Genomic DNA, 126,844 nt, shown 5'->3' with positions numbered 1-126,844 from the left:
TAGTTAATTCATTTTACACATTAGATTCCACACATATGTGAAATTATATGGTATTCGTCTGTCTCTGACTGGCTGATTTCCCTTACCAAAATGCTGTCCAGGTCCATCCATGCTGTCACAAATAGCTTAGAGTCCCTTCTTTTACACAGCCAAGTAGTATTAAATTGTGTCAATGTACCAAAGCGTTTTTATCCACTCATTTTCTGATGGGCACATGGGCTGCTTCCAAATCTTAGTATTTTAAATAACACTGTAATGACCGTATTGTGCATATATTCTTTCCAATCAGTGTCTCTGATCTTGGGATACATTCACAGAAGTGAAATCACTTTGCTACATGGAAGCACGGAAGTTCCATTTATAAGTTTTTGAGGTAACTCCTTACCGCTTTCCGCAGTGGCTGCACAAAATGCATTCTCCCGATAGGTGTGCTTCTCTGCACCTGCACACAAGGTTGAGCCCCACTCAGCATCACAGGCTTCTCTTAAGAGGCCCGTGGGGTGGACAGGAGGGCTCCCAGGCTTGCCCAGGGTTTCTCAACGGACCTCACACCCCAGGCTCTTCTCATCACTGTGTATCCAGTGGAGTCTTGGGAGCAGGAATTCAGGTACCCAGAGCTCGCGCCACCATGGTTATGTTTAAGACCTGGCCTTCTTTTTCTTTTCTTCTTTGCGTAGTTTTATCACAGTGAAACTTACCATTTCCACTCGGTTCCGCTGAACAGTGCAGTGGTGTTCAGGACATTCTACTCTTCTGCCGGCCACACCACCATCAGATCCATCACTTTTCCCGTCTTCTCCAACTGGAACTCTGCCCCAGGAAACAACACTGCATCCCTCACCCCAACCCCACCACCACTGGTACCTCCATCTTGCCGTCCGTCTCTGCCTCCGATGGCCCTGGGCACCTAATATGAGTGGAATCACACAGTAGTTGTCTTCTTTTGACTGGCTTTTGCACTGAACATAACGTCTTCAAGGTCCATCCACCTAGTAGATTGTGTCACAATGTTCTTCCCGTTTTGTTAATTGAATCTGTTGGGTTGTTAAGGGTTAATAAGGTCATGCAGGCATCAACTGTACAAGTCTATAACCCGTCATCTGTATACAGTACTGTGTATTCACCACCTCAAATCAAGTCTCCTTGTATCACTATTTTACCCTGAATCCTCTTCCACCTCCGCCAACCCTTTTCTTCCTGTAGTCACTATAGTGATGTCCGTATCTATGAGTTGCTGTTTTTCTTTGCTTAATCCCTTCACCCTCTCACCCAGCCCCACAACCCTTTCCCCTCTGACCACTCTCAGTCTGTTCTCTTCCTATGAGTCTCTTTCTATTTTCTTAGTTAATTCATTTTACACATTAGATTCCACACATATGTGAAATTATATGGTATTCGTCTGTCTCTGACTGGCTGATTTCCCTTACCAAAATGCTGTCCAGGTCCATCCATGCTGTCACAAATAGCTTAGAGTCCCTTCTTTTACACAGCCAAGTAGTATTAAATTGTGTCAATGTACCAAACGTTTTTATCCACTCATTTTCTGATGGGCACATGGGCTGCTTCCAAATCTTAGTATTTTAAATAACACTGTAATGACCGTATTGTGCATATATTCTTTCCAATCAGTGTCTCTGATCTTGGGATACATTCACAGAAGTGAAATCACTTTGCTACATGGAAGCACGGAAGTTCCATTTATAAGTTTTTGAGGTAACTCCTTACCGCTTTCCGCAGTGGCTGCACAAAATGCATTCTCCTGATAGGTGTGCTTCTCTGCACCTGCACACAAGGGTGAGCCCCACTCAGCATCACAGGCTTCTCTTAAGAGGCCCGTGAGGTGGACAGGAGGGATCCCAGGCTTGCCCAGGGTTTCTCAACGGACCTCACACCCCAGGTTCTTCTCATCAATGTGTATCCAGTGGATTCTTGGGAGCAGGAATTCAGGTACCCAGAGCTCGCGCCACCATGGTTATGTTTAAGACCTGGCCTTCTTTTTCTTTTCTTCTTTGCGTAGTTTTATCACAGTGAAACTTACCATTTCCACTCGGTTCCGCTGAACAGTGCAGTGGTGTTCAGGACATTCTACTCTTTTGCCAGCCACACCACCATCAGATCCATCACTTTTCCCGTCTTCTCCAACTGGAACTCGGCCCCAGGAAACAACACTGCATCCCTCACCCCAACCCCACCACCACTGTTACCTCCATCTTGCCGTCCGTCTCTGCCTCCGATGGCCCTGGGGACCTAATATGAGTGGAATCACACAGTAGTTGTCTTCTTTTGACTGGCTTTTGCACTGAACATAACGTCTTCAAGGTCCATCCACCTAGTAGATTGTGTCACAATGTTCTTCCCGTTTTGTTAATTGAATCTGTTGGGTTGTCACAGGTTAATAAGGTCATGCAGGCATCAACTGTACAAGTCTATAACCCGTCATCTGTATACAGTACTGTGTATTCACCACCTCAAATCAAGTCTCCTTGTATTGCGATTTTACCCTGAATCCTCTTCCACCTCCGCCAACCCTTTTCTTCCTGTAGTCACTATAGTGATGTCCGTATCTATGAGTTGCTGTTTTTCTTTGCTTAATCCCTTCACCCTCTCACCCAGCCCCACAACCCTTTCCCCTCTGACCACTCTCAGTCTGTTCTCTTCCTATGAGTCTCTTTCTATTTTCTTAGTTAATTCATTTTACACATTAGATTCCACACATATGTGAAATTATACGGTATTCGTCTGTCTCTTACTGGCTGATTTCACTTACCAAAATGCTGTCCAGGTCCATCCATGCTGTCACAAATAGCTAAGAGTCCCTTCTTTTACACAGCCAAGTAGTATTAAATTGTGTCAATGTACCAAAGCGTTTTTATCCACTCATTTTCTGATGGGCACATGGGCTGCTTCCAAATCTTAGTATTTTAAATAACACTGTAATGACCGTATTGTGCATATATTCTTTCCAATCAGTGTCTCTGATCTTGGGATACATTCACAGAAGTGGAATCACTTTGCTACATGGAAGCACGGAAGTTCCATTTTTAAGTTTTTGAGGTAACTCCTTACCGCTTTCCGCAGTGGCTGCACAAAATGCATTCTCCTGATAGGTGTGCTTCTCTGCACCTGCACACAAGGGTGAGCCCCACTCAGCATCACAGGCTTCTCTTAAGAGGCCCGTGAGGTGGACAGGAGGGATCCCAGGCTTGCCCAGGGTTTCTCAACGGACCTCACACCCCAGGTTCTTCTCATCAATGTGTATCCAGTGGATTCTTGGGAGCAGGAATTCAGGTACCCAGAGCTCGCGCCACCATGGTTATGTTTAAGACCTGGCCTTCTTTTTCTTTTCTTCTTTGCGTAGTTTTATCACAGTGAAACTTACCATTTCCACTCGGTTCCGCTGAACAGTGCAGTGGTGTTCAGGACATTCTACTCTTTTGCCAGCCACACCACCATCAGATCCATCACTTTTCCCGTCTTCTCCAACTGGAACTTTGCCCCAGGAAACAACACTGCATCCCTCACCCCAACCCCACCACCACTGGTACCTCCATCTTGCCGTCCGTCTCTGCCTCCGATGGCCCTGGGGACCTAATATGAGTGGAATCACACAGTAGTTGTCTTCTTTTGACTGGCTTTTGCACTGAACATAACGTCTTCAAGGTCCATCCACCTAGTAGATTGTGTCACAATGTTCTTCCCGTTTTGTTAATTGAATCTGTTGGGTTGTCACAGGTTAATAAGGTCATGCAGGCATCAACTGTACAAGTCTATAACCCGTCATCTGTATACAGTACTGTGTATTCACCACCTCAAATCAAGTCTCCTTGTATTGCGATTTTACCCTGAATCCTCTTCCACCTCCGCCAAAACTTTTCTTCCTGTAGTCACTATAGTGATGTCCGTATCTATGAGTTGCTGTTTTTCTTTGCTTAATCCCTTCACCCTCTCACCCAGCCCCACAACCCTTTCCCCTCTGACCACTCTCAGTCTGTTCTCTTCCTATGAGTCTCTTTCTATTTTCTTAGTTAATTCATTTTACACATTAGATTCCACACATATGTGAAATTATACGGTATTCGTCTGTCTCTTACTGGCTGATTTCACTTACCAAAATGCTGTCCAGGTCCATCCATGCTGTCACAAATAGCTAAGAGTCCCTTCTTTTACACAGCCAAGTAGTATTAAATTGTGTCAATGTACCAAAGCGTTTTTATCCACTCATTTTCTGATGGGCACATGGGCTGCTTCCAAATCTTAGTATTTTAAATAACACTGTAATGACCGTATTGTGCATATATTCTTTCCAATCAGTGTCTCTGATCTTGGGATACATTCACAGAAGTGGAATCACTTTGCTACATGGAAGCACGGAAATTCCATTTTTAAGTTTTTGAGGTAACTCTTTACCGCTTTCCGCAGTGGCTGCACAAAATGCATTCTCCCGATAGGTGTGCTTCTCTGCACCTGCACACAAGGTTGAGCCCCACTCAGCATCACAGGCTTCTCTTAAGAGGCCCGTGGGGTGGACAGGAGGGCTCCCAGGCTTGCCCAGGGTTTCTCAACGGACCTCACACACCAGGCTCTTCTCATCACTGTGTATCCAGTGGAGTCTTGGGAGCAGGAATTCAGGTACCCAGAGCTCGCGCCACCATGGTTATGTTTAAGACCTGGCCTTCTTTTTCTTTTCTTCTTTGCGTAGTTTTATCACAGTGAAACTTACCATTTCCACTCGGTTCCGCTGAACAGTGCAGTGGTGTTCAGGACATTCTACTCTTCTGCCGGCCACACCACCATCAGATCCATCACTTTTCCCGTCTTCTCCAACTGGAACTCTGCCCCAGGAAACAACACTGCATCCCTCACCCCAACCCCACCACCACTGGTACCTCCATCTTGCCGTCCGTCTCTGCCTCCGAAGGCCCTGGGGACCTAATATGAGTGGAATCACACAGTAGTTGTCTTCTTTTGACTGGCTTTTGCACTGAACATAACGTCTTCAAGGTCCATCCACCTAGTAGATTGTGTCACAATGTTCTTCCGTTTTGTTAATTGAATCTGTTGGGTTGTTAAGGGTTAATAAGGTCATGCAGGCATCAACTGTACAAGTCTATAACCCGTCATCTGTATACAGTACTGTGTATTCACCACCTCAAATCAAGTCTCCTTGTATCACTATTTTACCCTGAATCCTCTTCCACCTCCGCCAACCCTTTTCTTCCTGTAGTCACTATAGTGATGTCCGTATCTATGAGTTGCTGTTTTTCTTTGCTTAATCCCTTCACCCTCTCACCCAGCCCCACAACCCTTTCCCCTCTGACCACTCTCAGTCTGTTCTCTTCCTATGAGTCTCTTTCTATTTTCTTAGTTAATTCATTTTACACATTAGATTCCACACATATGTGAAATTATATGGTATTCGTCTGTCTCTGACTGGCTGATTTCCCTTACCAAAATGCTGTCCAGGTCCATCCATGCTGTCACAAATAGCTAAGAGTCCCTTCTTTTACACAGCCAAGTAGTATTAAATTGTGTCAATGTACCAAAGCGTTTTTATCCACTCATTTTCTGATGGGCACATGGGCTGCTTCCAAATCTTAGTATTTTAAATAACACTGTAATGACCGTATTGTGCATATATTCTTTCCAATCAGTGTCTCTGATCTTGGGATACATTCACAGAAGTGAAATCACTTTGCTACATGGAAGCACGGAAGTTCCATTTATAAGTTTTTGAGGTAACTCCTTACCGCTTTCCGCAGTGGCTGCACAAAATGCATTCTCCCGATAGGTGTGCTTCTCTGCACCTGCACACAAGGTTGAGCCCCACTCAGCATCACAGGCTTCTCTTAAGAGGCCCGTGGGGTGGACAGGAGGGCTCCCAGGCTTGCCCAGGGTTTCTCAACGGACCTCACACCCCAGGCTCTTCTCATCACTGTGTATCCAGTGGAGTCTTGGGAGCAGGAATTCAGGTACCCAGAGCTCGCGCCACCATGGTTATGTTTAAGACCTGGCATTCTTTTTCTTTTCTTCTTTGCGTAGTTTTATCACAGTGAAACTTACCATTTCCACTCGGTTCCGCTGAACAGTGCAGTGGTGTTCAGGACATTCTACTCTTCTGCCGGCCACACCACCATCAGATCCATCACTTTTCCCGTCTTCTCCAACTGGAACTCTGCCCCAGGAAACAACACTGCATCCCTCACCCCAACCCCACCACCACTGGTACCTCCATCTTGCCGTCCGTCTCTGCCTCCGATGGCCCTGGGCACCTAATATGAGTGGAATCACACAGTAGTTGTCTTCTTTTGACTGGCTTTTGCACTGAACATAACGTCTTCAAGGTCCATCCACCTAGTAGATTGTGTCACAATGTTCTTCCCGTTTTGTTAATTGAATCTGTTGGGTTGTTAAGGGTTAATAAGGTCATGCAGGCATCAACTGTACAAGTCTATAACCCGTCATCTGTATACAGTACTGTGTATTCACCACCTCAAATCAAGTCTCCTTGTATCACTATTTTACCCTGAATCCTCTTCCACCTCCGCCAACCCTTTTCTTCCTGTAGTCACTATAGTGATGTCCGTATCTATGAGTTGCTGTTTTTCTTTGCTTAATCCCTTCACCCTCTCACCCAGCCCCACAACCCTTTCCCCTCTGACCACTCTCAGTCTGTTCTCTTCCTATGAGTCTCTTTCTATTTTCTTAGTTAATTCATTTTACACATTAGATTCCACACATATGTGAAATTATATGGTATTCGTCTGTCTCTGACTGGCTGATTTCCCTTACCAAAATGCTGTCCAGGTCCATCCATGCTGTCACAAATAGCTTAGAGTCCCTTCTTTTACACAGCCAAGTAGTATTAAATTGTGTCAATGTACCAAACGTTTTTATCCACTCATTTTCTGATGGGCACATGGGCTGCTTCCAAATCTTAGTATTTTAAATAACACTGTAATGACCGTATTGTGCATATATTCTTTCCAATCAGTGTCTCTGATCTTGGGATACATTCACAGAAGTGAAATCACTTTGCTACATGGAAGCACGGAAGTTCCATTTATAAGTTTTTGAGGTAACTCCTTACCGCTTTCCGCAGTGGCTGCACAAAATGCATTCTCCTGATAGGTGTGCTTCTCTGCACCTGCACACAAGGGTGAGCCCCACTCAGCATCACAGGCTTCTCTTAAGAGGCCCGTGAGGTGGACAGGAGGGATCCCAGGCTTGCCCAGGGTTTCTCAACGGACCTCACACCCCAGGTTCTTCTCATCAATGTGTATCCAGTGGATTCTTGGGAGCAGGAATTCAGGTACCCAGAGCTCGCGCCACCATGGTTATGTTTAAGACCTGGCCTTCTTTTTCTTTTCTTCTTTGCGTAGTTTTATCACAGTGAAACTTACCATTTCCACTCGGTTCCGCTGAACAGTGCAGTGGTGTTCAGGACATTCTACTCTTTTGCCAGCCACACCACCATCAGATCCATCACTTTTCCCGTCTTCTCCAACTGGAACTCGGCCCCAGGAAACAACACTGCATCCCTCACCCCAACCCCACCACCACTGGTACCTCCATCTTGCCGTCCGTCTCTGCCTCCGATGGCCCTGGGGACCTAATATGAGTGGAATCACACAGTAGTTGTCTTCTTTTGACTGGCTTTTGCACTGAACATAACGTCTTCAAGGTCCATCCACCTAGTAGATTGTGTCACAATGTTCTTCCCGTTTTGTTAATTGAATCTGTTGGGTTGTCACAGGTTAATAAGGTCATGCAGGCATCAACTGTACAAGTCTATAACCCGTCATCTGTATACAGTACTGTGTATTCACCACCTCAAATCAAGTCTCCTTGTATTGCGATTTTACCCTGAATCCTCTTCCACCTCCGCCAACCCTTTTCTTCCTGTAGTCACTATAGTGATGTCCGTATCTATGAGTTGCTGTTTTTCTTTGCTTAATCCCTTCACCCTCTCACCCAGCCCCACAACCCTTTCCCCTCTGACCACTCTCAGTCTGTTCTCTTCCTATGAGTCTCTTTCTATTTTCTTAGTTAATTCATTTTACACATTAGATTCCACACATATGTGAAATTATACGGTATTCGTCTGTCTCTTACTGGCTGATTTCACTTACCAAAATGCTGTCCAGGTCCATCCATGCTGTCACAAATAGCTAAGAGTCCCTTCTTTTACACAGCCAAGTAGTATTAAATTGTGTCAATGTACCAAAGCGTTTTTATCCACTCATTTTCTGATGGGCACATGGGCTGCTTCCAAATCTTAGTATTTTAAATAACACTGTAATGACCGTATTGTGCATATATTCTTTCCAATCAGTGTCTCTGATCTTGGGATACATTCACAGAAGTGGAATCACTTTGCTACATGGAAGCACGGAAATTCCATTTTTAAGTTTTTGAGGTAACTCTTTACCGCTTTCCGCAGTGGCTGCACAAAATGCATTCTCCCGATAGGTGTGCTTCTCTGCACCTGCACACAAGGTTGAGCCCCACTCAGCATCACAGGCTTCTCTAAAGAGGCCCGTGGGGTGGACAGGAGGGCTCCCAGGCTTGCCCAGGGTTTCTCAACGGACCTCACACCCCAGACTCTTCTCATCACTGTGTATCCAGTGGAGTCTTGGGAGCAGGAATTCAGGTACCCAGAGCTCGCGCCACCATGGTTATGTTTAAGACCTGGCCTTCTTTTTCTTTTCTTCTTTGCGTAGTTTTATCACAGTGAAACTTACCATTTCCACTCGGTTCCGCTGAACAGTGCAGTGGTGTTCAGGACATTCTACTCTTGTGCCGGCCACACCACCATCAGATCCATCACTTTTCCCGTCTTCTCCAACTGGAACTCTGCCCCAGGAAACAACACTGCATCCCTCACCCCAACCCTACCACCACTGGTACCTCCATCTTGCCGTCCGTCTCTGCCTCCGATGGCCTTGGGCACCTAATATGAGTGGAATCACACAGTAGTTGTCTTCTTTTGACTGTCTTTTGCACTGAACATAACGTCTTCAAGATCCATCCACCTAGTAGATTGTGTCACAATGTTCTTCCCGTTTTGTTAATTGAATCTGTTGGGTTGTTACGGGTTAATAAGGTCATGCAGGCATCAACTGTACAAGTCTATAACCCGTCATCTGTATACAGTACTGTGTATTCACCACCTCAAATCAAGTCTCCTTGTATCACTATTTTACCCTGAATCCTCTTCCACCTCCGCCAACCCTTTTCTTCCTGTAGTCACTATAGTGATGTCCGTATCTATGAGTTGCTGTTTTTCTTTGCTTAATCCCTTCACCCTCTCACCCAGCCCCACAACCCTTTCCCCTCTGACCACTCTCAGTCTGTTCTCTTCCTATGAGTCTCTTTCTATTTTCTTAGTTAATTCATTTTACACATTAGATTCCACACATATGTGAAATTATATGGTATTCGTCTGTCTCTGACTGGCTGATTTCACTTACCAAAATGCTGTCCAGGTCCATCCATGCTGTCACAAATAGCTAAGAGTCCCTTCTTTTACACAGCCAAGTAGTATTAAATTGTGTCAATGTACCAAAGCGTTTTTATCCACTCATTTTCTGATGGGCACATGGGCTGCTTCCAAATCTTAGTATTTTAAATAACACTGTAATGACCGTATTGTACATATATTCTTTCCAATCAGTGTCTCTGATCTTGGGATACATTCACAGAAGTGAAATCACTTTGCTACATGGAAGCACGGAAGTTCCATTTTTAAGTTTTTGAGGTAACTCCTTACCGCTTTCCGCAGTGGCTGCACAAAATGCATTCTCCTGATAGGTGTGCTTCTCTGCACCTGCACACAAGGGTGAGCCCCACTCAGCATCACAGGCTTCTCTTAAGAGGCCCGTGAGGTGGACAGGAGGGATCCCAGGCTTGCCCAGGGTTTCTCAACGGACCTCACACCCCAGGCTCTTCTCATCACTGTGTATCCAGTGGAGTCTTGGGAGCAGGAATTCAGGTACCCAGAGCTCGCGCCACCATGGTTATGTTTAAGACCTGGCCTTCTTTTTCTTTTCTTCTTTGCGTAGTTTTATCACAGTGAAACTTACCATTTCCACTCGGTTCCGCTGAACAGTGCAGTGGTGTTCAGGACATTCTACTCTTCTGCCGGCCACACCACCATCAGATCCATCACTTTTCCCGTCTTCTCCAACTGGAACTCTGCCCCAGGAAACAACACTGCATCCCTCACCCCAACCCCACCACCACTGGTACCTCCATCTTGCCGTCCGTCTCTGCCTCCGATGGCCCTGGGCACCTAATATGAGTGGAATCACACAGTAGTTGTCTTCTTTTGACTGGCTTTTGCACTGAACATAACGTCTTCAAGGTCCATCCACCTAGTAGATTGTGTCACAATGTTCTTCCCGTTTTGTTAATTGAATCTGTTGGGTTGTCACAGGTTAATAAGGTCATGCAGGCATCAACTGTACAAGTCTATAACCCGTCATCTGTATACAGTACTGTGTATTCACCACCTCAGATCAAGTCTCCTTGTATCGCGATTTTACCCTGAATCCTCTTCCACCTCCGCCAACCCTTTTCTTCCTGTAGTCACTATAGTGATGTCCATATCTATGAGTTGCTGTTTTTCTTTGCTTAATCCCTTCACCCTCTCACCCAGCCCCACAACCCTTTCCCCTCTGACCACTCTCAGTCTGTTCTCTTCCTATGAGTCTCTTTCTATTTTCTTAGTTAATTCATTTTACACATTAAATTCCACACATATGTGAAATTATATGGTATTCGTCTGTCTCTGACTGGCTGATTTCACTTACCAAAATGCTGTCCAGGTCCATCCATGCTGTCACAAATAGCTAAGAGTCCCTTCATTTACACAGCCAAGTAGTATTAAATTGTGTCAATGTACCAAAGCGTTTTTATCCACTCATTTTCTGATGGGCACATGGGCTGCTTCCAAATCTTAGTATTTTAAATAACACTGTAATGACCGTATTGTGCATTTATTCTTTCCAATCAGTGTCTCTGATCTTGGGATACATTCACAGAAGTGGAATCACTTTGCTACATGGAAGCACGGAAGTTCCATTTTTAAGTTTTTGAGGTAACTCCTTACCGCTTTCCGCAGTGGCTGCACAAAATGCATTCTCCTGATAGGTGTGCTTCTCTGCACCTGCACACAAGGGTGAGCCCCACTCAGCATCACAGGCTTCTCTAAAGAGGCCCGTGAGGTGGACAGGAGGGATCCCAGGCTTGCCCAGGGTTTCTCAAAGGACCTCAGACCCCAGGCTCTTCTCATCACTGTGTATCCAGTGGATTCTTGGGAGCAGGAATTCAGGTACCCAGAGCTCGCGCCACCATGGTTATGTTTAAGACCTGGCCTTCTTTTTCTTTTCTTCTTTGCGTAGTTTTATCACAGTGAAACTTACCATTTCCACTCGGTTCCGCTGAACAGTGTAGTGGTGTTCAGGACATTATACTCTTGTGCCGGCCACACCACCATCAGATCCATCACTTTTCCCGTCTTCTCCAACTGGAACTCTGCCCCAGGAAACAACACTGCATCCCTCACCACAACCCCACCACCACAGGTACCTCCATCTCGCCGTCCGTCTCTGCCTCCGATGGCCCTGGGGACCTAATATGAGTGGAATCACACAGTAGTTGTCTTCTTTTGACTGGCTTTTGCACTGAACATAACGTCTTCAAGGTCCATCCACCTAGTAGATTGTGTCACAATGTTCTTCCCGTTTTGTTAATTGAATCTGTTGGGTTGTCACAGGTTAATAAGGTCGTGCAGGCATCAACTGTACAAGTCTATAACCCGTCATCTGTATACAGTACTGTGTATTCACCACCTCAAATCAAGTCTCCTTGTATCGCGATTTTACCCTGAATCCTCTTACACCTCCGCCAAACCTTTTCTTCCTGTAGTCACTATAGTGATGTCCGTATCTATGAGTTGCCTTTTTTCTTTGCTTAATCCAAATCACCCTCTCACCCAGCCCCACAACCCTTTCCCCTCTGACCACTCTCAGTCTGTTCTCTTCCTATGAGTCTCTTTCTATTTTCTTAGTTAATTCATTTTACACATTAGATTCCACACATATGTGAAATTATATGGTATTCGTCTGTCTCTGACTGGCTGATTTCCCTTACCAAAATGCTGTCCAGGTCCATCCATGCTGTCACAAATAGCTTAGAGTCCCTTCTTTTACACAGCCAAGTAGTATTAAATTGTGTCAATGTACCAAACGTTTTTATCCACTCATTTTCTGATGGGCACATGGGCTGCTTCCAAATCTTAGTATTTTAAATAACACTGTAATGACCGTATTGTGCATATATTCTTTCCAATCAGTGTCTCTGATCTTGGGATACATTCACAGAAGTGAAATCACTTTGCTACATGGAAGCACGGAAGTTCCATTTATAAGTTTTTGAGGTAACTCCTTACCGCTTTCCGCAGTGGCTGCACAAAATGCATTCTCCTGATAGGTGTGCTTCTCTGCACCTGCACACAAGGGTGAGCCCCACTCAGCATCACAGGCTTCTCTTAAGAGGCCCGTGAGGTGGACAGGAGGGATCCCAGGCTTGCCCAGGGTTTCTCAACGGACCTCACACCCCAGGTTCTTCTCATCAATGTGTATCCAGTGGATTCTTGGGAGCAGGAATTCAGGTACCCAGAGCTCGCGCCACCATGGTTATGTTTAAGACCTGGCCTTCTTTTTCTTTTCTTCTTTGCGTAGTTTTATCACAGTGAAACTTACCATTTCCACTCGGTTCCGCTGAACAGTGCAGTGGTGTTCAGGACATTCTACTCTTTTGCCAGCCACACCACCATCAGATCCATCACTTTTCCCGTCTTCTCCAACTGGAACTCGGCCCCAGGAAACAACACTGCATCCCTCACCCCAACCCCACCACCACTGGTACCTCCATCTTGCCGTCCGTCTCTGCCTCCGATGGCCCTGGGCACCTAATATGAGTGGAATCACACAGTAGTTGTCTTCTTTTGACTGGCTTTTGCACTGAACATAACGTCTTCAAGGTCCATCCACCTAGTAGATTGTGTCACAATGTTCTTCCCGTTTTGTTAATTGAATCTGTTGGGTTGTCACAGGTTAATAAGGTCATGCAGGCATCAACTGTACAAGTCTATAACCCGTCATCTGTATACAGTACTGTGTATTCACCACCTCAAATCAAGTCTCCTTGTATTGCGATTTTACCCTGAATCCTCTTCCACCTCCGCCAACCCTTTTCTTCCTGTAGTCACTATAGTGATGTCCGTATCTATGAGTTGCTGTTTTTCTTTGCTTAATCCCTTCACCCTCTCACCCAGCCCCACAACCCTTTCCCCTCTGACCACTCTCAGTCTGTTCTCTTCCTATGAGTCTCTTTCTATTTTCTTAGTTAATTCATTTTACACATTAAATTCCACACATATGTGAAATTATATGGTATTCGTCTGTCTCTGACTGGCTGATTTCACTTACCAAAATGCTGTCCAGGTCCATCCATGCTGTCACAAATAGCTAAGAGTCCCTTCATTTACACAGCCAAGTAGTATTAAATTGTGTCAATGTACCAAAGCGTTTTTACCACTCATTTTCTGATGGGCACATGGGCTGCTTCCAAATCTTAGTATTTTAAATAACACTGTAATGACCGTATTGTGCATTTATTCTTTCCAATCAGTGTCTCTGATCTTGGGATACATTCACAGAAGTGGAATCACTTTGCTACATGGAAGCACGGAAGTTCCATTTTTAAGTTTTTGAGGTAACTCCTTACCGCTTTCCGCAGTGGCTGCACAAAATGCATTCTCCTGATAGGTGTGCTTCTCTGCACCTGCACACAAGGGTGAGCCCCACTCAGCATCACAGGCTTCTCTAAAGAGGCCCGTGAGGTGGACAGGAGGGATCCCAGGCTTGCCCAGGGTTTCTCAAAGGACCTCAGACCCCAGGCTCTTCTCATCACTGTGTATCCAGTGGATTCTTGGGAGCAGGAATTCAGGTACCCAGAGCTCGCGCCACCATGGTTATGTTTAAGACCTGGCCTTCTTTTTCTTTTCTTCTTTGCGTAGTTTTATCACAGTGAAACTTACCATTTCCACTCGGTTCCGCTGAACAGTGTAGTGGTGTTCAGGACATTATACTCTTGTGCCGGCCACACCACCATCAGATCCATCACTTTTCCCGTCTTCTCCAACTGGAACTCTGCCCCAGGAAACAACACTGCATCCCTCACCACAACCCCACCACCACAGGTACCTCCATCTCGCCGAATGTCTCTGCCTCCGATGGCCCTGGGGACCTAATATGAGTGGAATCACACAGTAGTTGTCTTCTTTTGACTGGCTTTTGCACTGAACATAACGTCTTCAAGGTCCATCCACCTAGTAGATTGTGTCACAATGTTCTTCCCGTTTTGTTAATTGAATCTGTTGGGTTGTCACAGGTTAATAAGGTCGTGCAGGCATCAACTGTACAAGTCTATAACCCGTCATCTGTATACAGTACTGTGTATTCACCACCTCAAATCAAGTCTCCTTGTATCGCGATTTTACCCTGAATCCTCTTACACCTCCGCCAAACCTTTTCTTCCTGTAGTCACTATAGTGATGTCCGTATCTATGAGTTGCCTTTTTTCTTTGCTTAATCCAAATCACCCTCTCACCCAGCCCCACAACCCTTTCCCCTCTGACCACTCTCAGTCTGTTCTCTTCCTATGAGTCTCTTTCTATTTTCTTAGTTAATTCATTTTACACATTAGATTCCACACATATGTGAAATTATATGGTATTCGTCTGTCTCTGACTGGCTGATTTCCCTTACCAAAATGCTGTCCAGGTCCATCCATGCTGTCACAAATAGCTTAGAGTCCCTTCTTTTACACAGCCAAGTAGTATTAAATTGTGTCAATGTACCAAACGTTTTTATCCACTCATTTTCTGATGGGCACATGGGCTGCTTCCAAATCTTAGTATTTTAAATAACACTGTAATGACCGTATTGTGCATATATTCTTTCCAATCAGTGTCTCTGATCTTGGGATACATTCACAGAAGTGAAATCACTTTGCTACATGGAAGCACGGAAGTTCCATTTATAAGTTTTTGAGGTAACTCCTTACCGCTTTCCGCAGTGGCTGCACAAAATGCATTCTCCTGATAGGTGTGCTTCTCTGCACCTGCACACAAGGGTGAGCCCCACTCAGCATCACAGGCTTCTCTTAAGAGGCCCGTGAGGTGGACAGGAGGGATCCCAGGCTTGCCCAGGGTTTCTCAACGGACCTCACACCCCAGGTTCTTCTCATCAATGTGTATCCAGTGGATTCTTGGGAGCAGGAATTCAGGTACCCAGAGCTCGCGCCACCATGGTTATGTTTAAGACCTGGCCTTCTTTTTCTTTTCTTCTTTGCGTAGTTTTATCACAGTGAAACTTACCATTTCCACTCGGTTCCGCTGAACAGTGCAGTGGTGTTCAGGACATTCTACTCTTTTGCCAGCCACACCACCATCAGATCCATCACTTTTCCCGTCTTCTCCAACTGGAACTCGGCCCCAGGAAACAACACTGCATCCCTCACCCCAACCCCACCACCACTGGTACCTCCATCTTGCCGTCCGTCTCTGCCTCCGATGGCCCTGGGCACCTAATATGAGTGGAATCACACAGTAGTTGTCTTCTTTTGACTGGCTTTTGCACTGAACATAACGTCTTCAAGGTCCATCCACCTAGTAGATTGTGTCACAATGTTCTTCCCGTTTTGTTAATTGAATCTGTTGGGTTGTCACAGGTTAATAAGGTCATGCAGGCATCAACTGTACAAGTCTATAACCCGTCATCTGTATACAGTACTGTGTATTCACCACCTCAGATCAAGTCTCCTTGTATCGCGATTTTACCCTGAATCCTCTTCCACCTCCGCCAACCCTTTTCTTCCTGTAGTCACTATAGTGATGTCCATATCTATGAGTTGCTGTTTTTCTTTGCTTAATCCCTTCACCCTCTCACCCAGCCCCACAACCCTTTCCCCTCTGACCACTCTCAGTCTGTTCTCTTCCTATGAGTCTCTTTCTATTTTCTTAGTTAATTCATTTTACACATTAAATTCCACACATATGTGAAATTATATGGTATTCGTCTGTCTCTGACTGGCTGATTTCACTTACCAAAATGCTGTCCAGGTCCATCCATGCTGTCACAAATAGCTAAGAGTCCCTTCATTTACACAGCCAAGTAGTATTAAATTGTGTCAATGTACCAAAGCGTTTTTATCCACTCATTTTCTGATGGGCACATGGGCTGCTTCCAAATCTTAGTATTTTAAATAACACTGTAATGACCGTATTGTGCATTTATTCTTTCCAATCAGTGTCTCTGATCTTGGGATACATTCACAGAAGTGGAATCACTTTGCTACATGGAAGCACGGAAGTTCCATTTTTAAGTTTTTGAGGTAACTCCTTACCGCTTTCCGCAGTGGCTGCACAAAATGCATTCTCCTGATAGGTGTGCTTCTCTGCACCTGCACACAAGGGTGAGCCCCACTCAGCATCACAGGCTTCTCTAAAGAGGCCCGTGAGGTGGACAGGAGGGATCCCAGGCTTGCCCAGGGTTTCTCAAAGGACCTCAGACCCCAGGCTCTTCTCATCACTGTGTATCCAGTGGATTCTTGGGAGCAGGAATTCAGGTACCCAGAGCTCGCGCCACCATGGTTATGTTTAAGACCTGGCCTTCTTTTTCTTTTCTTCTTTGCGTAGTTTTATCACAGTGAAACTTACCATTTCCACTCGGTTCCGCTGAACAGTGTAGTGGTGTTCAGGACATTATACTCTTGTGCCGGCCACACCACCATCAGATCCATCACTTTTCCCGTCTTCTCCAACTGGAACTCTGCCCCAGGAAACAACACTGCATCCCTCACCACAACCCCACCACCACAGGTACCTCCATCTCGCCGTCCGTCTCTGCCTCCGATGGCCCTGGGGACCTAATATGAGTGGAATCACACAGTAGTTGTCTTCTTTTGACTGGCTTTTGCACTGAACATAACGTCTTCAAGGTCCATCCACCTAGTAGATTGTGTCACAATGTTCTTCCCGTTTTGTTAATTGAATCTGTTGGGTTGTCACAGGTTAATAAGGTCGTGCAGGCATCAACTGTACAAGTCTATAACCCGTCATCTGTATACAGTACTGTGTATTCACCACCTCAAATCAAGTCTCCTTGTATCGCGATTTTACCCTGAATCCTCTTACACCTCCGCCAAACCTTTTCTTCCTGTAGTCACTATAGTGATGTCCGTATCTATGAGTTGCCTTTTTTCTTTGCTTAATCCAAATCACCCTCTCACCCAGCCCCACAACCCTTTCCCCTCTGACCACTCTCAGTCTGTTCTCTTCCTATGAGTCTCTTTCTATTTTCTTAGTTAATTCATTTTACACATTAAATTCCACACATATGTGAAATTATACGGTATTCGTCTGTCTCTGACTGGCTGATTTCACTTACCAAAATGCTGTCCAGGTCCATCCATGCTGTCACAAATAGCTAAGATTCCCTTCTTTTACACAGCCAAGTAGTATTACACTGTGTCAATGTACAAAAGCGTTTTTATCCACTCATTTTCTGATGGGCACATGGGCTGCTTCCAAATCTTAGTATTTTAAATAACACTGTAATGACCGTATTGTGCATATACTCTTTCCAATCAGTGTCTCTGATCTTGGGATACATTCACAGAAGTGGAATCACTTTGCTACATGGAAGCATGGAAGTTCCATTTTTAATTTTTTGAGGTAACAGCTTACCGCTTTCCGCAGTGGCTGCAAAAAATGCATTCTCCCTATAGGTGCGCTTCTCTACACCTGCACACAAGGGTGAGCCCCACTCAGCGTCACAGGCTTCTCTGAAGAGGCCCGTGGGGTGGACAGGAGGGATCCCAGGCTTGCCCAGGGTTTCTCAACAGACCTCAGACCCCAGGCTCTTCTCATCACTGTGTATCCAGGGGAGTCTTGGGAGCAGGAATTCAGGTACCAGACCTCGCCCCACCATGGTTATGTTTAAGACCGGGCCTTCTTTTTCTTTTCTTCTCTGCATAGTTTTATCACAGTGAAACTTACCATTTCTACGCGGTTCCGGTGCACAGTGCAGTGGTGTTCAGGACATTCTACTCTTGTGCCGGCCACAACACCATCATATCCATCACTTTTCCCATCTTCTCCAACTGGAACTCTGCCACAGGAAACAACACTGCATCCCTCACCCCAACCCCACCACCACTGGTACCTCCAACTTGCCGTCCGTCTCTGCCTCCGATGGCCGTGGGGACCTAGTATGAGTGGAATCACACAGTAGTTGTCTTCTTTTGACTGGAATTTGCACTGAACATAATGTCTTCAAGGTCCATCCACGTAGTAGCTTGTGTCACAATGTTCTTCCCGTTTTGTTAATTGAATCTGTTGGGTTGTAACAGGTTAATCAGGTCATGCAGGCTTAAACTGTACAAGTCTATAACCCTTCATCTGTATATAGTACTGTGTATTCACCACCTCAAATCAAGTCTCCTTCTATCGCTATTTGACCCTTAATCCTCTTCTACTTCTACCAACACTTTTATTCCTGTAGTCAATACAGTGATGTCCATATCTCTCAGTTGTTGTTTTACTTTGCTTAATCCATTCACCCTCTAACCCAGCCCCACAACCCTTTCCCCTCTGACCACTCTCAGTCTGTTCTCTTCCTATGAGTCTCTTTCTATTTTCTTAGTTAAATTATTTTGCTCATTAGATTCCACACATATGTGAAATTATACAGTATTCGTCTTTCCCTGACTGGCTGATTTCACTTACCAAAATACTGTCCATGTCCATCCATGCTGTCACAAACAGCTAAGAGTCCCTTCTTTTACACAGCCAAGTAGTATTAAACTGTGTCAATGTACCAAAGCGTTTTTATCCACTCATTTTCTGATGGGCACATGGGCTGCTTCCAAATCTTAGTATTTTAAATAACACTGTAATGCCCGCATTGTGCATATATTCTTTCCAATCAGTGTCTCTGATCTTGGGATACATTCACAGAAGTGGAATCACTTTTCTACATGGAAGCACGGAAGTTCCATTTCTAAGTTTTTGAGGTAACTCCTTACCGCTTTCCGCAGTGGCTGCACAAAATGCATTCTCCCGATAGGTGTGCTTCTCTGCACCTGCACACAAGGGTGATCCCCACTCAGCGTCACAGGCTTCTCTTAAGAGGCCCGAGGGGTAAAGAGGAGGGATCCCAGTCTTGCCCAGAGTTTCTCAACAGACCTCACACCCCTGGCTCTTCTCATCACCGTGTATCCAAGGGAGTCTTGGGAGCAGGAATTCAGGTACCCAGAGGTCGCCCCACCATGGTTATGTTTAAGACCTGGCCTTCTTTTTCTGTTCTTCTTTGCATAGTTTCATCACAGTGAAACTTACCATTTCTACGCGGTTCCGGTGCACAGTGGAGTGGTGTTCAGGACATTCTACTCTTGTGCCGGCCACACCACCATCAGATCCATCATTTTTCCCATCTTCTCCAACTGGAACTCTGCCCCAGGAAACAACACTGCATCCCTCACCCCAACCCCAACCCCACTGCTACCTCCATCTTGCCGTCCGTCTCTGCCTCAGATGGCCCAGGGGACAAAATATGAGTGGAATCACACAGTAGTTGTCTTCTTTTAACTGGCTTTGCACTGAACATAACGTCTTCAAGGTCCACCCCCCAAGTAGCTCGTGTCACAATGTTCTTCCCGTTTTGTTAATTGAATCTGTTGGGTTGTCACAGGTTTATAAGGTCATGCAGGCATCAACTGTACAAGTCTATAACCCGTCATCAGTGTATAGTACTGTGTATCCACCACCTCAAATCAAGTCTCCTTCTATCGCTATTTGATCCTTAATCCTCTTCCACCTCCGCCAACCCTTTTCTTCCTGTAGTCACTATAGGGATGTCCGTATCTATGACTTGCTGTTTTTCTTTGCTTAATCCCTTCACCCTCTCACCCAGCCCCACAACCCTTTCCCCTCTGACCACTCTCAGTCTCTTCTCTTCCTATGAGTCTCTTTCTATTTTTTTAGTTAATTCATTTTACTCATTATATTCCACACATATGTGAAATTATACGGTATTCGTCTGTCCCTGACTGGCTGATTTCTCTTACCAAAATGCTGTCCAGGTCCTTCCATGCTGTCACAAATAGCTAATAGTCCCTTCTTTTACACTGCCAAGTAGTTTAAATTGTGTCAATGTCCCAAAGCGTTTTTATCCACTCATTTTCTGATGGGCACATGGGCTGCTTCCAAATCTTAGTATTTTAAATAACACTGTAATGACCGTATTGTGCATATATTCTTTCCAATCAGTGTCTCTGATCTTGGGATACATTCACAGAAGTGGAATCACTTTGCTACATGGAAGCATGGAGGTTCCATTTTTACGTTTTTGAGGTAACTCCTTACCGCTTTCCGCAGTGGCTCCACAAAATGCATTCTGCCGATAGGTGTGCTTCTCTACACCTGCACACAAGGGTGAGCCCCACTCAGGATCACAGTCTTCACTTAAGAGGCCCGTGGGGTGGACAGGCGGGATCACAGGCTTGCCCAGGGTTTCTCAACAGACCTCACACCCCAGGCTCTTCTCATCACTGTGTATCCAGGGGAGTCTTGGGAGCAGGAATTCAGGTACCCAGAGCTCGCCCCACCATGGTTATGTTTAAGACCTGGCCTTCTTTTTCTGTTCTTCTTTGCATAGTTTTATCACAGTGAAACTTACCATTTCTACGCGGTTCCGGTGCACAGTGCAGTGGTGATCAGGACATACTACTCTTGTGCCGGCCACACCACCATCATATCCATCACTTTTCCCATCTTCTCCAACTGGAACCCTGCCCCAGGAAACAACACTGCATCGCTCACCCCAACCCCACCACCACTGGTACCTCCATCTTGCCGTCCGTCTCTGCCTCCGATGGCCCTGGGCACCTAATATGAGTGGAATCACACAGTAGTTGTCTTCTTTTGACTGGCATTTGCACTGAACATAATGTCTTCAAGGTCCATCCACGTAGTAGCTTGTGTCACAATGTTCTTCCCGTTTTGTAAATTGAATCTGTTGGGTTGTAACAGGTTAATCACGTCATGCAGGCTTAAACAGTACAAGTCTATAACCCTTCATCTGAATATAGTAGTGTGTATTCACCACCTCAAATCAAGTCTCCTTCTATCGCTATTTGACCCTTAATCCTCTTCTACTTCTGCCAACACTTTTCTTCCTGTAGTCCCTATAGTGATTTCCGTATCTATGAGTTGCTGTTTTTCTTTTCTTAATCCCTTCACCCTCTCACCCAGCCCCACAACCCTTTCCCCTCTGACCACTCTCAGTCTGTTCTCTTCCTATGAGTCTCTTTCTATTTTCTTAGTTAATTTATTTTGCTCATTAGATTCCACACATATGTGAAATTATACGGTGTTCGTCTGTCCCTGACTGGCTGATTTCACTTACCAAAATGCTGTCCAGGTCCTTCCATGCTGTCACAAATAGCTAATAGTCCCTTCTTTTACACTGCCAAGTAGTATTAAATTGCGTCAATGTACCAAAGCGTTTTTATCCACTCATTTTCTGATGGGCACATGGGCTGCTTCCATATGTAAGTATTGTAAATAACACTGTAATGACCGTATTGTGCATATATTCTTTCCAATCAGTGTCTCTGATCTTGGGATACATTCACAGAAATGAAATCACTTTGCTACATGGAAGCACGGAAGTTCCATTTATAAGTTTTTGAGGTAACTCCTTACCGCTTTCCGCAGTGGCTGCACAAAATGCATTCTCCCGATAGGTGTGCTTCTCTGCACCTGCACACAAGGTTGAGCCCCACTCAGCATCACAGGCTTCTCTTAAGAGGCCCGTGGGGTGGACAGGAGGGCTCCCAGGCTTGCCCAGGGTTTCTCAACGGACCTCACACCCCAGGCTCTTCTCATCACTGTGTATCCAGTGGAGTCTTGGGAGCAGGAATTCAGGTACCCAGAGCTCGCGCCACCATGGTTATGTTTAAGACCTGGCCTTCTTTTTCTTTTCTTCTTTGCGTAGTTTTATCACAGTGAAACTTACCATTTCCACTCGGTTCCGCTGAACAGTGCAGTGGTGTTCAAGACATTCTACTCTTCTGCCGGCCACACCACCATCAGATCCATCACTTTTCCCGTCTTCTCCAACTGGAACTCTGCCCCAGGAAACAACACTGCATCCCTCACCCCAACCCCACCACCACTGGTACCTCCATCTTGCCGTCCGTCTCTGCCTCCGATGGCCCTGGGCACCTAATATGAGTGGAATCACACAGTAGTTGTCTTCTTTTGACTGGCTTTTGCACTGAACATAACGTCTTCAAGGTCCATCCACCTAGTAGATTGTGTCACAATGTTCTTCCCGTTTTGTTAATTGAATCTGTTGGGTTGTTAAGGGTTAATAAGGTCATGCAGGCATCAACTGTACAAGTCTATAACCCGTCATCTGTATACAGTACTGTGTATTCACCACCTCAAATCAAGTCTCCTTGTATCACTATTTTACCCTGAATCCTCTTCCACCTCCGCCAACCCTTTTCTTCCTGTAGTCACTATAGTGATGTCCGTATCTATGAGTTGCTGTTTTTCTTTGCTTAATCCCTTCACCCTCTCACCCAGCCCCACAACCCTTTCCCCTCTGACCACTCTCAGTCTGTTCTCTTCCTATGAGTCTCTTTCTATTTTCTTAGTTAATTCATTTTACACATTAGATTCCACACATATGTGAAATTATATGGTATTCGTCTGTCTCTGACTGGCTGATTTCCCATACCAAAATGCTGTCCAGGTCCATCCATGCTGTCACAAATAGCTTAGAGTCCCTTCTTTTACACAGCCAAGTAGTATTAAATTGTGTCAATGTACCAAACGTTTTTATCCACTCATTTTCTGATGGGCACATGGGCTGCTTCCAAATCTTAGTATTTTAAATAACACTGTAATGACCGTATTGTGCATATATTCTTTCCAATCAGTGTCTCTGATCTTGGGATACATTCACAGAAGTGAAATCACTTTGCTACATGGAAGCACGGAAGTTCCATTTATAAGTTTTTGAGGTAACTCCTTACCGCTTTCCGCAGTGGCTGCACAAAATGCATTCTCCTGATAGGTGTGCTTCTCTGCACCTGCACACAAGGGTGAGCCCCACTCAGCATCACAGGCTTCTCTTAAGAGGCCCGTGAGGTGGACACGAGGGATCCCAGGCTTGCCCAGGGTTTCTCAACGGACCTCACACCCCAGGTTCTTCTCATCAATGTGTATCCAGTGGATTCTTGGGAGCAGGAATTCAGGTACCCAGAGCTCGCGCCACCATGGTTATGTTTAAGACCTGGCCTTCTTTTTCTTTTCTTCTTTGCGTAGTTTTATCACAGTGAAACTTACCATTTCCACTCGGTTCCGCTGAACAGTGCAGTGGTGTTCAGGACATTCTACTCTTTTGCCAGCCACACCACCATCAGATCCATCACTTTTCCCGTCTTCTCCAACTGGAACTCTGCCCCAGGAAACAACACTGCATCCCTCACCCCAACCCCACCACCACTGGTACCTCCATCTTGCCGTCCGTCTCTGCCTCCCATGGCCCTGGGGACCTAATATGAGTGGAATCACACAGTAGTTGTCTTCTTTTGACTGGCTTTTGCACTGAACATAACGTCTTCAAGGTCCATCCACCTAGTAGATTGTGTCACAATGTTCTTCCCGTTTTGTTAATTGAATCTGTTGGGTTGTCACAGGTTAATAAGGTCATGCAGGCATCAACTGTACAAGTCTATAACCCGTCATCTGTATACAGTACTGTGTATTCACCACCTCAAATCAAGTCTCCTTGTATTGCGATTTTACCCTGAATCCTCTTCCACCTCCGCCAACCCTTTTCTTCCTGTAGTCACTATAGTGATGTCCGTATCTATGAGTTGCTGTTTTTCTTTGCTTAATCCCTTCACCCTCTCACCCAGCCCCACAACCCTTTCCCCTCTGACCACTCTCAGTCTGTTCTCTTCCTATGAGTCTCTTTCTATTTTCTTAGTTAATTCATTTTACACATTAGATTCCACACATATGTGAAATTATACGGTATTCGTCTGTCTCTTACTGGCTGATTTCACTTACCAAAATGCTGTCCAGGTCCATCCATGCTGTCACAAATAGCTAAGAGTCCCTTCTTTTACACAGCCAAGTAGTATTAAATTGTGTCAATGTACCAAAGCGTTTTTATCCACTCATTTTCTGATGGGCACATGGGCTGCTTCCAAATCTTAGTATTTTAAATAACACTGTAATGACCGTATTGTGCATATATTCTTTCCAATCAGTGTCTCTGATCTTGGGATACATTCACAGAAGTGGAATCACTTTGCTACATGGAAGCACGGAAATTCCATTTTTAAGTTTTTGAGGTAACTCTTTACCGCTTTCCGCAGTGGCTGCACAAAATGCATTCTCCCGATAGGTGTGCTTCTCTGCACCTGCACACAAGGTTGAGCCCCACTCAGCATCACAGGCTTCTCTTAAGAGGCCCGTGGGGTGGACAGGAGGGCTCCCAGGCTTGCCCAGGGTTTCTCAACGGACCTCACACCCCAGACCCTTCTCATCACTGTGTATCCAGTGGAGTCTTGGGAGCAGGAATTCAGGTACCCAGAGCTCGCGCCACCATGGTTATGTTTAAGACCTGGCCTTCTTTTTCTTTTCTTCTTTGCGTAGTTTTATCACAGTGAAACTTACCATTTCCACTCGGTTCCGCTGAACAATGCAGTGGTGTTCAGGACATTCTACTCTTGTGCCGGCCACACCACCATCAGATCCATCACTTTTCCCGTCTTCTCCAACTGGAACTCTGCCCCAGGAAACAACACTGCATCCCTCACCCCAACCCTACCACCACTGGTACCTCCATCTTGCCGTCCGTCTCTGCCTCCGATGGCCTTGGGCACCTAATATGAGTGGAATCACACAGTAGTTGTCTTCTTTTGACTGTCTTTTGCACTGAACATAACGTCTTCAAGATCCATCCACCTAGTAGATTGTGTCACAATGTTCTTCCCGTTTTGTTAATTGAATCTGTTGGGTTGTTACGGGTTAATAAGGTCATGCAGGCATCAACTGTACAAGTCTATAACCCGTCATCTGTATACAGTACTGTGTATTCACCACCTCAAATCAAGTCTCCTTGTATCACTATTTTACCCTGAATCCTCTTCCACCTCCGCCAACCCTTTTCTTCCTGTAGTCACTATAGTGATGTCCGTATCTATGAGTTGCTGTTTTTCTTTGCTTAATCCCTTCACCCTCTCACCCAGCCCCACAACCCTTTCCCCTCTGACCACTCTCAGTCTGTTCTCTTCCTATGAGTCTCTTTCTATTTTCTTAGTTAATTCATTTTACACATTAGATTCCACACATATGTGAAATTATATGGTATTCGTCTGTCTCTGACTGGCTGATTTCACTTACCAAAATGCTGTCCAGGTCCATCCATGCTGTCACAAATAGCTAAGAGTCCCTTCTTTTACACAGCCAAGTAGTATTAAATTGTGTCAATGTACCAAAGCGTTTTTATCCACTCATTTTCTGATGGGCACATGGGCTGCTTCCAAATCTTAGTATTTTAAATAACACTGTAATGACCGTATTGTACATATATTCTTTCCAATCAGTGTCTCTGATCTTGGGATACATTCACAGAAGTGGAATCACTTTGCTACATGGAAGCACGGAAGTTCCATTTTTAAGTTTTTGAGGTAACTCCTTACCGCTTTCCGCAGTGGCTGCACAAAATGCATTCTCCTGATAGGTGTGCTTCTCTGCACCTGCACACAAGGGTGAGCCCCACTCAGCATCACAGGCTTCTCTTAAGAGGCCCGTGAGGTGGACAGGAGGGATCCCAGGCTTGCCCAGGGTTTCTCAACGGACCTCACACCCCAGGCTCTTCTCATCACTGTGTATCCAGTGGAGTCTTGGGAGCAGGAATTCAGGTACCCAGAGCTCGCGCCACCATGGTTATGTTTAAGACCTGGCCTTCTTTTTCTTTTCTTCTTTGCGTAGTTTTATCACAGTGAAACTTACCATTTCCACTCGGTTCCGCTGAACAGTGCAGTGGTGTTCAGGACATTCTACTCTTCTGCCGGCCACACCACCATCAGATCCATCACTTTTCCCGTCTTCTCCAACTGGAACTCTGCCCCAGGAAACAACACTGCATCCCTCACCCCAACCCCACCACCACTGGTACCTCCATCTTGCCGTCCGTCTCTGCCTCCGATGGCCCTGGGCACCTAATATGAGTGGAATCACACAGTAGTTGTCTTCTTTTGACTGGCTTTTGCACTGAACATAACGTCTTCAAGGTCCATCCACCTAGTAGATTGTGTCACAATGTTCTTCCCGTTTTGTTAATTGAATCTGTTGGGTTGTCACAGGTTAATAAGGTCATGCAGGCATCAACTGTACAAGTCTATAACCCATCATCTGTATACAGTACTGTGTATTCACCACCTCAGATCAAGTCTCCTTGTATCGCGATTTTACCCTGAATCCTCTTCCACCTCCGCCAACCCTTTTCTTCCTGTAGTCACTATAGTGATGTCCATATCTATGAGTTGCTGTTTTTCTTTGCTTAATCCCTTCACCCTCTCACCCAGCCCCACAACCCTTTCCCCTCTGACCACTCTCAGTCTGTTCTCTTCCTATGAGTCTCTTTCTATTTTCTTAGTTAATTCATTTTACACATTAAATTCCACACATATGTGAAATTATATGGTATTCGTCTGTCTCTGACTGGCTGATTTCACTTACCAAAATGCTGTCCAGGTCCATCCATGCTGTCACAAATAGCTAAGAGTCCCTTCATTTACACAGCCAAGTAGTATTAAATTGTGTCAATGTACCAAAGCGTTTTTATCCACTCATTTTCTGATGGGCACATGGGCTGCTTCCAAATCTTAGTATTTTAAATAACACTGTAATGACCGTATTGTGCATTTATTCTTTCCAATCAGTGTCTCTGATCTTGGGATACATTCACAGAAGTGGAATCACTTTGCTACATGGAAGCACGGAAGTTCCATTTTTAAGTTTTTGAGGTAACTCTTTACCGCTTTCCGCAGTGGCTGCACAAAATGCATTCTCCCGATAGGTGTGCTTCTCTGCACCTGCACACAAGGTTGAGCCCCACTCAGCATCACAGGCTTCTCTTAAGAGGCCCGTGGGGTGGACAGGAGGGCTCCCAGGCTTGCCCAGGGTTTCTCAACGGACCTCACACCCCAGACTCTTCTCATCACTGTGTATCCAGTGGAGTCTTGGGAGCAGGAATTCAGGTACCCAGAGCGCGCGCCACCATGGTTATGTTTAAGACCTGGCCTTCTTTTTCTTTTCTTCTTTGCGTAGTTTTATCACAGTGAAACTTACCATTTCCACTCGGTTCCGCTGAACAGTGCAGTGGTGTTCAGGACATTCTACTCTTGTGCCGGCCACACCACCATCAGATCCATCACTTTTCCCGTCTTCTCCAACTGGAACTCTGCCCCAGGAAACAACACTGCATCCCTCACCCCAACCCTACCACCACTGGTACCTCCATCTTGCCGTCCGTCTCTGCCTCCGATGGCCTTGGGCACCTAATATGAGTGGAATCACACAGTAGTTGTCTTCTTTTGACTGTCTTTTGCACTGAACATAACGTCTTCAAGATCCATCCACCTAGTAGATTGTGTCACAATGTTCTTCCCGTTTTGTTAATTGAATCTGTTGGGTTGTTACGGGTTAATAAGGTCATGCAGGCATCAACTGTACAAGTCTATAACCCGTCATCTGTATACAGTACTGTGTATTCACCACCTCAAATCAAGTCTCCTTGTATCACTATTTTACCCTGAATCCTCTTCCACCTCCGCCAACCCTTTTCTTCCTGTAGTCACTATAGTGATGTCCGTATCTATGAGTTGCTGTTTTTCTTTGCTTAATCCCTTCACCCTCTCACCCAGCCCCACAACCCTTTCCCCTCTGACCACTCTCAGTCTGTTCTCTTCCTATGAGTCTCTTTCTATTTTCTTAGTTAATTCATTTTACACATTAGATTCCACACATATGTGAAATTATATGGTATTCGTCTGTCTCTGACTGGCTGATTTCACTTACCAAAATGCTGTCCAGGTCCATCCATGCTGTCACAAATAGCTAAGAGTCCCTTCTTTTACACAGCCAAGTAGTATTAAATTGTGTCAATGTACCAAAGCGTTTTTATCCACTCATTTTCTGATGGGCACATGGGCTGCTTCCAAATCTTAGTATTTTAAATAACACTGTAATGACCGTATTGTACATATATTCTTTCCAATCAGTGTCTCTGATCTTGGGATACATTCACAGAAGTGGAATCACTTTGCTACATGGAAGCACGGAAGTTCCATTTTTAAGTTTTTGAGGTAACTCCTTACCGCTTTCCGCAGTGGCTGCACAAAATGCATTCTCCTGATAGGTGTGCTTCTCTGCACCTGCACACAAGGGTGAGCCCCACTCAGCATCACAGGCTTCTCTTAAGAGGCCCGTGAGGTGGACAGGAGGGATCCCAGGCTTGCCCAGGGTTTCTCAACGGACCTCACACCCCAGGCTCTTCTCATCACTGTGTATCCAGTGGAGTCTTGGGAGCAGGAATTCAGGTACCCAGAGCTCGCGCCACCATGGTTATGTTTAAGACCTGGCCTTCTTTTTCTTTTCTTCTTTGCGTAGTTTTATCACAGTGAAACTTACCATTTCCACTCGGTTCCGCTGAACAGTGCAGTGGTGTTCAGGACATTCTACTCTTCTGCCGGCCACACCACCATCAGATCCATCACTTTTCCCGTCTTCTCCAACTGGAACTCTGCCCCAGGAAACAACACTGCATCCCTCACCCCAACCCCACCACCACTGGTACCTCCATCTTGCCGTCCGTCTCTGCCTCCGATGGCCCTGGGCACCTAATATGAGTGGAATCACACAGTAGTTGTCTTCTTTTGACTGGCTTTTGCACTGAACATAACGTCTTCAAGGTCCATCCACCTAGTAGATTGTGTCACAATGTTCTTCCCGTTTTGTTAATTGAATCTGTTGGGTTGTCACAGGTTAATAAGGTCATGCAGGCATCAACTGTACAAGTCTATAACCCGTCATCTGTATACAGTACTGTGTATTCACCACCTCAGATCAAGTCTCCTTGTATCGCGATTTTACCCTGAATCCTCTTCCACCTCCGCCAACCCTTTTCTTCCTGTAGTCACTATAGTGATGTCCATATCTATGAGTTGCTGTTTTTCTTTGCTTAATCCCTTCACCCTCTCACCCAGCCCCACAACCCTTTCCCCTCTGACCACTCTCAGTCTGTTCTCTTCCTATGAGTCTCTTTCTATTTTCTTAGTTAATTCATTTTACACATTAAATTCCACACATATGTGAAATTATATGGTATTCGTCTGTCTCTGACTGGCTGATTTCACTTACCAAAATGCTGTCCAGGTCCATCCATGCTGTCACAAATAGCTAAGAGTCCCTTCATTTACACAGCCAAGTAGTATTAAATTGTGTCAATGTACCAAAGCGTTTTTATCCACTCATTTTCTGATGGGCACATGGGCTGCTTCCAAATCTTAGTATTTTAAATAACACTGTAATGACCGTATTGTGCATTTATTCTTTCCAATCAGTGTCTCTGATCTTGGGATACATTCACAGAAGTGGAATCACTTTGCTACATGGAAGCACGGAAGTTCCATTTTTAAGTTTTTGAGGTAACTCCTTACCGCTTTCCGCAGTGGCTGCACAAAATGCATTCTCCTGATAGGTGTGCTTCTCTGCACCTGCACACAAGGGTGAGCCCCACTCAGCATCACAGGCTTCTCTAAAGAGGCCCGTGAGGTGGACAGGAGGGATCCCAGGCTTGCCCAGGGTTTCTCAAAGGACCTCAGACCCCAGGCTCTTCTCATCACTGTGTATCCAGTGGATTCTTGGGAGCAGGAATTCAGGTACCCAGAGCTCGCGCCACCATGGTTATGTTTAAGACCTGGCCTTCTTTTTCTTTTCTTCTTTGCGTAGTTTTATCACAGTGAAACTTACCATTTCCACTCGGTTCCGCTGAACAGTGTAGTGGTGTTCAGGACATTATACTCTTGTGCCGGCCACACCACCATCAGATCCATCACTTTTCCCATCTTCTCCAACTGGAACTCTGCCACAGGAAACAACACTGCATCCCTCACCCCAACCCCACCACCACTGGTACCTCCAACTTGCCGTCCGTCTCTGCCTCCGATGGCCGTGGGGACCTAGTATGAGTGGAATCACACAGTAGTTGTCTTCTTTTGACTGGAATTTGCACTGAACATAATGTCTTCAAGGTCCATCCACGTAGTAGCTTGTGTCACAATGTTCTTCCCGTTTTGTTAATTGAATCTGTTGGGTTGTAACAGGTTAATCAGGTCATGCAGGCTTAAACTGTACAAGTCTATAACCCTTCATCTGTATATAGTACTGTGTATTCACCACCTCAAATCAAGTCTCCTTCTATCGCTATTTGACCCTTAATCCTCTTCTACTTCTACCAACACTTTTATTCCTGTAGTCAATACAGTGATGTCCATATCTCTCAGTTGTTGTTTTACTTTGCTTAATCCATTCACCCTCTAACCCAGCCCCACAACCCTTTCCCCTCTGACCACTCTCAGTCTGTTCTCTTCCTATGAGTCTCTTTCTATTTTCTTAGTTAAATTATTTTGCTCATTAGATTCCACACATATGTGAAATTATACAGTATTCGTCTTTCCCTGACTGGCTGATTTCACTTACCAAAATACTGTCCATGTCCATCCATGCTGTCACAAACAGCTAAGAGTCCCTTCTTTTACACAGCCAAGTAGTATTAAACTGTGTCAATGTACCAAAGCGTTTTTATCCACTCATTTTCTGATGGGCACATGGGCTGCTTCCAAATCTTAGTATTTTAAATAACACTGTAATGCCCGCATTGTGCATATATTCTTTCCAATCAGTGTCTCTGATCTTGGGATACATTCACAGAAGTGGAATCACTTTGCTACATGGAAGCACGGAAGTTCCATTTCTAAGTTTTTGAGGTAACTCCTTACCGCTTTCCGCAGTGGCTGCACAAAATGCATTCTCCCGATAGGTGTGCTTCTCTGCACCTGCACACAAGGGTGATCCCCACTCAGCGTCACAGGCTTCTCTTAAGAGGCCCGAGGGGTAAAGAGGAGGGATCCCAGTCTTGCCCAGAGTTTCTCAACAGACCTCACACCCCTGGCTCTTCTCATCACCGTGTATCCAAGGGAGTCTTGGGAGCAGGAATTCAGGTACCCAGAGGTCGCCCCACCATGGTTATGTTTAAGACCTGGCCTTCTTTTTCTGTTCTTCTTTGCATAGTTTCATCACAGTGAAACTTACCATTTCTACGCGGTTCCGGTGCACAGTGGAGTGGTGTTCAGGACATTCTACTCTTGTGCCGGCCACACCACCATCAGATCCATCATTTTTCCCATCTTCTCCAACTGGAACTCTGCCCCAGGAAACAACACTGCATCCCTCACCCCAACCCCAACCCCACTGCTACCTCCATCTTGCCGTCCGTCTCTGCCTCAGATGGCCCAGGGGACAAAATATGAGTGGAATCACACAGTAGTTGTCTTCTTTTAACTGGCTTTGCACTGAACATAACGTCTTCAAGGTCCACCCACCAAGTAGCTCGTGTCACAATGTTCTTCCCGTTTTGTTAATTGAATCTGTTGGGTTGTCACAGGTTTATAAGGTCATGCAGGCATCAACTGTACAAGTCTATAACCCGTCATCAGTGTATAGTACTGTGTATCCACCACCTCAAATCAAGTCTCCTTCTATCGCTATTTGACCCTTAATCCTCTTCTACTTCTGCCAACACTTTTCTTCCTGTAGTCACTATAGTGATTTCCGTATCTATGAGTTGCTGTTTTTCTTTTCTTAATCCCTTCACCCTCTCACCCAGCCCCACAACCCTTTCCCCTCTGACCACTCTCAGTCTGTTCTCTTCCTATGAGTCTCTTTCTATTTTCTTAGTTAATTTATTTTGCTCATTAGATTCCACACATATGTGAAATTATATGGTGTTCGTCTGTCCCTGACTGGCTGATTTCACTTACCAAAATGCTGTCCAGGTCCTTCCATGCTGTCACAAATAGCTAATAGTCCCTTCTTTTACACTGCCAAGTAGTATTAAATTGCGTCAATGTACCAAAGCGTTTTTATCCACTCATTTTCTGATGGGCACATGGGCTGCTTCCATATGTAAGTATTGTAAATAACACTGTAATGACCGTATTGTGCATGTATTCTTTCCAATCAGTGTCTCTGATCTTGGGATACATTCACAGAAGTGGAATCACTTTTCTACATGGAAGCACGGACGTTCCATTTATAATTTTTTGAGGTAAATCCTTACCGCATTCCGCAGTGGCTGCACAAAATGCATTCTCCAGATAGGTGTGTTTCTCTGCACCTGCACACAAGGGTGAGCCCCACTCAACATCACACGCTTCTCTTAAGAGGCCCGTGGGGTGGACAGTAGGGATCCCCGGCTTGCCCAGGGTTTCTCATCGGACCTCACAACCCAGGCTCTTCTCATCACTGAGTATCCAGGGGAGTCTTGGGAGCAGGAAATCAGGTACCCAGAGCTCGCCCACCATGGTTATGTTTAAGACCTGGCCTTCATTTTCTGTTCTTCTTTGCATAGTTTTATCACAGTGAAACTTACCATTTCTACGCGGTTCCGGTGCACAGTGCAGTGGTGTTCAGGACATTCTACTCTTGTGCCGGCCACACCACCATCATATCCATCACTTTTCCATATTCTCCAACTGGAACTCTGCCCCAGGAAACAACACTGCATCCCTCACCCCAACCCCACCACCACTGGTACCTCCATCTTGCCCTCCGTCTCTGCCTCCGATGGCCCTGGGGACCTAATATGAGTGGAATCACACAGTAGTTGTCTTCTTTTGACTGGCATTTGCACTGAACATAATGTCTTCAAGGTCCATCCACGTAGTAGCTTGTGTCACAATGTTCTTCCCGTTTTGTAAATTGAATCTGTTGGGTTGTAACAGGTTAATCACGTCATGCAGGCTTAAACAGTACAAGTCTATAACCCTTCATCTTAATATAGTACTGTGTATTCACCACCTCAAATCAAGTCTCCTTCTATCGCTATTTGACCCTTAATCCTCTTCTACTTCTGCCAACACTTTTCTTCCTGTAGTCACTATAGTGATGTCCGTATCTATGAGTTGCTGTTTTTCTTTTCTTAATCCCTTCACCCTCTCACCCAGCCCCACAACCCTTTCCCCTCTGACCACTCTCAGTCTGTTCTCTTCCTATGAGTCTCTTTCTATTTTCGTAGTTAATTTATTTTGCTCATTAGATTCCACACATATGTGAAAATATACGGTATTCGTCTGTCCCTGACTGGCTGATTTCACTTACCAAAATGCTGTCCAGGTCCTTCCATGCTGTCACAAATAGCTAATAGTCCCTTCTTTTACATTGCCAAGTAGTATTAAATTGCGTCAATTTACCAAAGCGTTTTTATCCACTCATTTTCTGATGGGCACATGGGATGCTTCCATATGTAAGTATTGTAAATAACACTGTAATGACCGTATTGTCCATGTATTCTTTTGAATCAGTGTCTCTGATCTTGGGATACATTCACAGAAGTGGAATCACTTTTCTACATGGAAGCACGGACTTTCCATTTATAATTTTTTGAGGTAAATCCTTACCGCATTCTGCAGGGGCTGCACAAAATGCATTCTACAGATAGGTGTGTTTCTCTGCACCTGCACACAAGGGTGAGCCCCACTCAGCATCACACGCTTCTCTTAAGAGGCCCGTGGGGTGGACAGGAGGGATCCCAGGCTTGCCCAGGGTTTCTCAACGGACCTCACACCCCAGGCTCTTCTCATCACTGTGTATCCAGTGGAGTCTTGGGAGCAGGAATTCAGGTACCCAGAGCTCGCGCCACCATGGTTATGTTTAAGACCTGGCCTTCTTTTTCTTTTCTTCTTTGCGTAGTTTTATCACAGTGAAACTTACCATTTCCACTCGGTTCCGCTGAACAGTGCAGTGGTGTTCAGGACATTCTACTCTTCTGCCGGCCACACCACCATCAGATCCATCACTTTTCCCGTCTTCTCCAACTGGAACTCTGCCCCAGGAAACAACACTGCATCCCTCACCCCAACCCCACCACCACTGGTACCTCCATCTTGCCGTCCGTCTCTGCCTCCGATGGCCCTGGGCACCTAATATGAGTGGAATCACACAGTAGTTGTCTTCTTTTGACTGGCTTTTGCACTGAACATAACGTCTTCAAGGTCCATCCACCTAGTAGATTGTGTCACAATGTTCTTCCCGTTTTGTTAATTGAATCTGTTGGGTTGTCACAGGTTAATAAGGTCATGCAGGCATCAACTGTACAAGTCTATAACCCGTCATCTGTATACAGTACTGTGTATTCACCACCTCAGATCAAGTCTCCTTGTATCGCGATTTTACCCTGAATCCTCTTCCACCTCCGCCAACCCTTTTCTTCCTGTAGTCACTATAGTGATGTCCATATCTATGAGTTGCTGTTTTTCTTTGCTTAATCCCTTCACCCTCTCACCCAGCCCCACAACCCTTTCCCCTCTGACCACTCTCAGTCTGTTCTCTTCCTATGAGTCTCTTTCTATTTTCTTAGTTAATTCATTTTACACATTAAATTCCACACATATGTGAAATTATATGGTATTCGTCTGTCTCTGACTGGCTGATTTCACTTACCAAAATGCTGTCCAGGTCCATCCATGCTGTCACAAATAGCTAAGAGTCCCTTCATTTACACAGCCAAGTAGTATTAAATTGTGTCAATGTACCAAAGCGTTTTTATCCACTCATTTTCTGATGGGCACATGGGCTGCTTCCAAATCTTAGTATTTTAAATAACACTGTAATGACCGTATTGTGCATTTATTCTTTCCAATCAGTGTCTCTGATCTTGGGATACATTCACAGAAGTGGAATCACTTTGCTACATGGAAGCACGGAAGTTCCATTTTTAAGTTTTTGAGGTAACTCCTTACCGCTTTCCGCAGTGGCTGCACAAAATGCATTCTCCTGATAGGTGTGCTTCTCTGCACCTGCACACAAGGGTGAGCCCCACTCAGCATCACAGGCTTCTCTAAAGAGGCCCGTGAGGTGGACAGGAGGGATCCCAGGCTTGCCCAGGGTTTCTCAAAGGACCTCAGACCCCAGGCTCTTCTCATCACTGTGTATCCAGTGGATTCTTGGGAGCAGGAATTCAGGTACCCAGAGCTCGCGCCACCATGGTTATGTTTAAGACCTGGCCTTCTTTTTCTTTTCTTCTTTGCGTAGTTTTATCACAGTGAAACTTACCATTTCCACTCGGTTCCGCTGAACAGTGTAGTGGTGTTCAGGACATTATACTCTTGTGCCGGCCACACCACCATCAGATCCATCACTTTTCCCGTCTTCTCCAACTGGAACTCTGCCCCAGGAAACAACACTGCATCCCTCACCACAACCCCACCACCACAGGTACCTCCATCTCGCCGTCCGTCTCTGCCTCCGATGGCCCTGGGGACCTAATATGAGTGGAATCACACAGTAGTTGTCTTCTTTTGACTGGCTTTTGCACTGAACATAACGTCTTCAAGGTCCATCCACCTAGTAGATTGTGTCACAATGTTCTTCCCGTTTTGTTAATTGAATCTGTTGGGTTGTCACAGGTTAATAAGGTCGTGCAGGCATCAACTGTACAAGTCTATAACCCGTCATCTGTATACAGTACTGTGTATTCACCACCTCAAATCAAGTCTCCTTGTATCGCGATTTTACCCTGAATCCTCTTACACCTCCGCCAAACCTTTTCTTCCTGTAGTCACTATAGTGATGTCCGTATCTATGAGTTGCCTTTTTTCTTTGCTTAATCCAAATCACCCTCTCACCCAGCCCCACAACCCTTTCCCCTCTGACCACTCTCAGTCTGTTCTCTTCCTATGAGTCTCTTTCTATTTTCTTAGTTAATTCATTTTACACATTAAATTCCACACATATGTGAAATTATACGGTATTCGTCTGTCTCTGACTGGCTGATTTCACTTACCAAAATGCTGTCCAGGACATCCATGCTGTCACAAATAGCTAAGATTCCCTTCTTTTACACAGCCAAGTAGTATTACACTGTGTCAATGTACAAAAGCGTTTTTATCCACTCATTTTCTGATGGGCACATGGGCTGCTTCCAAATCTTAGTATTTTAAATAACACTGTAATGACCGTATTGTGCATATACTCTTTCCAATCAGTGTCTCTGATCTTGGGATACATTCACAGAAGTGGAATCACTTTGCTACATGGAAGCATGGAAGTTCCATTTTTAATTTTTTGAGGTAACAGCTTACCGCTTTCCGCAGTGGCTGCAAAAAATGCATTCTCCCTATAGGTGCGCTTCTCTACACCTGCACACAAGGGTGAGCCCCACTCAGCGTCACAGGCTTCTCTGAAGAGGCCCGTGGGGTGGACAGGAGGGATCCCAGGCTTGCCCAGGGTTTCTCAACAGACCTCACACCCAAGGCTCTTCTCATCACTGTGTATCCAGGGGAGTCTTGGGAGCAGGAATTCAGGTACCAGACCTCGCCCCACCATGGTTATGTTTAAGACCGGGCCTTCTTTTTCTTTTCTTCTCTGCATAGTTTTATCACAGTGAAACTTACCATTTCTACGCGGTTCCGGTGCACAGTGCAGTGGTGTTCAGGACATTCTACTCTTGTGCCGGCCACAACACCATCATATCCATCACTTTTCCCATCTTCTCCAACTGGAACTCTGCCACAGGAAACAACACTGCATCCCTCACCCCAACCCCACCACCACTGGTACCTCCAACTTGCCGTCCGTCTCTGCCTCCGATGGCCGTGGGGACCTAGTATGAGTGGAATCACACAGTAGTTGTCTTCTTTTGACTGGAATTTGCACTGAACATAATGTCTTCAAGGTCCATCCACGTAGTAGCTTGTGTCACAATGTTCTTCCCGTTTTGTTAATTGAATCTGTTGGGTTGTAACAGGTTAATCAGGTCATGCAGGCTTAAACTGTACAAGTCTATAACCCTTCATCTGTATATAGTACTGTGTATTCACCACCTCAAATCAAGTCTCCTTCTATCGCTATTTGACCCTTAATCCTCTTCTACTTCTACCAACACTTTTATTCCTGTAGTCAATACAGTGATGTCCATATCTCTCAGTTGTTGTTTTACTTTGCTTAATCCATTCACCCTCTAACCCAGCCCCACAACCCTTTCCCCTCTGACCACTCTCAGTCTGTTCTCTTCCTATGAGTCTCTTTCTATTTTCTTAGTTAAATTATTTTGCTCATTAGATTCCACACATATGTGAAATTATACAGTATTCGTCTTTCCCTGACTGGCTGATTTCACTTACCAAAATACTGTCCATGTCCATCCATGCTGTCACAAACAGCTAAGAGTCCCTTCTTTTACACAGCCAAGTAGTATTAAACTGTGTCAATGTACCAAAGCGTTTTTATCCACTCATTTTCTGATGGGCACATGGGCTGCTTCCAAATCTTAGTATTTTAAATAACACTGTAATGCCCGCATTGTGCATATATTCTTTCCAATCAGTGTCTCTGATCTTGGGATACATTCACAGAAGTGGAATCACTTTTCTACATGGAAGCACGGAAGTTCCATTTCTAAGTTTTTGAGGTAACTCCTTACCGCTTTCCGCAGTGGCTGCACAAAATGCATTCTCCCGATAGGTGTGCTTCTCTGCACCTGCACACAAGGGTGATCCCCACTCAGCGTCACAGGCTTCTCTTAAGAGGCCCGAGGGGTAAAGAGGAGGGATCCCAGTCTTGCCCAGAGTTTCTCAACAGACCTCACACCCCTGGCTCTTCTCATCACCGTGTATCCAAGGGAGTCTTGGGAGCAGGAATTCAGGTACCCAGAGGTCGCCCCACCATGGTTATGTTTAAGACCTGGCCTTCTTTTTCTGTTCTTCTTTGCATAGTTTCATCACAGTGAAACTTACCATTTCTACGCGGTTCCGGTGCACAGTGGAGTGGTGTTCAGGACATTCTACTCTTGTGCCGGCCACACCACCATCAGATCCATCATTTTTCCCATCTTCTCCAACTGGAACTCTGCCCCAGGAAACAACACTGCATCCCTCACCCCAACCCCAACCACACTGCTACCTCCATCTTGCCGTCCGTCTCTGCCTCAGATGGCCCAGGGGACAAAATATGAGTGGAATCACACAGTAGTTGTCTTCTTTTAACTGGCTTTGCACTGAACATAACGTCTTCAAGGTCCACCCACCAAGTAGCTCGTGTCACAATGTTCTTCCCGTTTTGTTAATTGAATCTGTTGGGTTGTCACAGGTTTATAAGGTCATGCAGGCATCAACTGTACAAGTCTATAACCCGTCATCAGTGTATAGTACTGTGTATCCACCACCTCAAATCAAGTCTCCTTCTATCGCTATTTGACCCTTAATCCTCTTCTACTTCTGCCAACACTTTTCTTCCTGTAGTCACTATAGTGATTTCCGTATCTATGAGTTGCTGTTTTTCTTTTCTTAATCCCTTCACCCTCTCACCCAGCCCCACAACCCTTTCCCCTCTGACCACTCTCAGTCTGTTCTCTTCCTATGAGTCTCTTTCTATTTTCTTAGTTAATTTATTTTGCTCATTAGATTCCACACATATGTGAAATTATATGGTGTTCGTCTGTCCCTGACTGGCTGATTTCACTTACCAAAATGCTGTCCAGGTCCTTCCATGCTGTCACAAATAGCTAATAGTCCCTTCTTTTACACTGCCAAGTAGTATTAAATTGCGTCAATGTACCAAAGCGTTTTTATCCACTCATTTTCTGATGGGCACATGGGCTGCTTCCATATGTAAGTATTGTAAATAACACTGTAATGACCGTATTGTGCATGTATTCTTTCCAATCAGTGTCTCTGATCTTGGGATACATTCACAGAAGTGGAATCACTTTTCTACATGGAAGCACGGACGTTCCATTTATAATTTTTTGAGGTAAATCCTTACCGCATTCCGCAGTGGCTGCACAAAATGCATTCTCCAGATAGGTGTGTTTCTCTGCACCTGCACACAAGGGTGAGCCCCACTCAACATCACACGCTTCTCTTAAGAGGCCCGTGGGGTGGACAGTAGGGATCCCCGGCTTGCCCAGGGTTTCTCATCGGACCTCACAACCCAGGCTCTTCTCATCACTGAGTATCCAGGGGAGTCTTGGGAGCAGGAAATCAGGTACCCAGAGCTCGCCCACCATGGTTATGTTTAAGACCTGGCCTTCATTTTCTGTTCTTCTTTGCATAGTTTTATCACAGTGAAACTTACCATTTCTACGCGGTTCCGGTGCACAGTGCAGTGGTGTTCAGGACATTCTACTCTTGTGCCGGCCACACCACCATCATATCCATCACTTTTCCATATTCTCCAACTGGAACTCTGCCCCAGGAAACAACACTGCATCCCTCACCCCAACCCCACCACCACTGGTACCTCCATCTTGCCCTCCGTCTCTGCCTCCGATGGCCCTGGGGACCTAATATGAGTGGAATCACACAGTAGTTGTCTTCTTTTGACTGGCATTTGCACTGAACATAATGTCTTCAAGGTCCATCCACGTAGTAGCTTGTGTCACAATGTTCTTCCCGTTTTGTAAATTGAATCTGTTGGGTTGTAACAGGTTAATCACGTCATGCAGGCTTAAACAGTACAAGTCTATAACCCTTCATCTTAATATAGTACTGTGTATTCACCACCTCAAATCAAGTCTCCTTCTATCGCTATTTGACCCTTAATCCTCTTCTACTTCTGCCAACACTTTTCTTCCTGTAGTCACTATAGTGATGTCCGTATCTATGAGTTGCTGTTTTTCTTTTCTTAATCCCTTCACCCTCTCACCCAGCCCCACAACCCTTTCCCCTCTGACCACTCTCAGTCTGTTCTCTTCCTATGAGTCTCTTTCTATTTTCGTAGTTAATTTATTTTGCTCATTAGATTCCACACATATGTGAAAATATACGGTATTCGTCTGTCCCTGACTGGCTGATTTCACTTACCAAAATGCTGTCCAGGTCCTTCCATGCTGTCACAAATAGCTAATAGTCCCTTCTTTTACATTGCCAAGTAGTATTAAATTGCGTCAATTTACCAAAGCGTTTTTATCCACTCATTTTCTGATGGGCACATGGGATGCTTCCATATGTAAGTATTGTAAATAACACTGTAATGACCGTATTGTCCATGTATTCTTTTGAATCAGTGTCTCTGATCTTGGGATACATTCACAGAAGTGGAATCACTTTTCTACATGGAAGCACGGACTTTCCATTTATAATTTTTTGAGGTAAATCCTTACCGCATTCTGCAGGGGCTGCACAAAATGCATTCTACAGATAGGTGTGTTTCTCTGCACCTGCACACAAGGGTGAGCCCCACTCAGCATCACACGCTTCTCTTAAGAGGCCCGTGGGGTGGACAGGAGGGATCCCAGGCTTGCCCAGGGTTTCTCATCGGACCTCACAACCCAGGCTCTTCTCATCACTGAGTATCCAGGGGAGTCTTGGGAGCAGGAAATCAGGTACCCAGAGCTCGCCCCACCATGGTTATGTTTAAGACCTGGCCTTCATTTTCTGTTCTTCTTTGCATAGTTTTATCACAGTGAAACTTACCATTTCTACGCGGTTCCGGTGCACAGTGCAGTGGTGTTCAGGACATTCTACTCTTGTGCCGGCCACACCACCATCAGATCCATCACTTTTCCATCTTCTCCAACTGGAACTCTGCCCCAGGAAACAACACTGCATCCCTCACCCCAACCCCACCACCACTGGTACCTCCATCTTGCCGTCCGTCTCTGCCTCCGATGGCCCTGGGGACCTAATATGAGTGGAATCAAACAGTAGTTGTCTTCTTTTGACTGGCTTTTGCACTGAACATAACGTCTTCAAGGTCCACCCACGAAGTAGCTTGTCTCACAATGTTCTTCCCGTTTTGTTAATTGAATCTGTTGGGTTGACACAGGTTAATCAGGTTATGCAGGCTTCAACTGTACAAGTCTATAACCCTTCATCTGTGTACAGTACTGTGTATTCACCACCTCATCAAGTCTCCTTCTATCGCTATTTGACCGTTAATCCTCTTCTACCTCTGCCAACACTTTTATTCCTGTAGTCAATACAGTGATGTCCATATCTCTCAGTTGTTGTTTTTCTTTGCTTAATCCATTCACCCTCTCACCCAGCCCCACAACCCTTTCCCCTCTGACCACTCTCAGTCTGTTCTCTTCCTATGAGTCTCTTTCTATTTTCTTAGTTAAATTATTTTGCTCATTAGATTCCACACATATGTGAAATTATACAGTATTCGTCTGTCCCTGACTGGCTGATTTCACTTACCAAAATACTGTCCATGTCCATCCATGCTGTCACAAACAGCTAAGAGTCCCTTCTTTTACACAGCCAAGTAGTATTAAACTGTGTCAATGTACCAAAGCGTTTTTATCCACTCATTTTCTGATGGGCACATGGGCTGCTTCCAAATCTTAGTATTTTAAATAACACTGTAATGCCCGCATTGTGCATATATTCTTTCCAATCAGTGTCTCTGATCTTGGGATACATTCACAGAAGTGGAATCACTTTGCTACATGGAAGCACGGAAGTTCCATTTCTAAGTTTTTGAGGTAACTCCTTACCGCTTTCCGCAGTGGCTGCACAAAATGCATTCTCCCGATAGGTGTGCTTCTCTGCACCTGCACACAAGGGTGAGGCCCACTCAGCGTCACAGGCTTCTCTTAAGAGGCCCGAGGGGTAAACAGGAGGGATCCCAGTCTTGCCCAGAGTTTCTCAACAGACCTCACACCCCTGGCTCTTCTCATCACTGTGTATCCAAGGGAGTCTTGGGAGCAGGAATTCAGGTACCCAGAGCTCGCCCCACCATGGTTATGTTTAAGACCTGGCCTTCTTTTTCTGTTCTTCTTTGCATAGTTTCATCACAGTGAAACTTACCATTTCTACGCGGTTCCGGTGCACAGTGGAGTGGTGTTCAGGACATTCTACTCTTGTGCCGGCCACACCACCATCAGATCCATCATTTTTCCCATCTTCTCCAACTGGAACTCTGCCCCAGGAAACAACACTGCATCCCTCACCCCAACCCCACCCCCACTGCTACCTCCATCTTGCCGTCCGTCTCTGCCTCCGATGGCCCAGGGGACAAAATATGAGTGGAATCACACAGTAGTTGTCTTCTTTTAACTGGCTTTGCACTGAACATAACGTCTTCAAGGTCCATCCACCTAGTAGCTTGTGTCACAATGTTCTTCCCGTTTTGTTAATTGAATCTGTTGGGTTGTCACAGGTTTATAAGGTCATGCAGGCATCAACTGTACAAGTCTATAACCCGTCATCAGTGTATAGTACTGTGTATCCACCACCTCAAATCAAGTCTCCTTCTATCGCTATTTGATCCTTAATCCTCTTCCACCTCCGCCAACCCCTTTCTTCCTGTAGTCACTATAGTGAGGTCCATATCTATGAGTTGCTGTTTTTCTTTGCTTAATCCCTTCACCCTCTCACCCAGCCCCACAACCCTTTCCCCTCTGACCACTCTCAGTCTCTTCTCTTCCTATGAGTCTCTTTCTATTTTTTTAGTTAATTCATTTTACTCATTATATTCCACACATATGTGAAATTATACGGTATTCATCTGTCCCTGACTGGCTGATTTCACTTACCAAAATGCTGTCCAGGTCCTTCCATGCTGTCACAAATAGCTAATAGTCCCTTCTTTTACACTGCCAAGTAGTTTAAATTGTGTCAATGTACCAAAGCGTTTTTATCCACTCATTTTCTGATTGGCACATGGGCTGCTTCCAAATCTTAGTATTTTAAATAACACTGTAATGACCGTATTGTGCATATATTCTTTCCAATCAGTGTCTCTGATCTTGGGATACATTCACAGAAGTGGAATCACTATGCTACATGGAAGCATGGAAGTTCCATTTTTACGTTTTTGAGGTAACTCCTTACCGCTTTCCGCAGTGGCTCCACAAAATGCATTCTACCGATAGGTGTGCTTCTCTACACCTGCACACAAGGGTGAGCCCCACTCAGGATCACAGTCTTCACTTAAGAGGCCCGTGGGGTGGACAGGCGGGATCCCAGGCTTGCCCAGGGTTTCTCAACAGACCTCACACCCCAGGCTCTTCTCATCACTGTGTATCCAGGGGAGTCTTGGGAGCAGGAATTCAGGTACCCAGAGCTCGCCTCACCATGGTTATGTTTAAGACCTGGCCTTCATTTTCTGTTCTTCTTTGCATAGTTTTATCACAGTGAAACTTACCATTTCTACGCGGTTCCGGTGCACAGTGCAGTGGTGTTCAGGACATTCTACTCTTGTGCCGGCCACACCACCATCATATCCATCACTTTTCCATCTTCTCCAACTGGAACTCTGCCCCAGGAAACAACACTGCATCCCTCTCCCCAACCCCACCACCACTGGTACCTCCATCTTGCCGTCCGTCTCTGCCTCCGATGGCCCTGGGGACCTAATATGAGCGGAATCACACAGTAGTTGTCTTCTTTTGACTGGCTTTTGCACTGAACATAACGTCTTCAAGGTCCACCCACGAAGTAGCTTGTCTCACAATGTTCTTCCCGTTTTGTTAATTGAATCTGTTGGGTTGACACAGGGTAATCAGGTTATGCAGGCTTCAACTGTACAAGTCTATAACCCTTCATCTGTATATAGTACTGTGTATTCACCACCTCATCAAGTCTCCTTCTATCGCTATTTGACCGTTAATCCTCTTCTACCTCTGCCAACACTTTTATTCCTGTAGTCAATATAGTGGTGTCCATATCTCTCAGTTGTTGTTTTTCTTTGCTTAATCCATTCACCCTCTCACCCAGCCCCACAACCCTTTCCCCTCTGACCATTCTCAGTCTGTTCTCTTCCTATGAGTCTCTTTCTATTTTCTTAGTTAATTTATTTTGCTCATTAGATTCCACACATATGTGAAATTATACAGTATTCGTCTTTCCCTGACTGGATGCTTTCACTTACCAAAATGCTGTCCAGGTCCATCCATGCTGTCACAAATAGCTAAGAGTCCCTTCTTTTACACAGCCAAGTAGTATTTAACTGTGTCAATGTACCAAAGCGTTTTTATCCACTCATTTTCTGATGGGCACATGGGCTGCTTCCAAATCTTAGTATTGTAAATAACACTGTAATGACCGCATTGTGCATATATGCTTTCCAATCAGTGTCTCTGATCTTGGGATACATTCACAGAAGTGGAATCACTTTGCTACATGGAAGCACGGAACTTCAATTTTTAAGTTTTTGAGGTAACTCCTTACCGTTTTCTGCAGTGGCTGCACAAAATGCATTCTCCCGATAGGTGTGCTTCTCTGCACCTGCACACAATGGTGAGCCCCACTCAGCATCACAGGCTTCTCTTAAGAGGTCCGTGGGGTGGACAGGAGGGATCCCAGGCTTGCCCAGGTTTTCTCAACGGGCCTCACACCCCAGGCGCTTCTCATCACTGTGTATCCAGGGGAGTCTTGGGAGCTGGAATTCAGGTACCTAGAGCTCGCCCCACCATGGTTATGTTTAAGACCTGGCCTTCTTTTTCTTTCTCTTCTTTGCATAGTTTTATCACAGTGAAACTTACCATTTCCACTCGTTTCCGGTGCACAGTTCAGTGGTGTTAAGGACATTCATACTGTTCTGCGGCCCACACCACCATCATCTCCATCAACTTTCCCATCTTCTCCCACTAAAACTTTCATCCCTTTCATATCCTATCCTATGTTCCCCCACTCCATCCCATGAAGATCACTTTGTGATTTGACATTTGAAATAATTATTTGAGATGTCCCTGAGAGCACCAGGACAATTTAAGTAGATGAAGAGGGTTAGATATACTTCAGATACATAGAGTCGGTTCGTGGCCTTGAGGCAGGAGAGATGAACACTGGAGCCCTGAGCACACAGCATTCTGAGGCCGGTGAGTGAGGGGCAGGGCAAGGAAACAGAAGACCTTCCATTGAGTGGGCAGGGCAGAGGAGAAAACGAACCAACCACAGAGTGGTCAGAACAAGGTAGATAGTGGGCCCTGCATGAGAAGGCAGTGAGAAAAGGGACTGAGGGAAGGGACAGAGCTGGAAGTACTGGGAACCCTTCATGGGGGAACACGGGACCTTCCGTGGAGGGGCCAGTGTCCTCTGTCATCTCTCCCTCCTCTTCTGTCCACCCTGCTCTTCCCCCACCATGGAGGGTTGCCAGTCTTCCCTACCCGGCCACCTCCATGAAGGGCCCCCGCTTCCTCTACCCTATACCATCCATTAACCGTCCCCTGTCCCCCTGCCCTGTACCCTAAATTGAGGGTCTCCTATCCCACCTGCCCTGTACCTTAAATGGAGGGTCCCCTCTCCCCCCTGCCCTGTACCCTCCATGGAGGGTCCCCTGTACCCCTGCCCTATGCCCTCCATGGAGGGTCCCCCATCCCCCCGTGCCCTTTATCCTCAGGGAGGGTCCCCTGTCCTCCCTGCCCTGGCCCCTCCATGAAAGATGCCATGTCTGCCCTGCCAGATCCCGTCCGTGGAGGGTCCACAGTTCCCCCACCTTCCCCACTGCATGGAGGGGGCAGGACAGGGGGCACTGGAGACCCCCATTTCCTCTGCCCTGCCCCATCCCTCAGATTCCCATGTCCCCACTCTCCTGCCCCATCCATGGAGGGTTCCCTGACCCAGTGCCATGCCCTGTTTCTTCCATGGAGGTGGTCCTGTATCCCCTGCTCTCCTTCCTCCATGAGGGTCCCCTGTTTTTCTGTCCTGTCACATCCATGAAGGATCCACAGTCCCCCCTCCATGGAGAGTCCCCTACCTCCCCTGCCCTGTACCCTCCATGGAGGGTCCCCTGTCCCCCCTGAACTGCCCCCTCCATGGAGGGTCCCCTACCCCTTGCCCTGTACCCTAAATTAAGGGTCCCTGTCCCCCCTGCCCTGTACCCTCCATGGAGGGTCCCCTACCCCCTGCCCTGTACCCTAAATTAAGGGTCCCTATCCCCCCTGCCCTGCCCCCTCCATAGAGGGTCCCCTACCCCCTGCCCTGTATCCTCCATCCCCCCTGCCCTGCCCCCTCAGTGGAGGGTCTTCTGTTTCCCTGCCCTGTCCCTCACTCACCGGCCTCTGAGAGGTGTGTGCTCAGGTCTGCAGTGTTCATCTCTCCTGCCTCCAGTTCGCGTGCCCATCTCTGTACCTGAAGCACATCTCACCCACTTCATCTGTACCCCTCAAAGATCATTTCAAATGCCAAATCACAGAGTGACCTTTTAAAAATATAAATCTGATCATGTCATTCTCCTGCCTAACCCACCAACGGGCCCTTTATCCGCTGCCTCTCCTGCACCCAGCCAGCCTGGTTCTCCCTGCCCCGGGGGCACTGCTGTACCTTCAGTGGTGGCTTCCCCTTCTCCATGTGGCCAGCTCTGTCTCAACAGCCGAGTCGGGGTTTCAATTTGACAAGACCTTGGGGAGCTCTTCCTGAGCCTGCTGGGGAATCACCCAGCAGTGGCCCAGCCCAGCCTGTGGGTATCATGTGGCAACAGGTCACAGAACTAAGACGGGTCACAGAGGTAACCTGGCAACTGTCCTGGGTTAGGCAGGTGGGCGAAGTTAACCAGGTGTTTTTCTGTTTGTAAATCAGTGAGTGGACATTTATTGAGCACCAAACTCCAGACCCTATGCTGAACACGCAGAGGGTGTGGCCCCACCCTGAAGTCCTGGCCCTCAGTAACCAGGTGTTCTTGAAAGAGGGAGTGGGGAGTGGGCAGGAGGGTGGGTCAGGGATGCCATGGGAGAAAGTCAACACGCTCTGCTAGCTTTAAGGCTGGAGAAAGGGATCACAGACCAAGGTTTTCCGGAGGCCCCAGCAGCTGACAGTGGCTTAGGCAGAGACATGGAACGGAATGGTCCCCTAGGAGCAGATTCTGCCGCACCCAGGAGCAGGGGCGGCGGGTCTCCTGGAGCCTGCGGAGAGGAGCGCAGCCCCATCAATCTGCCCTGGGTTTCTGACCCACAGCACCTGCAGTCACACCTCCATTTGAGGGCATTTGTTAGGGCAGTGATAGGAAAGCAACACAGACCCTGTTGCTTCCTAGTCTCAGCACCTAAGAGTTTTCTTCATGGCTCTGAGTATCTTCTGAAATAAAGTGCTGTGTTTGGATTGCCATCTAAATCTAAACTATTTTTTCCCAGATATATTAGAAAACTTGTAGGCAATAACCTCCACAAAAATCTTTTAAGGGAAACAAAGGGCTTTTCCTACATTATCAGGGCTTTTTCTCTCAGCCTCTGGACCTGGGAAAAGTATCTGAGTTTCCTTCCTGTCCTTGGGTGAGGAGAACAGCCTTCAATAAGATCACTGGGGAAATATGGAGCTGTCTGAGACAGAATCATTTCAAAACCACCCACATCTATGGTGAAGAGAAAGAGGGGAAGAGCTGTCATTACTCATTAGGATTATGTAGAGGGGAGTCATTTTAACCTTTCTAGGGAAGACTAGATTTCACAGGTTATTGTCTTTATGTAACACTTAACCTCCTGTTAATAACTCCATATAGAAAGCTCTCTGGTGTCTGAGAGGCTAGGAATTGGCCTAGTTGTGGGGGTAGAGACTGCAGTTAGGAAGATTAAAGGTCTGTGGGGAAAGGATGCATCATGTTGAGGCCTGCCGGAAGCCGGTCCATCCTTGCTGCTTGACACAGTCGCTGCAGGAAAGAAACATCTGCACAGCATATGTTTCAAGGGACCTGGCATATATAGCATACTGTTCTTAATATGTTTGCTCCCCTTAGCGCTGTGTGTTTTAACCAAGGTCACCTCTCCGAGAAAGGTTGTTTCCCCATGTAGGAATTTTTCCCTGAAGTCAGGGAGGGGATGAAACTCCTTAACTAAGTGCCAGGCGGGTAGTTAATCACTACAAACAATCATGCTTAAGCTACATAATCTTTACTCCCTGGAATGGAGATAAGAAACGCCCTAACCTTTGTAATAGAAATTGACAGGATTAAAATCAACTGGGATAAATACGGATGTAACAAGACAATAAACAGCAGAACCTCTCTGGAGATCGAGACCAGAACTTGGCTGGAGATCCTGGCTAGGCTGCTGATGAACTGAACGCTGTCTCTGTGTCAATCCTTCTTCGCCGACTCCGTCTACGCCTTTGGGAACCCCTGGATCTGCTGGGGTTGGACCCCGGCAGAGGCCTGGGTCTGACTTCATTCTGGGCTTGCCTGTTTGTGCAAGTTCAGTTTGCCTCTGGGTTCACTCGTCTTCCAGCCCCTCAGCACTTGAAAGGTAACCGGTGAAGGCCTGCCCCCAAAGCCCAGGTCCAGGGAGGGCCACAGGAGGAGCACATGTGTTCAATGAGTTTGGGGCTGAAGGGCTCTTTTCTGATTTCATAGAATGTTATTTTGTAATAAACTTGAATCATTATCATATAAACACATAAGACTTCTTAAGCCTCTTTAGAATATCCCAAACTAGAGGTTCGGTGCACAAAAACTTGTGTACTCGGGGGGGGGAGTGGTCCCTCAGCCCGGCCTGTGCCCTCTCCCAGTCTGGGACCCCTCAGGGGATGACCACCTGCTGGCTTAGGCCCACTCCCCAGGGGATTGGGCTTAAGATGGCAATCAGACATCCCTCTGGCAGCCCGGCAGCCCTCGGGGGATGTCCACTTGCCAGCGGGGAGCAGACCTAAGCTGCAGTTGGACGTCCTTAGTGCTGCTGAGGAGGCAGGAGAGGCTCCAACCACCACCAGTGTACTGGCAGCCATCAGCCTGGCATGTGGCTGAGCAGAGCTCCCCCTGTGGGAGCGCACTGAACACCAGGGGGCAGCTCGTGCATTGAGCGTCTGGCCCCTGGTGGTCAGTGTGTGTCATAGTGACCAGTCATTCCCAGTTGTTCTGCTGTTAGTTTGCATATTACCCTTTTACTATATAGGCTAGAGGCCTGGTGCATTGGTGGGGGTCCCGCTGGGTTGCCTGGTCAGCCTGGGTGAGGGGCTTATGGCTTTTTGCAGGCTGGTCAAGCTCCCCCCCACCCCCCGTGGGAACCCTCACCCCATGGAGGTTTGGCCAGCCTGGGTGAGGGGCTGATGGGTATTTGCAGGTTGGTCACACCCCCTTTAGGGTGCGGGGACCCCACTGGGGTGCCTGGCCAGTCTGGGTGAGGGGCCGAGGGCCATTTTCTGGCTGGCCAAGCACCCCCGGCGACGGAAGCTCCCAGCCTCACCTTTTTTTCTTTTTATTCTGGGATTTATTTACCTTCTATAATTGAAACTTTGTTGCTTTGAGTGGAGCTCAGAGCCAGCTGCGGCAGTGAAGCTTGGCCTCCTGCTCGCTCCAGCTCCGTGGCCATGGCCGGCTGAAAGCAGGTATCTGGGGTTTATTTACCTTCTATAATTGAAACTTTGTTGCTTTGAGTGGAGCTCAGAGCCGGCCATGGGAAGCTTGGCTTCCTCCATCATTGTGGCAACCAAGCCTCCAGCTTACTCGAGCTCCGTGGCTGCCGGCTGCCATCTTGGTTGGGTTAATTCGCATATAGTCGCTCTGATTTGCTGGTGGACATGGCTTACAGCATAGCGAATGTATGGTCAATTTGCATGTTTGTCTTTTATTAGTGTAGATAAAAAATTCACAAATTAAATTTTTTATTTTTTTTATTTTTGTTTTATTGCTTAAAGTATTACAAAGAATATATGTCTCCTTTTTTTTTGTCCCCTTGACCCTCCCTAGCCTCCCATGCCCCCCAGTGTCTTGTGTCCATTGGTTAAGCTCGTATGCAGGGTGGATTAAAGTGTGAACCCTGGAGCAAGATTGCCTGGATTGACATTCTAGCTCAGGGGTGGGCAAACTTTTTTTTTTTTTTAAATATATTTTATTGATTTTTTACAGAGAGGAGGGGAGAGAGATAGTTAGAAACATCGACGAGAGAGAAACATCGATCAGCTGCCTCCTGCACATCTCCCACTGGGGATATGCCCGCAACCCAGGTACATGCCCCTGACCGGAATCGAACACGGGACCCCCCAGTCCGCAGGCCGATGCTCCATCCACTGAGCCAAACCGGTCTCGGCGGTGGGCAAACTTTTTGACTCGAGGGCCACAACAGGTTCTTAAACTGGACCGGAGAGCCGGAACAAAAGCATGGATGGAGTGTTTGTGTAAACTAATATAAACTCAAAGCAAACATCATTACATAAAAGGGTACGGTCTCTTTTTTTTTTAGTTTTATTCATTTCAAACGGGCCGGATCCATCCCGCGGGCCGTAGTTTGCCCACGGCTGTTCTAGCTCTACCACTTTCCTTGAGAAGTAGAGCAAGTTACCTAACTCATGAGCCTTAGGCTCTTCATTTCTAAAATAGTGAGAATATTTACACCCAAGTGTTTTATGAAAAATAACTAAGTTTAATAGAAAGAGCTCATCAAAACCACAAAGAGGTGTGCCACTTTACACCCATTAGGGTGGCTATTATCAAAAAACAAAATAACACCAGAAATAACAAGTGTTGCAAAGGATATAGAGAAACTGGATCCCTGGTATACTGCTGATGAAAATGTGAAAATATACAAACACAGTGAAAAACAGTAAGGTGGTTTCTCAAAAAATTAAAGTTATGACCCAGCAGTTACAGTTCTAGGTATGCACTCACAAGAATTGAAAACAGAGATTCAAACTAATATTTTAGACCCATGTTCACAGTAGTGAGGAAGGAACAAAAAGTGTAAGGAACGCATTTTCGTGCACAGATGAGTACACAAAATATGACATATACATACAATGAAATATCTAATTTGAAAAAGAAATTTTGACACACACATGGATGCACATTGCAAACACTATGCCAAGGGAAATAAGCCAGGCACAAATGCATAGACAGAAAGCAGAATGGTGGTTCCCAGTGGCTTTCAAGGCAGAGAATAGAGCGTTGTTGTTTAATGGGCAGAGTTTCAGTTGGGGGAAGATGAAAGCGTTCTGGAAAAAGATGGTGGTGATGGTTGCACAATGGAAGGTGCATAATGCCACTTAAAAAATGGTAACTTTACTGTATATCGTATTTTTTGTGCCAAGCCAGCTCAGCCAGGTTCAGTGAGCCAGAGAGGGGGAGGTGAAGGATTGAGAAAAGACAAGAGGAAATTGCTGGGTCTGGGTAGGACGCTGTCCTCTCTGATGGAGAGCTAGCAACAGCGCCACAGCCTGTAAGTAGCGTCTTTATTTTATAGCCAGATTCCATGAGGCAAAGTAAGGGCATGGTTTCAACATTCTCTTGGGTTTCGAATCTACTCAGTTACATGCACCTGAACTCTATCAAGCCCACATCACTCAGCCATGTGAGACCACAGGCTCAGACCATAGGTTTAAGCTTACAACTACAGCTTTTGGCTATAATTGTGCTGGGAGGGCTTTGCCCTCCAAACTAGGACTTGCAAGTGGCTTTGCCACGAGAGGACTGTGCTCTCTCATTAGTCTGAGGCTTGAACAGTCCAAACACTGTGGCTGCTCTCCACATTTTAAAAAATATTTTTATTAATTTCAGAGAGAGGAAAAGAGAGGGAGTAAGAGAGAGAAACAGAAACATCAATGATAAAAATCATTGATTGGCTGCCTCCTGCATGCCCCCCACTGGGGATGTAGCCCACAACCGGGCACTTGCCCTGACCAAGAATTGAACCCTGACCTCCTGCTTCATGGGTCAATGCTCAATCCCTGAGCCACATTGACCAGGCTAACATGTATTTTACAATTTTAAAAGCTCAGAACAGAGTCTGCCACATAGTAAGTGCTCAATAAACATTAACTATCCTTAGGGCTTTTGAAAGCGTTCGAGAGAGAAAATTTACTCAGTAGATCAGCAACGTAGGTGAGAAGATGTCACCTTCCGGGACTTAGTGGATGAGTAAGATGGATAGCAGTTACAGTAATTATTAACATCAGCCCTTTATGAATAAAAAGTCAGATGTTAGGTGAAAGGGGTCTTCAAATGCTCGTCAAAATTTAAAGTAAATTAATAAGAATTATATGCTAGGCATGGAGATTATATTCATCGAGTCTGAAACACAAATAGGTAAGCATGGAAAATTAATATGTTCAAGGATCAAATACCTCTTACATTAATTCCACATTTTATAGGCCAGTTTGCAGTAGTTACTTAAAACTTTTTGACTTTAAAGAACTCTGGTTACATCTTAGATCATCCGATTTTTCCACAACCCCACCATTCCACTCCCTTTCCACTTATTTTTCTACTAAAATCCCAAGTATGCCTTTTAATAACTCAATGAAATGTACACTTAAAATGGATGCATTTTATTTTATGTAAACAGTACCTCAATAAATTTCATTTACAAACAAAATGACAGTATATTTTTAAGAGTTCATTTAGAAAAAAGAAAATGATAATTTTTAATTAAAATATGAATACCTTATTTTTTCCACTTTTAAAAAATATGCTTTTATTGATTTTAGAGAGAGAAAGGGAGGAGAGATAAAAACATTGATTGGCTGCCTCTTACATACCCCGTATTGGTGCATGTGTCCTGACCAGCAATTAAACCATGACCTCCTGGTCCATGGGATAATGCTCAACCATGAGCCACACTGGCCGGGTTGAATACCTTATTTTTAAGAAATTAATGTGTTATGGATAAAGCTAAAGTTTCCTTTGACCACCCTCCCAATCTTCACTGCCACCCCTTATCTCTCCCATTTATACTGTCTCCCCCAAATAATCACTGCTGTCAGTTTGGTATGGGATCTTCTGAACCTTTAAAAATATATTTACATACATATATAGCCACTGAAAATGTATAGTACTGTATATATCTTTCTCCAATTTGCTGTTGTTACTTAACTTGTTTCTGAAATGTATCCACGTTCACATAGGTAAAGTTTATTTTTAAAATCTGATATAAATTATCTATTATATGACTATAGTGCATTTTATTTAGCCAGACCTTACCCCTCCTGACAGATATTTAGGTTGCTTTTCTCTATTACAACTCACCAGTGTAGTGGTAAATAGCAGTTACCACTGGGTGGCCATAGGAATAGGAGATGGCGTTCTATAAGGTTCAACCTTTTACAATAAGAATGCATTCATGTATTGTTTATATAATTTAAGTACTGAATTAAAGAATTTTCTGATACATAAATTATCAAAAAAGAAAAAAAAAATTAGTAACAGGAAGCAGTCCTCTATTAAAATATATGGAAAACAACGTTATAGGGCATAACAGTGTACTCCTGGTTTGAGACATAAGCAGTTACTGAAAAATAGTGATATGAGCACTAAACAGGTCATATAAACATTTTCCCCTATGCAAAGCAATTACAATGAAAATATCAGCATATTGGTTATCTTGGCATCAGCATAATTAACACATGCATGAATACTTCATTTATACTTTTTGCTTTCTTCTTTTATGACTATGATGTCTTTCCCCATCCCTGAAATGAAAGGGGTAAAAATAAAAACTATCATAGCATGATTTCTGATAACTAATCAAGAGTTAATTTGTATAAACTTACTATAAAATATCATTCATTATTTGAATCAAAAGGGATTACTAAGCAAATATTTCATTTTTATAAGAGAATGATTAAATCACAGCTAGCTTTAAATGTTTGATCTAAATGATAGTAAGATAAGTAAAATTATTAAACCAATAAGCCTTACAATTTCCTGATCACCAGCGGCCCTGGAGAGACAAGGCATCATTTGCGAGCCCATTATCAGACAAGCACTGTGCACATAAATCCTACATAAGACATGGGCCTGCCCTCACAGAGCTCACAGCCTAGTAAGGAGAGTAATGATTAAGCATGTGCCAGGTAGACAGGGAACAAAATGGAAAAGATCAGCTTCGTGGGAATGACTAAGCTGGGTCTTAAAAGATGAAGAGTTTACCAAGCAGGCCTTAGGCAGCAGAACATGACATGGCAAGGTAGAAATGTAGCACAGTGTGGATGAGAAACTGTAGCAATTCGGGACGGCTAAAGCACTAGCTACTTATTTCATGGGTAGTGACAAAATACAAGGATAGGTAGGCAGATGCCCTGATCCTGGAGGTCTTGAGAGCCATTCTAAGGAATATGAATTTTGTCACTTAAGAGCTGTAACAGGTGAAAGTTGACTCTGGCAGCAGGGTAGAGATGAATCCATAAGGGACAAGCTTCTAGACAGGTAGAGCAATTAGGAAAACAGCCATCCTTTTCCAGATGGACAGCAATAATGACAGAGGAAGAGGGGTCAATGAGGTCTTCAGGTAGAACTGACAACAAGACTGGATAGTAAGGAATAAGAAAGGAGTATCTAACATGACTCCTTGATTTCTGGCTCAGGTGAACAAATGATGGTCATTCATTAACCAGGATAGGAAATGCTGGGAAAGAGAAACAGGCTGAGAAAAAGATGGCTTCAGGTAAAGCCCCACTGAACATGGGATCTAGGAGGATGCCCAGTAAGCAGCTGAAATATAGGATGGACCTCAACGGCTTTTACTTTATTACTTTAGCATTAGTTCATATCTCTCAGCTATCAAAATTTTATCAGGGATATTAACAGGGCAAAATTGACTGCTATTAAAGTTTGGATCTTCTCACCGACACTATACATACACCCTACACCTTAGGAATTAGCAAACACCTTTTTAACACGATTAACTGTCTACCTACACATTACTTAAGAAACTCTACCTTAAGGTAAACAATTCACTATTGGACGATACAATGTTAGACTTACCTCTCTTTCCTCCTTCTTGAGTCCCAATTTTTATCTTTATCTTTATTTCTTTTTCGTTTATGTGGGCTCCTACTCCGATCCCTTCTATGCCGTGAACACTCAGCATCCAAAAAGCTTCCACCAGACTGCCGTGAATCTACTGAAGCTGATCGCCTTCCTTCTCTCCTGAAACAGACAGGACCATCCATCAGTTCGCTTTTCTCACTGGTCTTCAGTGTGCACCAGCCTAAAGTTAATGTTCTGCATCAGACCAATGATACAGGATCTAAATAAATATGTGAAATCTTACAAGTCATATAAGAAGGCGAAGAGACACCGTTTTTATAACAAGTTTTACAACTCTGGTGTAATAATCCTGAACAAAGACAAGAAACAATAAGTGCTCTGATGAATTCTAGTGTGCTACTAATGCCTTTGCAAATACTAAAACTTAAATGATTATAAGAGTTTAAAAAGAAAATATTTTCACCAATAAACACAATGACATACTTTTCAGCATCATCCTCTGCTTTTTCCTGCTCTTCTTGCCAATTATTACTGAGTTCTTCCATGTGCACATTTATCACATCCCGAATAACCTCAAAGAGTTAAGCACAGAATTTCAGATAAGAAAGCTGTTCACAAAATTAAGTTTAGAGCTAGAAATAATCACTGCTGACAATAACATATTTATTAAAAGCTACGATAAAGTAGACTGTGGGATGTATGCAGTTTAGAAAACATTAAAAAGACAGGTCCAATTGGAATATGAATGGCAGATTAAAGTATATCCATGTTAAATTTTCTAAAGTTAATAACTATACTATGATTATGCAAGAAAATATCCCTATTCTTAGGAAATAGTATTAGGGATAAAGGATCATAATGAACAGTTCAGAAAAAAAATTAATGTACAGATAGAGACAGCAAAAAATGTAACAATAAAGAGTACAAATGACAAGCAAATGGAGCAAAATGTTAACAACGGTGATCTGTATAAAAGACACACAGGAGTTCTTTGTACTATTTTCAGTTTTGCAATTTATTTGTCTGTTTGAGATTTACAAGTAAAGCTCTTTCTAAAGAATCTTATAATTAAGTCAAGATGACAGACAAAACATGAAACACACAGTCACTTCACAGATACTTTCCCAGTGAGCCTGTAGGTCACTCACCTAAGAACCATTTAAAAGTTTTTTCCTTCCTATTTATCCTATAGCATGTCAAGCACAGGGGCTGGCCCTTATTTGGGTGATACTGAAACAGAAGGTTACAGTTGGTTCCTGCGTGCCTAATTAGGAAAGCTTTAAGGAGAAAGGTATGGGAAACAAGGGGCAATCTCAGAGACACACACTATGGATCAGGTCTGACTGATTTTCTCCCCACCTCAAAAAACTTTTCAACAGCTCCTGAAGTAAAATGGAACAATGTCTAAACTCCTCAAAACAGCCTTTGAATCCTTCCACAATTTTACTATTCCACATAGAAGTCAGCTTTATCTCCTACTGGATGATCCTTCAAAATCCCTAAGTTCTAGCCACCCTGGATTACTAATGAATCCCTGGAAAACTCCCATACTTTTATTTTTAGGAACACTAGTTCTTCCACCTGGAAAATCCTTACCCACCATTTCCACTCCTCCACTATATTTTCTTATGGAAAATCTAAGATAGGAGAAGGCCTACCTCAGGGAGTGGCACAAGTCACACATACCTGAATTCTAATTCAGCTCTAGCACTTCCCTGTATCTCTGCCCAGTAGCTCTATGTGAGCTGTGTGAAACCAAATATTATTAGACATGGTTTCCACAGAGCCGCCACATAGAAAGAGCCTATAAACAGACATTTACTTACCCCCTTCTGCTTCTCCCTTCTCTCAAATACTATCTTCTCTATGAAACCTATACCAGTCTTCCTATTTAAAAAATTGATCCCTCACCCACACACATTGATCTCACTTCATTTCAACACTTACCACAATCTGTGTTTTGAAAAATCTTTTTTACCTCTTAAACTATAATAGCTCCTTAAGGGTGGGGTCTGTGTACATTTACCTTTACATATCCCACAGCAGTATGTTATGCATAGTAACTACACTAAAAATAAATTTTCTACTGAAACTAGTCAAAGTTCAGGTTCTAAGTCAGAGCAAACAAAAATTATCTATATATATAAAACCCTAAGCGGCCGTTCGACCTGTCAACTTTTCGACCATTTGACCAGTAGCTATGATGCACACTGACTACCAGGGGGCATATGCTCAATGCAGGAGCTGCCCCTGGTGGTCAGTGCACTCCCACAGCGGGAGTGCCACTCAGCTGGCTGATGGGCGCCAGACGCCAGGCTTACGACTGGTGAGCACAGCTGTGGCAGCCCGAACCTCTCTGGTTGCCGCAACAGTGCTACTGAGTAGCAGCGGCAGCAGGTGCAGTGGAACCTGGATGAGAGCGAGTGGCGTGGCCCTGGCCCGCCCATGCTGGGGCTCCTCCCCATCCACCTGCTGCTTCGCACACTACTACATCCCTGGGGAGGTCCCAGATTGCAAGAGGCCTCTAGTATAAGATATCAATGAAACTAGGAATGAATATAATGTTGAAAAAGCCCTGGCCAGAGATAAATTGCTAAGAAAAACTGTAAACACTGAAGTATTTGCTGATGAAGATATTTGGAATCTGTTTCCAAAATTACCAAGCACCTGGTAGGAGAAGACAGGTGGTAAATGGGGAATGAATAAAACAAGATCATATGTTGAGGCTGGGTCACGGTACATAAGAGTTCATTAGACAAGTCCATCCACTTTAGGGTATGTTTGAATATTTCTGTAATAAAACGTCAGCCATCGCTCTGGCTGGTTTGGCTCAGTGGATAGAGTGTCGCCTGTGGACTAAAGGGTCCCAGGTTCGATTCTGGTCAAGGGCACATGCCCAGGTTGCGACTTATTCCCAGTAGGGGGCCATCCAGGGGGCAGCCGATCAATGATTCTCATCATTTATTTTTCTATCTCTCTCTCCCTTTCCCTCTCTGAAATCAATAAATACATATGTTAAAAAAAAAAGTCAGCCATCAAATTGTAAAAAAAAAAACACTAGCAGCAACACAAACTTGATCACAAAGTTATGAGAGTAGAGAAGAAACAAATGATATACAACAAAGTATTTAATGGACTATTAGAATCACTAAGGTAGTATAACATGGTCCCAGACCTCTACTGGGAGAGATAAGTCTACAACACATACATACTTTAATTGCAAAAAGAGCAGCATAAAATTTAAGTGCTAAGCTGTGTGGTGCAGAACATCTATCCTATATAATGAAAGGCTAATAAGCAAATTGTCCCCATAGGCGGGAGTTCAACCAACTGGGAGTCAGATGTGCACTGACCACCAGGGGGCAGTGGTGGCAGTTAAGGGAAGGGAGGCCCTGGCCGGCAGCCAGCAACAGTCAGGGACCCTACCGGTGCAGGAATTTCGTGTACTGGGCATCCAAGCCTATATAATAAAGAAGTAATATGCAAATTGACTGTTACACCCTCACATAAGATGGCTGCCCCATGTGGTCACAACATGGCCACCACAAGATGGCCAGCAAGGGAGGGCAGGAGGGGGCGACCAGGCCTGCAGGGAAAGGAGGGCAGTTGGAGGCGACCAGGCCTGCAGGGAAGGGAGGGAAGTTGAGGGGGACTAGGCCTGCAGGGGAGGGCAGTTGGGAGCAACCAGGCCTGCAGGGGAGGGCAGTTGGGGGCGACTGGGCCGGCAGGGGAGGAAAGTTGGAGGCAACTGGGTCGGCAGGGGAGCAGTTAGGCATCGATCAGATTGGCAGGGGAGTGGTTAGGTGTCAAACAGGCCAGCAGGGGAGTGGTTAGGGTGTGATCAGGCTGGCAGGCAGAAATGGTCAGGGGCAATCAGGCAGGCAAGGGGTTGGGAGCCAGCAGTCCTGGATTGTGAGAGGGATGTCCGACTACCGGTTTAGGCCCAATTCCTTGAGCACCTGGCTCTGGTAGCAAGAGGAGATTGTGCCTCTGGGTCCCACAGATCATCTCCTACACAAGGTCACTTCTTCAGGGCTATTTTGCCTAATACATATAGACAAACACAGGGAGTCAGGCAAAATGAGGAAACAAATATGGGTCAAACCAAAGAATAAAACTAACCCAGAAAAAATACTTTAATTTAACAGATAAGCAACCTACCTGACAAAGACTTCAAAGCAATAATCATAAAATTGCTCACTGAACTGCAGATGAACATGAAACTTTAAGAGACAGAAAATATAAAAAAGGACCAAACAGAAATTATAACTGAACTGGAAAATACACTAGAGGGGTTCAATGGCAAACTGGATGAAGTAGAAGTAAAAATAAGTGAGTAGGAAGACAAAGCAATGAAACACCCAGACAGAGCAGCAAAATAAAAATAAAAAAGAATTTTAAAAAGAGAAGCTACCTCAAGAGACCTCTGTGACAACATCAAGTGGAATAACATTCACATTATAAGGGTCCCAAAAGGAGAAGAGAGAAAGGGCCAGAATAGTTATTTAAAGGAAAAATGGCAAAAATTTCCCTAATCTTGGAAAGGAAACAGACACCCACGTAAAGGAAGCCCAGAGTTCCAAACAAGATGAAACCAAAAAGAACCACACCAAAACACATAATTAAAATGTTAAAGTTGCCCTAGCTGGTTTGACTCAGTGGATAAGAGCATCGGCTTGTGGACTGAAGGGTCCCTGGTACAATTCCAGTCAAGGACACATGCCTGGGTTGTGGGCTCAATCCCCAGTAGGGGGCATGCAAGAGGCAGCTGATTAATGATTCTCTCTTATCATTGATATTTCTCTCTCTCCCTCTCCCTCTCTCTCTGAAATCAATTTAAAAAAATTTTTTTAAATGTTAAAGTTAAGGATAAAGAGAATCTTAAGAGCATCAACAGATAAACAAGTTATTACATACTAGAGGCCTGGTGCACGAAATTTTTGCACTGGGGGGGAGGGGGATCCCTCAGCCTGGCCTGCATCCTCTTGCAGTCCGGAACCACTCGCTTCTTACCACTCGCTGCAGCAGAGGCAGGAGAGGCTCCCACCACTCAGCTGTGCTCACCAACTGTGAGCCCGGCTTCTGGCTGAGCAGCGCTCCCCGTGGGAATGCACTGACCACCAGGAGGCAGCTTCTACATTGAGCATCTGCCCCTGGTGGTCAGTGTGCATCATAGTGACCGGTCATTCTGCTGGTCTTTCCACCATTCGGTCGCTTTGCATATTAGGGTTTTATTATATAGGAAGGATAAGGCAAACCCCATAAGGCTATCAGCAGATTTTTTTTTCAGCAAATCTTTATAGGCCAGAAGGGAGTGCCATAACATATTCAAAGTGCTGTTAGAAAAAAATTTCCAACCAAGAATTCTCTACCTGCAAGGTTAACACTAACATCTGAAAGAGAGATCAAGAGTATTCTAGATAAGTAAAAGCTTAAAGAGTTCATCACCATTAAACCAATCTTACAAGAATGTTAAATGAACTTCTCTAAGCTAAAAAGAAAAGGCACTAATTAATAAAAAACAAACACTCTTGAAAAGTTAAAATACATACACACTTGAAAAGGTAAATATACAGTAAATGTATCAGATCAATCATATATAAAGCAAATATCCAGGTTAAAAGACAAAACAAGTGAAAGTAAATAAAATTACAACTAAGGAAAAGATAAACATAGAAAATGTGTTGTCAAGAATATAACATGAGCAGAGGAGTAAAAATGTAAATCTTGGGAATGTGTTCAAAATTAAGTTGCTATCAACTTAAAAAAAGAATATTGAATACATAGGATGCTGTTCAGACTGCAGAACAAGGTTGGACCCATTACACACGGGTTATGGGTGGACCACCAGCTTCTCTGTGGAGACACCTCAACTTGGACAGCCATACCAGGACATATCCCCTTGAAATTAACACTAAAGAAACTGTAAACTATCTACTTTAGGGATCTGGCAAATTGCAGGGGCTTACAATGTGGGCTGGGGAAATGTGTACAATCAGAATCATGCTTACCCAGTTAAGCTGATTATAGATAACTTGAATGACTTGGATATTTCAGCCTATAGGCCAAAAGATTGGCTAAGACAGGATTTAGGAGATGTCACAGGACAAGATCCCCTAGGCCACTGTCACCACCATGCAAGTAGAAGTAGGATATAAGGGAATGATTGCCTGGGTGGAATGGATTAAATACTCTGTACACGCCCTAAATAAAAGCGACTGTTACACTTGTGTGGCAGTAAGGTGAGAAGCCCAAGTGGCCCCATTTCCATTCGGATGGACCGGATGGACCTCAGACCGTAACGGGATAGAATATATGCTTGCCCTGTATCAGAAGGAAACCGCCTGGGGAAGCGCTTCCTATAAGACTCTCTCCCTGTTGTTCCCATTCAACAGAGGTAAAGAGCAAGGACCCCCCCAAAATGATCCAGCCCCGTCCTCTGACATAAACTATACCTCCTACCTCTCAAGGAGGGGCAGGCGGGGGGGGGGGGGGGGGCGTGCGCGGGGAACAGTACTCAGAGTTTATGGGGAATTTATCCGGATGCGTAAATGGCCGAGTATCCTCAGAAGCCCATCATGTTGCACTGCCGAAACCCCGTGCTAATGTCTGGTGGTGTTATGGGGGACCCTGACTTGTGGCCTTGCCCAGCAAATGGAGTGGAACTGCGCTCTGATACAATTGGCTATCCCTTTCACATTGGCATATCATAAACCTTTTTCAAGGAACAGACAGACTAGGAAGAGGAGAGTCCAGGGGGCTCCTCTGATCCCCATATTTACACAAATCCCATTGGGGTTCCAGGAGAAGTGTCAAAGGAGTTTAAGACTAGAAATCAGATTGCTTCAGGAATTGAACCTGTCCTGTTCTGGTGGCCCACTGTAAACAAGAATATAGGTTAGATTAATTATATGTACAATAACCAGCAAAGGCTTGTTAACTGTACTTGAGATACACTTAAAGGTATAGCTGAATAGCTACATGCCACCAGCAGAATGACGTGGGAGAATAGGTTGGCCTTGGATACGATTCTGGCAGAAAAAGAAGGAGTTTGTATAATGATGGGGGGCCAGTGTTGTACATTCACCCCCAACAACGAACCGCCACTAAGGCACTACAGGGATTAACAACTCTAGCTAATGAGTGAACTGAGAATCCTGGAATTGCAAATCCTTTCTCCGATTGACTAGAGCAGTGATGGAGAACCTATGACACGCGTGTCAGAGGTGACACACAAACTCATTTTTTTGGTTGATTTTTCTTTGTTAAATGGCATTTAAATATATAAAATAAATATCAAAAATATAAATCTGCCGACACCGGTTTGGCTCAGTGGATAGAGCGTCGGCCTGCGGACTGAAAGGTCCCAGGTTCGATTCCGGTCAAGGGCATGTACCTGGGTTGCGGGCATATCCCCAGTAGGAGATGTGCAGGAGGCAGCTGATCGATGTTTCTCTCTCATCGATGTTTCTAACTCTCTATCTCTCTCCCTTCCTCTCTGTAAAAAATCAATAAAATATATTTTTTTAAAAAAATATATATAAATCTTTGTTTTACTATGGTTGCAAATATCAAAAAATTTCTATATGTGACACGGCATTAGAGTTAAGTTAGGGTTTTTCAAAATGCTGATATGCCGAGCTCAAAAGGTCCGCCATCACTGAACTAGAGCAATGGTTCAGAAAATGGAAGGGAATGATGGTACCCATGCTCACCTCTTTGATAATCAGGTTAGGAGTTATAGTAATGGGATGTTATCTCATCCCATGTATGAGAGGTCTTATCCAAAGGTTAATTCAAACTACATTGACCAAACAGTAAAATAATCTTCTCCTAGACACTGTAGAGCATGGAAGTCAACAAGCGTTAGCCATGTTTGAAGAAAAGAGTTAAATAAGAAGAGGGGAGAATTGTGAGAATAAACAAGTGATCTTTTCTGTCGAAGAAGGGAGTTTAGGCAGCCACCATTTTGTCTTGCATGACTTGCAGCTCCCCTGGGGGCCACCATTTTGAAATGGCAAAGGTCAACCCCTCCTTTATTCCTTTAAATTAGCCAATCACGCAAGACTGTGAGCCTAAGCTCTCACCAATCAAGAGTAAGGGACAGATGACGATCCAGACATAAAACCCTGAGCGGACCACCAGCTCAATGATCAGTGTAGCCAGATCCTGTGCATGTACACCCTCCTTCAGGAGTAAATTCGCCTTGTAAAAAAGAAAAATTAATTATAAGATGATAACCAGAAAAATCACAAAAACCTGGATATTAAAGAGCATGCTAATGGACAACCAATTTATCATCAAAGAAATCAAAAGGAAAAATAAAAATTACGTAGAGACAAATGAAAACAGAAATATGACATATCAAAATCTAAGGGATGGAGCAAAAGCAGTTCTAAGAGGGAAGTTCAAAATATAGGCCTAAATCAAGAAACAAGAAAAATCTCAAATAAACTATCTAAGTTTACATCTAAAGGAGCCCAAAGTTAGTAGAAGTAAGGAAATAATGAAGACCAAAGAAAAAAATAAATGAAAGAGACTAAAAGAAAAAAGAAAGAAGATCAATGAAACGAAGACCTGGTTATCTGAAAAAATAAACAAAAATCAACAAACTCTTAGCTAGACTAACCAAGAAAAAAAGAAGGGCTCAAGTCCAAAATATAAGAGTTGTTACAACTGATACCATAGAAATACAAAAGATCTTAATGGACTATTATGAACTATTATATACCAACAAATTGGACAACCTAGTATAAATTCCTAAAAACATACAATTTTCCTGATTGAATCATGAAGAAAAGGAAAACCTAAATAGACCAATTACTAGTAAGAGGACTGGATCAATAACCACAACCTCATAACAAATAAAAATTGGGGACCACATGGTTTCACTGATGAATTCTTCTGAATATTCAAAGATTTAATAATACCTATCCCTCTCAAACTCTTAAAAAACTGAATAGAAAGGAACTCTTCCAAACACATTTTACAAGGCCAGCATTTCCTATACCAAAACCAAACAAGGACACCATAAAAAAAGAAAAGTACAGGCCAACATCCTTGATGATCATGAATGCAAAATCCTCAACAAAATATTAGCAAACCAAATTCAATAATACACTAAAAGGATCCTAGACCACAATCAAGTGAGACTAATTCTTGGTATGCAAGGATGGTTCAACATTCATAAATCAATCAACAGGATACATGACATGAACAAAATGAAGAATAAAAATCATGTAATCATCTCAATCCATGCAGAAAAAGCATTGGACAAAATTCAACATCCATTTACTATTAAAAATTCTCAACAAAGTGAATACACATAGGAAAATTATCTCAATTTAATAAAGGTCATATATAACAAACCACACCTAATGTACTCAATGGTGAAAAGCTGAAAACTTTTCCTTTAAGATCAGGACAATACAAGGATACACACTCTTACTACTTTTATTCAACACTGGAGGCCTGGTGCATGAAATTCGTGCAGGGGGTAGGGGACAGCCTGGCCTGTGCCCTCTCACAGTGCGGGAGCCCCGTGATTGATCGCCCCAAAGAGGTAGGCCCCGCTCACCCATCCAAGGCTCCTCGATAGACTGCCCCAAAGAGGTAGGCCGGAGCTGGGGGTCCCACCTCCACTGTGCACGTAGCCATCTTGTGACAGCATGAGAGCATCACACGTGAGGGCATGATGACTACTTAGCCTTTTATTAGTAAGGATAGTGTTGGAAGTCCTAGTCAAAGCAATTAGACAAGAAAAAGAAATTAAAGGCATAGATATCAGAAAGGAAGAAGTAAAACTGTATTTGCAGATGATGTAATAACTATATATAGAAAATCCTAAAGACTTCATCAAAAAAATGTTATAATAAATGAACTCAGTAAAATTGCAGGATACAGAATCAACATACAGAATTTTGTGACATTTCTATACACTGATAACTATCAGAAAGATAAATTAAGAAAACAATCCCATTTACAACTGCATAAAAAAAATACCTAGGGATAAATTTAACCAAGGCAGTGAAAGAGCTGTACAATAAGACACTGATGAAAGAAACTGAAGCACAATAAATGAATTTGAAGAATTAATATCATTAAAATGTCAACACTATCCAAAGCTATCAGCAAATTCAATGGAATCCCTATCCAACTTCCAATGGCATATTTCATAGAACTAGTACCAACAATTCTAAAATTTTTATGGAACTACAGAAGATCCTGAATAGCCAAACTGCCGGGAGCCGGTCCATTGGAATCAACTGGTATAAATATAGATGTAAGAAGACAGAACGGAGAGAGACAGAAATTGGCACAGAACCTACACAGAACATTCTCTAGAGACAGAAGAACTTCGCTGGAGAGAACATGGCAAAAGATCCTGGACAGAAACTGGCCTCAGAACCTAGAGACAGAACCTAACAAGAGAACATGGACACAGAACCTGGCTAGAGATCCTAAGCAGAACCTCGCTGGAGATCCAGACCAGCACTTGGCTGGAGATCCTGGCTAGGCTGCTGATCAACTGAACTCCGTCTCCATGTCATTCCTTCTTCGCCGACTCCGTCTACACCTTTGGGGACCCCTGGACCCGCTGGGGTTGGACCCCAGCATATGGCGCCCGAACAGGGACCCCTAGGTAAGCGCCCCGCACTCGGGACGGATAGGACTCCACCGTAGGAAGAGGGTGGATAGTCTTTGCCGACTCCGTCCACACCTTTGGGAACCCCTGGAACAGGATTCCCCTAGGAAAGCCCCCCCCATTGAGAACCCCCACATTCGGGACGGATAGGACTCCACCAGGGTACTTCAGACCCCCCTATAGAGGATAAGTAGGGTAAGAAGGTGGATAATACAGAACTTAGATTGAGAAGATGTGCCATACTGAGTCCAAAGAAAGAAGACTCTGTATTGATCTTTAGATTAAGAAGATGTGCCATACTGAGTCTAAAGAAATAAGACTCTGTATTGATCTTTTAACACATATGCTTGCTAGCAGAGGAATTAAGGTTACTCCTAGTCAGACAGAACGTTCTATACAAGAAGTATGTCCATGCTTTTCTGAGGAAGGAAAGGTAAATGTAGAGGCATGGGAGAAGGTAGGCCCAAGGAGCCTTATCCTTAACCCCACTGCAGCCTTTCCACCCCAGGAAAGTGCAGGATTGGCAAGCTCTCCCTGGGGTGATAGATCAGGACTCAGGTAATAGCGGAAAGCGCCAATCCTATTCTTAAAATGGATACAAGAGAGCATTTCAGGTTTTTCTTTTTAATGCCTGCTTTTAAAAAATAAAAAAGGGGGAATTTGCCGGGAGCCGGTCCATGCTTGCTGTTTCAAGGGACCTGGCATATATGGCATACTGTTCTTAATATGTTTGCTCACCTTCTTGGCACTATGTGTTTTAACCAAGGTCTCTGAGAAAGGTTGTTTCCCCAGGTAGGGATTTTCCCCTGAAGTTAGGGAGGGAATAAAACCTCTTAACTAAGTGCCAGGCGGGTAATTAATCACTTTAACTATGAACAATCATGCTTAAGCTACATAATCTTTACTCCCTAGAATGGAGATAAGAAACGCCCTAACCTTTGTAATAGAGATTGATAGGATTGAATCAACTGGTATAAATACAGATGTAACAAGACAGCAAGAGAGACAGAGAGAGAGACAGAACCTAGGCACAGAACCTACACAGAACATTCTCTAGGGACAGAAGAACTTCGCTGGAGAGAACATGGCAAAAGATCCTGGACAGAAACTGGCCTCACAACCTAGAGACAGAACCTAACAAGAGAACATGGACACAGAACCTGGCTGGAGATCCAGAGCAGAACCTCTCTGGAGATCCAGACCAGAACTTGGCTGGAGATCCTGGCTAGAGATCCTGGCTAGGCTGCTGATCAACTGAACACTGTCTCCGTGTCCTTCCTTCTTCGCCGACTCCGTCTACACCTTTGGGGACCCCTGGACCTGCTGGGGTTGGACCCCGGCACCAAACCAATCATGAGAAAGAAAAACAAAGCAGGAGGTATCATGATCCCTGATTTCAAACTATACTACAAAGCAACAGTAAGCAAAACAGTATATGATATTGACACATATGATACACAGACCAATGGAACAGAATTGAGGGCCCAGAAATAAACCTATATATATGCAACAAATTTATGACAAAGGAGCCAAGAACACATAATAAAGAAAGAACAGTCTCTTTAATAAATGGTGTTGGAAAAATTGGATAGCCACATGCAAAACAATGAAACTAGACCACTATTTTACACTGTATATGAGAACTCACTCTAAATGAATTAAAAACTTGAATGTAAGACCATAAAAATCCTGGAAGAATATATAGGCAGTAAGCACCTTAACACTGGTCTTAGCAATGTTTTTGTGGCTCTCACTCAAAACAAAAGCTAAACAAAAACAATAAACAAATGGGACTACATCTGCAAATCATATATCTGCAAAGATGTTAATATATAAAATGTATTTAAAAACTCACACAACTCAACAACAAAACACCCCCTTAAAAAATGGGCAGAAAATCTGAATAGACATTTTACCAAAGATATACTGATAGCCAACAGGCACAGAAAACATGTTCAATATCACAAATTATTAGGGAAATACAGTCAAAACCACAATAAGATATCACCTCACACCTATTAGAATGACTATTATAAAAAAATACAAAATAACAAGTATTGGAGAGGATGTGGAGAAAAGGTTAACCCTCATATGCTGCTAGTAAGACTGTAAATTGGTGCAGGTACTATGGACACACACACAACAGCATGAAGATTCCTCAAAAAATTAAGAATAGAACTATTATATTATCCAGCTATTCTACTTCTGGATATTTATCCTAAGAATACAAAAATACTGCCCTTGCCTAAGTGGTTCCGTGGTTAGAGTGTTGGCCTGTGCACTGAAGGGTCCCAGGTTTGATTCTCAGCCAAGGACACATGACTGGGTTGCAAGATTGACCCCCAACCCTGGTTGGGTTGCATGCAGGAGGCAACTGATCAATGTGTCTCTCACACTGATGTCTCTGTCTCTACCCTCCCTTTCACTCTTCCTAAAAATCAATGAAAAAATATCCTCAGGTGAGGATTAAAAAAATTAAAACATTAATTTGAAAAGATAGCTCTGACCAGTGTAGCTCAGTGGACAGAGCGTCGGCCTGCAGACTGAAGGATCCCAGGTTCGATTCCAGTCAAGGGCATGTGCCTTGGTTATGGACACATCCCCAGTGGGGGGTGTGAAGGAGGCAGCTGATCGATGTTTCTCTCTCATCAATGTTTCTAACTATCCCTCTCCCTTCCTCTCTGTAAAAGATCAATACAATATATTTGAGGGAGAAACCAAGGTGGAGGCATAGGTAAACACCTGAAATTGCTGCCTCGCACAACCACTTTAAAACTACAACTAAAAGACAAAACAGACATCACCCAGAACCACAGGAAGGCTGGCTGAGTGGAAATTCTACAACTAGAAGGAAAGAGAAAAAGCACACTGAGGAGGAGATACGGAAGTAAAGTGCAGAGGTACGGAGGCGCGCTCGCGGAAAGGGCTGGCAACAGGGGACGCTGGTGTCTTTTTCAATCGGGAGGGAGTCTCAAGCTCCCGATGGCCCTGACTCCAGTTCTGGGCAAGTCTCTGGGGACCCAGATTCATACGGGGAGAAACTGGACTGTCTGGCAGCAGGCGGAACTCGAGGGCAGCTTTCACAGAGGTGCTTGCAGCGATTACCGTGGGACACTGAGACCCGGGGGCCTCTTAGGGCACGACTGAGGACCAACCATAGCTGTTTACTCCGCCCTGTTGATTCCCTGAGACCCCGCCCCACCCAAGCTGTGTGCAGATGCTTTTGCATATGAATGGGCTGGCCCTTTGAGATCTAAAATTCCCTAACAAACTGCAGCTGGGTCAGAGAGAACCAGAGCATCGAAAAGAAGGCTCAAGGCCCCACAGCAGCTTGCAATGCTTCACAACTGGGCCTCATCTGAGCACCTCCAAACCCCAAACAAGGAAAAGGAATCTGCAGATCTCTCCATAGCTCCTGCTGGGAAGCCTCAGGCAGAGGCTAAATTAGCACCTCCTTAGAAATCCAAGAGCCTGAATACCTAGTGGTCAGAGTGGGACCATCCAGATTACAACTCCTCAGATCCATAAGGGACACACTCAGGGGGGTAGACTGAGTGAGCACCAAAGCCCCACTTAAGCAAGTCTTGCCCCGGAGGGATGTCTCCAGCACAGAAGTTCTCCCACTGCAGACACAGCTGATTCTCACAGCCAATTGGCCCGGAGGTCAATTCCTCCCAGTGATACCAACATCAATCAAGGCTTAACTACAAGACTGTGCACACAGCCCACAAGGGGGTACACCATGAGTGTCTACCTCAGGTAATTGGGGAGGCTGAGCCACTGGGCCCTATAGGACACCTAGCACACAAAGCCACTCTATCAACACAGGGAAGCAGCCAAAATGCGGAGACAAAGAAACAGATCACTAATGACAGAAATGGAGGAAAGCAAACTACTGGATATAGAGTTCAAAACCACACTTATAAGGTTTTTCAAGAATTTTCTAGAAACCGCTGATAAATTTAGTGAGACCCTCAAGGATATGAAAAAGGACCAACTAGAAATTAAGCATACACTGACTGAAATAAAGAATAATATACAGAGATCCAACAGCAGGCAAGAGGATCCCAAGAATCAAGTCAAAGATGTGAAGTATGAAGAAGCAAAAAATACCCAACCAGAAAAGCAAAAAGAAAAAAGAATCCAAAAATATGAAGAAAGTGTAAGGAGCCTCTGAGACAACTTCAAGCATACCAACATACGAATTATAGGGGTTCCAGAAGAAGAGAGAAAGATACTGAAAACCTATTTGAAGAAATAATGACAGAAAACTTCCCCTACCTGGTGAAAGAAATAGACTTACAAGTCCAGGAAGCACAGAAAACCCCAAACAAAAGGAATCCAAAGAGGACCACACCAAGACACATCATAATTAAAATGCCAAGAGCTAAAGACAAAGAGAGAATCTTAAAAGCAGCAAGAGAAAGAAAGTCAGTTACGTACAAGGGAGTACCCATACGATTGTCAGCTGATTTCTCAACAGAAACTATGCAGGCCAGAAGGGAGTGGCAAGAAATATTCAAAGTGATAAATAGCAAGAACCTACAACCAAGATTACTTTATCCAGCAAAGCTATCATTCATAATTGTAGGTCAGATAAAGAGCTTCACTGATTAAAAAAAAGCTAAAGGAGTTCATCACCACCAAACCAGTATTATATGAAATGCTGAAAGGTATCCTTTATGAAGAGGAAGAAGAAGAAAAAGGAAAAGATACAAATTATGAACAACAAATACACATCTATCAACAAGTGAATCTAAAAATCAAGTGAATAAATAATCTGATGAACAGAATAAACTGGTGAATATAATGGAATCAGAGGCCTAGAAAGGGAGTGGACTGACTATTCTCAGGGGGGAAAAGGGTGGGGAGGGTGGTGTGGGAAGAGACTGGACAAAAATTGTACACCTATGGATGAGAACAGTGGGTGGCGGGGGTAAGGGCAGAGGGTGGTGTGGGAACTGGGTGGAGGGGAGCTATGGGGAGAAAAAAGAGGAACAACTGTAATAATCTGAACAATAAAGATTTAATTTAAAAAAATGCAAAAACAAAAAAACAAGTGAATCTAAAAATCAAGTTAATAAAAAAGCTGATGGACAGCGTAAACTGGTCAATATAATAGAATCAGGGGAATAGAAAGGGAGTGGACTGACAATTCTCGGGGGGAAAGGGGTGTGGGGGGTGGGGGAAGAGACTGGACAAAAATTGGTACACCTATGGATGAGGACCGTGGTGGCGGGTAAGGGCAGAGGGTGGGGTGGGAACTGGGTGGAGGGGAGTTATGGGGGGAAAAAAGAGGAACAACTGTAATAATCTGAACAATGAAGATTTATTTTAAAAAATAGGTATTTTAAAAATAAAAATAAAAAGATATATGCACCCCTATGCTTGTCACAGCATTATTTCCAATAGCCAAGAAATGGACACAACCAAAATGTCCACTGATGGATGAATGAATAAAGATGTCACATATACATAATAGAGTACTACTGAGCCATAAAAGGGAATGAGATCTTGCCATTTGTGACACTATGAATGGACCCTGAGGGTATAATGTAAGCAAAATAAGCCAGGAATGGACCCTGAGGGTATAATGTAAGCAAAATAAGCCAGGAAGAGAAAGACAAACACGAAGTGACTTCACTCATGTGAAATCTTTTAGAAACCAAAACAATTGAGCAAAAAAAAACAAAAAAAAAACACAAAATCTCATAGATACACATAACATATTGGTGGTTGCACAGTGAGTGAAAGGAGGAAAGTGGTCAATTGTATGGAGATGATAGTAACTAGACTTTTACTAGTAGAGGTGATCACTTTGTAGTAGCTATAAATATCAAAATACAATGGTGTACACCTGCAACTTATGTAACAGGAAAAAAAAATTAAAACAGCAAAACAAGAGCATGTCAGATGAGAAAACAACATGTATTGAAATGTGGAGGTAAGAATAAAGCTATGTAAAACCAGACATAATTTAAGACATATGCAAAAGAAAATACTTGGTAGAATGAGGCCAGATTGTGGAAAATCTTTGAAATCATAGAGAAAAGAAAAATATTGTGGAAACAATTAGGGTTTTGATGAGGAAATTATTTAGAATCTGGGCAAGGTAATTCATGTATCAAAAAATTCATCAACTCTACCCAGTAAATGACATCTGAAAATAAATCTAGATAAACATCAAGAGATTAATGAAATTAATCATAATTTTATAATATAGTTATATAATTATATAAATTATAAATAATTTGGCGTGGCTCAGGGGTTAAGCATTAACCTACAGTGATGGTGAACCTTTTGAGCTCGGCATGTCAGCATTTTGAAAAACCCTAACTTAGCCCTAACCAGTTTGGCTCAGTGGATAGAGAGTCAGCCTGCAGACTCAAGGGTCCCAGGTTTGATTCCGGTCAAGGGCATGTACCTTGGTTGCGGGCATATCCCCAGTAGGGAGTGTGCAGGAGGCAGCTGATCAATGTTTCTAACTCTCTATCCCTCTCCCTTCCTCTCTGTAAAAAAAAAAAAAAATCAATTAAAATATATATTTTAAAAAAAAAAAGAAAAACCCTAACTTAACTCTGGTGCCGTGTCACATATAGAAATTTTTTGATATTTGCAACCATAGTAAAACAAAGGTTTATATTTTTGATATTTATTTTATATATTTAAATGCCATTTAACAAAGAAAAATCAACCAAAGAAATGAGTTCGCGTGTCACCTCTGACACATGTGTCATAGGTTCGCCATCACTGATAGGAGCCAGGAGGTGATGGTTCAATTCCTGGTCAGGCCATATGCCCAGGTTGCGACTTGATCCCCAATGTAGGGCGTGCAGGAGGCAGTTGATCAATTATTCTCTCTCATCACTGATCTCTCTCTCTCCCTTCCTCTCTGAAATCAATAAAAATATATTAATTAAATAAATTATAAATAATTTATACCAAGACATTTCTTGTCTAAATATTTAGCAGAGTACATAAAAACACACTAAAATTTCTGCCAAAGAACTATAGTTATTTATTGAGCAATTTATATCCACATGTATAATTTCAATCAATTTTTATAACAACCCTGCAAAGTTTATACTGTGATAAATCTTTTATAAATCATTCTTAAAAACTTCAAATAACTTGCCCAAGTCAAACAGTAATGATAAGCAGCAGAATCAAAACTTAAGCAACCAGGTATGTTTAAAGCCAAAATCTAAAATCCTCTTATCACTTTCTCAAAAGTAGGTATTTTTTTAAAGATTGTACAACCTCTTTATATAAGGTTTCTGTATCCTAAAAAGCCTTTGTCTGGCAAGGAGTGGATCTGAAAGTGATAAAGCAACTACAGATCAGGTGTGTCTAGCTTGAAGATACTTATTTTTTCAGAAAATCTCCAAGGAACTATGGAAATCCATAGAACAGATTTAGAAATCTACATAAAGGAAATGTCTGTTTTCAACAAAGCTCTACAAGATTATATAAAACTTACCTCAGTGTATGATTTCTTGGTTATGTGAACATTCTTAGCTCTATAGGATTGACGTCTTCTTTTATAATCCCTCACTTCTGCCAAGATTTCAAGGTAAGATTTTGGACTTTTTCGACTATTATCTAATAAAAAATAAAATTATTATATTCTTAGAAAAATTTACATTCTTAAAAATTAACAGGAACACCACATCACATTTTAACATGTTTCAAAATATATTAAAAATATTCTAAAAATTCTACATTATATAAATGGGCTAAGTTTTATACCATTCCTTTTCTCCAGTCATCAGTTGAACATAAGAGTGTTTAGGTACATAGATAACAGCACAGCTGTAACATTCTCACAGAAGGATGCTTTGCTTAATGTAAAATCAGAGAGCAAACTTTCACTACTGAATAAACATCTTTTATACGTGAATATCAGATGACACAAAACCATCTTATTCTTAAAATGGCCTGACATATCATCTTAATAACAGCAAAGAATGCAATAACTATTAAGAAATATAAAACTATGATATTCATCTCAAACCTTGATTGACTTTTGCAGCCAAGTCTACAAAGAGATCACTGTCATTTTCGATAATTTGAGAATCAGAGCGCTTTTTCTTTGTCTCCTCAATTACGAAATCATAGAGGGCAAGACGATCAGCTTGGGTCAGATCACAAACAAATCGTTTGTGATTCAGAGGAACTTCGACAGGTAATGAAGAATAAATCCCTAAAGTAAAAATAAAACCACAAAAATAAAAATACATGAAGCATTGTGGACTTAAGATCTACTACTTATCTATAAACATGCACTATAGTAATGCAGTATGAACACAAATTTTTTTCATAGTATGCCTAAATTGCAAAATATCAATCTATGTAACAAATGATAAAACAATGACTTTATCCTGAATGCTACATTCACATACAGGATATATTGTGGATATTCGCTCTTCTCTCCAACAATGTTAAAACAGATCCCATGAAGGCAGGCAGTAATTATCATAAGACAATGTTCATAAGAAAACCTTTTGGTTAACAATTTTTCAAAGGCTACCCACGCTATAAAAGTAGATATTAACTTCCTTTCTGTGCATATGTTTTTTCCCATAAAAGCTGATGGGGAGAGACTTTTAATAGGTAATATGTATTATAGTTCCATTGAAAATAAATTATAGAAATATGAAAAATGTGTTTAAAAATGTCCTTTTTATATGAGACATCAAGCTACTCATTCCACATTAACAATATATCACATTTGTGTAATGACTCAGAGCTACGGACCAAAAACAATTAAGTAGCAGAAATCCCACACTTCCTCAGACCAGAGAAAGACAGGTTACATTGAGACTAAACTTGTTTTAATTTTCTGAAAAGGAAGCATATTGGCTTAACCAAGTTAACAGAAAAAAGTTAACAGCAGTGCCCCCACAACAGTTACAGAACTTTCTAAAATCTGCTCATTAATGAAAAAAAGTAAATACAATACCTTGATATGATGTATTAAACTTTGAAGAAAAATTTTGTTTTGAGAATCAAATTTTCTCAAAGAAATAAAAAATTATTGTAACTGTAAATAAAGCAATTTAAAACGATAGTCCCAGACTCATTATTCACTAATGCAAAGAACATGAACTACCAAATAAACCCTTTTAATGTTTGCTAAGTTACCCAATAGTAATAACTCTGGTTCACAGAACAATATAAAATCAGTAGCTCTTCCCTGATACTTATATTTGATATTAGCTTTGTTGACTTCCTAAGACGCAAAAAAAATAAATAAATAAATAAAATAAAAGCATACTATAAACTAAGCATTGCAACACATACACACAAAAGATTACTTTATATTTGTCTACAAATTAAGAAAATAGCTACACTGAATAAAGTCTGTGGTCTAACAGCTATAGATAACTTAAATGTGCAAGTCAAAGGATTTTGAATTAGTGGGGAAGAAAGGTTTCCTTTGAAGTCAATCAATTTTACTCCACTTCTGATAGACACTAGGAAAAGCGCTTATGTGCAGCCAGATGTTAAAACATTTAAAAAATGAGTTTGCTTTGATAAACCTAATTCCTTTGAATATAGGCTACAAAGTCTGGAAGGAAAATTAGAAAAGATTAGAAAACACTAAAGTTCAGTCATACTCTACTTAATGAGGGGAATATGTTCTGAGAAATGTGTCGTTAAGCAATTCCATCGTTGTGGGACTACCACAGAGTACACAAGCCTAGATGGTATATCCTACTACACACCTAGGCTTTGTGGTATAGCCTATTGCTCCTAGGCTACAGGCCTGCACAGCATGTTATTATTTTACTAAAGACTGCAGGCAACTGTAACTCAATGGTATTTGTGTATCTAAACACAGCTAAACCTTAAAAGGTAGAATAAAAATACTGTGTAAAAGATCAAGTGTGTGTGGGCGTGTGGCTTGAGGGGGTCGGGAAGGGTTGTGGAGGGAGAGAGAGTAGACATCAGAAAGAGGGAAAGTAGGGAGAAATAGAAGGGGAGAGCAGAAGCAGAGATCAAAAGAGACACAGATAAAACTTAAGATGAGAATAAAAGAGGGAGGATGGGAGAAGGAAAGGAAGGAAAGAGAGGGCCCTTGACAGAAAGAGTGAGAAACAGAGATGGGGCGGGGGGGGGGGGGGGGGGGGGGGAATTGAAAGGAAAGAGAGACAAAGAGAAACAGACAGAGGGAAGGAAAGTGAGTTTATGAGCTTTAGTGTGTGTTAATGTGTGTGCAGGGGTGGGTGCCAGGGGGTGGGGGCAGGGAGCTACTGGGCTCCCCTCCTTCACCAACTCTAGGCCCCAGCCAGGGGCAGGGTGCAGGGCAAGGAGACAACATGCCAAGCCTCCTTGTTTATTTAAGCCACCCAGACAGAACTAGCAGTAAATTCAACATCCTAGTTGGGTCCAGCCTTTTCTTTCAACATCACAAACTTTTGCTTATAACCCATTAAAATCTTATGAACCACCATGGTATATGCAGATCACTGCATAACAAAACATGCATAACTGCAGTGCATGACTGTGTTATAAACAAGCTCCACATAAATCTTTGCCTGTTATTTTTCAAACAAAGAAATATAATTTCCTCTTTGAAATATATTGGAGTTTTCTTTATTCATCTTAAATTTCTATATAAAGATTGATACTTAAATTCTTTGAAAATTCAACTAAAATTCCAAATCAAGACTGTAATACTGTGACAGTGACTAAGATAAAGTTTAGAAATTTGAATGATACTTTTAAAAGGATATCATTTGCAAAAAGGATACTGCATATCTTTAAATAAGGAGTACATTCAGGTTCCTAATTCCTCTTTATACTCACCCCAATTACTGAAAAAGAAAAAGTACAGGAAAAGTTAAACAACAAACTGCATTCAAATCATTCAGAACATAGATATTTCTGACAAAAAATAAAGGGTAAACACACTTACATAAGCTTACATTTCCATAAAATGTAAATTTTCTAACACAAGTTTCTATGCTTTAGATAGAGTGCATTTCAATGTGCTGTAATCATACCAATTCTGTGAACTTCTACTTTTCTGTATAATAGTTTTTAATTGTGGTAAAACATACAAAACATAAAATTTACCATTTTAACCATCTTTAAGTGTACAGTTCATTGGCATTAGTATATTCACACTGCTGTGCAACCATCACTTCTATCCATCTCCAGAGCTTTTCATCACCCTGAACTGACACTCTACTTTTTAGTAACTCTAATTCTCAATTCTTCCTTGTTAGTCACTTTTGCCATCATAGGGCATCTTAAACGTATGAGACACTATACTATTTATTAACAAGAGGTACTATTTCTGAGATACATATTTAGAATTTTAGAGAGAATTCAGAGTCAACTTCTTAACATTAGAGATAAATTACAGCCCACAGAAGCAAAATGACTTGCCAACGTTTCACAAGTGGTAGGAACAGATTAGCTTTAGAGCTACTCTATTTCTATCTCTTTAGGGTTTGTTAGCCATAGTACCCTGATCTTCAAATCGCAGCCATGACTCATACCAAAATCTGTGGATGTTCAAGTCCCTTACATAAAATGGTGTAGAACAATACATAGTCAGCCCTCCACATCCCTGGATTCCCAACTGTGGATCAAAAATACTATTTTGGTATCCTCCTCAGATGCCACGCCCGTGGATGCAAAACCCACAAATATAGAGGGCCAACCGTATTTATTGAAAGAAATCCACGTATAAGTGGACCTATGCATTCAAACCTATGTTGTTCAAAGGTCAACTGTATGTCATGAAATTCAAGTATAACAACTTGAATCTTTAATACAGAAGGAAAAAGATAAACCATCAAATATAAAATGATTGTTTATGATTGAAATTAATATCTTGGTTACAAAATTAACCAAAGTAACTATATCTAAAAATAAGTAAGTAGATCTAATGGTTATTTAAGCTTTCAGGAAGGTTAATGAAATTGAGACCTAATAAGACTGATAAAATGAAAACATAAATATATAACCACACCAAAAAAACCTAAAATTTAGTGAATAAAAAATATTAATTACATGAAAAAATGTAAAATTGTTCATGTTAGTCGTCTTCCCTCAAAATAAACACATCAAAAAGAAGATATTAAAGAGATTTTTGTCCTGGAGTAAAATGTTTAGGTATAAGCAAACTACAAAAATAATCTCTGTTGAGGAAATGCAGAACTCTACACAAGATGAAAAATAGTTTTAAAAAGAGGGTTATAGATCATATAAAAATAGTTCTTAACAGTTAAATCTTAATTTAAGCTAGTACAAAAATTCAAAATCAAATAAAATTTCCTCTTAATGTACTGAAAGAAGTATTCATTCAAAGTAATTATTTGTTTTTATAAAAAACTAAACTCAATGTCCAAATCTGCCTTATTACTCTTATATAAAAACCTCAGATTAGAAAATGATCTAGAAAATTACTCATATATACCTATATATATGAGTAATTATACATATATATAATTCTCACCCATTTCATCTTAATATTGCTTTCTATTGCTCTAAACAACACTAGGAGATAGTTTTATATTACAGATAAGAAAGTAAAAACTCAGAAAAGCTGTCATTTGTATAAGGCCAAGCAACTAGTTTATTTCTTTAAAATAGTCTCACCCAAATGAACAGTATTAATAGTAATATTATGTACAGATATGAAGTTTGTGACATTCTTTTAATTAATCATGATAGACATAATAAATAATGAATATATTTGAGCAATTATGTAGAATCCACAAATATCACTAAATATAGAGTTTCTAACAGAATGCAGAATAATTCAGTGCTGTGTTTGTGCCAAAATTTAGAACTTGGCTCTGGATCCAGCTTTGCTATTATCTAGCAATTCAGTTATGTGTGCCTCTACTTCTTCACCTACTATGGAGGGGAAAATACTCATCCAACCTATCACAAGTTTACTGTGAAGGAGTAATAAAATATATAACAGGGCTTTGGAAAAACATCTCTTAAAAGTATTAAGGACCTTTAGAACAAAGACACCAGAACCTTATCATCTCTATCAGTCAGGGTTTGTTTCTTTATCAGTAAAAAGCAGACACTAGATTATTAGATGATCTTCCAAGTTCTCTTTAAACTCTAATAAATTCAGTAAATCTAACTAGGTAAGGTCAAATAAAGTCTTTTAACAATTAACCCCTCAAAAAAAAATCCTCTACTTTTTAATTGGTTGATTAACAGGGGCAATAGGTAGAACCAATAATAGGGGTTCAGTAAACTCTTCAATAAGAGAAAGTCAAATGTCTCCCTCAAAGAGAAAAACCTGGAATTCAGCACAAAAGTACATAAAAACAGGAGCTTCAAAACAGGAAATACAATGTGCTTCTGCTGTTATAGGAAACAATGTAATGCAGACTAAAGGTAAGGGACTTCCTCCTTCTGAAGCCACAGGGCACTTAGGGAGAAATCGAGCCCAAATATTGGCTTAGAAAAATGAGCTAAGACCCTGAACTTAACAAGAAAGAAAACAAACCATAATAATGGGCTGGTGAATATAATTCAGAAGAGTGAGGAAAGAAAGGTAAGATGTCCAGAGAAAGCTGCCTTCAGAAGGTTCAAAAAACAACTCAAATCCTTATAAAAAGGAGCCAGTCATGTTTAGCTTAGATGTCTTAACTAGGTTCAAAATCTATTAAATCTATTTACTCCTTTACCTTCTATGTTTTTGATGGATTAAGTTTTCTTTCAATTTCCCAGAAGCTCACACTTAAAAATTCTAACCTAGTCTCTGCTGACATAAGCCCCAGAAAGAACTCTTAACCCAGCTCCAAAACTGGGCATAAAAGGATCCACAAACCCTCTGAAATTGTACGTAATACTTTGCATTTTATTTTGAGGGGCAGCTGTGAGAACTAATCTCTTTTAGCCTAAGTCTTTCCTTTTATGTTCATTTCAATAATACATTTAACAATGGGCTAATCCTCAAGAAAGGAAATTTCAGGGTAAAACAGTCTCACTAAATAGGATTTATTAACTAAATAATCATAATTTTAAAAATGATCTATAAGGCAATCTAATCTATTCGGAAATTCCAAAGCATGAAGTCCTAAGACAGTGTCCTAGTCAGACTTGTGTATTTGAGCAGAAAATATCTAACAACTAAGCTGACACCAAGCACAGTAGTCTAATATGTAAAACTTAACCTTTCCCATATAATTGTTTTCACAAGATTTTTCTTAAAAATTAATAACATGTGTGTTTGTGGGAGAAAAATAGTTTTATTCATTATTTAGCTCAAACTATGATGCCACTTACTTTGATTATAATAGTCACCATCTTTTCCAACTGCAGTTCTAGCTTGTTTAATTATCTGGAATTGTGAGTCCTTATCTGTCAAAAAAATCCAAACACAATATGAATCATCAGTGTCCATGATTAGATTATTAACTGGGTTCCAATCCAAGTCCTTTAGACACACAAACCATTTCTTAAGAGAGGCAACACCCCCAATCACTGCCTAGGTCAGTGGTTCTCAACCTTCCTAATGCCGCGACCCTTTAATACAGTTCCTCATGTTGTGGTGACCCCCAATTTCATTGTTACAAATTGAACATAATTAAAGCATAGTGATTAATCACAAAAACAATATGTAATTATATGTGTGTTTTCCGATGGTCTTAGGCGACCCTTGTGAAAGGGTCGTTCAATCCCCAAAGGGGTTGCGAGCCACAGGTTGAGGACCACTGGCCTAGGTAATCTGAAAGCAGAAATTCTTTCAGATCTAGCTAGATCCTAGTAAGTAACCAGAGTTCAGGTGGTTCAGAAAACATAATCAGGCACAAAACAGTAACCGCTAAAAATTTTAGCAACAAATAATATGTAACATTTCTTGAATCCCACTAAGTGTCAAGCACTAGTCTAAGAATATTACATGTATCATTTAATCTTCATAAAAGTGCAAATACCCTGCCCTAGCTCCTTTGGCTCAGTGAACAGAGTGTCGGCCTGCAGACTGAAGGGTCCCAGGTTCGATTCTGATCAAGGGCACATGCCTGGGTCGTAGGCTTGATCCCCAGTAGGGGGCATGCAGGAGGTAGCCGATCAATGATTCTCTCTTATCATTGATGTTTCTCTCTCTCCCTCTCCCTTCCTCTCTGAAAGCAATAAATATACATTTTAAAAAAAGTGCAAATACCATCATTCCCATTTTATAAAGAAATTTAGACAACAAACAGGTTAATTACCTTGCTGAAAGTTACACATCTATTAGTGACAAAACCAGGAGCTGAATCAGGGCCTTCTACTTTAGAGCCCAAGATTTCAACCTCTTAAAACAGCGGTCACCAACCGGTAGCCCACGGACCACTGGTGGTCCATGAGGTCCGAAAGGTTGGTGACTGCTGTCTTAGAACACATTTCCATCTTCAGTCCTGTCTTCAAACTGTGTTGAGTGGACAGATTTTTGTTATAACTAAGAAGAAAGGGGTCTGTCCTACTGTACAAAGCTTTTCAGGATTTTCACTAAATATTAATATAACAGGCCTGGTCTCTAACTTTCAGATTACAAAAACTAGTTTCACTATACATTAATCAATCCTACATTCTCTTAAGGTATAAATGTCCTTAATCATAAAGTCCATTCTTTTGATAATTAAAAAATGAATTATCAATACATACATATAGTAAGATATTTTAAAAATTATAATCTACTAATACTTACTCAAAGTGATTGAAGGTATCTTCATATTCTCATAGAAAAATTCAGAATTATACATTTTATCCTAAACAGTAAAAAGACAAACAAAAAAAGTCAGTGTTCTTGAGAATCAGATGATTAACTATTTTAATATTTGACATAAACCAACAATAGATTAGTATCACTGAAATATCTCTTGCAATAATTTGTGAAATCAGGCTAGTACCATTCTATCCCACAAATGACTATTATTTCATGTCAGAAAACCTCACCCTATACTTCCATATATTGTGAATTTATTAGTGCATGAATTATATGACACACACATACCTCTTCTTCTTTGGTGTAGCCCAGTTTCCTCAATCTACATGATACCATGTGCTTTGCTAAAGATGATTTAGGCATGTGATGATTGAAATCATAAGGACATATCACAACTTCATCCTATAAAAATCAAGCAGAATCAAAGGAAAAAGGTACATAATATTTAAAGATTTAAATAATTATACCATTAAATGTTTACTACTTTGTAAAGTGGTACTATCCAGTTATGTCCTCTTCTGCAAGCCTCTCCCAACACCCTGTTTGAGTGTATGTGCATATTAAAACTCTTTAAAAGCCCCAGCCAAGTCATTCCACACACCAAAAGGTTGGGTGTTCGATTCCCAATCAGGGCACATACCTAGGTTGCAGGTTCAATCCTCAGTTGGAAGTTGGGGTGTGTATGGGAGGCAACCAACCCAACCAATTCATTCTTTCTCTCTCTCTCTCTCCTCTCTCTCTCTCTCTCCCCTCCCTCTCCTTGCCTTCCCTCTCTCCCTCCCCCCTCACCCCCTCTCTTCCTCTTTCCTTCCTCCTCTCTAAAACCAATAAACATATCCTCAGGTGAGAATACAAAATAAATAAATTTTAAAAATTAAAAACCTTTCCCTATAGCCTTTGCCCCCTCTCCACCTCATCAAAGCCCAATTTGGAAAGATTTGTTCACATTCACTGCCTCAACAACCTCACCCATCAATCAGAAGGTCACTAACAACCTTCTGACTACTATAGCCAAAGCACATATCATAGTCCTTATTCATATTTGAATGCTTAGAAGGTCACAAACCAATTGTCTATTTCTGTCATCTTGATACACTTTTCATGGTCCTTCTGCTTCTCTGGTTCCTTCTACCTGATCTCCTCTAAAGACGTCTTCCTTGTTCTACCTGTCCCCCTTTCTTTTCTTTTTTTCCCCAGAGGGAACTTACATACCTGGGCTACACATACATTTTCTTTTACTTAATTTCCAACTCCCAACCTCCACTTCTTTGGCAACTATCAGCTAGTTCTGTATATCTGAGTCTGTTTCTGTTCTGTTTGGCTTATTCATTTGTTTTGGTTTTTTTAGATTCCACATATAAGTAAAATCAGAAGGCATTCATCTTTCTCTGTGAAAATTATTTCACGTAGCACAATTTCTTCAAGGTCCATCCATGTTGTCCCAAGTGGCAGGATTTCCTTCCTTTTTATTGCTGAGTATTATTCCATTGTATGTATGTACCACTCACTACCTGTCCCCCTTTAAATGCTGGTGTTTCATGTCAGTCTAACCACCGGTGGCCTTTGCCATTTGATACATACTTACTAGAAGAACTCATGGCTTCAACTTTCACTATATAGGGATGACTCCCAAAATCTACAGCTAGTTTAGACCTTGTTTCTCTCTTGAGCACTTTACAATAAAGACACTAAAATTTCAACATGACCAAAAATAAATTCATTATATTCATGATTTCCTGATCCCAAATCTGTTCATCTTGTGTTTTCCTATTTCAGTAAAAAGGTCCTACTTGCTCAGATAACTGCCTCTTCTCCCACATCATCCACATCTAATCAATCACCTATCTATCCTTTTTACTCCTAAATAACTCTGAAATCCCTGCACATAATCCATCCATTTTACCACTTCCCCAATTCAGGATATCATGGATTACAAGAGCCATTACCTAACTACTTGCTCCACTTCCAGTCATTTTTTTTTTCACTTTTTTACTGAATTTACTGGAGTGACATTGGTTAGTAAAATTACATAGGTTTCAGGTGTACAATTCTATAGTACGCCATCTGTATACTGTATTATGTGTTCACCCTTTATCCCCCCCCTCCCCCGCAAGCCCTCTTGGGCCTCCCCACACCGCCCTCCGCTTCCGGGCTTGCTGTCCATTCCATTCCTCACACTATGGCTAGTCTGCATCCCAGGTCTGCCGTTTTCTGACCGTATTAAGTAGATACTTAACCTTCTTTTGCTTCCGTTTCCTCATCTATAAAATGGTACAATAGCAGTGCCTCTCTCACAAAGCTACGGTGAAGATTAAGTTATACATGAGTTTATATGCATACGGCGATTCAAACGGGGCCTAGTACACAGCAAGTGTTCAACAAGTGGAAGCAACTAACAGGTTATTAAAAGGTAGATATTAATTATGACATGCCCAGACTCAAAATGCTCCCCTGCCGCCCCCACTGCCCTCATTAAAAAAGATGTGCATAGGTTCTTTGAAATGGCCGACCCAGGCCCCTACCCACCATCCTTAGAACACCCTCCCTCCCGCCACGCCTTTTGGAAAATCACAAGGGGTCGCTAACACACTTGCCTGCATTTTCTCAAAACAACGCTCATGTTCAGCAGGGCTGCTAGCCACCCTCTCTCGGGGATGCCCTTCGTCATTCCAGGCTCGGTGCTCTCCCGGCGGGAGGTGGGCAGTTTGGGCAGAGAAAGGCGAACCGAGACCCAAGCTCTCCCGGCTCGGAGTCGGGTGCCCCCGCGCATCCGTGCGGCAGGACGAAGCCCCCGCCCGCACCCCGGCAGCGCTCGGAGGCCCCGTCGCTGGTTTTCTCCACAGACAGCAGGCCCGCCGCTCCCGCCCGCCCGGAGCACTGCCACCATTTCTTTACCCCCGAGTCCCAGGAGGTGCGCCGCACAGGAGGCGCCGGACGCTCCGAGCCGTCCCAGGAGCCCACCGCCGCTCTGCCCCGGGCGCGGCTCCCACGCCCTTCCCCCCGCCGCCCTGCGTGGACGCGGCCGCCACAGAGAACCGCAGCTCAGGGCCGCAAGGGCCGCACCCTCACCTCGGCCGCCGCCGCCTCCCCGGGGTCCAGCCGATCCAGGCTCCAGCCCAGGGACGACGTGACCTCCTGCAGCGTCCGACAGCAGCTCTCCACGAACTCGCTCAGCTCCTCCTGCAGCCGCCGCCGATCCTCCAGCGGGGGCGGCTCGCCCTCCATGGCCGCACCCAGCCGCCGAGGGGAAGCGGCCGAACTGCCAGCGGCGCGCGCGGCCTTCTGGGGGTTGTGGGCGGGGTCCCCGCGCCACGTGACTAGAACCGCCTACCGGGACGGGCCCGAGAAGGGCGGGAGCTGTCATTCTGAGAGGTGTTTTCCGTCTCTTTCCAATATCGCTGCTTTAGTCACTGCTCCTGGACGCATTTGCTCCTGGCCTGCCCTGAACGCCATTACCACCCTCATCTACTTTTTTAAATACAGCGTTTTTATCTAAAGAACAGTTTGAAGAATAATGCAGTGCGCATTCGCACAGCTGTCCTCCCGCTCCTTAACTGTAACATGTGGCCACGTTTGCTTTCTCCCACTCTGTCTACACAGCCCCACGCACTATTTTTGCTGAATTATTTGAAAGTCAGTTGTATTTACTTCACCCCAAAAAGTTTGTATGAATCTCTTAAGAATGAGGATATTTTGCTTCCATAACCACAGTAAATGATCAACTCTAAGAAAAAAGAATCATTCCAAAATGTCTAATATACAGTTCATATTCAAATTTCCCCAGTTGTCCCCCAAATTCCTTTTATAGCCGTTTCACTTCTTCCAACTCATGACCTACAATCGGTTATTGTCTCTTTTACTTTACAAAAGTCTGTCTCCCCTACTCTCCTTTTTATTTTTATTTTATTGTATTTTATTGATTTTTACAGAGAGGAAGGGAGAGGGATAGGGAGTTAGAAACATCAATCAGCTGCCTCCTGCACACTCCCTACTGGGTATGTGCCCCCAACCAAGGTACATGCCCTTAACCAGAATCGAACCTGGGACCCTTCAGTCCACAGGCCGATGCTCTATCCACTGAGCCAAACCGGTTAGGGCTACTCTCCTTTTTAAACTGAGCCAGTGAATTTTGTCAGGAGCCTCAGCCACTTGTCCTGTAGAATGTCCCTCTTTCTGGATTTGTCAGATTTTTTTTCCTTTATGAGTAGGTTCAGTTTACGCATTTTTGCAAGATGTGTGTACCTCTTTATTACATCTCATAAAGGACACATATTTTAGATTCTCTATTAGTAATGCAAAATTTGATCACTTAGTAAAGATGATGGCTGTATCGCTCCATTTTAATAGTACGTTTCTTCTTGGTAATTGGTAATCTGTGGGATACCTTATGCCATATGAATGTCCTGTTCTCCAACAAACTCACACAATCCTTCGCTGAATCTCATTATGTTAGGAATTATGATGATTCTTTTTTTAAAGATTTTTTAATTGATTTCTAGAGAGAAAGAGAGGAGAGAAACATCCATTTGAGACATCGATTGGCTGCCTACCACACACATGCCACCTGGGATCAAGCCCAAAACCTGGCCAAGTGCCCCACCTGGAAATAATGGGCAACCTTTCTGTAGTGCACAGAATTATGCCCAACAAACTAGGCCACACCAGCCAGGGCTTATGATGGTTTTTTACTGCTATTATGGCTTCTACATGTATTAGCTAGCATTCTAACCACACCTTCACTTTGTTTCACTGTGGAACCAATGTGTTTTTTTAAATTATTGAGTTATTAATGATAAATTATTTTTAAAGTCATTATTACTATTCCATTACCATCATAATTCTTGTTGATGCTCAAATTGTCTCAAATTTGACCTGTGGGAGCTACTTTATACCAGTCCATGTCTGTTTGACATGTTCCTAAGAGTCCTTGCGAACTTCCTTACATTGACTAATTCCAGTTTACTTTTTACATTTCCTACCCAAGACCTGGAATCAGTTCCCATAGATGGTTTTAACTCCTAGAATATACTCCTACTTATATTATTTATTTTATTCAAGCCTGATGCCAAATCTTTGGTTCCCTTGGCACTTGTATGCACCAGATGAGGAAAAAAAACATGAAGGAAATTTTTGTGAACAGCTGTTTCCAAAGACAAATAGCACAATTTTCTCACCTACAGACAAATGGTGATGAATATAAAAAGGCAGTACCAGAAAACACAGAAACAATCCAATAGCTGCAAGCAGATGTGGGGTAAGGGATGAGTTCTAGAAGTAGCTTATTCATTCTGCCCACAGCATCTTTACTTTTTATTCACATTTAGAGTTACCCTAGCAGCCTAGAACATGTTACACTATTTGAATGTGAGGTGATTTTTACTGAAAAGTTATATATTTCCCTTTTCAGTGGGTGCACTGTGTATCTAAACCAAATCAAAACTTAGTGCAGGTCAAGAATATCCTCTCTCCCAGGACAGAGGTCCTATTTCATTTTACAGCAGCTCGAAGTGGCTACACTATTTCGGAATTGTTTTACATTGATGCTTCTTAGTCTATTTAATCATCATTTTCCTAGAGCAGTCTCCTGCCCTATTCTAGTTTAGGCCTCTGTAATGGGCTGAATTGTGTCATTCCCCCCACCCCCCCACTCCAAATGCTGTCTAATCCCTAACCCCCAATATGACTATATTTGGAGATAGGGCCTTTAGAAGAGGTAATTATGGTTAAGTGGGGGTGGGGGGAGGTTAAATGATATTATTGAGTGGGGCCCTAATGTGATAGGACTAGTATTCTTAAAAGATTAGGAAGAGACACCAAAGCTCCCTCCATACTCATCACTGTCTACAAGCCTGAAAGTTGTCACCAGAAAACCAATCCTGGACTGCAACTTAATCTTGGAATTTTACCTTCCAGAACTATGAGAAAATAAATTTAAGCCACCCCATCTGAGGTATCTAATTACAGCAGCCCAAGATAACACAGCCTTGCAGCTCTAGCATAAGGAAACTCTACTTCCCCCAACATAGCATTTATCATATATTTTTTTCTTCCTTTCATATTACAAGGACTATTTTTTTACCATGTATTCCTACCATGGGATCTACAGTTTCTGGCACAATGTGTGGCACACAGAAGAACTCAATATTTGGTGAATGAAACTAATTACAAACCTTTCTAGATTGGGAAGGGGGCAAGGGCAAGAAAAGAGGTAAGACATGAATGCTGTTTTCACGCTAAGTACCAAAAGCTCCAATAATTTAAGTATTATCTTAAGTATGATCAATTAGCATTTAACTTGCTTTCCTATTTCCTCTCTGCACTATAAAATGTTTGATTGTATTAATACTAGTGACATATGCAAGTTGTCCCACTGACTGCGTTGTGTGCCTTCTGTCCCCATCCAGGCTGCAAAGGCCTGAAGTCAGGGGTCTTCTAAATTCTATTGAACCTCATAGTACCTAGAATACTAGACACTAAATAGATATTCACTAAAGTCATGTTAATTTAATGACAAATGTCTTAATTTCAAGTTTCTCTTTGTCCTTCAACAGAGAGTCAAGAACTCTTCAGAAACTATTTTCATAGATTCAAGGACAACACTTTTATGGGACAAAATGAAATATCCAAATGAGAATCTTAGCCACCTCATGTTTTTTAAATGTTATGATGATAACTTGCCCATGCTGCTTGGTATTCATTGTCCACCATAAAATAGAACAGGGTATTGACCTCTGGCCTGGCTTCTACAAAGGCTTATTTCCAAGGACTCTACCTGGTATACAGCAGGCACTTGAGAAACGTTGAAAAAAAAACTAACTACAAAGATGAAATTCTAACACGAATTCAGAATGAAAATAGTTTATAAGTAGTCTTTCTTAATATGTGTTTTGAAAACAGATGGTTTTAGATATATTTTATAATAATCAAAAAGCTGTTGCTAAATGCCCTTGTATGTATAAACATGCTATTAAATCAAAACACAAAAATTCAAAAGTCCAAAAGTTTATTGCTAGAACAGCAAACTTCATAGACATCTTTTTAAAGTACATTGAAAATGACAAGCAAAATAAACAGAAAACTTTGACCAAAGAAAAGCAAAGATTGCTGCTATTATGAACATACAGTCAAATTAATACCAAACCAAACAGATACATAGGAGTATAGGGGTCATACAATCCACATTCTAAAACTAAAAGGATACTCATTCCAAAATGCTCAGTTTGGGGTGGGTTTTCTCGGGTGGGTTTTTCTTGGGGAGGGGTACTATGTACTAATACAGAAAATGGAACTATTTAGATGAGAAACAAAATGATGACTAAAATATTAGTAATCAATTTAATTTTCATCTCCAAGAACAGAAATCTGTATTATAGGCCAAAAAATATTCAAGAAGAATGGATCAAAAATCTAAAAACAGAAGAAAAACAAATTCTAAATTCAATTTGTGCTATCCTTACAACTGATTACCACTTCATATACACTACATTCAGTGTATTACAATAGCTAAGGTGAGCTAAGAAGATAAAAAGCCAGAACCGCCTTTACTACTTGATTTAACCCTGGCAATGTTTTCTTAAGCACAGAAAATTCTATCACTATATTGCAAGCATTAGATTTTCTTTATTATTTAATAAAGTGAAAAAATGCATATAAATGAAGTCAAGGTATAGCAACCATTTCTAACTGACTATTAGTGCCCAATAGAGCTGCTGCTAAAGGAGTAGGAGGAGTAAGTGTAGGAAGAATTCCCTGTGGCATCAAAGCTTCCTCTCCTGGACCCACTGCGGGAACCAGAGCGGGAGCCTGAGCGAGATCCAGAGCGGGAGCCGGAGCGGGAGCCTGGAGCAGAAGACATGTTATAAGGGCTAGGCAAGCCCTTGGATGAAACAGAGGCGGCCTCCAGAAGGCGCAGGCCAGTGACATCTTCCACCATGGAGCGATTCATGGCATCCTTATAGGATATTTTCAATTTGGTTTTGGGGCAGGTCAGGATTTTGGCATAGCTGCTGATATCTTGCAGCCTCTGAGCTGCTCGGCCGTCGATAAACCCCTTTCTGATGGCTTCCTCAACGCTTATCCTCCCATGCACTTCGGGGTCAACTAGGCCTCCTGTGAGGTACTGGAACTCCATGAAGCGCTGGCCAGCCTCATATGGAAGCCATTTTTCTTTCACTGCTTCTGCTGCCGACATCTTCTTTCCCTTCACACCTTCAAAGCCAATGAAGGCTTTCTGAGCAGGCTTCAGCCTGGTAGCCATCTCTTGATCCACCAGGCCCTGGGAGATCGCATCCTGCAGTGACAGCTTCTGACCGGAGGTTGGATGGATAATGCCGCCTGTGCAGGCCTGAGCCTCCAGAAGCCTCTGACCAGTGATGCTATCCACAATGCCCCGCTCTATGCCTTCTGCAATGGAGATCTTCTCCAGGTTCTCTATGTCAAAGATGGCTGCAATGGGGCTTGATTCCTCCAGGGGGTCAGACAGAGAGCTGCTCTTGATAGTCAAATTCCTGACACTGGATATGGTGGAAATCTTACTTACTGACTCATGTCGGGCACTGCTAAAAACTTCATCACTGACACTACCACCCATGCCACTGCTGTTGCCAACACCATTTTTCAAGGAGATCATATCAGCAAATTGGGTGAGGCTGAGGCTGCCGGATCGGTACTGTTCAAAGAACTTCCTGTCAACAAGGCCCTTGTCAATAGCATCTTGAATATCATACTGACTGCCTGTCTTTCTATCTACCAGGACCACCCTGGTGGAGCCGTCAGACCCAGTGATGGTTATTTCTTCCCACTCACACTCCTGCTCACATAGCTCCTTAAAAGTTTCATAATCGATAAGGCCCTTCTTGTAAGCCTCCTGAACAGACATCTCCTTGTTGGTTTCTGGGTCCACGATGACCACTCTACGCTTCCTTAGGGTATTCTTCTGCGATGTCTGCACCTGCTTCTTCTTTTCTTTCAGAGGCAGTAGACAGAGCCCTGTTTCCTCATCCTTGATGCATCTTTCTTTTAGCTGAAGATAGGTAAGATTTTCCTCAGTGTTTGGGTCAAAAAACCCTTTTGTGTCATCAGTTGGATCTGAGAGAATCTCGCTGAGCTCCTCATTAAAGTAGCCCCTCTTGTAGGCCATGTCAACTGGTAACCGATGGCTCTCCTTCGGGTCGATGATCCCACCGGTTGCAATCTGTGCTTCTAACAATCGAATGCCGTGGCCCTTCTCAATGAGTTCCTTGTTCATCGCTTGGAACAAAGAGATAATGTTTCCCGTTTCAGGGTCATTATACCCAGTGACAGCCCGTTCTGCAGACAGGAGCTTTTCTTTGAACTCAATACCCACCAGACCTCTTTTATAGGCTTCCTCCACTGTTAACCTCAAGTTGCTAACAGGATCCACTATAAAGCCAGTAGCTGCTTGGGCTTCCAGCAACTCCAGAGCAGTACCAGGTCGGACCAAGCCAATCTTCATGGCCTCATAAATGCCAAGCTTCTGTTTTGTGGTCTCATTGTAAATTCCTGCTATGCAGCTTGAACCCTGAAGGAAGTCCTTAATTCTCTCACCAACTTCATCATAGGAAATTCGACCTGATTCCAGTTCATTTACAGTGGATAGTCCCAATATGCCAGAATCCACTAGCTCAGAAACGGTCACAGGCTGTCTGATTCCTGGGAAGGACATACTTCTCTTCTGTACCGTCAGCAAAAGCAGACCAGTGTGAGGTTCAATTCTGCACCGTTCCCTCAGCTGCATGTAACTGACCTTCTTTTGGGTGACTGGATCCACAAAGTTTTTCTGACTATCTCGGGGATCATTCAGGGACCTATACAAATCTCTGTCAATCAGCCCACGGGCCAAGGCTACATCTTTTGGCAAAAAGACACTGTTCACGGGGTCCACTACACCCCCTGAAGCGATCTGGGCTTCCAGCAGGCGCATTCCGGTTTCTCTATCAATCAAATTTTTCTTGATGGCTTCTGAAAGGGATACTGTCTTGCCTGAAAATGGGTCATCAAAACCAGTGATAGCTTTTTCTGCCGTATATATCTGTTGTCGGTCATCGAAATCAATGAGGTCCCGAGCTATTGCATTGTCAACCGTCAGCTTCTCATTCCTATGGGGATCAATTATACCACCTGTAGCTGCCTGGGCCTCCAGAAGCATGACTGTGGATTCTGGGGTGATTAGATTCTTTCTCTTGGCCTCTACCAAAGAGTACTTTTCCTTAGGGGAAACAGAAGCTCCAGCGATAGCTCCTGCGCCCCGAAGGAAAGGCTGGATTTCAGAAGCAACTTCTTCCACTGACTTTTTCCCCTTCAGCAGTTTGTCCAAGGTTGTTTTGTCAATCAGCTGGCACTCGTAGAGCTGCATCGCCGTCACCTTCTTCCTCAGTCCATCAAACACCAGCTTGGAGGAGTCAACAGTCCATTCATACTCCGTCTGGGTCTCCCGATGGGATCCATATGGGCGCTGTTTGAGTTTATCGATTTCCCTCTGAAGTCGGCAACGTTCTGTTTCCAACTGGGACTGTGTGTCCCTGGTAGAATCCTCCAGCTTTCGCCTGCACCTCTCTTCAATCCTCTTGATCTCAGCCTGGAGTCTTTCGATCTCACTCCTAAGGCTGTTCTTCTCTCTCTCGCTCTTTTCTCTTTCTGACTCTATCTTTCTAATAGCCTCTTCTTTGCGGGAATATTGAGTTTTCCACTGGTTCAGGTCATTCTGGATTTGCTGTTTCTCACACTCAAGGCGCTGTTTCACCCTGCTTTCTGCCTCTAGGGTTGCTTTGGCGCGGTTCAGCTCATCCTCCAGCCTCTGCAGCCTGATCTTGTCTTGCTCCAGAACCTTGATTTTCACCAGCAGGCTCTCTCTTTCCTGCACCACCTGCGTGCACTGACTCTTTGATTCATGAATCCTATTAGATGCCTGTAATTTAAAAAGAAAGAAATGGGAAAAACATGTTTGAATCATATCATATGACTACCATAATTTAACCTCTTTTCCTACATTATCTAAAAAAAAAAAAAAAAAAAAAAAAAAAAGTGCTTATTTTCTTTTCTTTGTTTCCCTGGGTATACTGTTATTTTGTTATCTTATAAATTCATGAAAAAATTCTGTAGATTTATGTTGCCACTTTGCAAAATGGCTTCATACTTACTTTTTTTCCCCCCATAAAAGGAACTAGAAGTTGTAGACCTGTCTTGTTCTTAACAGCAATTAAGTTTCAAGAAAATATAGCAGTTGTGTTCTAGGTAATTAATTACACCTGCTATACCTACACCTCACCTGTTACAGTTACACTAACATGTTTTAAAAAGCAATAAAAATCTTTGCAAATATATACATAACCCACACCCAGCCCCACACAAATATTGTCTATAGAAGTCAAATGTATTAGAAGCTAAAGAAGTTGTTTTTAAATTTAGGGGTTAAAAAAATAAAAGCCAAACAAGTGAGGCCATGATCTAGAGAGTAGAATAATGCATGCAGAAAAAGCATGCAAGCAAGAGAGAAAAGGTGATTTTAAAATTGCATCGAAAACGCCTATGACATGGCTTTTATTTAGGAAATTTTAAATTAAAAATATAGGTCATAGCTCACTAAGTAAGAGCTATCTTCTATAAAATAGAGTGAGACACTCAGAGGAATTGATCTCAGATGTTATACCTATGCTAAAGTTCTAAAAGCAGAGCCAAACACAGGTTACACACAAATTGGCATTGACACAGTGACAGAGTGGAAGTGCAAAAAGCACTGAAGCTACTTTAAAGCAGTTGCCTGGATGATGACAGATAGTACAGTAATAAAAAGAAAAAGTAGACTTTCTACAAGCATCCATCTCAGTAACAAGAGCACAGTTCAGGTAAGATGACAATGAAGTGAATTATTTGAGAGACAGTGGAGCTGTGAATACCTCTAAAGCCTGCTTTTGGAATTTCTCAATTTCCTGTCTCAAATTTTCCCTCTCTCTCTGTAAATCATTAATCAGCCCCTGCAGTTCCAGGGTTCGGTTGTTGCTGATCTGCAGTTGGCTTCTTAGTTCAGAGATGGTTGCGTTTTTATCACTATCGGCTTCACTTCGGCCCCTCCTGAGCTCATCATATTCCAGCTTCAGGTTCCGTAGTTCTTCCTCCAACATCAAGTGCTCCTTGGTCAAGTTCTCTGTGAGAGACTGCAGCCTCTCGATTTCTATTTTGCTTTCATTTAAGCTTCTGCTTTTATCTTCTATCGCCTTCTGGAAATGCTCGTTCCTTACGTGAGCCTGTTTGACATTTTCTTGTTCCTGGAGCAGCTGGCGCCTCAGGGCCTCTACCTCCGAGGCCAGCCTCCTCAGCTCTTCCTGGGTCCTCTGCTTGTCCCTCACGTGGCCGTCCAACACATCCCTCTGCTGCCGGAGGTCATCCTCGCTCCTTTTCTTAATGATGGACACCTGCTCCAGCTGCTGGGTCAGGCTGGTGATTTTTATCGCTTGCTCCTTCAAAGACCTCCTCATGCCGTCTAGTTCCTCCTCTAGCTGCTTCCTCTTGCAGGAGTCTTCTGAGGCCGTCCTCTTCAGCCGCATCAGCTCCTCCTCCACTTTCTGTTTCTGCAACTGCAAGTCTTTCAGAGAATTCTGGAATCTTGTGATGTCCTGGTCCTTCACGGTCCTCTCCTGGGAAATCCTTTCATAGTCGATTCTCAGGCGTGTTAGTTCTTTCTCGTGAACCTTCAATTTGCTTATCGTCTCTGTTGCACTGTCATTTGCTTTCTGCAGGTCAAACTGGGTCCTTTGTAATTTAGCATTTTCATCTTTCAGGAATTGTCGTTCATTGGTCTCTGTTTCTATAAGTTGTTTTAATCTCTCTATCTCTTTGTTTTTGTCCTGGATGGTCTTGGCAGCATCATCAAGAGACTGCTTGTATCTCAGGCTCTCTTCTGTTCGCATCTGAGTGACCTGTCTCAGCTCAATCTCCAGCTGCTGCTTTCTCTGAGACACCTCCGAGCCCGTGGCCTTTTGCTGCTGGACGTTTTCTTCAACCCTCCTGAGATTCTCTGTGGTCTGGGCTAAAGTGTTCTTCAGCCTCTTCACTTCTTCAGAGAGGCTCCTGTTTTCTCTGGTGAGGTTATCTATCTGGGCTCGGTAGCCACTGGTGTCCTCTTCCCTCTTCATGGTGAGCTGGTGGATGGTCGTCTTGGTGATGTTGATCTCGGTCTCAAACTGGTTTTTTAAGCTAATGATTTCCTCGTCGTAATTGTTTCTTACCTTAGCCAGTTCATTTTCATATTCCCAGCGGCGCTTCGCCTCATCCTGAAAATCAACTTTGAGTCTTTCAATCTCCTTGTTTTTGTCCTGAATGGTTTTTGCAGCCTCCTCCAGGGACTGCTTGTGTCTTGCATTGTCCTCTGAGCGCTGCTGGATGACCTGCTTAAGCTCTATCTCCAGCTGCTGCTTCTTTTGCATCGTCTCGGAGCCACAGGCCTTTTGTTGAAGGGCATCTTCCTCAGCCCGCCTTCGCTGCTCAGTGGTCTGCAGGATGCTGTCATTCAGCCTGACGATCTCATCCTTCAGATCTCGATTTTCCCTTGTGAGTCTGTCAAGCTGGTTTCTAAGGTTTTTGGAATCATCCTCCTTTTGCATGCTTATCTCCTGGATGGTGGTCTTCGTAATGTTAATCTCTGTTTCAAACTTGTTCCTTAAATTACTCATCTCCTCATTATAGTGGTTTCTTACCTTTGCCAGCTCACTTTCATATTCTCTCTTCCGGGCACTCTCCTCCTGCAGAAGAATCCTCAACCTTTCTATCTCGAACTCCTTGTCTTTGATGGCTTTTTCAGACTCTATTTTTTGCCAACCAAGGCTCTCCTTTTCACATTGCCTGGCTTTCTGCAGTTGGTCATAGTCACTCTTCTGTTGGTCAAATCTGTCTTCCACAGCCTTTCTTCTTCTCTTTTCATCTTCAATCTCATAAGTCAGTCTGGTGATCTTCTCATTGAGTTCTTTTATTTGGCCATAGCACTTGTCTAGATTTTGCTTAGCTGCCTTTCCATCCAGCTCAGCTTGTCTCTTTAGTTCCTCCAGGCTCACAAGCTTTGCTTTGAACTGGGAACACTCTGTCTGATATTTCTGCAGGTTCTGATCCAGGAATTTGTTCTTATTGCAGTTTTCAGAGTTAGCATCTCGGGCCAGTCTAAGCTCCTCTTCTAAAACTTCAATCTTCGTATTTTTCAGCTACAAAAGTAAAATCAGAAACATGTTGAAACAAAAACACGTCATAGCACAAGAAGGAAACAGTACTTGACCCCTCCCAGATCAGTGTACATTTTCATTTCTCTTTACACACCTGCATACATGCACACATACTGATACACATATAAGCACACACATACCACACATACAAGCACACACATAGAGAGGGATATAAGACTAAAACTACTTGACAAAAATTCAAGAAATCTGTATTTTCCTCATAATTTTTCAACTGCTTGTATGATCTTAGCAAATGATATACCTTTGAGTTTCAGCTTCCTCATCTATAAATGACGTGCTTTCTTCCAAAAGCAAAAGCTTATGATTTCATAAATTATGTTTGCTTTATTTCAAGGAATACAGTAAGTTTCCATATAAACTCAATTCAAGTATTAGAAATGAGGAGTAAGTTAAACAATCACTCAACATGAAATATTCAAATGCAGCTATCATCCAGTACGTTCTTAGTCTTGATTTAATACAAAGAAATAAAGTAAATTCCTTGACCAAACTATAAATGAAATTACTAGTTTGGGGAAAGGTAAAATAGCTATAGTTTTGTAAATATTACCTAAAGCATTTTGAGCAGTGTACTAGAGCATGGGACTAACCCCAGGCTCATGAGCAAACTATATTATACTAATTATGTAGAAAAACAGTTTTACCAGTAAGTATGCCCAAATCCATGTTATAATGAGACAGTATTAATAAGGTTCTACTCTAACTTTTTGATGCTTCAAGGAAATAAAATAAATAAAAATTACCTTCAGGTCTTCCAAACTCTTCAGCATCTCACTTAAGAATCTGAAATAGTCTCCAGATCTTGTAATTAGTTCTATGTACCGAGAATGCATGTCTGCAGCCTTGGAGAAACAGAGTGAAAGAAGATAAAAAAGATTATTACATTCCAAAATAGCCCTATGCATGTTGACCGATTTTGTTTTATAAAACAATGAAATAGCAAAATTTTAATTCAAAGAGTGAATTCCCTTCTTTCATGCATGCTAATGCCAAATTCTAGGAGTACATCAACATAAAAAGGGCTAAAAACACTGTATTCCATCCTTAGCTCTACAGGGTGTTTTCCCTAAACCAGGGATGGGGAACCTTTTTTCTGCCAAGAGCCATTTGGGTAGTTATAACGTCATTCATGGGCCATACAAAATTATCAACTTAAAAATTAGCTTGCTATATTTGGTCAAACATTTAATAACTCACCCCTAATGCCTTGGCAGGGCCAGACCAAATGGTGTCAAGGGCTTCATATGGCCCTTAGGCCAGACATTTCCCACCCTTGCCCTAAACCATCTGACAGGTGAAGTTCTCTGACAATTTTTTAGGGAAAACTTGTCTTTTAAAAATCTACAAGATAGTTTCCATTTTTTAAAGTCTCCCTCATTAAATTCAGAATTTAAGCCTAATTTCTGCAAAAATTCTAATAAATAGACAACAGATTCAGACTTCTACTGATCATTTCCTAAAATGCATCACATACTGATCACTCACACTAGAAGGAACATAACCTTCTATTCAACCTTTTTGAGTGGATACCCTATAACAAAAGATGAATTTAGGGCTGCAGGGAAGACAGGAAGAAGACAAGGGAGGAGGCAGAAGGAAGGGCAGGCCCTAAGAGATATGTAATGACATACATACCTCTTGCAGAATCACCCCAGAAGGAGACTGAACCATGGTTCTCTTAATAGGTATGTTCAGTAGTGTTTCCAGTCCTGAGGTATATGATGCCAGCTGGAGTTCATAATCCTGCAGAATGATAGAGTTTAAGAAATACATACTTCGTGAACTTATAGTCACTGACAGCTACCACTCCACATTTCAAAATATCAAACTGTATTGCTAATGACCAACACCAAAGGCTATCATATGTAGCTAGTGCCCACGCAGCTAATATCGTACTATTAAACCAAGCATTACATCTTTATATGCTAACTGGAGAATTCTGTACATGCCATCAGTCTAGAGGATGAGGCCCAGCCCAGCCCCACAGGTATTGCCAATGTGTAATGAATTCATACTAATGGATAACAAATTCTTATGGTTTGTTTAGGAAAGAACATATAAGATCCATAATTGCTATCCTCGAGAAGTTTATAATCTCGAAACTGAATCAGAAAATCATGCAGTTAATAATATTCTTGATGAAATACCAACATTCTTTGTAAAAGCAGCATACCTTAATTGAATTTGCACAAAGTTCAGCAATTTTTTGTACTTCTTCTGATTTGTCTCGTTTGCCAGAAATTTCATTATGCAAGTTCTATATAAGAAAATAAAATATTATTTACAAATGTTAAAGTGTATATATATTTAAAAAGAAATGTTATTTCACTTTTTAACCTCTGTTCCTTGTTTTTTCTCTCTCAGTTTATTACTGCATGTACTGGCCTCCTATTCTCACAGTTAAACCTTAAGAGATGAGCATATGTTCTATTCAGAAAATAGAACAAAGCTCTTCAACTTCTTATCTACTCAAAAGGTTACTTTCCAGTCAGAATTCTTTTCTGGTCCTTTTAACTCAATTTATAAAAATACTTTAGTATAATATTACATTATTTCTATAGTCATAACTGCATCTCTTTATAAATATCTCAATTGTTTTCCTCTGGGCAGCCTTTTAAGCATTCACAAAATAGGCTAGTAATATTAATCATTTCAAACCCAGGCACTGCTATGAAAACCAGAGGAAAATACAGCCTACACCCAAGTAATTTCAAAACGGCTATGGAATGACAAGTTGACTTTTACCTTCTGCTCATTTAAAAATCTCATGACTGTGTTGGAATCTCCAAACTTCATGGATTCTAAGGAATCCTGGCGGCGTTTGGCATCATAGAGCCACTTGCAGAAAGCCTGGTAGTTATCACGATAATTCCTCAGTTGCTTGATTTGTTTCTCTAGGTCCCATAATCTAGAGAAAGCACAGATAAAATTATTGAAATCGTTAAAGCACTGCAGTTGTTCCTCAAAGTATTTTATAGAGAGCTCCTATATGACCAAGCCATTCCACTTCGTATTTACCCAAGAGAAATGAAAACATACATCCACACAAAATTTACACATGAATGTTCATAGCAGCATTTTTCACAATAGTAAAAAACTGGAAACAACCAAAATATCCATCAATGGATGAAAGGATAAACAAAATGTAATATATCCACACATAAAATATTATTCAGCCATAAAAGAAATGCAGTACTAACATATGCTACATCATGTGTGAACCTTGAAAACACTCTAAGTGAGAAAAGCCAACTGCAAATGACCATATATTGTTTGATTCCATTGATATGAAATGTCCAGAACAGGCAAACCTATATAGACAGAAAGTTGGGTGGTAGTGATGGCTGGTGGGTAGAGGGTTTCTTTGTGAGGATGACAAAAATGTTCTAACTTAGATTGTAGTGATGGTTACACAATTCTGAATATACTAAAAACCACTGAATTGTACACATTAAATGAATGATCTATATGGCATGTGAATTACCTAACAATAAAGATGTTTTTTAAAAGCACTGGTAGCCCTGGCCAGGTGACTTAGTTGGTTGGAGCGTCATCCCATACACCAAAAGGTTGTAGATTCGATTCCCAGTCAGGACACATACCCAGGCTGCAAGTTCGATCCCTGGTCAAGGTGTGTACAGGAGGCAACCAATCAATGGTTCTCTCTCACATCAATGTCTCTCTCTTTCTCTCTCTCTCTCATCAATAAAAACATATCCTCAGTGATGATTAAAAAAATAAATAAAAAGCACTGCTAACAAAATGAATTACAAGCAAGATTCAGGAGTTTTTTTTAAAAACCTCGTGTGCAATAAAGCATTTCTTTGGTTAAGATTTAATTTTCATAAACTTTTAGTAAGAACATATCTTCTTTCTCCAATAATCATAACAAGGGTTTGTTTATGGGGCACAAAAGAGCTTGATCAATGTCTTCTACTATTTCCCCAAGAACCTGGATGGCACCTGGCTTGGGCTTGTTCAATCTTGGCTATTGGGATGTACTGTCCTTCCGTTTCTAACAAAGCTATCTACAGGCCGATCATAAACAGAACACCTGTATTGACTAACTTACATACAAAACAAAACCATTATTTTTATAGTGATTATTTCAAGTGCCATTATCTCAGGAACAAACAATTGGGAAGAAAGTGCAGAAGGAGGCCAGCATACCTGTAGTCTATCTGTTTATCTATTCTTTGCCAGCGATCTGTCAACTGTGTGACTTTTTCACTGAACTTGCCCAGATCCAGGTCATAAAGTGGATACTGCTGTGAAGTCTGGGAGTGGATCTGCTGGGCTTTCTGCAGTTCTGTCTTCATGGTGGCCAACAATGACTTCTTCAAGTTCAAGTCATTTTTAATTTTCTGTCATCAGAGAAAAAAAGAGTATAAATTCATCTCATCTATTCATGTCTCACTGCAAATCACCAAATAAAATTTTTTTTATAAAACTCTATAAAATATTCATATTTTTAAGTGATGATCAATTCAGGAAAATATATTTACTGATTTCATTTCCCAATAAATGTGCCAGTGATTTAGTTCCTTCATTAAAAAATGATTAAATGTGTAAATTAGTTTGAGAAATGCTAAATATTACACTCGATCCTTTGCCTGAATAATTATAACATGTATTAATGTATTAATGGCTCTGAGAAATCCCAGAGTATAGAAACCAGTTTAACTACGTTTAGCTAGGCATTCCACAGACTAATCTCACCACAAATTACTTTCTCACATAGTTCCTACTAATGCACTCTGAAAAACAGTGTATTAGAGATAACAATTAATATCAACATGTGTGGCCAACAAAATTTGGTCCTCAAATCCATGAAAACTTGGTGAAGCTTTATCACTGGAACTGAGTCCCTTATTACTTCCCGTACCTGGGCCCCGGTGGCGTCCCTTCACATTACCTTCAGGCCACAGCGGTAAGCTTCCACTTTGTCCAGATCCAGGTAGACAGTTTCCTCTTCGGTGAGTCTGGCTTCATAAACCTTTAACATGTCTTCTGTTTGGAGGATGGCCTGGAGCAGTGCTCGCACTGCGCATAAGCTGTAAAGACCAAAAGAGGCAAACAGCATTCATTGCCCATGATTTCATTAAACTTTGAACCTCTGGCTCCTGCTACTATTCATGAAAGAGGACAACAGTAGAGCAGATAAATTTTTTGCCTAGTTTATAAGCTGCAGGAGCAATCTACCCCTCCCGCTCCCCCATCATGCTTCAGACCAACATTCTGCATTAACTGGGGAATTCTAAACTCTAGCCCAGGGGTCCTCAAACTTCGGCCCGCGGGCCACATGCAAATACAAATATTGTATTTGTTCCCGTTTTGTTTTTTTACTTCAAAATAAGATATGTGCATTGTGCATAGGAATTTGTTCATAGTTTTGTTTTGTTTTTTTAAACTATAGTCCGGCCCTCCAACGGTCTGAGGGACAGTGAACTGGCCCCCTGTTTAAAAAGTTTGAGGACCCCTGCTCTAGCCCTTAGAGCATATCTGAGTTGTAAGATAAGTTAGATCTCAGTGCAGTGAAATTGACACCCTTGGCTAGAGGAGTCTCTCTCAAAAGCACAGAATGTTAACTAAGCCTCCAGTGACAACAGAAACTGTGAGGCGAAGGATTCAGCAAGCCAAGCTTATAAAGCAAATAAGTGTGATAAAATGAAGCTTGAGCAAAGCAAAATGTCTGAGATAAAGCATTAGTTGTGATTACCTATTTAAGTAGCCATCTGTAACGCCATTGATGTTTTCCAGTTTCTGAAACAGCCCAAATACCTCATTCTGTAAATAGCAATATTTTTCCGAACCTCTGAAGTTAGCTAGCATATCTTTAAGCTGGTTGAGGACTTCAGCAATTGCTTGGGAATCATTCTGCACACTCTGTCAAAAAAGAAGGAACACTTTCTTGATTTAATTGTGTGACTCCTGTGATCGTGTTTGTCCTTTAAAAGTTCACTAAATGTAAAGGATTCAAGAAAGGGACTGACTGGACCTTTCCCTTCCTTCTTCAGGGTGGCCTTACAAACACTGTGCAACGTGACCCCTTACTTACAATTTACACCTAGGACATGCCAACACAGTGCCCAGGTGTGGCTGGGCAGAGAAGACTGAGCTACAAGCTGAAACACCTGGGCTGTGGTCCCAGCTCCACCAGCGGCTTTGAGCTTTTACTCCACCAACCAAATCTCTCAGCGCCAGTTTCCTGTCTACAAATAAAGACAATTCCACCTGCCCGGACAGCATGGCTTAGCGGTTGAGCGTTGACCTGTGAACCAGGAGGTCACGGTTCAATTCCCTGTCAGGGCACATGCCCAGGTTGTGGGTTCGATCCCCAGTGGGGGGCGTGCAGGAGGTGGCCGATCAATGATTCTCTCTCATCACTGATGTTTCTATCTCCCTCTCCCTTCCTCACTGAAATCAATAAAAACATTAAAAAAAAAGATAATTCCACCTGCCTAGCCCATAGCATAGGCTGTTGTAGGCAGAAGCCAAATTAATGTTTGTGAAACGTTTGAAATGAACAAAGTACTACATGGCACAAAGGGAAAACACTGTAGCTTGATTCAGCAACCCACAACCTAACAGCAAAGGTGGCTAATCCCCAGCCTGGTAAACATCTACAAATCTGGAAGCATGGGAAAGAAAAAAAGAAATCATGCCAGAAACCCGTTTTCTTGAAAATGAATGATTCTTGCCTATACATATTAAAACCAGGAGTTTTTAAAAATAGTTTGCATATAAATATAAATATACCAAAAATCAGACAAAATATCAAAATACCTTTAGCTCATTTATCTTCACGGTGATGTGGTGAGAAGACCCTTGGTCTGCCAGAAGGATGTTTTTAAGAGCCATCCTGCCCTCGCAGAGCTCCATCTGCCTGCGAATCTTCTGGAGCTCTATCAGCATCCAGGTTTCCTGCTTGTCATTTTCTCTGTTGGCTTCAATTACTTTATTATGGTTGACATCTTGGCAGGAACCAACATGAGTGATTTCAGTTGTGGTTACTGAAAAAATATGTTAGGACCACAAAAATCAGAGAATTCCTAGTTAGAAGGGTGGTAGGCCACAAAAATAAAAAATAGATACTGCATACAAATATAGCTACTTCCTTTGATTTGATTCTGAAAATTTAGAGTATAAATGAATTTTGATATATTATTTTCCAAAGAAATGATTCTGAAACTAGTTTTATGCCAACTACTTTCTTTTTAAATCTGCATGGATCGTTACTACAAAGAGAAAGATGCTCCAAACAAACCTGTCTGGTGCTGGGGGTGGCCAGGGAGCTGGATGACCAGCGTCTGGTAGTGCTTCTGGGCGTCTGTGAACTGCGACTGCATCTTCCGTTTGTCATCATCCCCAAACATCTCAGAGCCTTGGCTGTTTCTGATGAACTCTTGGTAATGTAACTCAAGGTCAGATATGGTCTTCATGTAATCTTCCTGCCGCATCGTTTTCAGCTGGAAGGAAGCCAAGCAAAGTGATTTATGGTTGCCCCATAGCCCGGCCAAGAGAAAGCCTGCTGAGAAAGGCCCTGTGCTAGAGGGGGCTTGGGGCAATGCTCATCATAGGCCCATTGAGATACAAAAGGTCTTTGAGGCAGTACAGATTGCTCCTAAGAAACATAGCAATGGGCTGTCAATTTCTTTTTTCCTACAGAATTATATTCTTCAAAGGAAATACTATTCAGAAGCCCCAAATGTAAAGCAGAGCACAGCAAAGCTGTTTTGACTAAAAAGAAAAAAGGTTCAGGGGAGCCCAAAATGGCCCGTTTCCAGCCCCTCTCCTCATTGAGAGAGGACCCCCTCACTGGAATTCTTAGACCCCAATTTGAAAACCACCGATCTCGTGTAACTAATGCTTTGATGTTCTGCTAATAATTCATTCCACCTTTTACTTCTATGATACCCAGTCAATAATTTATGACCTAACTTTCCATTACATCTAAAGAGAATAGGATCCAGAATATTATAGGACCTTTTCCACAGGTACTACTGGCCTGTCAGGTAACTTTAATTAGTCTCTAACCAGCCACATGTGAATCCCTCCCATTCTACATTGGACAGGCTACCTCTAAGGCAGGCTAAGCTGATTCTCTCAATGAGATATAACAGCATTAACTGCACCACTAGAAGGTGTGACTAGCAGAAACACACACACTGTGGGGAACAGCTTGGTGCCTCTTCCAGGCAGCCTGGGGTTGTCCTGGGGACATACCTTGGCAATAGTCATGGCCCTGATTTTCTCGATGTCAATCATGCAGTAGTGCCAGGACACCAGGCTCTTCATGTTGATGTAGAGTTGGTTCCATAGAGCCAAGATGGCTTCGTAGTATTGCTCGATCCTAGGAAGCCAAGGGGGAAACATGCTGAGCCTGGCTTTCAAACTTTCCCATGTCCCTTATGGGAAACTTGGCCATGCTTACATGACTGCACAAAAAAACTGAACTGACAGTAATGGGTGAAGGCATAATTTTCAAAACATTCAATGTTGCAATACATTTTTACTAATTTACTCCCCAAAGTACATGCTCAATGATCTGTCTATATATACAAAAGGCTAATATGCAAAGTGTCCTCTCGGGAGTTCAACCTGGAGACGGGGAGTTCAATCGCTCGTTATGATGTGCACTGACCACCAGAGGACAGCACGGAACATAGGAAGGCCCCGGCTGGCAGCCAGAAGGCCCCAATCAGCTCTGATCACTGGCCAGGCCTAAGAACCCTACTCATGCACAAATTTTGTGCACTTGGCCTCTAGTATTAGTATATTTTCAATCATTTTGATCAAAATATACAGTATGATTCTTTTGGTGTGCGTTGTTTGTTTGCAGAACACACTTTTTAGTGGACAGAGGTCTAACACTGGGCAGGACTTCAGGGAGAATGCGCCACAGAATGCTGATGGCTGCCGAGGCTTAGAAACGCGCACACAGGACTCATTATGCTTCCCTCCCTATTCTGAGGGAGCTGAAGATTTCCACAACTAACAATTTAGAAGAATCTGCCGTGGACAATCTGTAAAATGAATGTTCCACCTATTGAGGAACGAATATTGATATTAACAGCACTTTATATTTATGGCTACATGCAAGATTACTGATTGTCTAAAAAGGAAGCACTTTGAAACAATGCCTTTTAAGCAAATGACAATTACATACTCTAGCCCTCTTACAGTCAGACATTCTTTCTGATCCTCCCATAATAACTATAGTATCTTCAATTCAAAATTGTAAGACAATGTAAAGGGACCTTCATGAGGTTCCTTTTGGGAGAGGGTAGTTACAGTGACAAACGGTGTGTTTAAGTTTCTTGTACAAGCATTTGCCCCATTTCTCCCCACTCCCATCATGTCATAGGTATGAGGAGCTTGAACAACTCACTTGCCAGCGAGGTCCACAGCCAGAGGATTCGGAGGAGGAATAATCAGGCCGACAGAGGGCACGAGCATGTCCACGCCTCCGGGGCCCGTCACGTACCACTTGCTGCGCTCATTGTTGTCCTTCAGGATGCACTCATCCCCCTTGTGCACAATTTTCTGTAAGGCAAGCAACCCGGGTTTGGGCTTTATTCATGAGTACACACTTTTACCTTTTTTCTCAAAGATAGAAACAGAAATGAAAATGTGCAAACTATTTGAGCTTTTTATCTTATTAGCTTTTCCTCAACTGAAGATTATCTTTACACAACCCAACAATAATGATGCTCTTTACATAATACGTGTGAGCCTCCAAGGTGTGTATAAAGGGAATTAGAGGAAGTAATTTGCCAAAGGTAGCCTGGGGAACCCACAAATAAAGCAAAAAATTAACCCCATGGCTTTTCTTTGTTTGTGATTTTGTGTTTTATTTATTAGATTTTAATGTGTGGGAGTCACTTGTCTTATTCATTTGCTCTTAAAATTTTTAAATAAAAAATTCTGGTATCAGATCCTCAGAAAAATAACTTTCTAAATTGACTCCAGCATCTAAACAGCTACCTAAGTTAACACTACATAGCTCAGCCGTGGGCAAACTATGGCCCGTGAGCCAGATCGGCCCGTTTGAAATGAATAAAACTAAAAAAAAAAAAAAGACCGTACCCTTTTATGTAATGATGTTTACTTTGAATTTATATTAGCTCACACAAACACTCCATCCATGCTTTTGTTCCGGCCCTCCGGTCCAGTTTAAGAACCCATTGTGGCCCTCGAGTCAAAAAGTTTGCCCACCCCTGAATAGCTTCTTAAAATGGGTAGCTAAAATATGATACTATCTTAACTAGTGAAATGTAACAAGCTTGCTATTCAGGTGCTTCAATCTCCATTTTAACTTCTTCTCATCTCCACATAAGTTCTTAAAACATTTCTGCATGGTAAAATAACACCATTGTTTTATAACATTTATCTAACCAACTAAACATATTTTATATTTCTTAAGTCCTCCATAATTTTTGTAAGAAAATAGAGCTGTGGGAATTACATAAATAATTACTGAAAACAAGTCCTCTTTCCATACAAATACTTGTATTCACCACAGCGCCTGCAGAATTGGTATGCTCAATTACTGCATAAAATCTGCAATGACATGCACTCTATATGCAGCCGGATGCTCACATGTCTCATGATAGAAGTTTAAAGATAAACATGATCACAGACTAACAAGTTTTGCCTATTAGAAAAAAAGCATGAAGACTTAGAAGCCTTTAAAAATAAGCCCTATCTTAATCACTGACACTATCATGTAATTGTGAACAAAGCTGCCGCGCTTGCTTAGCGCTTGCTACTTTGTGCACAAAAGGACATTAACTGTGGTGCTCGCTGGAACCTGCACTAAGTTCTGCTCTCTTTAACTTTTTTTAAAAAATATATTTTATTGATTTTTTACAGAGAGGAAGGGAGAGGGATAGAGAGTTAGAAACATCGATGAGCGAGAAACATCGATCAGCTGCCTCCTGCACACTCCCCACTGGGGATGTGCCCGCAACCAAGGTACATGCCCTTGACCGGAATCGAACCCGGGACCCTTTGGTCTGCAAGCTGACGCTCTATCCACTAAGCCAAACTGGTCAGGGTGGGTTCTGCTCTCTTGATGGACAAAAGTCAATACCTAAAGGAAGGGAACGCTTTTGTTTCACTCTGCAGACACGAGTACACACCTGGTCTTGTTTGTAGTCACACAGAGCTCTGAGGATAATGGGCTTGCTGCTTCTGTAGTCTGGGTTCCTCGGTTTCAGCTGCACAATCTTCTTGGACTTGTTCACCAAGTTCTGTACCTGACGCTTGTATTCAAGGATTTTCTCTCGTTCTTTCTGCAATTGCAAATAAAATCATACCTTAACATAGATACTCTGTGAATTTTGGGTAAGATCTTTAAATGACATTAATATAGCTACTATGACATGACAAATGACATACTGCTGCATTTGCATTAGCTGTAAAAAGCCACAAATTCAGCTTTCTTCAGGGACTATGGGAACCTTTCATAATAAGCAACTCAAGAAGCTACAGAGTCGTGAATTAAATGGGCTGGAAAGAATATCATTGTGTAAAGGGAAGCTGATGTTGATAAAACTTGAAGAAAGCTTTTCCAAAGGAATTTTCATGTTATCCTCTCCATTTTTATTTTGAGCAATAGTAATTGCTTTAGCAAAAGTAATTTTCAACAGCAGCTGAGCATGCAAAGAAATTTATTTTGAGAAAAGCCACTGAGAGATGAAGAAAATGCTTGTCTGAGCTTTAGACACATGTTCTATACAATAATGCAAATCCGCAGTCTGAGCTGCGTCGGTGGGGGCATTTTATCTGCCCTGCGTAAGGCTGCCCAGGACCTGGGCCTGAGATGGTACCTCCAGCTCCTTGATCTGGTCCAGCAGGCGCTGCAGGGGCATGTTCTTGTCACAGGGGTACTTCTTCCTGATGGAGTCTTGGAGGCCCTTCAGGTAGGCTTCAGTTGACTGGGCCTCTTCAAAAAACTGTTCAGGGTGAGAGTGATCCCGTGTCCATGAAAAGCAATTCAACAAGCAATATCATCTACTATTTCTATTTCAAGGACTCTCTTTCCTAAGAATCTGTTGCTAGGTGGTTAAGAAAAAGATCATAGCAGAAAGTATTTCAACTCATGTGACAATAGGAGACTATTTGGTGAACGACCAGGTTACCAATCTATGGTCCTCAAATTAAAAACCAATAAGTAGTGTTTATGCAATACTTTGAACATTGTTTTCAGTACTTTTTAAAACATTCAGAAGATAAGGCATTATGACCTAAAAGACAATAAATTATTACTAAGTATAAAAACCTGAAAGTAGGCAGCATTTTCTTTGAGATGAACATCAATGCATTTGGTGATCTGAAGGATCCAGCTCCACTGTGTCTGAAGAGTATCCATATAGGCCTGAAACCAGAAAACATCGGCTGTCTCACCACCACTCAGCCATATGGGGCATCTATTCTACCACAGAGATGTGAGCCTGAATGAAAGCTATGAAATATTTTTTTGTCTAATTCCAAATCAAGGAAACTTCTTTCCAAATATTAAAAACAGAATTTTCCAACCGGGAACTCTCGACATGATAGAAATTAAATTTTAAAACAAGTTTTAACAAATACACTGAGTGGCCAGATTATTATGACCGGCCAGATTATTATGACCACCCCAACAGTACAATGAAATGAATTAGTTATGCAAATAATAATAATAATAATAATAATAATAATAAAACCTTGAGAGTATTTGCTTAGAAAGTTTTCAATATTCAGTATTTTTGGAAGTGTCAATGAAGTACTGATGGGGTGGTCATAATAATCTGGCCGGTCATAATATTCTGGCCACTCAGTGTAGATACCATTAGGAGTATTAGACAAAACATTCACCCAAATGGCAAAGCTAATGACCAATGAGAACAGACACTGGGGACAGCCCTGGAACAGGGTTCCTCCACCACACAAGCCCTTTTCCTAGACCATGGGAGGCCCAGGCACCCATGTGAGGGCCTGAGGGGCTTAAGGCAATGACTCTTACCAACTGATATGGAAATATTAAAAAAATTTTAACAACCAATATGACCTTATCAGCGCTACCAGCTAATGTCAGCCTTGAGCACAGCCCACAGAGGGCAGTCCAGGGCAGAGGTCAGCAAACTACAGCCCCACAGCTGGCCCACTTGCCTGCATTTATACATACAGTTTTATGGTCATGCTCATTCATTTACATATTGTTATGGTTGTTTTCACACTACAATGGCAGTTAAATAAGTTCAATAGACACCAAATGGCCAGCAAATCTACAATATTATTTGGTCCTTTCCAGAAAAAGACTGTCAAGCCCTGGTCTAGGTTCCCATTTTATCCTAATGAAAACATAAATCTCACGCCGCCTACCTCAATTTTGTCTGAAGCTGGATGCTGATTGAGGACAAGCTGGTCACTTTCTTGCTTAAGCTTATTGAGCTCTTTTTCCTTAACTTCCAGTTGACTCATGCGTATCTGTGAATGAACGAAAAACAAATCCTCAGGGCAAGTCACCAATGGCTCCCAGCATTTCCACCACAGGATGTTAAATACAAACTGCATCTGGAAATGGACACCATCAAAGAACCTCGTTACGTTTTCCTCAAGAATTCTGTCATTTTTAAGATGGGAAAGGACGTCTGACATCACTCAGTATGTGGCTGAGGCCAGCCTGGTGATAGGTCTCTCCAAATTCACACAGGTAAAGTGGCAGGTTTTAATGCGCCTGCTACTACGCTACACCACTCCAGGATATGTGAGAGAACTAATTCTTACACTATCTACATCTTCTGGGAAGTTAATGCATTGTCCCGCATAAGTCACTGAAAGGAATGGTTTTTCATGACCGTTTTAACAGGCTGAATTACAACGGGCTGATGAAATTATTGCGAGTCCATTCATTCCCGCCTCCAGGCGAGCATCTACTGCTTAGAGACAAGCTTACGGAGAAGGCCTCCTGTTTCTGGGCGATGTTGGTGTTCTTGTCACTCCAGTCATAGAGCAGCTCCTCCTCCTCGCAGTCGTTGATCCACATGATCTCTCGGGACGTGGCCTGGATGATGTTCTGCAGCTGTCGCAGGTGATCCATTCTCTCAAAGGACGCTTTCTGCACGGGACATTCAAAAGCAGCATTAGGATACCTACATGCAGTTAATGGTATTCCCTGCAGATTTCACAGATACACCCATATGGTCCCTTTTAAAAAGAAAACCCACAAGAATCAGTAAAACATTAACCTCTTGCATTCACTGACCACCTGGTATGTGACCCAGCCAAACTTTCGAGGAGCAAGGGAGCAGTTTTAGATTCCCTGAAACAGCCGAATCCAGAAGGATCTTCGTTCAGATCCTGATATTTCGGTTCAATAATTAGTTTTAGACTATAACAGGGAAAACGGGATTCTTCAAGAGATAAATCAAGCTTTTTCTGCCCTTTCCTACACCCCCAAAATTTAGGCTGCCATCAGTCACACCCGGAACTAATAGAAGGGCCACTATTAGGCACATTATTTAAAAAGTAGCACTGCCAATAAGAAACTACTGAGAACGTGGAGATAGGGCGACACAGGCAGAAGAATGGAAATATAACTTCTTATGAGTCAAGTAATTGATTCAGAGTTTATCATGAAATGGTGACAATGGTCTGATAACCTGTCTAAGAAAAGCAAGCCTTGTTCTTGCCTACGCCTCATTAAAAGACTGCAATTCACCAGTGGAAAAGCTTTATTGCTTTAACAGCACACATGACTGATGTGACACTCGCAAGCCAAACAGCACTCAGTACTGTCTTCAGAAAAAAATCTTTTAAAATTCAGTTCTAATGGAAACCAGCAGTGGAAATATTAGCACCGTCAAGCCCCCAAGTGTGCTTGCAGAGTCCTGAGTTATAACACCGAGCAGGTGCCTTCCCCCAAGGCGGTGCCCCATGTTTATGGAGCTGCACTGAACGGAACACGAAGACTTCAGAAACAAGTTGGCTTACCAGCAGGTTTTCATACTCCTCCTCCAACTGGTAGATGGCAGATTTCTCACGCTAGAAGACAACAAACAGCAGATAATGATTTCATCCCCCTTGTGGGTTTGTAGAGAAAGAACAGTTCCTCCAAACTTCCTTTTTGTCAGATCCTGACTTTACATCGTTCGACAGACTGTTTTCTCTAAACCAGTGGTTCTCAACCTTCCTAATGCCGCGACCCTTTAATACAGTTCCTCATGTTGTGGTGACCCCCAACCATAAAATTATTTTCGTTGCTACTTCATAACTGTAATTTTGCTACTGCTATGAATCGTAATGTAAATATCTGATATGCAGGATATATTTTCATTGCTACAAATTGAACATAATTAAAGCATAGTGATTAATCACAAAAACAATATGTAATTATGTATGTGTTTTCCGATGGTCTTAGGCGACCCCTGTGAAAGGGTCGTCCGACCCCCAAAGGGGTCACGACCCACAGGTTGGTGACCCACAGGTTGAGAACCGCTGCTCTAGGAAATCTTTCACCCACAGGGACCTCTCCCCAGTTGGTGTGAAGGTGAACCCTCACTGGTCTGACAGTGCCATCTCCCCAAGCGAAGGCCTGATTTCTGTCACTTAAAGACTCATTGTTACATACTTGTAAAAGTTTGAAAATATGATTTAGGACTCCCTACACCTTAGGGAAAATTGGTCAGATACTCAAGTGGGCAAACGTAAGGCGAAAAAGAAAGCCAGGAAAAAAAAGGAGGATGAGTAACTCTGTTCTAAGAAAAAAGAAAAAAACAGTATGTTGCCCTGGCCTGTGTCGCTCAGTTGGTTGAGCATCATCCCATGCACCTTCCCGTTAGGGCACATGCCCCTGGTTGCAGGCTCGATCCCCTGTAAGGTGCATGCAGGGGGCAGCGAGTGGTGTTTCTCTCTCTCCCTCCTCCTTTCCTCTGTCTAGAAAAAATATATATTTTTTTAATTCTTTGAAAAAAAACATATAAAAGTCTGGGGGGAAACTGAGCGCTTAAAATCAAATGAATATTTTATGTTGTAATTCTCTACCTAGCTTTGAGTCAGTCCTTTTAGCAAAGGAAAGGTATCAGGATGAGACATAATTTCCCTCAATAGAGATACATTTTAATTACCACATAGAAAAGAATTCACCAAGGACATAAAACTGTATGACTGTTGGATTTTCTCTATTTGAAGAGATGCTCTGCATTCTGCAGAAAAGAACTACCACTCCCCAAAACACTCATTTACAAACTGCACACAAATGAGTGTTTGTATACCCTTAGCCTTTTGTTTAACTGCCCCCACCCAGTGTTAACGCAATCTCTGGTAGATCTATCTGATCCTACTTCCCCATTTATGAGATGGGATTTTTAAAAATTTCCAGTCATTTGGGAAAGTAATCATAGACTATTTTTTCAGACAGAACTGGCTGGGATCAAGTAACTACACAATCCCTCACTATGCTTTTTGGAGACTCTAAAGTGAAACATTTCAAAGTACCAGGTCGGCTTTAATTTTGTCCAGTTGCCAGCGGTAGTCTCCGATAGCATTGTGGATGCTCCTGTGGCTGGCGATGTGCTGCTCCACTGAGGCCAGGTCCACGCCCCAGGAGACCATGTCCATCTCCGCCTGCCGAGGGAGAGAGAGTGCCCTTCATTTCTGATCCTGTGCATCGGACACACCTTACCTACAGTATCAGGGGTCAGAGTGCCAGGGTCACACATAGATCCACTCAGATCAAACTGAAGATGGAAATATTCAATGTTGAAACCAAAATAAATGTTTTTAAAGGCTTGGGATTTCCAAACAGCTAAGAGGGGTTGCCGAATACTTCCCTCAACTTGTCTGACCCCCAGCTCAAGATGGGCTGAGAGGTGATTCATAAATGAGATCCTTGAAGCATAGATGATGTCCTCTGAAGAAAAAAGTCTACATGTGCATATGCAAGTGGCATATGTACGCACGCGCGTGTGTGTGTTTGTGTGTGTGTGCACCTGTGTGTGTGTGCAATACCTATGTGCCACACCTAGCATATAGTATGTCATAAAATACTGATAAGTTTCTATGATTAGTCATTTTAAAATGGGCATCAAAACAACCATATACTACTTCCCAAGCTAAAGAGGTAACCTAAAAGTATTTTTTGTTGTTTTTCTTTAACTTGTTTTTGATTAATATAATTTGTTTGACTCTTTAAATTCAGCATTCACTGGATACCTTTCAGGATACAAAACTACCTATGGCCCATTTCAAAGAGAAGTTACAACAAATACTCAATGCCTGACCTTCAATTAATATTGGTAACATTGAGATTGTGGATTTATATTAGCTTTTTAAAAATTAAATCTAACTTCCTATTTTGTCTCCACCGCTTCAAATTTAAGAATGTCCCATAATAAGAATCAAACACATTGTTCCACAAATTTCATACTGTGGCCAGACTATTATCTCATCTTTCTTTTGCATGAGCTCATGTACATTTCCAAATCACCTGTGTCATCTCCAAGACATGCCAAGGGCAAACATTCCAGGCTCGTATTACAGCAAGAACATAACACATGTTGTTCTACGCCACATCCGTGTTCTAACATACTTGGCAGGCTTTCAGAAAGGGGAGCCATTTCAGAGTCAGACAACTGAAATCTACCCAGGACTTTGACCCTTCTCTCCCACAGCTCACTTTGGGTTTAACAGAAACAGGTGAGTGCACTGGGAAGTTGATAAGATGACCAGGCTCCTGCTCAAGCCCCTCATTACCAACCTTGTGTATAGTATCTGATTGGTCCATCAGCACAAACACAAATCGGGGAAACAAAACAAAAGCCTGGCACAGGAGATGTGTGACTGCCTACTCATTGTGCTGCTGGGGACACTGTTCCCTTATCAGCTGGGCCCTGTGGCTCAGTCTCCTGGGACAGAGAGGAAGAATGCAAACTATGCTTTGGGAAAGAGGGATAAGAGAAAAGGGGCCCAAATGAATCCCAGAGCAAACCAGCAATATATGATAAAACTGCACATTCTTTTGAAAACACAGGGGCCATCTGATCTGAAAAGCATGGCTCATCCACTGTTAGAAAGGCTCCCTACTCCATGACAGACAACTGAGTCCATGTAATATGCCATTTTCCAAAATTTTTAAATGTTGAGCCTTTGCTACAAAAAAATTCTTACAAAGATACACCCAACATGAATACAAAAAATGACAAATTCCGAGTTGTCATTTTACATAACTGTCATAGGAAAAAGAAATTAGGGAATTGGACGTTTCATAATTTGGTTCAAAGGTGTTTAACCTAACATCGCAGATCCTTAAGTCCTATTAAGCCTTCCTTTGACCTCTCCATTTCCCAGGTACTGAAGTGCCACCCCTTCCCCAGTCCTATCTGAGCAGGATTTTATTACAGTTCAAACGCAGTATTTAATCCTACTCTTTTCTGCATAAAAATTTGGCATTTGGATATGTTTTCTTCAATAATATTCATTTTCAGGGCCATGGAACATAATTTTTGAAACGATAATCTCTGGCATGGTGCCAATACCTATAAAATGCTCAAGAAATGTGTATTCAGAGATTAGAAGGGAATTTCACAATGTATACAAATGTTTAATCACTATGTTGTAGATCTGGAACTTATATAATATTGTATGTCAATTATACCTCAACTAAAAAAAATTAGAAGGGAATTTGAAAACATGCAATTAGGCTTGTATTTAGGTATCAGGGATTAATAACTTAACTTTTATCCTACCTCCTGTAATAGTGTTATATAGCCCTTATAATAAGTGGGAGAAAAAGTAACAAATGACTATTTAGTCCCCTAAGCCCTCACCACTTAGGAAAATACACATACAAAAAATTTTAGGTTGTCAAGAGATTTTCGAACCACTGCTAAATTGGTCCAAGAACGAGTAATAAAAGCAGTGTTTCTTACCACCACAACCACACTGCACAACAAACAATCTCCCCGCAACTTATCATTCTAACATATCCACCTTCTCAAGAGAAGGATGCTTCACTAGTGCAGGTTTTCATTATAAAATTCCCATCGACCTGATTATGGCACATTTCTACTGCCACCTGTTCATTACAGCGCATAATTACCACATAAAACAACAAAATAGTAATTAACATTGAAAAATACTTTGTAGAAACTCCGGTTCTCGGGAAGGCTCTGCACCCTTGTGTTGCCATGACTTCACTTTACTCCCACACACAGGGACCTGGGATTGCACAAGACAGCTGACACTTCAAAATATGAGGTGAGCAGCCAGTGAGTCCAAACCAGAATATCCAGTTTTAGCCAGTTTCCAGCTCCTTCAATTTTGTTAATATTTTAAATGAGCCTCCACGACATTCTTTTGTTTTTTAAGTACCTATCAGCAACACAGAGGAGATCAGCTACCACTCAAGGAGATCAGTGTAGTGTGCTAGCACATGAAGTCCCACAACAGATGATTTTCCGGTTGTGCACAGAAAGAGCTAGATAGTCAAAATCTACTACTTAAATTATCCCTGTCAAATATTACCTGTGTGGTAAAGTTTGGCTATAGAGCAATAAGGCTAATTCTCTGAGCCATACCAGGGGTAAAGAACTGACAAGTTTCATACATTTCAAAATAGAAGCCCACTTTCAAATTGTATAGGAGGAAAATTCCAAAAGGAGCAAGTCGTTGCTGCCAGCTGAGAGCCAGCACACCCACTGTGCTCCTGACTGCCAGGGCTGCCCCTGCCCGGTCCATACCCCTGGCCTACAGACTTGGGACGTTTGAGAACAGCCCGTGTCCCTCTGGAAGCTGCTTACTCACCCTCTGCTGCCTCATCCACCCCAGACATTCGCTGGTGAGGCGCTTGGTGAATTCATCCCACCCGGAGCCGCTCTGACAGGTGTACCCTCCACCACCCTTGGAGCTGGCCCTTCGGACTCGAGGGACGCTGATGGCTTTGTACAGGGCCCGCATTTGCTCCTGGAGCTGCAGTAGTCTGAAAGGAAAGGAAGACAATTATCCCCGCACAGGAAACAGCCCAGGAAAACACCCCTTTTCTGAGTCTCCTTTGTGTCAGTGTAGAGGCCACAAATGTTTTATTTGAAGAATATTTTTTCTCTACCACTTGATGTGAATCTTGATCACATACAAAAACATAAATACAGGGTATTATGATACTCAAAGCCTGAAATATCATAGAACATGCCTTGGCTTTGCCTAACCTGGCCACAACTTCCGCTTTCTCATGAGTTTCACCGTGGGAATTTTGAGAGCAAAATTCCAGGTACCCTGAGAGCAAAATCAGGCTGCACATCTCTGCTTCAAACTGCATTTCCAACTCTAGGACTCTCAATTTTGTTTTCATTAAACTGAGCTTGACTTGCTATCAGACTCTCAGAAGACAAGTGTTGTGCCAAAGGCCTTTGCTGTCCCCTCAAGAGAGGTACAATGAACTCAGCTCTTCAAAATACACACACTCTTAGGCAGGTCTGTTCAATTCTCATGGCAACTTTGTGATTCCACAAAAGATGAAGGTGGTGATTTTAGTCACTTTGGATCAGAGAGACATAAAGATGCAAAATACCAAATAAGCGAGCCTGTCCTTGTGAATATCGGTGCTTCTTTCAAGAGAAGACCTGGGTCCCAAGATTGAGTGGAACTGGCTGTGTGACATTCTCCCGCATTCGTGCTCTCTGGGGAATACCTTTTCTGATAAGCATCGCAAGGCTGGCCCATCTGCCGCATCTCTCTGATCAAGCTATCCGTAATTTCCATCTGGTCATTGGCCTGAGCAAAACACTCATCCAGTTCTCTGCTGCGAGCCAGCTGTATTCCATCTCCATATTTCAGTTCCTAAAAGAAAGGACATGAGAGGGTCTTTAGCCAAAACCTGTGGACCATACTTTAAATCTTCACTGGGCTTGTAAAAGTGTATTTACAGATTGCTGATCTTTCCCTCTCTTCTGCATCTTAAATGCCTATCTTTCATATTTACACACAACTCTCAGCTAATGGGAATATTTCTGAGGTAAGAACATGGCGCCATTACACTGGCTAAGGTCTTTCACACACAAACTAAACTTTTGCTGCATCTTATGAGAAAATGTTTCAGTTCTTAAAAAGAAAACTCTCTAGAACCCACTGCATTCAGACAAGGGATTTCCTGGTTTGGATGATGCACTGATTATGTGAGATGTCACCTTGGAGGAAACTGAGTGATGGGTACCCAAGACTTCTTGTGAATCTAGAATTATTTTGCAATAAAAAGGTTTTTTTAAAAAAGGAAGCTTCCTCTGTTCACATAGAAAGGCTGATGCTTCAGTGCCGTACATACATGAGATTGACCTAGAATTTTGGAATTGCTGCTTTCATTCGGCTTCAGCCAAATGACCCTTATTTCTCTGAACAGAAGTGTTAGTGGACATGGTACATTTCCCTGACATCACTGCGCCTCAGTGCATATAAATATGAGAACACAATGCTATGTAAATCTGTGGAAATACATGTAAAATGTATCCATAGCCATCGCAAACTGTCCAGGACTGGGTGTGAATGTGTTCAAAGTGAAGTCCCTAGTGCCCCTGCTCAGCTTTCTGTAAAGGAATCATGTGAACATTTTTTAAAATACATTTTTTATTGCTGATAGTATTACAGATATCTCCCATCCCCCCTCCCCTCTTTACCTTTCTTCTCCGAGCCTCTACTCACCCCCCCCCCCAGGTCTTCACTACCCTATTGCCCATGTCCATGGGTTATGCATGTAAGTATTTAAGTTCTTTGGTTTATCTCTTCTCGTCCCCCCGACCCCACATCGAGGTATATCAACCTGTTCCATGCCTCCATGCTTCGGATCTTATTTTGTTGATCAATTCATTTTGTTCATTAGATTCCAAAAAATAAATGAGATCATATGATATTTGTCTTTCCCAGACTGGCTTATTTCACTTAGGATAGTATTTTCAAGGTCCATCCATGCTGTCCCAACGGGTAAGAGATCCCTCTTTTCTACAGTTGCATAATATTCCATAGTGTAAATGTCGCACCGCTTCTTTATCCAATTGTCTACCGATGGGCACTTGGGCTGTTTCCAAATCTTAGCTATTGTAAATAACACTACTATGAACATAGGAGTGCATACATTCTTTTTGATTGGTGTTTTGGGGTTTTTAGGATATATTCCCAGATGTAGGATCACTGGATTAAACAGAAGTTCCATTTTTAATTTTTTGAGGAAACTCCATACTTCACGTGAACATTTAGAGGTGTGTATTTCAAATCAGGTACTTGAAACAGCCAGAACTAGAACAAAGTTGGTTTGCTGAGCCCCAAATACCTTTTTACATGGATTAAAGTTGTCTTTATAACTGGAAAAAATAAACCAGAACAAGAACCCATGCCTTATTTAAAATTAAGAAATTAGAACATTAAGATAGTCTTGAAAGAGATATATAAATTCATTTGATTAATCCCTCTTTTATTTAGCAGGGGTCCTGTGGGATGAGCCAGATTCCAGATATAGCCCATGCATTAATTAATGTTAGCATCAAGGAGACTGAAGAGGTACTATAAATTGGGAAGGAATGGAAAAAGTGGCTTTGGCACCATCATTTTTAGCCTGTTTTTAGCAAACTCAGAGTTAATGTGAATATTACCATCTTTTAAAATAAACACTTTAAACAGGAAGAGCATCATGGGACCCGTGATTTCTAAGCTTGTTCCAATGGGATTATAGCTTTCTCAGTAACATCAAGGAATATCATAAGGCTTTCATAAATGTTACCATTTTTTTCCTCAAATTTCAATAGTTTATTTTAACATATAGTTTCTCAAATAAAATTGTTTTTACAATATGGTTATTTCCTCCCCCCCCCAAAAAAAAAATTATTAAATTGGTGGTGTACATCACAATGCAGTGACATACAGCATTTCTAGGAAAAGAAAGTATTAAAAAATAAATGACAACAGGTTGCTGCAATTTCAACAGGTTGTTGCAATCTGCAGTGCAAACATTTGTTGAAAAAAAAAAAGTGTAAAAACTGGTTCCCATTGTTAAACCAACATTACAAGCAGGTTAAGAAGATATACATCGCTATCTCGTCTGTTTTGAAAAGATAATCTCCAAACACTGAGTGAAGGCGGGCAGTGAATAAGGACGCACAGGTGAGGGCGCACAGGTGAGGGCGAGGAGAGTAAGCCAACCGGGAACAAAACGGGGCGTGGGTGATACTTGAGAAAGAGAAAGCTTACCGGCTGCACAATCAGCTCAGCCCGCATCAAGCAATCTGAGCAGTTCTGCAGGAGCTCCTGGATGGTGTTCTGGTTCTGGTGCCTGGATATCGTTCCGGTTTGACTGATGAGACAAACACAACGAAGCAGGCATGAATGATTTTTTCAATTCTGAAATAATTTCAAACTTTCAGAAAAGTGGCAAAAATGAGTCAAAACACTCCTGCAGTCCCTTAGCCCAGATTCCCCAATTGTTAACATTTGCTGAGTAACCTTTTTCCCCCCTCTCTGTATGTAAGTGCATTTATACATTTTTCTGAACCATATGAGAACAGTCATGTCCCTTCAACCCAAAATATTTCAGCATGAAATTCCTAAGAATAAAGATACTCAACTATATAACCACAGTATAGTTCTCAAATCAGAACATTTAAAATGGATTGAATACTAGTTTCTACTCTACAGAACTTTTTCAAATTTTTCTAATTAGCTCAATAATGACCTTAACACCAAGTTATTTATATGTGTGTGTGTGTGTATGCTTTTTTTTTTTTCCAGGTCCAAGGTCCAACCCAGAAATACTCCTTTGAGTTGTAAAAACACATTTCTGGCAGCTTCTCTATCACACCTCTTGCTTCCCTTCCACCACCACCACCACCACCCCCCCCCCTCTGACCCCCAATATCCATAAAGCCCAGCCCCCAAATCCCTGGGGGAAGACCTCAGAGCATAAAGGTGTTACTGGCAAGTCTGGCTATAGGAAATAGTAGGAGATAAGAGAAAAGCTTATTCAACGAAAATACTTTCTGTAATCACAGTGAAAGAAAACAGCAGTAAAGAAATAATGGTGTGAAGAAAGTGATGGATATTTAAGCATCTTTAATGCAAAAAACAAGCCACTTTTCCTTTCAAGATGATCCTAGAATATTTTTCTCTACAATGATGCTCATCCACATGTACATGTCAAATGAAGCACTTTTCTGGAAGAGGTGTGATAGAAACCTTAAAACAACAGTGGTGCTTAAGAAGAAAGATCATAGATGTTCCATATTTTAAAGAAAGACATTACAGGAATTTAATTTGCACCAGATGTAAGTAAAAAGAGCAAGGTATAATAACACAGTCTGACTTTTAATTTGCCTGGATACATTATGCCGCAGCACAGCCTACTATAGTTCAGTTTAAGACAGATTTAAAGCATATTAAATTATTGTTTGATGATCGGGAAAAAGCCTCATGAACGGGCTACAAGAGGCCTGAGTCCCTCGTGAGACGTCACAGCCACCCAGGCTTTTGGCCAGGGCCGCCTGTAGATGAAACTGATTGATGCCCGTTTCATGTACGGGATTTTCTCTTTTGTGCGTCTGTGTCTGTGTCTGGGGTGGGTATGTCTGTCAATGTTTTAAAGAAAGAATTTCAATGTTTGAAAAAAAGAGTTTGAAAAACACAGGCTGTGCTATGCATACTTGGGGTAAAATCACAAGAACATGGGAACTTCTCCCACCAGGCCTCACTCTGTGTCATTTCACATCAGGAAGCACTCATCGACTTTCTCTCTCCACCACCCATGTGGTCCCTCCCTGCAAGCAAGGCTCCCCAACAAGCCAGCACTAGCTGAGTGTGTGTGGGTGAGGGCCCAAGCTTTCCCTGGGAACCACTCCCAGGTGATGACATGGCTCCTCCAGGCAGGCCCAGGCGATGTGCCGATGTGCCGCCTGCACTGCCCACCTATCAAAACCAGGTCACCACACCCCCCATGAATGCAGTCAGTCTTTCTTCCACTCAGAATTACACGGGAAACCTGGCACACTTCTTGTCCCGCTGAGATATAAACAGGATTGCTTCGGTTGTCTAAACTTGCACAAAATTCCAATTGACTTAGAACCAGGACACGTTCCAAAATGTACTTATTATAAAATAGAGGGGAGAAATTCAAGAGACAGGAGAAAAACTTCAGAAATACAGAAACCTCATTGAGAACCTTAGGATGGATAAGGGATTAGGAAGGTCCTGTGTAATTACATTTGTTTTCTTTCATTGAAGGGAGATGAGAGTAGCCTTTCTTCTGAAACATTTAGTAATTCTGTTCAGCTATTTGGTTTACAGGGTAACTCCCACAAAGATTGCCAGTCCCTAGGACATAAGTGAAAGGGCTATCCCTTAGCATAATGGAAAGTCCAAGCTTCTTAAATGATTTAATAATATGCACTCCTGCAAAACTATCATAAACCGAGCTATTAGGCAGAGGCAGATGGGGGAAACTGGGTGAGGAGTATGAGAACTCTCCAGTATCTTTGCAACTCTTCTATAAATCTAAAATTATTCCAAAATAAAAATGTATTTTAAGAAAGAGAGACCAACTCAGCTGTGAATGAATATACCAAAGTGTACATATGTCTTTTTAAAGCCAGTTTATGACTAAATTCTTTTGACAACAAAATATAAAACTCACCAGCTTCTTTTTACCCAGTTTCTAGAGTAGTTAGTTACAGGACACTTAACTGTATCCAGGAAAAAGAAAGGTGAGGCAATTAAAGGTTGGTTTAAAATAGTGAACTTTCCACATTTTTCTTTTTTTGGTTCCATCCAACTTTTAGAAGACATTCCTACTTCTAGAGAGAGCAGTTGACATGTCTATTAAGATAAGTCATCTTATCTGCTTCCCCTCACTCTCATGCATATGAACTTAAAAAACAAACAAACTTCATATGCTGTTAATAATACTAAAAAGAATTATTCATGCTTACTGAAGGAATTGCATAAGTTTATCACACATGCCCTTGATATCCATGAAAACCCTATGGGTTTTGCTTGACATTTTAGTAAACAGATTAATAACTATGTAGAAAAGAGGAATTGAATGCACAAAAAATGTAATCCCTGAAAGGGTCAAAAAATGGAAAGCTAACGTGTTAGAACAATGTAATGAGGAATCTTTGGTATTGCTATTTGTCTACAGAAAACTATGATCTGATTAACCGAATTTCATCTTATGCATAACTTCTGAAGACTGTGTCTGGTCCTTAAAGCAACACCTACCTCTCCCGTCTTTCATCTGTCAGAATCTCACTTCAGTCTGAGAGTGGCTAAGGACACCCTTTGGAAGCTGCCTAGGTGAGAGAGGAACCTTTTGAAGAGCTCAGTCATCAAAATGAAATGGAGGAAGGGAGACACAGGCCCTGAGGTTTAATGACTGAGGGAAAGACAACCCACCTTCACATTTCAGTTTGCTGCCTCAGCCCATTGAAGAACCCACACAGAACTGGCTGCACTCAAATCAAGGAGGAAGTGCAGAGAGAAAGAATTTTGACCTAGGGGGTCAGTCGGGTGTCAGACACCCAACACTGTGCAGAGCTGGATTCTTCAGCATGACAGCCACGAGAGGTTGCTTCAGGGAACATTGCATTTTTTTGTAAGTTGTGTGTCTTTTGAAAATTTGTAAGTCACATCCTATTTTTATTGACCTCATTACATGTTAGATTTTTTTTTTTAATCTCAGAAATTTTCTAGACCTCAGTTTTTCATCTGTTAGGCTACGCGGTATCTAAAATTTCTCTAGCTCTTGCTTTCTATAACTCTATTTTATAAAACTCATTCCTCCTTTGAAAGTAATCCAAAAGTCTATGTTCTGTCTAATGATAGTAAGTTTCCACTTCAATTCATATACTGAGTGTACTTTAGGAAAATGCAAAATTCTATCAAATGTGAAAAGATAATTTTTAAATAAATGAACTTATTGAACAAGTGTAAGGATTTTAAAAATCTCTTGCCTTGAAGAAATTTTCAGTGTTGGTACATATAGGTGTTAGGGTTGCAGAGATTTTAATCCATGTTAGGATTGAACTAACAAACTCGAAGTTCAATTTTTAAATCCCATTTCAGTGGCATGAAGATGAAAGATGGCATGAGAAGAAAAGAAAAGGAGGGAAGAGAAGAGAAGAGGAGAGGAGAGGAGAGGGGAGGGGAGGGGAGGGGAGGGGAGGGGAGGGGAGGGGAGAGAGGAGAGGAGAGGAGAGGAGAGGAGAGGAGAGGAGAGGAGAGAGAGGAGAGGAGAGGAGAGGAGAGGAGAGGAGAGGAGAGGAGAGGAGGAGAGAAGAGAGAGGAGAGGAGAGGAGAGGAGAGAAGAGAGAGGAGAGGAGAGGAGAGGAGAGGAGAGGAGAGGAGAGGAGGAGAGAAGAGAGAGGAGAGGAGAGGAGAGGAGAGGAGAGGAGAGGAGAGGAGGAGAGAAGAGAGAGGAGAGGAGAGGAGAGAAGAGAAGAGAAACTCATTTGGGCCAAATCAATGAAAAAATTGACTTCCTAAGCTAAAATTAAAAGCTGTCCTTAAAAAAAATAACATTTGCTTTTAAAAGTTTTTAACTTTCTGAAATTCTGTTTTATCTTCAAACTCACAAAGACAAATGATTCATGTTTCTTAAGTTCCTTCTAAGACTTGTTTAAACAAGTATGGTTCCAACAGATTGCCTAAAGATCTCTTGTCTGTGGCTAAAAGGAAAACACGTTCTGGATTTTAATCCAAGGATGGAGCACATGAACATGTGAACAATATTATAGAGCTTTGTGTGTTTTATTTTACCACCTCTAAGTAACATTCTTTTCTTTAAAAATGACTCCAAAATTAGCTATCTGAAGGCATTAGTTTAACACTTGTTACCAAGAATAGTATAAAAGAACAAGGACAATTATTTTGAAGAGAGGCATGCAGCATTACAAAGCAAAAATATTTTTAAATAATAATAATTACTCTCCTTGTTTTATAAAAGTAATTTTATAACAATCTATTCTGTTTATTAGACCCTTAGCCCATACCACCTAACTCTGTATTTCTTTTGTATATATACTTTCTCAACCATTGGATTCCTTCTTTCCCTTCCTTCATCTCTATCTTTGTCCCCCTCTTCTTCCCTCTTCTCTCTCTCTCTCTCTCTCTCTCTCTCTCTCTCTCTCTCTCTCTCTCTCTCCAGTCTTTCTTTTATCCATTCATCAATGTAGGGTCCTGTATAAATGCCAGAAATGGTATCGTGTCGTTTTGCACTCAGGTTCATGAAATAATGGCCTCAGAAAAGCTCAATAAATATTTGTTGGAAATATAATTAGATAATGCACTAATATTGATCTTAAAACCAATTGCTTAGCTCTTTATAATTTTCAAACCATTTTCACATATACTATTTTGAGTTTTTAAAAGAATCTTAAGTTAAAAAAAATGCAGTATCTGTAAAAAAATATTTTAACTTCTTCATTTAAGGACAATGCCCTAGCTCCAAGACTCACTAAACACTCTACCATTCTCCAGAAGTTACAGAGCAAATGCTGCCTACTCTATTGAGCTTTCCCACACACACCTCTGCCCTCATTCCACTATTTACACACCTGTCTTCCCCACTCCTGGAGATCAAAGCGCCACAGATAGTCCCACACCTTCGACTCCTGAATGCACCTAACAACACAGAGTTTGCACACAGAAGGTGCTTAATGTATGTTTGTTTGGTTTAGTAAAATTGAAGAAAAACAAAGTCAAATAAAAGACTGATATGAAGATGTTACCACCCACCTCATTTCCCCTATTTCCAAAGCTCAATCAGGTAGCACATCTATCCCTACCCATTCCCATCCCAACAGTGAGCAGAAAAGGGTGGTTTTTTTAACTACAAATTTTAAAAAGAGGGCTTCCCTCTGCTTCTTCATTGTTGTCCTAACCCAGGAGCTTTGGAATCAGTACTCTCATAATACTTCCATTTCCTTTCCATGTTTATTATTTTCACACTGTTTTGGGTGGATTGGGGGTGGGGGAAGACAGATCACATATCATTAACTTCAAAAAGACTTTGAAGTGGGGCAGACTTGGAGCCCACTCCCTGCCCAGACACTTCCGGTTGTACAGTCTACGATACTGAGAAAGTTAGACTCACTGTGCCTGGAGTTTCTGCCTCTGCAACGTGGAGGCACACCCACCTCCTGCGGTTGCCAGATGCTTGAGCTACTAATGTCTGCAAAGCCCAGCAAAAACTAAATCCTCATTGCAAGCTAGCTCTTGTGTGGTGGCTGCTGCTGATATGACATGGTTCTTAAATTTCATTTTGATTTTTCACTTTGAAATTTTTGCCCCAGTTCATAATTTTAAGGATATCCTGCAGCAAATTAAGAGTGGGATGAGAAGCCAAAAAGGAAAGGAAAGGAAAGGAAAGGAAAGGAAAGGAAAGGAAAGGAAAGGAAAGGGTTGAGTATTAAGTGTGAGACATTGCAGAGGTTCCTAAAATTATCTACAAGATCCCCAAATAATAGTTTAAGACAATTCCAAGAAGAGTGATACATTTTAACAGCATGAAAGAAAGGCATTGAAGGGATAAGGAAATTCAGAAAAAGATGTGTTCCTTTCCTTTATTAAGCAGTGATGACAAATAAATACTTGGTCCTTACAAATTCAATGCCAAAATAGGGATTTCTATTTTGAACTACTTCTTTATATGAAAACTTGCATTTATTCTGAAGCCTAAAGAATCATTTACAAGTTATCTGATTATCCATCAAGAAGTTAACTCCTTTTTAAATTTTCTTCGGGCACCAGATAAAGCAAAGGACATTATGTTTGTGTGTCAAAAATTTTAATTCCAAGCAAAAACTTAGACTTCTTACTAACATGCTGTCATTTTCATGAAATGAAGATGTCACATTCATGAGGTTTTTGAAGGCCCTGGACCTTCCAGGCCAAGGTGTAAATGACTGGGCTGCACTAGCATTTTACAGGACAGACGTTGCTTCCAATGCGTGGCTCACCGAGTCTTGAGGTCCGTGGGCCATCAGAACCACAGCTGGCCATTTTCCCATGAGTGCAAGAGGGAGAAAGAGAAAGACAAAGGGTGGGGCAGCGCTCCAAGCGCCGAAGCCTCCAGACTGAAGAAGCACTCTTCTAGAACCACACCTTCTGGAAAGACTGGTTAGCGGAGAATTGAGTGAGACTCTCCAAGTCACACCCAAGTCCTCCTTTGCTCCACCCTAAGAAGTCAGCATTGAGGCATCAGGGGCATCAGCAGTTTTTCTTCTTTCCCAGGACATCTCAATCACCTGAGCAACAATGAGTTACGCCCATATTTAGGGGGAAAAAATTAACTACAGTTGAAAGCTGTTTTGTAGATCTGACCAACCATTAGTTGGCTGACTGTAGCATCAGACTGTTTTCCTAAGCAGACGGAAACTCCACAGGAGTATTAATGAAAGAACACAACGATTATGAAATAGATATTTCACAGGAATGCGACAAATTAGTGACTAAAAACTCCTATTAGATGGAAGAGTTTACAAATAAAAGAGATAAATCCTAATCACTACAGTTCGATAGTTTGATTTTTTTTTTTTGAGTCATTGTGGTATGATGGATTTAAATGTAGCCCAATCACTGTGTGACCAGGGCCAAGTCGTTTAACTACTTTTACCACAGTTTTCCATCTGTAAAATGGGAAGTTTGTCATGATTAACCGAATTTGAAATAAATACATAATATACCTGGCACATCATAGAAGTGTTTGCCAGATGATGGTAACTATTATTAACCACTGATCTGACATTTTTTTTAATAAAATATATAACTTTTTCAAACTTAATAACCATGTAATTGTTATCTGCACATATTAAGCTAAACTAAATCTTACTTTGCAATCATTTCCCAGAAATTTTTTTAGAAAATCTATTCTATGAGTCACCCAACTCTCAGTCCGTTTTCGCAGACTCTCCCTTGCCTCTCCCATCCAAATCTTAGCTGAAGGTGCCGCTCCACCTAGCAATGTCTACTTTCCTGACACACTGCCACCAAACTCGATCAGACTTTTGTCACCTTCCTCCTTCACTGGTATAATTACTTCCTTATGCCAACCCACTCCTGTAAGCTCTCCCCACTTCATGCCACCCTGCACACTGAGGCCACAGAAACAGTGCAAAAGCCCTTCATGCAGGAGACCTTCACCGGCTTCAGTGAAAAATCTACAATGGCTCCCC

General features: G+C 42.4%; 2 protein-coding genes and 2 long non-coding RNA genes across 5 annotated transcripts; all 4 read right to left on the bottom strand.

Annotated features, from left to right (window-relative positions):
* Positions 1-8,714: 8,714 nt before the first annotated feature.
* LOC308516311 lies at positions 8,715-11,302 on the bottom strand. The gene is made up of 3 exons (XR_013995733.1): positions 10,812-11,302; positions 9,471-10,418; positions 8,715-9,077 (listed from the first exon to the last, which is right to left on the bottom strand). It is a non-coding gene; the product is annotated as an uncharacterized lncRNA (long non-coding RNA).
* A 16,182-nt stretch (positions 11,303-27,484) lies between these two features.
* Positions 27,485-34,092, bottom strand: LOC308516310. Its single transcript, XR_013995732.1, has 4 exons — positions 33,958-34,092; positions 29,582-29,937; positions 28,241-29,188; positions 27,485-27,847 (listed from the first exon to the last, which is right to left on the bottom strand). It is a non-coding gene; the product is annotated as an uncharacterized lncRNA (long non-coding RNA).
* An 18,524-nt stretch (positions 34,093-52,616) lies between these two features.
* SNRNP48 (small nuclear ribonucleoprotein U11/U12 subunit 48) lies at positions 52,617-84,681 on the bottom strand. Of its 2 annotated transcripts, none has more exons than XM_081087241.1 (9): positions 84,481-84,681; positions 81,700-81,813; positions 81,394-81,454; positions 79,989-80,063; positions 73,732-73,920; positions 73,198-73,319; positions 55,556-55,644; positions 55,067-55,231; positions 52,617-53,772 (listed from the first exon to the last, which is right to left on the bottom strand). In XM_081087241.1, exons 1-9 carry the CDS (start codon positions 84,634-84,636, stop codon positions 53,724-53,726), a joined length of 1,020 nt encoding a protein of 339 aa, XP_080943367.1. In that variant the 5' UTR covers positions 84,637-84,681; the 3' UTR covers positions 52,617-53,723. The 2 variants fall into 2 exon arrangements, with proteins under 2 accessions (XP_080943367.1, XP_080943366.1); XM_081087240.1 differs by having other exon boundaries at positions 79,974-80,063; positions 84,481-84,647.
* A 3,724-nt stretch (positions 84,682-88,405) lies between these two features.
* DSP (desmoplakin) lies at positions 88,406-118,896 on the bottom strand. The gene is made up of 23 exons (XM_081086430.1): positions 118,875-118,896; positions 116,332-116,480; positions 115,449-115,623; positions 112,143-112,271; positions 110,640-110,690; positions 109,603-109,764; positions 109,029-109,133; positions 107,947-108,042; positions 107,495-107,620; positions 106,805-106,957; positions 105,052-105,206; positions 103,887-104,013; positions 102,928-103,129; positions 102,447-102,673; positions 101,380-101,546; positions 100,576-100,714; positions 99,831-100,024; positions 98,406-98,568; positions 97,834-97,917; positions 97,296-97,403; positions 96,404-96,502; positions 93,327-95,621; positions 88,406-92,338 (listed from the first exon to the last, which is right to left on the bottom strand). Exons 2-23 carry the CDS (start codon positions 116,400-116,402, stop codon positions 89,102-89,104), a joined length of 8,265 nt encoding a protein of 2,754 aa, XP_080942556.1. The 5' UTR covers positions 116,403-116,480; positions 118,875-118,896; the 3' UTR covers positions 88,406-89,101.
* Between the last annotated feature and the right edge of the window lie 7,948 nt (positions 118,897-126,844).

The sequence above is a fragment of the Myotis nattereri genome (genome assembly GCF_964212035.1).
Source record: "Myotis nattereri genome assembly, chromosome: 3".
NCBI lineage: Eukaryota > Metazoa > Chordata > Mammalia > Chiroptera > Vespertilionidae > Myotis > Myotis nattereri.
The sequence above is the reverse complement of the archived record's forward strand: the minus strand, read 5'-3'. Positions and strand labels throughout refer to the sequence as shown.

Bases quoted from the DNA above. Each gene is read 5' to 3' on its own strand.
- SNRNP48 (XM_081087240.1), bottom strand. From the start codon at position 84,636: ATGGAGGGCGAGCCGCCCCCGCTGGAGGATCGGCGGCGGCTGCAGGAG. The intron at 80,064-81,393 runs GTAAGTATTAGT...TTTTTTTGACAG, and splicing joins GATACCTTCAATCACTTTGA to ATAAGGACTCACAATTCCAG. The intron at 55,232-55,555 runs GTATGTCATTGT...TGTCTGTTTCAG, and splicing joins GCAGAGGATGATGCTGAAAA to GAGAGAAGGAAGGCGATCAG.
- DSP (XM_081086430.1), bottom strand. From the start codon at position 116,402: ATGGAAATTACGGATAGCTTGATCAGAGAGATGCGGCAGATGGGCCAG. The intron at 103,130-103,886 runs GTATGTCCCCAG...GCTTCCTTCCAG, and splicing joins GGGCCATGACTATTGCCAAG to CTGAAAACGATGCGGCAGGA. The intron at 96,503-97,295 runs GTATGTATGTCA...TGTTTCTCCAAG, and splicing joins CTGGGGTGATTCTGCAAGAG to GCTGCAGACATGCATTCTCG.